The 139,660-nt window shown below is 34.9% G+C and overlaps 11 protein-coding genes, 2 long non-coding RNA genes and 1 other non-coding gene across 31 annotated transcripts; 6 read left to right on the forward strand and 8 right to left on the reverse strand.

Moving 5' to 3' along the window:
• Window positions 1–4,701: 4,701 nt before the first annotated feature.
• On the reverse strand, window positions 4,702–12,096 carry LOC132621316 (sphingosine kinase 1-like). Of its 2 annotated transcripts, XM_060335538.1 has the most exons (10): window positions 11,631–12,096; window positions 10,542–10,664; window positions 10,335–10,439; window positions 9,391–9,459; window positions 8,998–9,084; window positions 8,800–8,877; window positions 8,598–8,668; window positions 7,899–8,165; window positions 5,550–5,672; window positions 4,702–5,118 (listed from the first exon to the last, which is right to left on the reverse strand). In XM_060335538.1, exons 1-10 carry the CDS (start codon window positions 11,944–11,946, stop codon window positions 4,918–4,920), a joined length of 1,440 nt encoding a protein of 479 aa, XP_060191521.1. In that variant the 5' UTR covers window positions 11,947–12,096; the 3' UTR covers window positions 4,702–4,917. The 2 variants fall into 2 exon arrangements, with proteins under 2 accessions (XP_060191521.1, XP_060191522.1); XM_060335539.1 differs by lacking the exons at window positions 10,542–10,664; window positions 11,631–12,096 and having other exon boundaries at window positions 9,391–9,466; window positions 10,339–10,439.
• Window positions 12,097–15,960: 3,864 nt separating this feature from the next.
• LOC132621315 (calmodulin-binding protein 60 B-like) lies at window positions 15,961–23,606 on the forward strand. Its single transcript, XM_060335537.1, has 8 exons — window positions 15,961–16,377; window positions 17,715–17,790; window positions 18,593–18,651; window positions 18,975–19,468; window positions 19,556–19,716; window positions 19,812–20,015; window positions 20,863–21,100; window positions 22,539–23,606. Exons 1-8 carry the CDS (start codon window positions 16,289–16,291, stop codon window positions 23,084–23,086), a joined length of 1,869 nt encoding a protein of 622 aa, XP_060191520.1. The 5' UTR covers window positions 15,961–16,288; the 3' UTR covers window positions 23,087–23,606.
• A 796-nt stretch (window positions 23,607–24,402) lies between these two features.
• Window positions 24,403–39,646, reverse strand: LOC132621550 (anaphase-promoting complex subunit 4). The gene is made up of 19 exons (XM_060335870.1): window positions 39,485–39,646; window positions 39,299–39,410; window positions 38,124–38,215; window positions 37,383–37,460; window positions 36,292–36,531; window positions 36,071–36,151; window positions 34,696–34,838; window positions 32,537–32,697; window positions 32,350–32,450; window positions 32,191–32,265; window positions 30,731–30,910; window positions 29,974–30,053; window positions 29,762–29,860; window positions 28,599–28,703; window positions 27,298–27,436; window positions 26,027–26,245; window positions 25,779–25,931; window positions 25,332–25,413; window positions 24,403–24,689 (listed from the first exon to the last, which is right to left on the reverse strand). The coding sequence occupies exons 1-19, from the start codon at window positions 39,542–39,544 to the stop codon at window positions 24,595–24,597; spliced, it is 2,295 nt and encodes a 764-aa protein (XP_060191853.1). The 5' UTR covers window positions 39,545–39,646; the 3' UTR covers window positions 24,403–24,594.
• A 400-nt stretch (window positions 39,647–40,046) lies between these two features.
• Window positions 40,047–43,840, forward strand: LOC132621549 (pentatricopeptide repeat-containing protein At5g55740, chloroplastic). Its single transcript, XM_060335869.1, has one exon. The coding sequence runs from the start codon at window positions 40,252–40,254 to the stop codon at window positions 42,760–42,762; it is 2,511 nt and encodes an 836-aa protein (XP_060191852.1). The 5' UTR covers window positions 40,047–40,251; the 3' UTR covers window positions 42,763–43,840.
• A 327-nt stretch (window positions 43,841–44,167) lies between these two features.
• LOC132622850 (uncharacterized) lies at window positions 44,168–47,828 on the reverse strand. Its single transcript, XM_060337523.1, has 7 exons — window positions 47,627–47,828; window positions 46,886–46,945; window positions 46,531–46,649; window positions 45,304–45,443; window positions 44,938–45,088; window positions 44,696–44,855; window positions 44,168–44,628 (listed from the first exon to the last, which is right to left on the reverse strand). Exons 2-7 carry the CDS (start codon window positions 46,896–46,898, stop codon window positions 44,537–44,539), a joined length of 675 nt encoding a protein of 224 aa, XP_060193506.1. The 5' UTR covers window positions 46,899–46,945; window positions 47,627–47,828; the 3' UTR covers window positions 44,168–44,536.
• Window positions 47,829–61,401: 13,573 nt separating this feature from the next.
• Window positions 61,402–64,811, forward strand: LOC132622655 (myosin-3-like). Its single transcript, XM_060337300.1, has 6 exons — window positions 61,402–62,050; window positions 62,765–62,897; window positions 63,094–63,237; window positions 63,316–63,431; window positions 63,526–63,714; window positions 63,948–64,811. The coding sequence occupies exons 1-6, from the start codon at window positions 61,775–61,777 to the stop codon at window positions 64,407–64,409; spliced, it is 1,320 nt and encodes a 439-aa protein (XP_060193283.1). The 5' UTR covers window positions 61,402–61,774; the 3' UTR covers window positions 64,410–64,811.
• A 107-nt stretch (window positions 64,812–64,918) lies between these two features.
• On the reverse strand, window positions 64,919–64,990 carry TRNAD-GUC (transfer RNA aspartic acid (anticodon GUC)). Its single transcript has one exon. It is a non-coding gene; the product is annotated as a tRNA-Asp (tRNA).
• Window positions 64,991–71,613: 6,623 nt separating this feature from the next.
• LOC132621803 (F-box protein At5g03100-like) lies at window positions 71,614–75,554 on the forward strand. The gene is made up of 3 exons (XM_060336228.1): window positions 71,614–72,773; window positions 74,650–74,820; window positions 75,052–75,554. Exons 1-3 carry the CDS (start codon window positions 71,703–71,705, stop codon window positions 75,364–75,366), a joined length of 1,557 nt encoding a protein of 518 aa, XP_060192211.1. The 5' UTR covers window positions 71,614–71,702; the 3' UTR covers window positions 75,367–75,554.
• An 18,067-nt stretch (window positions 75,555–93,621) lies between these two features.
• Window positions 93,622–94,221, reverse strand: LOC132624590 (uncharacterized). The gene has a single exon (XM_060339347.1). It carries the CDS (start codon window positions 94,219–94,221, stop codon window positions 93,622–93,624), a length of 600 nt encoding a protein of 199 aa, XP_060195330.1.
• Window positions 94,222–105,046: 10,825 nt separating this feature from the next.
• On the reverse strand, window positions 105,047–108,542 carry LOC132625029 (uncharacterized). 5 transcript variants are annotated; one of them, XR_009576621.1, is made up of 5 exons: window positions 107,861–108,542; window positions 107,555–107,778; window positions 106,241–106,299; window positions 106,009–106,157; window positions 105,047–105,577 (listed from the first exon to the last, which is right to left on the reverse strand). It is a non-coding gene; the product is annotated as an uncharacterized LOC132625029 (long non-coding RNA). The 5 variants fall into 5 exon arrangements; XR_009576618.1 differs by having other exon boundaries at window positions 105,048–105,577; window positions 106,014–106,157; window positions 107,861–108,538; XR_009576619.1 differs by lacking the exon at window positions 106,241–106,299 and having other exon boundaries at window positions 105,049–105,577; window positions 106,014–106,157; window positions 107,861–108,528.
• Window positions 108,543–108,965: 423 nt separating this feature from the next.
• On the forward strand, window positions 108,966–112,051 carry LOC132623899 (putative F-box/LRR-repeat protein At5g54820). Its single transcript, XM_060338709.1, has 3 exons — window positions 108,966–110,037; window positions 111,136–111,312; window positions 111,700–112,051. Exons 1-3 carry the CDS (start codon window positions 109,138–109,140, stop codon window positions 112,012–112,014), a joined length of 1,392 nt encoding a protein of 463 aa, XP_060194692.1. The 5' UTR covers window positions 108,966–109,137; the 3' UTR covers window positions 112,015–112,051.
• A 101-nt stretch (window positions 112,052–112,152) lies between these two features.
• On the reverse strand, window positions 112,153–117,815 carry LOC132623900 (uncharacterized). 12 transcript variants are annotated; one of them, XR_009576473.1, is made up of 6 exons: window positions 116,838–117,580; window positions 115,566–115,664; window positions 113,991–115,488; window positions 113,778–113,904; window positions 113,619–113,689; window positions 112,153–112,391 (listed from the first exon to the last, which is right to left on the reverse strand). It is a non-coding gene; the product is annotated as an uncharacterized LOC132623900 (long non-coding RNA). The 12 variants fall into 12 exon arrangements; XR_009576477.1 differs by lacking the exon at window positions 115,566–115,664 and having other exon boundaries at window positions 113,991–114,790; window positions 115,426–115,537; window positions 116,838–117,571; XR_009576476.1 differs by having other exon boundaries at window positions 113,991–114,790; window positions 115,426–115,488; window positions 115,566–117,568.
• Window positions 117,816–126,529: 8,714 nt separating this feature from the next.
• Window positions 126,530–130,772, forward strand: LOC132622454 (bifunctional riboflavin kinase/FMN phosphatase). Of its 2 annotated transcripts, none has more exons than XM_060337059.1 (11): window positions 126,530–126,677; window positions 127,092–127,200; window positions 127,858–128,044; window positions 128,252–128,382; window positions 128,492–128,561; window positions 128,655–128,720; window positions 129,255–129,409; window positions 129,486–129,581; window positions 129,861–130,012; window positions 130,092–130,175; window positions 130,258–130,772. In XM_060337059.1, the coding sequence occupies exons 2-11, from the start codon at window positions 127,125–127,127 to the stop codon at window positions 130,399–130,401; spliced, it is 1,161 nt and encodes a 386-aa protein (XP_060193042.1). In that variant the 5' UTR covers window positions 126,530–126,677; window positions 127,092–127,124; the 3' UTR covers window positions 130,402–130,772. The 2 variants fall into 2 exon arrangements, with proteins under 2 accessions (XP_060193042.1, XP_060193041.1); XM_060337058.1 differs by having other exon boundaries at window positions 126,548–126,699.
• Window positions 130,773–133,616: 2,844 nt separating this feature from the next.
• On the reverse strand, window positions 133,617–134,945 carry LOC132624591 (F-box protein At2g39490-like). Its single transcript, XM_060339348.1, has 3 exons — window positions 134,610–134,945; window positions 134,358–134,522; window positions 133,617–133,937 (listed from the first exon to the last, which is right to left on the reverse strand). The coding sequence occupies exons 1-3, from the start codon at window positions 134,943–134,945 to the stop codon at window positions 133,617–133,619; spliced, it is 822 nt and encodes a 273-aa protein (XP_060195331.1).
• Between the last annotated feature and the right edge of the window lie 4,715 nt (window positions 134,946–139,660).

A 139,660-nucleotide genomic window follows, 5' to 3' on the forward strand; every position in this document is an offset into this window, starting at 1 on the left:
AAAGTGACACAACGCTCAACTACGTACCTACTAGCCTTCTATCCTAATCCACGACTTCCATACTCTCTAATCTAAGGTCATGCCCTCAGTAAGCTGAAGATGCATCATGTCATGTCTAACCACCTCCCCGAACACTTCTTCAATTGACCTACCACTACCTCTCCTAACACCCATCATTGTCAATCTCTCACAATTCCTTACTAGACATTTACGCATCTCCTCTTCACATGCATGTCTAAATTAAACAACCTCAGGTTACTTCCCTCGTCTTGTCCACCACGGAGGTCACTCCCATTTTGTTTCGGAGATTTTCATTCTTAATCTTATCTCTGCTAGTATGTTCACACATCCATCTCAGTATCCTCATTTTCGCAATTTTCATCTTCTGAACATGAGAGCTCTTAACTGCATAAGTACTGAATTATTCCAACACGTTGAATTCTTCTCATTTGTCAATAATGGATAAAATTATCGGCAAACAGATGATTTAGTCAAGAGATATATGGACCATTGTTATAAAAAAAGGAATACTCTCTATGGTCCAAAAAACCTGAGATATTGTATAAAAAATTATCTCTTCAAAAATAAAATACTACTAAAATTTATTGAAAATGGTTGGGATTAATATGGAATTAACGAATTTTCCACAACCCTATATTATTTCCACTAAATCAATTATAATAAATAACTATATCACTTAATTATAGTTAGTAAACATGTACTTTTCACTTGGATTAATTTATTTATCGCTTAACCTGGTAAATCAAGGGATGTTGGTTTAAAAGTCGGGTGAACGAGGATATAAGTTTTTTCCCTCTAGCTATATTGTGTTGGACTATCACTATCCCCCTCTTGGTTTGTCCCTCGGAGATAGAGCTAGTAACACAGAAGACCACCCATAGAGCTAGTAACACAGAAGGTCACCCAACTATGGGTAATGGTCTTCCAAAGTCTTTTTTTTTTTTTTTTTTTTTGTAACAATAAGGTCACCAAATTTTCTCTATATCTCATCACAAGCCACCTAATTAATAATTGGCCAACTAGATATGCATGACATTTAATTTAGTCCACATGAAAGTTTTTATTCTCAGTCCACATGGCAATAAGACCCGAACCGACCCAAACTCATAAACGAAATTAACCCTTATTGTTTATCAGGTGATATTTTCAGCTTCTTTATAGCAAATCATTCTAGCATAATTCAGGTTATATCAGCTTCTTAATTTGATATAGATTTAATTGTTTAGCAGTGGATAACTCTCAATGGAATTTGATCTTACTTTATTTTTAGAAAGTAATATGTGTGAACATCAATCAAACCTTTACATTCTTAAGGCTTAATAGCCTAAAACATTTATGGCTTGCAAAATAAATCCATCAGGGTGCTCCTATTCTGATTAATTATTAGTGTTGCCAATATATGATAGGAATACGATTTATGGATCAGAAGAAATGATCAGACTTCAGAAACTACATTTGCTTACTGTTGTTAAAAATCCTTACGGACTTCGTCTGAGAGAAGGAAAAAGAATACGACACGATTTTAATAAAATAACGGGCCAATTTTTTTTTAGAGAGTGAAACTCTATTTTAATTAACAGAGAAAATGGGGTTATGGGTTTGGGTCGTGTCTTATTGTCATGTGGACTGAGAAAAAAAGTTCATATGGACTAATTAATTAAATGCCATGTCAGTTGTGACCTGGTTTTTTTTTTTATTTAAAAAAAAAAATTGACTTTGGTAAATCAAGGTATGCATGCTGGTTTAAAAGTCGGATGAACGTGGATACGTTTTTTCCCTCTAGCTATATTGTGTTGGACTATCACTATCCCTCTTTTGGTTTGTCCCTTGGAGATAATCATGTAATATGTGACAGTTTTGTCTTACCACCCACAATCTAGATTACTTTGTCAATTAAGGAATTGGATTTACGAAAACACAGAGAGATGACAAGAGAGCATGATTAATTACATTGTTTAGCATGTTTATACAATTTTGGAATGCATTAATAAGGTATACACGTCAATACGTACTACATAAATATACAAATTTATTTAGATTTACACATACACACTACGTACTTCGAATTTCTAGTACGTATCAGAAGCCAAAATTTTACAACAAAATTATATGTACGATCATAGACAAATCCAGAATTTCAAGAGAATGAGTTTACCATTGCTTTAAGATAAGATATAAAATTTTATAGTGACATCAACTTGGTGAGCAAAAAAAAAAGGAAAACGTTTTTGCCTTTTGGGTAATTAGAACAAAAGAAAAAAAAGGGTTTAGAAATAATATAAAAAGGAAAGTTAAAAGCGACTTCAGAAATAAAACAAAAAAACAAAAAAGTGAAGCAGGTCAAGTTCAATCCCACAACCTTGAGAAATTAAACCTAGCCCCTAACCAATGCTCCACTCGGACTGGTTTGATATTAGATATATTTTCAGAATTATACACATAATTGTATATTGAATTTAGTTGAGCGATCATGGGTCACGTACCCTAGTTTTTCTACATAAATTCGCCTCTGTCAGTACGATTTATTTACACATGCACACATGTTGGTAAAACAAGTAAATACTGCAGGAAATATGAAAAATTATCATCTTGTACGAACAAAAAAAAAGGATTCTGAGAAATGTGTTTTTTGTAAGATAAGACAATCAAACGTGAAGTTAATAAGAAAATAATATTCTTCTATTTCAATTTCTGTGAACCTATTTAATCTTTAGTATGTCTAAAAAAGATTGATCATTTTCTAAATTTGGAAACAGAATAACTTAAATTTCCTTTTTACCGTTAATGATAATTTTTTACAAACACACATATATTATGGCATGTTTAAAACTACCTAAGTTCTAAAATTCTAATTGCCGCAAAAACGTTTCTATGGCACTATTTAAGACCACAATCTCTAGAAGTTTTTCTTATTTTTTCTTAAACTTTATGCCCAAAATATGCTCTCAATCAATTGAAACGGAGGGAGTAACATTTTTCACGGACAAAAATATTTTCCATAAAATTAAAAGTTCACATCATCCCTAAGGCGTGAGCTAGAGCCAGAAGCATTTTGCATATTAATATTGAGGGGAAAAAACAACAAAAGTTGGGAAGAGTACTTCTAATTTTATGGAAAAGTTGGGGAAAATGTTGCTTCATGAATCTTTTCTATTCTTTTTTCTAATATCTGTAAAATTAATTTGCAACCTTCTGTCTTCTTTTTTCCTTGTTTGTCACCTGTCACTAGTCCGTGCAGTTTTTGTGCACCAAATTATAATGAATTTGTAAAAGAGTACTTGGTTAATGGCTAGATGATAGAACAAGCATTGATTTATATCACCGAAGTCAGAATCCTTGGGTTTTTCTCAAACATATAAGCTCGCTGAGGATTTTTTCCCCTCAATATATACAAGGCTGAAGTGAATGACCGTCGTAATATTTGATTTTAAGTAACTGAACTTTATCTACTATAATGTAATTATACTCGATCAGTTACTTAATGCCCCTAAATGCTGAACAAAAAAGGAAATAGAGTGAGGGGGGGGGGGGGGGGGGGGGGTTATTAGAAAGGAAGCAGGAAAAAAATGTGGCACAAAAGATACTTTAGGAACCAAGGTTCAGTTACTTTTAGTTGAGTGTTTGTTGATGATAACAATATTAATTATGTTACCGTACTAAGTACTTCATGGAAGAATATATACTCCAATAATTACTACATGGAATTAGAAAATTGTAGGAAGAAATAATGTCAGTGGCCCTATTGTCGTGAAAAAAGAAAACATACCGGAAAATCCGAGCATTTTCAGCTCTGACCACTATTTTGCAAAAAGAGGAGTATTTGTTCGTTGCCACTAATCATGATTCGTGATTAGTCTTGAGTTAAAGTGCCAAAAGTGTTGCATATATAGATGGTCCATATGCAAGCATAATAAGGAACATGAATCATTTTTGTGAATTTTGATATGTTTTATTCTACCATTTGTCTCTTTATATCCCACCAACATAAAAAGTTCACGCACTACTAATAGAGCACGGACAGTTCTCCTTTTTTTTTTTTTTTTTTTCCTATAAAATAAGATGACTTAGAACTACAAACATCACTTCATGACAGAGACGTTACAATTAAACCATAATGAACCAGCATGAATAATTTTTTCCCCTATTATAAATTTATAATCAGTAATCCAATTTGACTTGTGACCGCACAGGTACTATTTATTCCCTTTAAAATTGCATGATTAAAATCTTGAAGTGCAGAATATTCGATACTTGTAAAAGAGGGAACGAACCAGTACACACCTCCACCACGTAAGGTGTGACTTCAATTATCACCATCCCATGTTTCCTGTTCCCTTTCCCTGATTTCCCAGTGTAATAGAAAAAAAAATAGTAACAAAAAAGAAATTGACGGTCTCACTGCCTCTGAGTCTATTTCTGACGCATGCAACCATGCAGAAAACGCCGTCTTTATTTGGTTAAATTATCCTTCTAATCAAATGAAAATTGACAAGGAGAGTCCTTCCAACCAGAACATGACATTCATGACCAGAGATGTTCCGCAACACAAAATCAAATAAGATAAGAACCAAAATTTCAGAAGCTGAAGGATCAATTATGGTGAATAGATGAAAATGACATACAAAGAGTGCACGCTAGCAAACAGCAGATCATTTAGCTTAGCTTTCTTCGCTCTCCACATGCTTAAATAAGATTTACTATTGATCAGATTCTCGACTATGCATTCAGGATAGAGAGAGGGGGAAAGGGGGTACAAGTAAGTCTCTGACAAATTAAAGCAACGCAGCTATGAAAAATACTGATATTCTTGTCCATCAATACTGCCATCACTCTATACAGAAACCACCAATCAGAACTAGTTTCTTTTTTCATAAAATAAATTGAATCACACAAAAGTTAAGAACTGATCATAGGCGAAAATATAGTAGCCAACCCTTGATCTACTTTAATATGGAGCTTGTCGTAGGTCATCAATGTCTTCTGATCACACTTGTAAGTTCCTCTACCTCTGGCAAGGACCTCACCGTCTACATCAATAATCCCTCCCTTGTTTGGGTCATCTGCTCGTGGACCAGGCTCTAAAGCAAAAGCCTTTACCTGTGGTTGTTTTAGATCAATGTGAAGCATTAGGTTAAATCCTAATCAATTCATGCAAGTCTCCAATTTCAGAAGTTGACTTACCAAAACAGGAATTTTTTTTCTAATTTTAACACATCAGATGTGAATATGCATGGGTTAAGGTTTGGGGATTGGGGGTATGGGTGCCAATGTGCAATTCAGCTGCTACAAAACCAAAACCTATTTGATCGAGGAATTACATAGTCTGATTGCACTGCTAGACAAGCAGGGAGACAAACAGACATTGGATTTAGAAACTTTCAAAATAATGAACAGGAAAATTTAGGTCTTATTATAATAGGCAACAGCAAAATCCATTCAATAGTTGTTCCAAAATAATTTTTGAAACAAAAACGATACAAGAACTTGCATAATGGAGCTGACTTGGAAAGCTACGACAATAAATCTACCTTCAAGTACAAGACATGTGGTGATCTAACATGACCTCCTTTGTTTAACTCGCTCATCAGCGTTACCAAGGATAACTTTGGGCAATCCTTCATCACAACCAAGTCCAAGTAACCATCTGAAAACTGCAGATGAGACAGAGAAGACGAAATAAGCATTCAAATATGTCAAACGCAGAATGGTTACAGTTGAAGTATCCACACTTAGAGCTTCTAAAGAGAAAACAAAATGGAAAGTAACAGCTTAGTATATGGATCTGCAAGTGTTGGGCCTTTTATAGTAGGGATTAGACTTGTTCCTTCAGCAATGGCACTGTAAATTTTATTTTTTTTTGGGTAATTAGCAATGGCACTGTAATGAAACCTTTTATTGCAGAAAAATCCTACAGATAAATGTGCTTATGTTTAGAAGAGAGTAAAAGAAGAAAACTACTTATATCAAGTGACTACCTGCAAGAGTCATAGTCTGAGCAAAGGATCTTCACCTCTAGAACATCATAAAATCATTTAGTCAGAAATGGCCCATGTCGTAGGAAATAAGGAGCCTACTTTTAGCATACAGAAAGAAAAATGCCTTCGCGATCAAGTCAAAACATTTATCTTTGACTCTATATTCAAAATGCGGCAAGCTAATCGATTGATAAACCCTTTTGCCTACTTATCACCCCCCACCCCCCACCCCCCCCCCCACCCCACCCCCCACCCACCCCACCCCCAAAAAAAAAAAAAAGGAGTGAAGATGCCCCAACAATTCAGTGGAAGCAGGAAACCTTAAGCATGTATCATATGCACATTCCAAAGCATCAGCATCAGTTTATACGTTTCTAAAGCTCCAAAATTAGTGGCTTTCCTGCACAGGTCGCTGACCAAGATCCAGAAAGGATAGTTACAGTTTTTTCTACTTACCTCGTGATAAATTCAAGATTCTTTATCCTCTTCAAGAGTAAAATGTCTATACCAGATTTTCGCACATGATTTCCTTACCTCTTTATCTAGAAAATCTAAAATCTGCTAGGCTAGAACACCAAGTTTGTATGCTTTTATAAAATGTTAAAGATAGCATGTGGAAAATTTTGAAAAAGTAGGATTAGCTTGAAAACTAGCTACTAAAAAGTAAAAACTGTAATTTTCTGAGCAGAAAAAGGTATCTTTTTGGCTAGCTAACCCAGGTAAAGAAATAAGGAAATCAAAACATAAGATTTGAAAAAGAAAATTCATACAACAAATCCTTTTTTTTCTTTTTTGATGACAGGGGAACTCGCAGCCGCTATCCTTCAGGTGCGCACAGGGTAAACCCCGCTACTGTGCAATAGCTCGCAAACCACACAGAAGAGATAAGCCGCACCAGGCAAGCCCCGTGAGATGAGCTCAACCCCATAAGGCAAATACCATACTTTTTGTAGGTAGAGGGTTTCAAACCTGAGACCTCCATTATGAAAGCCCTATGCTCAACCAACTAAGCCACCCTTGCTGGCATACAACAAATCTTTTTTTAATCAAATAAAGGTATTTTCATTCATAAACATGGCCAAACTAGCCGTATACAAGGGATAAACCAAAAAATAAAGCATCTACAAAATATTATTCTCTACAAACTCCGCCCAGTCATCTACACTACAAGGCACTTTCTGTTCACACCAAAAGAAAATAAGGGAGCAGAGACTACTCCTCAACTGAGAAAAACTCGACTCTACTCCGTCAAAAGCTCTCCTATTTCTCTCGCTCCAAACCACCCACATGAATGCAAGCAGATTAAAGCAAATGATTCATACACCAAATCATTTCTATGGTTTATAAAGATTTAACTCTTTTTCCTTAGTGAGAAAATGCATAAGAAAGCATTTGCTACTCTTACTTACCTTCCATTTTCTGTTCCACATAAATTCAAGAGCTAGACAAGTAAAGTGGACCTTCGCAATTATTGTTCAATTTATTCCTGACCAAGGATATCATCACTTTCTCCCTGGACGAAATAGAATTGAAAAGCTATGCTGCATTGTTCAGTGATTATTTTTCACGAGTATCACAAATCCAATCAAACAGAACAATAGTAAAAATAACTTTCGGATCAGAAGTTCAGAACCAGGAAGCCACTGGAAAAAATTTCGCATGAAAGACGCAGACGCACAGTTAAAAATCAGACATTTTAAAGCTAACTCCGGACCTCAAGTACTTAGAAATAAGCCCTAGAAGTTGTATATGTTCACAACAAAAAGAAAGATCTGCTCCAAATTTAAACAACGGATTGCAGAAGCTGTTCTATCGTGTATACTTTTAAAGTAGCACCAAGAGAAGTTAGATCAAGTTTAATGAAGGCACATTCACATGATGTCCAAAGAAACTCAAACCAACCTTGGCATCAGGTGCTGCCAGAACATCTTCACCTCCCCAAGGTACATTATGAAGCCAGACTGAGACAAAAGGCCCCTCAATCTTGCGGTTGAAACCCTTCATGTCAAGAGTGGGACCACAATAGCCATCTTGCATAACCCAATTCGAGTTAAGCTCATCATTTTCACCTCCGAGTTCATTTGGTTCTCCAAAATTTTCAAACCCTGGTGCAGCCACAAATTTAATACAGCCATAATACCTTCTGAGACGGAATATCCGCTGTATTGCCTGGACCAACAATAAAAAGCAAATGATGCTTTAATGGGTATAAATTAGCTTCCTTCTATATCTTAGAACCATTAATCATGTGATCAACTGAAGAGGCATTCAACTTTATCTTTTCTTTGTTTTTTTTTTTCTCCTGGGAAAAGAAAGGATGGAAGGGGGTTGGAAATGCCGAAATGGTGTCCATGAAGAACGGTTCAGTTACACAAAACACTGACCAAAATTTCTGGGTCAGTGAATCTCGAATATTGTAATGAGACCAAACCTTCCAAACAAAAAGGAGCAAGGAGCAAAAAGACAGAGAGAAACCAAGGAATGAAGTTCTACAGCAAGCAGAGAATTTGTAAATAAATCCAGTGAGAATATCTGGAGTTATAACTCTGACACTGAAATCTAAGAAAAATGCATATTAGAGGAAACAGATGTAGAACATACGTAAAAATCCATTCGAGCACTACCCATCCACCTATACTTCTCAGACTCTATATCTATATCAGCTATAAGACCTGAAAAACAAGGAGTCCTGTTAGATAGTTTAGTAACATATATCAGTTTGCAAAGAACCAAGCGCATAGCATTGCATTATATGAAACAAAACAGTGTCAAAACCACCAGACCCAATGTCAGGTATACATACCCCAAGCAAGCATCAGCACACTGAAATATCTTTTCTGCCCCTGTGAAACTGTAGCTACATCTAGTGATCTCTTGTGCCCTGCCATAGACCAAACATGCATAGATATAAAAAGCTTCTTTGGTTCAACAAGAATAGAAATTCAATTGAAACTCAGTTCAGGAATACACATTTTTGTTTAAAAGGATAGCAACAATTTACCTCTAATTACAGCAAGAGTTGCATTAAATGCAGTACAAGATTCACCAATAGAATCCAGAAGAGACTTTGCCATCCCATTTGAAGTGCCTGAATTAGCATACACAAAAATGCAATTATAAAACAGGGGCAGAAAGTATTTAACAAGGCTCCCTGTGCTAAAGTGTTTGTCAAAAGCTACAAACCAAACTACGTACATTGTACTGGAAGACATTAATCAACAGCTCATGAGCCAAAATCAGTAAGTTTCATAAACCAAAAGCTTTGAGCATCAAGTGGATCTCATGTGACAAAACCAAAATAATGTATCACACTCCACAATAAAACCTAATCAAATTTAACAAACCAACTTATTGTTTACTAAAGGCAAGCACTAGCAAAGAGAAGAAAATATACCTGCAGGTATTATTCCAAGAGGCATCTTTATTGCAGAACTCCAATCCTCCCTTTCAAGCAGTCCATTCACTACCTACTAAAAATTGTAAAACATGAAAGTGAGAGCATAAGAGTCACTTTTTTTTAATAAGGTGATAAGAGCATGAGGGTCACTGGTTGGTTATCATCCATTGATGACAATAAACAATAGCCAAAATTCTTAAAGATAGAGCCCTCGGGGCACAGGCCTCCTAGAACACGGGATTAGTGAAGAACAGAGATGTTGGTACCCTTGTTGTGGTTACTATCAATATCACAGCGGAGCAATTTTGAAGTTGTTCCAGGACTCAACTCTAAGCATTTCAAGTTTTCAACTACTTCAGTGCAATATCATGTGTCAACATAACTCTTTGACTTTTTCTCTTTTCCATCTCTCTCTCTCTATTTTTTTCTTTTTTTTTTTTTTTTTTTGGGGGGGGGTGGGGGTTCGATGGGAGGGTGAATAAACCTCTCTGCTTCTCTTTTTGAAGCACGAGAATAGGATAGCTACATATAAGCCCTCTAAAGTTTAGAAATAAATACTATCCATTTATTGTTTAATTGTTTTTCATTTCACCATGATGATATTTCTTGGCATTCAGCAATTCCTTTCAGCAGTTTCATGTTCGAAGGGAAACTAGGTAAAAGTCAGGAAGAACCACTGGTAAAGGAGTAAGTTTTACATACTAGCAATTATCCCGCTGTAGGTTCATCTTTGACATCTTTAAATCAGACTAATATATAAACTGAAATATCCTTACATAAGGAAAGCATAACGTGCCAGTCAACAAAGAAGTTTGGTATTCCATAATCAAGTATATGACAAAAGTAGTCGAACTGAATAATTGTTTGAGTTGGGCTATAGGAAAGGCAAACAACAATAGGTCAGAGAAAAGAGAACAAAAACAAAAGTAGACATGACCAACCTACCTCAACCATAATTCCATCACCACTGACACAAATAACTCCATCATATCCCAAAAGATCCAATGAATGAGCAACTTCCTTTGCATGTAACCGATATTTAGTTTCTGAGAGTGAAAGATTAAGAGTAACAGGCAAGATTAGTGACACAAAAAAATCATTGAACAACCATCAGCTACACGTGGATAAGAGTATTCAATATTGCAAACCTTGTAGTGTGTAGTGAATATTTGCATCATCGAGTAGGGGCTTTACATCGTCAAGAAATATCTTTGATGCAGATCCGTTTCCTCCATATGGATTCAGAAGTACGAAAAGTCTCTTAGGACGACCTATAATTCCATGATGTCAAGCATCCCATGTCATATATATACACCCAAGTAAACAACAACAACCAGACCAGAATAATGATGACAATAGCAATCCCCTTAACTATTTGTAGTTAAGAGCACAGAACACCATTTTAAGCAAGAAGCAACACAAGGCATGCCAGAAATCAAAAGGGCTCCTTACTTCCAAGTTAAAGCAACTTATCTACAGAGAACTGCTTAGGTTTAAAGGACAAGCAATCAAGAAGCACTCATTTGCTTTAACTTTTCTTCTCTGTTACATAATGAGTATATGCTGGTAGGATAAGTAATACTCATGTTTTATCACACACCAAACCAAGATTAAGACAAAATAAAATTATTTTATTTGTTAGCTTATTGAATTTCTGATGCTAAAGTATTCTAGTTACATATTACCAGAAAATCTTACATTTTCTTCAAATCAACATTTTTTTCTCACATAATTGCCACAGGTACCTTCTAACACGTATCATGCCCTTTCTATCAAGATAAATGTATCATAGAACAAAAAAAACAAGGACGAGGTTACTGGCGACAGAGATGACGACAATAACATCCTAAGAAGAACAAACCTAACCTAAAAAATCTTGCTAATTAAAACCGCCTGATATTATGAGGAAGTCTAAGCAATATACCTCAAACAAACGCACACCACCTAACAATCACACAGAGCAGTGTGATTTAATTAATAAGTTAAAATATTTAAAAGACAAACGAAAAAAAAAATTAGGTCAAAGAAGGACTCGTCTCACTCTCGAAAAGCGAAAAGTATCAATGTTTTTGGAATGGAGAGAGCAATTTAAAACGTGAATTAACGTGATCACACGATTCCTGTAGTTTTTAATAAAAGCGACAGTTCAAAAATCATTATGTAGTGCACATTAACTAATACTAGCATTCCTAAACATGATTACTCATTAACAAATGAAGTATGTCGTCGATAGTTACCAAGTGAATCAATCACTGTTTGGAGTTGTTGATTCCAAACCCTAAGAGAATCCTCAGATAACGTCTCAAAACTGAAACTCTTCCTCATCATAGTTCCTCCGTTACCGGCACAGCAAATTCCACCTCTACTCTCAATAACGGCGTTGATTTTGATCATCGAACCTTCGAGAGTAAAGCCGAGGACGTCTTTTTCAATTGATAAACACCGTTCAGGCCATCGTAGTATCCCTCCGGGAGTCAAAGTCAAGGGAACTACAATGCCGTTTATCTTAACCCGGTCCGATAGAACTGGAGCTCCGGCTTCGTTCGAGTCCATTGTTGGTGTGAAATAACAACTGGATGTTTTGTAAATAGCGTTGGTTGGTACTTAGGTAGTATAATTCTAAGGAATGTCGTCGCGTCACGTTTTATATCTTGATATACAGGAACGACAAATATTAATTGCTGCAACTTCAAGCTACTTACGTTTATGCCAAATTGAGACTGCTCTTCAATCTTCATACTATTTATGGTACTTCCTCTTACGGGTCTTACTTTTCTTTTACTCTTTTTTTAGAAGAAAAAGATATATTACTTTCTATATTTAATAGTAGCTCTTTAATTGAACTTCTTGATATAAAATAAAAAATAAAAAATTGGAGTCCTTATTTAAATTCCTGACTCCAGGTATGATCTTACTCCAACATTTCAGAAATTATGCGTGCTGTTGAATGCCAAAAATGTAATGGTGGAATGCTTTAGTTTGACATCAAGTCAAATGATACCATGTTATGTTACCATCTCTATTCGAAATACTTCCTTATTTTTTCCACAAGTCAGAATTATTAAATATTCATCAAGTTGGTGTTTGGTGTACAACTTTGTGGCAGTACTATATCGTTTAATCGTCTTATGAGACACGCATTTTTATGTTACGCCATTGGTCTGACTGTGTTCTTTTATAAAGCTACAGTTATACATAAAGATTTATACATTATATAATCGCCCACTAAAATAACAGTTAAAAAATATATATCTTTCATATATTAATGTATATGTACATTTTTGTACATAACCAATGATTTTTTTTTTTGTATATTTAATTAACGTTTGTAATTATTTTCAGAAGCTGCCAAATGTGTAACTTTCCACTATTATATGAGCCATACTGTGCTGTTTGAGGTAATTATTCGTCAAACGTCATACATGTTTCATCTTCGCATGCATGTGAATTTTGCACCCATGAAATGGTAGTAATGGTATTTACTTCCGTCTTGATCATAATTATAGTTTTTCTGTTGGTTTCAAATTTGATGTATTAGTAGGTTTTTTTTTATGGACAATAAGATGAATTGGAATTCTTAATTAATACTAGTATTTGTTGAGAGAACATGCGGAGCAATATTTATCTGGTTTTTTAAAAGAATAAAGAGGAGGAAAAGCAATATGGAGAAGGTAAATTAAAGTGAGCCTCTTGTAACTTTTTAGTATTTTATGGTCCTTCATAAAAGAGTGGATATTATTTTGAGACGATTTTTTTATTTTTTAAAAAAGATATAAGTAGGTCACTCTATCAAAATGGAGGTATTAGATATTGCGTCTGGTTATACATAAAACATGCAAGCAAATAAATATTAGGAGGTTGCTTCTCATCTATCTAAGACTTGGCGAATAAATTTATTTGATATTTGTGAATAATAACAAAAATCTCCGTAAAATTAATCAAGGTGTACATAAACTGGTTCGGACACTACGATCATATATATATATATATATATATATATATATATATATATAGACACGCCGCCAAGAGAAGAGGAGAGATGTTTATATTTAACATTATAACAAAAAACCGGTCCTTGTTTATTACTCCATCGTCCATTTCATTTATATATCTTATTTTTAAAAAAAAATTATTTAATTTTTTTTCTATATTTAGTAAATTTTGAATTTTGAATAGCTCTATTTTACCCTAATAAATCTTTTTTCATAGGAATGACACAACACACTTAATATTACAAAATTCAAACAATATTTTTTTATACTTTTAATTTAAGATAACAATATTGATGCATGAACTTAATCAAACATAACATTATTCGAAGTGTAAGCAGAAAATGATTGCGCGTGGGGATAGTGAGAGGGGCAACTTCTGCCAGGCTGCTAGTTAACTGGAATCGTATATAACTGACTAATAATTGCAAACACCCCCCACCCCCGTCTATATATTCCACGTCACATTTTTCGACACAATTGGATTGGAGGAGAAAAGGAATTTTTAGTCACAAAATCGAATGCAGTAATCACGTGGGTGGGATCCTATAATTATGATTAACTGTCGCTTAGTCATTAAACCAACGACCACGATCAATCCTTACCGCCGGCCACGCCTTATTTTATTCTTTCGATAAACATTTAGGCACTTAATTAATTGTACCCGCCAATACATTACCACTGCGATGCATGTGCTATCCTTTCTCCCTTTTTCATTTTTGTTTATTTTCTTTTTGCACAAATAAGAATTGAAGAATTCAATTTAATGGACTACGTTCGAAAGGAACATGAAACAGATGACCAAACTGGATCAAATTAGTTGTCTGCTATATATACATAGCTTTCTGAAGTTCGAGGAAGTGAACATGAAGAAAAGTAATACTTGCTCGTTTTAAAAGTTGTGGCTAGCTAAACACTAAATGACGTAACAGCGGGCTAATCGCCTGTTTAGCCAAGCTTCTAAAAATAACTTATTTTAAAAAGTACTTTTCAAAAAATTACTTTTGGCTAAAAACAGTTTGTGTTTGACCAATTAATTTAAAAAGTACTTTTGAGCAGCAATTAGTGTTTGGCCAAGTTTTAAAAAGTGCTTCTATGTGTATTTTTCTCAAAAGTACTTTTTAAAAAAGTGTTTTTGGGCAAAAGCTATTTTTTTTAGCTTATGAAAAACTGCTTCTGTTACTCCCCAAAAACATTTATTTTCTCCCAAAAGCTTGGTCAAACACCTTACTTTTTTAAAATAAGCACTTATTGAAAAAATAAGTATTTTTGGAGGAAAAATAAGCTTGGCCAAATAGGCTATAAAACTTAAACAACGATCCTGAAAGTGGTTACCTAGTGCCATTTCCACAATTGGCCGAAGTACACGAATATCCGATTTTGAGACCATCATTTATGTATCTATATTGCATAAAAATTTACAAAATCTATCTACTTCGAAACAACTTCAAACATAATGTATTTGAAGTTTCATATGATCAAAGTTCAGGCATACATGACTAAAGTTCGGTCATTTTTATTTGAACTTCATTCAGGCACATATGGCAGTAGTTCAGGCCGAAATGTCTAAAGTTCACCATATGAAATTTCAGGCATTTTGTGTGTTAAGCATAACTTCAGACATCATATATCAATAGCTATTCCAAAGTAGATAGACGTATACAAATTTTTAAAAAATAAATACAAGTTAAAATAGCGGTGTTCAAAGAAGATATATACCAACAAATTTTACGCATTGGTGATCCTGCAACAACTATAAATATTTGTTTCACCATTTGTCGGCACTTCCCAGCCTGGGGGTCAAGTGCTGGCTTTTAATCTAATAGGAGTATTATACTTGTATCACACACTAGCTCTAACTACTTGACTATACTAGGTCAACAACATTTGTTTAAGGTAAAAAATGAGACTGAATATAATAATATCATTGATTAGCAATTATTATTTTCTGCTGTCATCAATTTTTGTTGTGCAAAGCACACTATATGGTGGACCAATGGAACAGACTGCACGTTATGCATAAATTGCTCTAATTATAAAATGACTTTTCAAACCGAAAAAAGGTTCTTGAAAGCGAATTGAAATTGATGGATTCTGGCTATTCCTCAATTGCCATCAAAATCACTAACTTATTTAACAAATTAATGGCTTAGCACTTAACCTAAGAAATATAATTCTAAATATAGTATTCCCTCCGACCTAATTTATATGACACTCTTTTCTTTATAGTCAGTGCAAAAAAAAGGACACATTTTTATAGTTAGTAACAATTTAATTAAAAAAAATCATTTTACGTTTAATTAGATGATTTGCAGCCACACAAAAATTATTTATTTTAGACTATAAATTTAAAAAATCTTCACTTTATTCTTAAATTTAATGTCCAGTCAAACACGATGGAATGACACTTCTTTGCCAAAAAGTAAGAGGCAAAAAAAGAAAAAAGGAAGAGGTCAAGTAGGAATAATTTAAATTGAAAAGGACAAAATTGAGAGTACAAAAATAAGCGCGTCAAAATAAAATACCACGCGTGGATATATAAAACATTACATAAACATTTATATTAAGCTAGATGCCTAGATCCAATGTAGAAGCCAAAAAAACAAAAATAGCAGCCATCAAAATAGAAACAAACATTGGTTCATCGTACGAAAGTCGAATGATATTTCCTTGAACTTTCCTAGAAACCTGTCTTCACCTTCTTTCGATTTTTTCCCGCTTTCCCTTTTTCTCACTTTCTTTTGCCGTTGGAATCTTATTATCCGTTGAAAAAAGAAAGTTTGAGTCTCACTACAAACAGTTGAATAATTAAACCAAAAAACAAGAAAGAAAGAAAGAAACTTTAGATCAGATCTGAAAAACAGATATACAGTAGTTGAAGAAAAAGTGTTTAGTTGCTTAAGGAAATGCAGACAAGGTATCTGGAAAAACGTGCTTTGGATCCAAGTAGTAGTGAGGAAGTTCAACCTGATAGGAAACGACCTGCTCTTGCAAGGTAATTTGCAAAAAAAATATCTTTTTTTTTAATGATTTAGTTAAGGGTAGTTTTTTCCTTAGTTATTTGTTTCTTGTTTATGTATTACTACAGTTGGGTCGTTAGAGAAATTGGTTATCATGTGAACTTAGCTGGAATTTTGAATTGGTTTGAAGAAATGTAGAGCATTTAGTGAGGATATTTCAAGACTTGTTGTGGAGAGGTGAGAATGAGGGTTCTGTTTTGTGGGGTACTGGTAAATGAATTTTTTTAATAAGAAAAATGGGATCTTGATGATATTTGAGGTATTATGATGAAGATCCTTGGAGAAAATATAGTGGGAGCTTTCTTTTCTGGTTGTTGGCTGTTGACTGCAAGTGAAGGAGCTTGATAACTAGCTAGTTCTTTGTTTTGGTTTATGAGAGAAAATTGAATCTCGTGCTCTGTCATAACTTCAAGCAGAGCCAGGATTTTAACTAAGGGGTTCAAAAATATAAAGAAGTAGACAAACAAAGATGCCAAGGGGGTTCAATATCTACTATGTATACATAAAAATAATTTTCACCTTGTATATATAGTGTAATTTTTTGGCAAAGGAGGTTCGGATGAACCGCCTTGGCCCTTACTGGATCCACCCTTGACTTCAAGGCTTCAAGCACCCTATTGTTTGATCAGCTATAGCACAAAATGAGAAGAGGTTCATAGTGTAGTATGCTGTATGCTGAATGAGTACAAAATGAGAAGAGGTTCATACTGCTTAATTCATGATTCCTTTTTAAGAATATGTGTCATTTGAGGATGGAATTTAAGGATTTTGATCACGTTGCAAATAGCTTGCAACGAATATAACATGACTGCCTCTGCAAAAGTGGTGCACTAGATCAACTTCCAAATGTGGTTCCTCAGTGTTAGTTGTCAATAGGATTATCCACATTTCATATTCCCAATCATCATTCAGAGGGAAAGTTGTCTCTGTATCTCGCAGCGACACACATAGTTGAGCTTCCTGAGGAAAGTCATCAGTCATCACAAGGTGTTTTTAACCCTGCAAACACTTTAGCTTCCTCTTCTGTCTGAGTGGTAGATGCCTCTCTCACTGTAGCCTATTTATGATGGTCAACTCAACTGTGTTCTTTCTTTCTGACCAAGTGACCAGTAAAAGATTTTCATTTTAGAGGTCTTTATTTCTGTTGATTGTTTGTTGTGGTGTTACATGACATGAAATCACGTGACCTGGATGTCTTATATTTTTTTAGAGAAGCTGAAATTCAGTATCTGTTATAGCTTTACTCATCTTTCTGTGCACTATTCATGGTAACTTTAGCACCGTTTATTGAAAAAGTACATGGTTACTGCAGTGTCATTGTTGAAGCGCTAAAGGTGGACAGTCTGCAGAAACTATGCTCATCACTGGAGCCAATTCTTCGAAGAGTTGTAAGATTATTAGGCCCCCTTTAGAATACTCATCCTATTCATTGGGCATTACTTATGTGAAGTTTGGTTCTTAATTATATAACTACTGTGGCATGATATACATTTCCAGTAGACTCAGTGTGACAGAATTTACTTCTGAGGGAACAAAATGAAATAATTAAAACTGCAAGGTTTATGACTATAAGGCCAAGTAAATCCACTGCCAGATATTTGAGATGGACGGGCTTCTTTGAATTGATCAGTCATTGTTTAGTATTATACCATTTATTTCATATGCTGAAATATGTTCTAAAACCATGTTGTGCTTTGATCATTGTAGAGTTTTTAACTAAGAACCCCCCCACCCCCCTCTCTCTCTTTCACACACACACACACACACACCAGCCAGAGCTGTCCCCATATCCTGCTTATGTGCATAGTTCCTGGTGAAAATACATTCAAATTTTCCTGTGATATGCTTACTGAGTGCAAGAATTTACCTGTTTTTTAATTTTATTTTTGATGTGACAACATAATTTTAGTGCGTCTCTCCTCCAGTTGATCTTTTAGCAGTTTTTTTCTTGGACTCAAAATGTAATTGGAGTTGGTCTACGAGGAAAAAGACTTTTGCATGTTACCCTGGCTGTAATTCAACCTAATTTCCATTTAGCTATAAAAGCTAAAGCGCAGAATGGTGCTAATTTTTTTCTGTGTTTGGGATGACCAGACTATGCAAACATGTCCATTCTTGTTGTACTTGCTCAGGTTTCTTCGATAATGGCTTTTGTTTTCTTATCTATGAATATCCATTTTTGTTTACCAGGTCAGTGAAGAAGTGGAGCGTGCTTTGGCTAAACTTGGTCCTGCTAAACTTAATGCAAGGTATGGCTTCACATATCGTTCAGCAGTTTAAATTGATCATTCTGATTTCTAATTCATACCAGTGCTAGAGCAGATTGATGTTGCTAATACTATGTGTTAAACATGTAAATTTTTTTAGCAAGTCTTCATGCCATTGGATGAATTTGACCTAATATCCCAAGTATTAGCATGACCGGAAAGTGCAGTGCGAGAACGTGACCTCTATTCAATTTTGCATCAAAGCTCCATTTATCCTTTGCTTGCTTGAGCTTCTTGTGTACTCCAATTTGTTTTAATTGACTGTCCACTCTGTCTCGGGATTGAATTTTACGATAACCATGCAGGGTTTCTCCAAAAAGAATTGAAGGGCCTGATGGGAGAAATCTGCAGCTTCAGTTTCGGTCCAAACTGTCACTACCTCTCTTCACAGGAGGAAAAGTAGAAGGAGAGCAGGGTTCCACGATACATATTGTCTTGATTGATGGAAATACAAACCATGTTGTAACATCAGGTCCAGAGTCCTCAGTTAAACTAGATCTTGTTGTGCTTGAAGGAGATTTTAACAACGAGGATGATGATGGCTGGACTCAGGAAGAATTTGAGTCTCATATAGTGAAAGAGCGTGAAGGAAAGAGACCTCTTCTTACTGGAGAATTGCAAGTGATATTGAAAGAAGGTGTTGGCACCCTTGGTGAGTTGACGTTTACTGACAACTCCAGTTGGATCAGAAGCAGAAAGTTCAGGCTAGGCTTAAAAGTAGCATCAGGTTGTTGTGAGGGAATCCGCATTCGTGAGGCAAAAACGGATGCCTTCACTGTCAAGGATCATAGAGGAGAATGTAAGCCCATACAGTGTGCCCCTTTGTATGGAAATTACAGTTATGTTTGTTGAAGTTTGTAGTAACTCCATGACTGTTTCTTTACAGTGTACAAGAAACATTATCCACCTGCATTAGATGATGAAGTTTGGCGATTGGAAAAGATAGGGAAAGATGGATCCTTCCACAAGAGGCTAAATAAAGCTGGCATACATAAAGTGGAAGACTTCCTTCGACTTGTTGTCAGAGATTCACAGAGGCTCCGAAATGTAAGAATTTCAAACTTGATAAGTTGGAGATTAGAACGATAGTTGGTTGTTGTATGTTAATGTTTCCGTTTTTGTTTCTCATCTTGTTATCTTAGATCCTGGGAAGCGGAATGTCAAACAAGATGTGGGAAGCTCTTGTGGACCATGCAAAAACATGTGTTCTAGGTGGGAAGCTTTATGTCTACTATCCTGATAATATGAGAAATGTTGGTGTTGTTTTTAACAATATCTATGAGTTATGTGGTTTAATCTCTGGTGGACAGTATCATTCAATGGATTCTCTTACAGACAATCAGAAGGTTTGCAATCTGTAACTTTTCGTCTCTTTGTAATTAATTGTCATGGATTCATCTAAACATGCTTAAGAAAAGGGGGGAATAAAGAAGAACAAAAACATGCACTCTAATTGCAACCTCCTAAAGCCACTAAGTTTTTGGTTTCTCTGATGCTTAAGAAGAAATACATACTAAATTAACTCTTAACAAGAAAAACCGTTGGTTCAGAGAAGTATCTTCAATGGATGAAGAACTTGTACAGTTAATTCATCTTTTAAAACTTAGCAATCTGTTGCAGTTTCTTCATTCTTTTCTTCTTTCTCAGAGTTCATGCTTTTAGTAGATCATGATGTACTCTGATTTTATACTTTACTCTTTAACAAAATTGGCTAGAAATTGGCCTGTATTGTTTTACCAAACAGCCCATTCTCTCAACTGGGTAAATTGTACATCTGAAAACTGGATCTCATAAGTTGAGCCCAAATAAGCCTGCAGGCCTACTTGGGGCTTTGTGGTTCCACATGGTTACGCGACCTTCTTTTACAATGGAGTGCCAAGAGCTTCCTTTTCCCACTAATCTGTGGCCATTTTGTGAAAGTCACTACTCTTCAAGAAGCAAAAGTTATTCGTTTATAAGTTTGTCTCCTCCCAGATCACATTTAGAAGAGAGATTTTATTAATAAAAGTTACAAGTGTTGGGATGCAGTTTGCACTTTTTTGCTGTCCCCGTGACATTTCAAAACTTTGCATAGTAGTGGTCATTGGAGTTACAAGTGTTGCTATCATTTGCATAAATCGACCTTTTGGATGTTAGATTTTTTGTCCAAGTATCTGATGAAGTTCTTAAGCAAACATCAAAAACTATTTGCAGGTATATGTGGATACTTTAGTAAAGAAGGCGTATGACAACTGGATGCATGTTGTTGAGTATGATGGAAAATCTCTTCTAAGCCTAGGCCAGAATAAAACGTCAGTTTCGTCTCAAAATGATCTTACAATTGGCTCCCAGAACCATTCAACCTCTTTTGATCAACAAATTAATTTACAAAGTCTTCCAGCTTCAATCTCAGCAGAGCAGCCTGCTATGAATTCAGGACTGAACATGGGAGGTATAAATATGCCTTGGTGTCTAAGATATGTTCCTGTTAAAGTGTGAATTCTTCCCGCTCTCTTTTACTGCTGTTTGGGCTTCTCTATGAATCCTGGGGGATTGGAACAATAATTCCTAACGACCTAAGATATGTTCTTCATAAATTGTGTTGAATTCTGGCCTCTCTGCTTTTTTTTTTTTGCTGTTTTGGCTTGGTTTGATTTCTTGGTGGTTGGAACAATAATTCCTCACTAGAATAGTGTCTTAACAAGAAGAAAAAGTTTCCAACCTGAAAAAAGCATAAGCATGGACATTGAATGTCAGATCATGCATTGGAAATAGTGACATGTTCATTTATTCTTGAATTTGATACCAGCTTGAGCTTTGGGTAACTAATTCCCAAATTGACTTTTTACTTGCTTGAGCTTTCTGTTCATTTAGTTAATTGTGCCTTCGTATCCTAAAAGATTTTTCTTTCTGGGCTTATTTCTGTGTACTTATATACCATGAGTCGACAACATTGTTCTAAATTTGGAACAACAGATGCATTTTCTTCATCTTTCATCTGAAAGCGTTCATAACCTTTTGTTTAGTATCTAAGTTGGAACAACAGATGCATTTGTACTTGTAACTTTTGGGTTTATTCATTCTGTTGTAGAGACGTTATACATATATCTTCAAATTTTAAAATTGGAAAAGCTGTCCGTGTTTTCCCTAGGGCTGTAATATTCATGAAAGAAACTCATTGCAGGTGTCACACATATCAATTGATTTCCTGTGAATCAGCAGTTTGTTGACTCATATCAGATTTGCTTCCTTTTTTCCAATTTACATGACACTTTCTATTTTAAGACGTCCCAATTTGACATGTTTTAATTTTACAAGTTTCGAGATCTCAAATTCATTTAGGAATTTACACCAAAACCATGATTTGATACTCAAACCAACTTTTCAACAACTATCCAATTTTTTCGATTTTACTGGTATTAAATAATCTGTATCTTGGCAAATTTTTTCACATAGAAGTAGGTCTCTCAGCCTGCATTATTTACTGCTTTGCATGACATGAAGGATACATAGTTTAAGCCATGCAATTACCTGTTTAGCAAGCTAATTGACCAGATATACGATGACCTCATTACCCGCAAGGGTGGCTCAGTTGGTTGAGCATGGGGCTTTCATAATGAAGGTCTCAAGTTCGAAACCCCTGCCTACGACAGCAGGGGATTTGCCTTCTGGGTCGAGCTCGTCGCACCGGGCCTAGTGCGGGTTACCTCTCCTGTGTGGTTTGCAAGCTATTGCACAGGAGCTGGGTATACCCTGTGCGCACCCGAAGGGTAGCGACTGCGGGTTCCCATGTCATCAAAAAAAAAAATATACGATGACCTCATTGTCTCTTGGATTGCTATAATTCTTCCAATTTTTTACTTAAAAACATGAATATTTTCTGTTACCAGGGTATAATGATAGCCTCAGTAGCAGATACACTATGCAGCCTCAGAACATGAATCTAAATGGCAATGTGCAGTTAAATGGTTCTTCATTTCCTATTCAAAACCATTTGCTAGGTACGTCACAGCAAGCTCAGCCACATGGAAGTGACAGCATGCTGGCCCTTCGCCCACCACAGCCATCAATGTCTAGTTATTTTGCTGCTAGCACGCCTAATCCTTATAAGGGAGCTGAGGACTTCTTAACAGAGGAAGAAATACGTATGAGAAGTCATGAGATGCTTGAAAATGAAGACATGCAACATCTGCTTCGTATTTTCAGCATGGGACAGGGTCATGCTTCTTCTAGTGTTGCGGAGGAGAATTACCAGTATGGATCATCATACATGCCCAACATGTCTTCTACCTTTGGTTTTGATGAGGAACGTACACGTTCTTCAGGTAAGGCTGTTGTAGGGTGGCTCAAACTCAAAGCAGCCTTGAGATGGGGGATTTTCATCAGGAAGAAAGCAGCTGAAAGAAGAGCTCAAATTGTTGAACTGGATGACTCCTAGATTTGATTTTCCCCATAGCAACCACTTGGATATGATGTTTGAGAGCTTCCTTTAAGAAGTGTATCATCGCTCTTGGAATTTGGTACGACAATCCATAAGGATCTGGTGTTGGTTTGGGACCTGGAAGCCTCTTATAACGTGTACAGTTATGCCTGTCTATGAGATTGCTCTCTCCATTAACAGAATAACATAAGCTGATGATAGTTTACTCAGCATATTATATGCAATTGAAAGACTGGAGCAGTTTTCTTGGCTCTAGCTGAAGGGAAATCCAATGGTTTAAACCTGATTTCTACTACTGGAATGGATGGAATTGACTTCATTTCCCTTATTCTAACTCAAGATTGTAGCAATTTTAATTTTATGTTTCTGTTGACTGATGCTGTAAGTGTTTTATGGTAATGAGTTAATCATAATGTTTGCCTCATAAAAACCATTTATTGTGAACAGATCATCAAAATGTGATACTGTAGACTTTCAAGAATTTGTTATATTGAATGAATAATCGTGTTTCATTGAATTTTGAATATTTGAGGATATGTTGAATCTTACAATTTCGATCCAATTAGCTTGTCAATTTCGGTGTTGGTTTAGTTATAAAGGATACGGAAAAGGTCCAAAAATACCCCTGAACTATTGAAAAAGGCTCATAAATACCCTCCTTCCACCTTTTGGTCTAAACATGTAGTGGCATATTTTGACTTTTCTGTTGTGGAAGGATATAATAAAAGTGAAATACTCACAAATGAAAATGAGACTCGTGAAACTTTTTTGTGGTGTTTAAAGTCTACTTAGAATTTAGAACTTATCATTCAAGCGTAGTGAACAATATTTGGAACAACTTATAATGTAGGACAAGTTAATTTCGGAAGAATGGAAGGTACTTTTAAGTGACAAATTAATATAATAGTATCATTTTCAAAAGTCTCAAAGATCTAATGTTCTTAATTTTTCGAGTTTTACGTTTATCTCCAAACAACATGCCAAAATCTCAAGTCAGTCTGGATATAGTACTCAACTGAAGGAAATATCTCTGTCGAAAGCTGGTATAAGTTCTTAATTATACTCCTAATGAAATCCTATAAATGTTCGAAATGGTAGTAGATTCTAAAATAAACAAAATCAGAGAAGCTTCATTGTTTGAAACCTTCCTCAGACATGGTAAGTTTGAATTATGAATTTGGTAAAAGTCACAGTTAAAGTGGTTTTGCAAAATGATAAAAAAGTGTAGTACAAGTTATCTCCAAAGTGACTAGTTGATTATTGTCACATGAGAGTTTAATGTTGTGCTACGTTAAATGGATTATGGAGAAATCTTAGTTCAAATTAAATATATTGCCATTTTCTAATATGAAGTAGAATTGTTAATCCTTCAGCTTTTACATCATCCAACTAATTAATGTTAAGTAGAAATGTACAGAGAATCTACAATTAAGTGAAAAAGACACTGCCTTATCTGACCAAAATGAATAGATGGAGCAAAAGACCCAGTAAGCAGCAAGGTACTGTCAGTCTGTATCAGAAACTTCATCTTCATCTTCATCCAAAATGTAAACCAAGGCACGCTTTCTTGCAGCAAAAACACAAGCAACTCCTCTTGATGCTGATAAAGAAGATCATATTGAAAACGTCAAATCACTTGCTGGGATATCCAAACCAAATTCACAATGAGCAAAGGGGTTGTTTGGTTATAGCGATTAGGAGGGTATTCCAGTATTAAATTTAGGAGTAAATTTGTCCACTGTTTGGTTGTGGTTATTAGCTAACACCAGGGAATTTTTTATATCAAACAAATAAGTGTCTAGCAATTGCCATCCCAATTACTTGAGAATTGTTAACGATAAAATCATATGGATCTTGATGAAATTCCATCTGTCATGATCGGATTCTAGTTTTCAAGTACATTTGCAATTCACAGGGGATCTATACTTCCATTTACCTAGTACTTAGAAGATAATATCCTAAACTTTGCTGTCATGGGGGTAATATATAAAGATTCTCTAAATACCATTAGCCTAGCATAGCTTGAAAGTGAAGTTCCAGTTTACTAAGAAATAGGTGCTATAGCATTCAAATGAGACGGACCAAAGATATTCAGATGTATTCATTTTTGGTATGAAGCAATTGATCACTTTAAACCCAGAATTTTCTTGGCTAGTTCTCATGAATTTGTTAGCCTCTATGGGGACTTCATATAGACACTAACAACAGTTGGAAGCTGAATAGTACAAAGATAGCCACTCACCGCTGACTGCCAGGGGAGGAACCACAGAATGAGGAATGCTTCGAACCTTTTCACTCTCCAGTTGCAGGTATATAGCAGAATCCTAGATTATCATGCAGATTAAAAATCAACATGAGTATCAATGACAAAAAATAAGGCATCTAAGAAAGTTGATCATCTTGTTGAAGCCAAGATGAAATCAGGGGAAAAGCACTAGAGCAGTAAGTTTCTGATGTCCGGATTAACAAACCATGTAGCATGTAAATATATGCCTTTAGCTATTCCAAATTCAGTGATGCAATGGTGCAAACTGAGCAAAAACAATCCAGCCACATCACAAACTAGAATGCTGAATGCATGCCATAGGATATAGAATGTCCAAGAGAAATTTATGCAAAATATTTACTGGTAGAATTTTATTTATTTTTAAATGGTAAAAGTTATATTTAGAGTAATGATGTCATATACCTGAAGTTCGTGAAGCTTCCAAGAATTGAGAGCGTTGGATCTTGAAAGAGATACAAATGGGAGTTCACCAGCTTGTAGAATCATCATGTAAGCATTTCCAGAGCTCTCAGAAGTGGTTGCAGTTTCGTTTAATAGTAAAACGATTTGACCCTCCTGCTTTGAATGATGACATTTCATATGGCAGTTAAAGAGGTAGGAAAACATGTAGGTTACAGAAAATTAATAGCAGGTGAGAATTTTCCACTTACTTTATAAAGTGAGAGATCAATACAGTGATATCCATCAGGAATACATAAAAGGGCTGCTTCTACTGGATTGCTATCCACTTTAACCAAATCACGTGTAAGGCCCCTGACAATACCTATGCAGTTTGTGACTGGAAAAGAATCATCTGGTAATTTGAAGGATATGTAGCCAGTGAGCGTCTGTTGATGTATTTCACTCTCAGAAGCATCATGCAACATGTCCTGACAAATAAAAAGGGAACATAAGGTTTTCTCTCATCCATGAGAGATTACTAACTCTCGACAGCTCCAAGAATAATCAGGTATAACTAATACACGTCGAATGTTCAGTTACAGCTACAGAAAGATTTAAGCTTTCAGAAAATTTTATCGAGAATCGAGACAATGATTATCATAATTTTGTCATCGTAGTTTTGGTCTTTTTGTACTCCTACATATCCAAATCTTGATGAAGTCTTTTTGAAGCTCCACCAATTTTTTCATGATTCATTATTATACACGCGCTGAGAACAAATCATATGTTCATAACTCTCCCCTTCGAGTTGGTTATTTTTTGTTTGAAAATTTTGTTTTTAATACCAATTAACCAGTGCGGAGGTGTGAGAGGTTGGCTATGGACGGTTTCAGGAGAGGCAAAGGGAGGCCGAAGAAGTATTGGGGAGAGGTGATTAGACAGGATATGGCACAGTTTCAGCTCACCGAGGACATGACCTTAGATAGGAGGTTGTAGAGGACTCAGATTAGGATAGAAGGCTAGGTGGCTAATCCTTTCACCATAGTAGTTGTAGTTTTGCTCATTTGTTTATTGCCATTTGATTTTTGCGCTTATATTTGTTGGGCTGTTGTACTTTGGTTATCTGAGTTATCTATAGTAGTTAATGCTCCTTTCTTTCCGAACTGTTCTACCATGACTTTTTAGCTTTTGTTATTCTTTGCTTTCTTATTGTTTTCGATATGCTTGGTCCTATCTAACCTTTTGTCTTGTTTTTCCTCTCTTGTTCTCCTCTCTTGAGCCGAGGGTCTTTCGGAAACAGCCGCCCTACCTTTCAAGGTGGGGGTTAGGTCTGCGTACACTCTACCCTCCCCAGACCCCACATGGTGGGATTACACTGGGCTTGTTGTTGTTGTTGTTGTAATACCAATTAACCTAATAATATCAAATAGAGAAAAGGAATAACCAATAAAAGGAAAGAAAAGTAAGAATCTTAGGAAGACCAAACGGAAGTGGCTTATTACTCGACAAGGTTATTCATATAAATTGATACTACAAGTACCTCATAGTAGGATACTGATGCAGGAACCATGTGAGGCTTTAGTTTTGAAGAAGATGCAATAGGAAAAAGTGGCAGCAGATCCTCACAAAGTAACTTTTCCGAAATAGTAGAAAATGGCATCTCGAAAGCATCTTTGAAACTGCAATTCAGCTATCAGATTAACCATTTGAACCATAGATAAAGATATACCACAAAATTTGAGTGTTTCGTTTAGTCTGACAAAAAGGAAATGCCTTCAAGAGGTCATGTTAAGCTTTCAGAAGTTTAGTCATAAAATGTTGACTAATGTGATATTACAGTTACAATCAATGGAAAGCGAAGGTATTCAACCAAAAATGCATCTCATTATTTTTTTTTCTTTTTGAGAAGGTAACAACTGTTTTATATATCCAGGAAAAAACTGCACCAAGTTAATGCAGTCCAAAGTAATTACAAAATGCTATAGATCAGTCTCCTATTCCTTTGGTTCACAAGGTTCCTATAACATCTACAAAATGCATCTCATTAGAGAGAATCATTATATTCTCCTTTAAATGGCAGAAAGAAAGGAAATACACATCTTTACTTTTAATGGCCTCTAACTGAAAATACTATTTCTAGATCCTCAATGAAATCTCCAATTTAAGGAAGATAAACTAGTGAAGTAATAAAAAGTTGACCTTTTATTCTGCATTAAATGGAGATGAATTTTGTATCTTTGTTCTGGTATTGTTGCATTCAACCATTAAAGCTCCATGCTGGGCAGTGGGCATTACTAATAAATCACCAATAAGCAATAATTAAGCTTAGACAGAAATGGACCTCCCCCTTGTTTGGATCAACAGTTGGACATATGATGTCCAAACACAGAGATAAAGGCCCATGCTGGGCAGTGGGCACTCTACATTAATAAAACGCCAATAAGCTGTAATTAAGCTGGACAAAGTTGAATTCCCATGTGTCTGGACCAACAGTTAGGCACATGATATCCAAACACAGAGATACCAGACAGCAAGCGACTATTAAGAATGCAGCAACAAATAAAACATGATCTGGGATGTATACACACTCTGCATCCACTAATTCTTTCCCAATTTTTTGGTCTGTTGGCACTGTAAAAGTATCAATAAATTCAGCTAATCAATATCCACCGCATGCTCATATAGCCAATATTTGATCAGGAAAAAGTAACAAATAAATAAACAAACATGGGCAAAGCCCCACGTGCAGTTGGGATATTTAACAGCAATCACTACACCGCAGGAAAGATTCTAACAAATATTATGCACAAATCCAGGAGCGAAAAAAATAAAAAGGTGTACCATGCCTCCATTTGTTGAAATTCTTGTGAAAGCGTCCTTTTCAAATATTCTAGATCTGAAAACCCTCCAAAATGTGCTAGTTGTTTAATTCTTTGCATCGTTTCCCTAATTCACAAAGAACATAACTTTTAGAATTACAACATTTATACAAGAGCAGAACAGGGCTCAGCACAAAAAACAAAAGTGAAACACAAGTAGATGAAACTAGTTTATTCTGATTCTGGAGTGAGTTCAAAAGAGTATAATAGTTTCCAATTTTTTTGATAACCATAATAATTTCCAAATTATCCACAGGCAAAAAAAGAAAGTTAACATTGTGAATTAACAAGCAATGATCTTCAAATGAATCCCAAAAGAACAAGAGTTTGGAGTACTGGAATAATTTGACATGAAATTCGGGACAGCAAAATCCTATGCCTAATCAAATTCTGACTTTTGATGCTTCAGATTATTGACATTTCTAAGCTTGTTGGATCCTGGTTATTCCAACATGCTCCATTGACTTTTTCATCATATTAGGTTAGCAGGAACTTTACAGCTGCATCAAACTTATCATGGAACTTTCAAGTTATCAACATAGTAGTAGAGAAACCAAGTATGTACCATTTTGGATTGATTAGTTGCAAAATAAAACAAAACAAATAAAAAAGAACACGTTTTCAGACATTCAATAATTGGAAAATTTTCTTTATATTTAGTCCAGTTCAAGAACTTTCAGTAGTCAATGTTATTTAAGAATGTCTTGGTCCAATCTGTGGCATCTATACAATTCTGAAAGTTCTTCAGTCGCCTGACTTCTCTTTCCAGGCTCTCCCACTTCTCATAGAAAAGACATAACTGTCATTCCTTTTCCAAGTGCCTTAATTCAACCCAACTTTTTGGTCAATAATAATGGAAAAGGAGCCAAAATATATATTTATAGTAATGAGTAACTCCGCCTTAGGACAAACGAAAAAATTTGCAGTGAGGCTCTAGTTTTTCCTCAGCCCCCATGGGCAAGCAAAAGAGAAATGGAAAGAGGCAATGAACATAGGAAAGTGTTTCTTCTACTGTTACTAACTTAAATAAAGGTCAAACCTTAAAATAAAACATAACCATAGTTGAGAATAAAACATAATAACTTATCTCATACACAAACTTATTTTTTATGAAGTACTACTTACAAGTCTACTTCAACACTCCTATCTGCCTCAGAAAGCTCCAGTAACTGCTTTACAGGATCTTGATCATACAGGAACTTCAAGAATATAATAACAAGTTCACTGTCAAAACAAAGCACAGGGAAGAACATTCAACATTAAAACCAAGTGATACCATTTATAAGTTGATATAAAATTGATAAATGGTGGAAACAAGTAAGAAGTGAAAGTTAAACCTATTAAAAGGTAGCTGATCACTTGGTTCAGCCATTAGAATCTTCACAGATTTCAGAAGCCAGCTGAAGAAATTTGAAAACTGAGAACAAGACTAATTAGAACCATTATAATAATCAGAAGATGGAAAAATTGACTACAAATTTAGAAAAGTAAAGCTTCAAGAAGAGAACAAACATCAGCAAAGCATTGAGATGTCCTCAATTTTGTCACTTATGTTTATATAGTGTTCTAACTCCACGTGCCACTAACATAGAAAGAACTATATAGCTACATAAAAGAAGGCTGTTTTGACAATCGAGATCTACTTTATAATATATAGCATTACTTATGAAGAAGGTCAAAAGAAAGCCTTGCTCTGTCAATATGGTATCGTGCAAATTTTATGTAGAACAAGATCATTAGGACTGAAATCTATATCAGGAAAATATAGAATAACACAATTCTAGCATTTAAGTTTTTCACACCTTTTTTTTTTTTTTTTTTTTTTTTGAGAATTGGTAGGTAAGTGGTAAGTTTTTCATACTTATGCGATTTTCCCTTTTCAGACAAAGTAACAAACATTTCATGTTAAAAAGAAAACATTTCCTCCTCTATATCTTGAAAAACAAACTCAGAAATCATATTACAGTCCCCTTATTGGCAGAATAAATCAGAACTGATTTAACCACAAGAGATATAGGACTAAATATATATAACAAGCACGCTCCTACTCAAGAAATAGTACGACGAGTAGTAGTACACAAATAGATTTTTTACCTGCTGGACAACAGAAGCTAAAACCCTCATAAAACGTTCCACCTGTACGAGTAACATGCCAGCCCTTTCTGTAGCATTATCCATCAACTTCTCATCCAAGCCAATACCTTTATAGCGTGCACGCCATTTTGAAAGCCCTCTCAGTTCTCCAATTCTGAATCCAATAATTTCTGCAGCAGGCTGGAAACAGGAGCTAAGTTCTCAAAGCATCAAGGAAATTGACAAAAGTAAATAGTATAACTTACAGAAAGCAGGATTACTTAATTGATATTTCAATATTATCACCAACCACCATTAATGACTACGTTGAGTAAATGGAGATAGTTTTCCATTTTGTTTTTTGATAAGGTAAATAATTTTATTAACAATTGGGTCACAAGCCGTATTTTCTTCACAGCAGTTATAGAAACTTGCCTAAATATAAGTAGAATCAGTGCGTCGAAAAAGAACAAGAGCAAAAGAGCCTCATCTCCTTACACAACTAGTTACCATTTTATACTTTACCCACTAAAATCAACTAATAATCGCAATCTTTTCTTAGACTCATCAAGAGACAAGCACAACATTTTTTATTCTTTGATAAAGTAAAGAGAAGCACATCAGATAACTACACCATGGTTAACCTTTAACTCCAACAAGCAGACAAAACCAGATTTTCTTTTAAAGAAAAAGTCAACTATAAAAACAGTACTGCATTCAGATTTTGAGCTGCTTCCCAAGCAGAAAAAAAGGCAATCAAACATCTACTAGGCCAATAAGAGTTGGTTAAACTGTGATACTGTAACGACCCAGCCCGCTAGTGATATTGTCCGCTTTGGGTCTAGGCCTGCATGGCTTTAAAACGCGTCACTAGGAGCTAAGGCCTGCTTACTTATATACCCAACATCTCTCTTGTATTTTGCCGATGTGCCAATGTGAGGCTTTCCTCCTAAGCTGGGGCGTCACATACACCCCCCTTATGGACTCAGCGTCCTAGCTAAGGTTTGCCCCACCGTATGGGATTTGCCTAGACTCAGCACTGAGGTTTGCCTCGCCTACCTGGGATTTGCCTAAACTCAGTTGAACTGGGACCCACCATCGACAAGGTTGACATAAGAGTGACTCTGATACCATTTGTAACGACCCAGCCCGCTAGTGATATTATCTGCTTTCGGCTTAGGCCCGCACGGCTTTAAAATGCGTCACTAGGATCTAAGGCTTGCTTACTTATATACCCAACATCTCTCTTGTGTTTTGCCGATGTGGGAATTTCCTCCTAAGCTGGGGCGTCACAGATACTCTATGCTACTCCGAGGCAGTTTTAGCGTGGGCCGTGGGTATCATCTGAAAATTATTCTATGAAATATTATAGAATCTGAGACAGACTTATCTTAGGATAAATGCAATTTTGTGCAGTTCTGGCACCAAGAAAATAATTATCTTCGTTTTACAAATTTAAAACAGAAAAAATTTAAGGGCACCTGTAGATGATCAAGAACAATTAACTGAAGCTCTTTCCCCGCACCATTAACTGTCTTTGCTACCCGCTTGAGACCCTGGCAACAGTAGTTAAATAAATTTAAAAAATTGAGCCAGTAATTCCTCTCCTTATTTAAATGTTCCTGTGGAAGAGGTCATACCGCCTCACCAAGAGAATTTTCTAAAAACTGATGAAGTGGAGGACTGGCCCTGGCGCCACCTAAAAGGCTTAGAAACTCATCCTGGGGAGTAGAATCAAGTCCTATGTGGAAATAGAAAACAAATTTTTAACATCAACAAAGAAGAGAAGGAAATCATTAAGGTTGAGTTTTGGATTTTGAGCATTACCATGGTCCACTATCAATGTGGATACACTGTTGAACTTCTCGTGAAATGTGTGCATAGCATCAGACCATATTTTAGACATGACTGATAGTGATGTCCGGATGACTTCACTCAGATCTTCAATGTTGGAAGCCTGTTGGGCAACCTGGTGAAGTTCAGTTTTCCTGGAGTTGGTTGGTTACAGCAGTTAAGATACATGCCAAATAAAAACCATATCAACAAAACATAATTCAAGCAGTTCGTTTAAGGGCAAAATCATATACCACGCCAGAATCCAAGTATGATAGTCGGAATCTTTGGTTAGCATGAAAACATATATTGCCACTATTGTAAATGGTCAAATACAAATTGTATTACAGTAATAAGGAGTTATGCAGGTGCTAAGTCTGAACCCGCCTGATAACTGTGCACACCTTGTCACCTTCATGGCACACACGAGAGCTCCACACCAAGTGCTTCGCCCAACCCTTCCAACATCCTCTGCTAAATAAGGTCATGATTCGGCCATTTGATATTTATTTATGCGACTGGCTCCACCAAAAGGACACCTTCATCTTAATGTAAAAAGGAGTGGCTCCATAGAAAGTCCTCCACCAAAATCCCCTTAAGAGCCCCCACCTGAAGGAACTAAGCCCTCTGATCCAACAAGGGCTACACCACTCAGTGAGAGCAAATAAGTTATAAGGCACTCAATCCCACAATGCAGGAAATCCAGGAAGTTTTTGGAGCAATACTGTGAGCAAAAATGTCGGAGAAGGTCCATTATGGCGAACCAAAAACTAGGATACATTCTGCTGTCTTTGTATTACTATACTTGTATAAACTACTCTGCTGGGAGCCAGGAGTCATAAAATTGAGGCATGTCCTTGCAGGCCCTACACACCCTATCAAGATCTACTTAACAGAGAGAGTGTGTAGGTATGTTCGACCACTAAAAAGTTTAAATCCTATGCCATGTCAAAGTAGCCCATGAAATCCACAGCGCTTCCTCTTGACAGAGACTCATAAGCCTCAAGCATGTCTGGATACTGTAACTCCGTGTAGAAAGGTCCTTTCTATGCGTCAAATATAGCCAAGTCCCATGGAAAGTAATAATGCTTTAAGGACTATCAACATTGTCCCAACAAGTCGCGCCTCAAATGGACGCACACATGACCGGCATCAGATGCCTTCAACTTCCACCGAGCGAACCAATGACATACTATTTCCAACCAATACCCAATACATACGATAACTATATATTACTCTTATACAAATTCTCTTGTTTCTCTTGCTTTTTTCTCTAAAGACAGGGAATTCTACATCAATTGCTTATATGATTTCTTCTTTAATTAGAGATTCTTTAAAGATTTCTATTCTTAAATCATATCAAGCTAATCAAAACAAAATACTTGGCTCTCTTTGGCCTCAACATAAATTCAAGTTTCATTCACAAATGCCATATGAGTACCCATACTAATATCCAGAAGACACATCCAACTAACATCTGTGGAGCCTCTATGACACACTGAAAGAAAAACAAATTCTAACTGCTGTAGCCAGGCCCATTCTTTCTGGAGAATGTTACTCTTCTTCCAAGTAGCGTCCCTCCAGTCAACCAACTTCTATATATATACACCCTCAACTTCATGGGTCATAGCTATCAAGACTATTTAGCTCAAGGCTCTCTCTCTCTCTCTCTCTCTTTCTAAATTGCCTTTACTTTTCTGCCTAATCTCTCTTTTATTTTTATTTTTTCAGTCAGACTACTCTTTCTGCCTATTCCCAGTTCTCACCGAACCAGCCGCCTATGCTCCTTGTACAAATTAATGACCCCTACTCTCAATTCAGTATTGTCAAACTGCTAATGGTGGAAAATCACCCAGTACCTACAAAAACACAATGTGTCACAGATATGATACATTCTACCCTGTCAAATTTCCATTTTGGTTCTTTTAATGCATAAAACAAAATTTGACAGCATTTTATTCCAATATTCAAGTTCCTTTTTTTAATTTCCGCATAAATCCAATGCAAGTAAAAGTCAAATTATTTCAATTGTCATCATCTATGACATGATGACAATTGTCTCAGAATCAACATTTGCTGGTTGCTGCAAAATAGAGTATTTTCACATCTTAAAACAGGAGATGAAAACTCATAAAGTTTCGCTTTACAACTACCTTTTGGAAAATATTGTAGTATTGAGGACTAAGCAGTGATAGCCAAGTAACCCATGATGTCCTTCACCTTGATCAACCTCGTCAGTGATCAGCTCCCCATTGCACAAAACTACTAAATGGCAAAGATCTTTAGACAAGGCCACCTTCAATGACATCAGAAGAAAACACAAAATGTTTTTAACCGATTGAGAAAATAACTCAGCCCTCTGAAATAATTTCCCTTTCAACAATAACAATATCAGGGAAGAAAGTTAAGAATCAGACATACTTCTCTGCTAAGCTCGGAATAGTTAATAACAAAGTTCAAGGTGACGCTACCACATAGCCTGTTCTCGGTTTATTTCCGACCAAAGGCGGACCCAGGATTTTTAGACGGCGGGGGCACCATTATCTTAACATACACGGCAACAAAATTTTTAATGACGACTGAGGGATAAAAATTGTGTTGGAGCCGAGATTTGATCTAGGGTGGTGACCAATGAGCACTCAGGGGCACTCCTACCAACCGAACTACTTTTGCAATTATGTTTGAGGGGTCCTTTTAAAATATATCTTAATTTTTTAAGGTGTGTATATATATATATATAGGGTTTTTTTCGAAGTTGGGGGGCACGTGTCCCCCCACCCAACACGTTGGGTCCGCCCCTGTTTCCGACCATTTTTACTAACTTCTCTTTAGAGAATCACTTTGTGCTTATCTCAATATTGATTCAACCAGGAATTTATCATCAGCATTATTATCAGTAGTTTTCTTGAACGATAGACCTAAAGTAGCATTCCCCATCAGTTAGCTTAAGTTCTACTACTAAGTCTTACCCTCACCAAGTCGGTTATAAGACAGTGGGCTAAGAACGTTTTCTAGCACTGCAATTTCAAGAATTATTAGACATAAGAAGTGGTAGTTCTCCTTTTTGAATATGTATTCCACGAATATGCATAGTGAGAACAATGAATAGGGTCTAGGCATGAAATTGGCACATTATGCGCAAATAATTCCCTTCACAAGTCACATCCAAAGTGCTAATTCCTAATTGCTAAAGCCGTCATCATTTTTTGGAATGTGTTAACACTGTCAAATTTTGATCAACCAAAGCTGGTTGTGCATAAGCATCTTTTATCACTATCACTATTTTTCTTTTTAAATTACTATCACTATTTACTATTGTTTTGTGGTGTTTGAGACTGTTCTGTTACTATAGTGACCGTGCTTCTTCCCGGTATCAATTCCAATAAAATTATTTGAATGGAAACTAAAATAAAATATCAATGTGAATAACCAGGACACAACAAGAAGTGTCATTGAACAAGACATAAATGCTTCAACCTTTGGATTACTAAGAGATCATAACACCGTTGACAACAAACGAAACAATACCTTACAAATGGAAGCATTCAGAAGTCGGCTAGCAACGTTGCTGCTTGAAAGTGAACTGGAGACGACAAGGTTGTGTATATTCTAGTGAGCAAGTCCAAATAATCCACATAGAAGAAAGAAAGAAAGTATCACACAATTGGTCAAAAGCCAGGTGAAATAAAAACAGATATAAGCTCTGGATAAAACCACCATAACCTTCCCAATGATGACAAAAAACTTACAACTGTCCCTATTGGAAATATGCCAAAGATATTGAAGCAGATACTTCCATCCTTGTCCCCGCTACATAAAATATTATATCTTTGATGTGAAGATTTTGATAGCTCCTGGAAAGAATCTTCTCCATCATCCATGAAGCCACTATCCCCAGGTACAAGTCCAGGCATCTTAGGAACTCTAGGGGGAGGAGGAAAGAACCGTGAAGTTCGATCTTCATAACTGGAGGCATTACTGTTCTTGTCCTAAATTCAAAGAGATAGAATTACAAGACAAGGAGAAGTGAAACAAAGATACCAAGATTTAAGAAGGCACATAAAGAGATGCACTAAAATATATGTGGAAGCCCTCCGAACTAATAAGTACCATAGCATAAAGTTTCAGGTTCTACAAAAAGGCAGTAACTCTGCAAGTCATCTTAATATCAAATCTGCATAGCAGCTCTGGTATATTTTTTGGGCCATTGGCCCTTGTAGACGCCGTAAAGTTTACTATGACATTTTTCAAGCTTTCGGTCCAGTACATTGTCTCAACAGAGATAACAAAAATCAAGACATGCAGTTCCCCAACAGCAAAATACTGCACACTGACAGTCTGAGACAATTCATCTGATCCTGGAACAGTGGAACTAGAGATAATACTTAGGGAAATTCAATTCAGCAAGAAAACTTAACAATTCTTTAAGCTTATTAAGTTAAGATGAGATGAAAAGAAATCAAAAATAGCTTCACCATGGAGAATAAACCAAATCTGCTTGTGGATGCTAAATGGCTTTTTTTTTTTGGGTAAAATAGATCGATGTTAATGGCTGCTGTGGTAGGTAAGGACTTTGTTAACACGAGAATGAGAGGGCACTTTGCCTTTTAATTTTGATATACTTTCGAATAAGGAACTATTTTCCTTTACTCAATGCGACCGAAATAAAGCAGCTAAGTTCACAAACGAAAGCCCAAATAAAGTCAGACCCCAACTGGCTGACGTTTAATCCTTGCATAATAAATAACAACCGCATCAAGATTGACACTACCATTAACCACGGAAAAGCAGTCTGTCAAAAGTTTGAAAAAAAAAAAAAAAAAAAAAAAAAAAGTAAAACCTTTTTCCCGTCCTCCTCCCAATGGAGACACACAACATCAGCCGAGTGGGACTTTATGCTTCTCAACAGCTTCCCATTCTGCACGGAAAGAGTCCAATGAGAAAACAGAAGAGAATGAACCAACAATATCTGATTGAAAGGGGCAAATCTTAACTTAAAGGCTCAAGTCAACGAAATGAAATTCTTCTCACTCAACCTAATCCTGATGAAATTAACCAAGCCCTTGAAAAATAATGTTATTTAGCAAATTATTCGGTGTAAACATAATGGTTTGTTTTCTCTAATTTGCAACTAAATAAACAAAGCAGATTAAGGCTCTCTAATATTGTAGGAGTATTCATTTTGACAAAATGCAAAACTTTGAGCTTACATAAATAAGATCCTCAAAGAAGTTCTGTCACATCCTTGCAAGATGCAATATCTTATAAGATATGTTTAATGGAAGCATATGGAAATTGGCAACAACTTAAAATGAGCTAGAGAAGATTGAAAACAATTGGATGAACTTATCTTATCAAGTGATTTATTTTCAAATAGTTATTTGCTACCTCATGGCATAACTTATTTCTTCTTTGTTTTTACAATCAAGAAATAAAATAATCCAATATAGATATAAGGATCATCTAATGTTAAATATCTTCGATCCTGCAGCTACCATATTTTGATTAAACAGATTCATGAAGTACTTAAACTAACAAATATCTGCACTAAGAAAAGCATCCTTTATATCATCAAACTCACTTCTACATCATGCAGGGAAATTGTCCCATCTTCAAGCCCAACTGCAATTGCTTTCCCATCAGGACGCCAACATACGGATGTTATGTTCTTTCCTAATAGATAAAATTCCATGAGTCTATTTAAGATAGGAGATCAATGTTGTAACTTAACACCTTTGACACTGGAAAAGGACCAAGCATGCCAAATTGAACATGGAATAGGATCAATTTTGAGATTAAACATGGCAAACTTAATATCTTTTCCCCTCCTATCAGGAATACAGCAAATCATAGTCTTTCTGCCCGCACACAAAAATTGTCCTAACAACCAAACCATCAAATACCTATAGAAACATCTCACAATATTTAATATGCAGTGTCTTCGCCAAATCCAGCTAAATCGATGTTGTATTACTAAAAATTCCTTTTACTGGGTCAGTTTGCATGAATTTCAACTAATACATCAGCCAAACTACTAAAACTAGGGCTGGCAACATGGTTAATAAAAGAACAAGTAACCATCCAATCCGGCCCATTAAACATGGCTTGGATAACTGACCATTTGAAAATGCCTCAGACATGGATATTATCCATATTACTCCCTCCGGTTCAAAATAAGTGTCCACTTAGCCTTTTGATTTTGGTTCAAATAAGTGTCCACTTACATAATCAAGAGGCAAGAGTCATATTAACTAAGTGTAATTTAGTCAAAATACCTATTTTTTCTAGGAGTTAGTGTTTTCATAAGGGGTGTGAAAAAGCTAAGTGGACACTTATTTTGAACCAGAGGAGTATCCACTAAAAAATGGATATCCATATTATCGATACCCATATGTTTGCTTGTTATTTTTCATGGGTTCTTGCTTTGTAGAAGTCTAAGGTTATTTTAGCTTTTAGTTTATGTTCTCACTTCTCACCTAACTATTCTTGAAACCATTGATATATTATGGATATCCGTCAGTAAACCCATTTTTAATCCGTGTTAAATGGGCAGGTCAAATATTTTATCAGTTTTTGTTTAACACAATTTTGACCCGCCCATATCCAATCCGACCCACCCGTTTGGCAGTCCTAGCTTACAACCAAAAGTAGAGTTGTCAGCAAACCTGCCTACCAACTACACTGAAAACTTTAATTAACAAATAGAAAAATGGAAAAACAAAATAAAAGTAGCATAAAGATAAAGAAAGGGGGTACCAGGTGTAACAGTCCAGAGCCTTTGCCAATTGAAACGATGAAGAAGAAGCTTAGAGTCATCAGTAACCATAGCAAGTAAATCTTTTTCTGGGTTCCATTCAGCTATTTTAATCTGCAAATATAGAAGAAGATTAATCATCATACAAAAATGTTTACAAGTATACATGTGGGTGGGATTAGTGGGACCTGAGAAGCTATGGGTTTGTCGAACTGAAGTTGAAATGGAACAACTTCATCTGTTTCCATGGCTTCTACTTTTGTCTGAAAGAGGGCGGGGTTTTGGGTTTTTCTTCTTCCTAAATTTGAATTGGGCCACCAAAGGTAAAAAGAAAATTAAAAGGGACTCTGAAAGTAAAGTATTTATACTTCCATTTGTTTTTTCAACTTATTTATATGCATACTCCTCCTTTTCTTTTCTTTTCTTTTCTTTTTTTGCATACGTTTTTGTAAGTAATTAGATCATTAGATTAGAGTAAAAGAAAAACAACCTGATTTTTTTGGGTTGAATTGATTAAATGACCCTCTACAAAATATAACAGATAGTCTCTGTGTTATGTTAGAGTCGCTCAGGTATACAGAGGTATATGTGCTCATTTTTGCAAAGATCCCTCTTAACTAATTTCATCATTTGTTGTATTTCTTTTCGGGGAAAAAGTGAGTTTGAAGGTCACTTACAAAATGTTTTTAGTTTTATGAAATTTTTACAAACACAACTTTAGTTTTATAATATGAAATGATCATTTCCTTGTATTCAAATTATAAAGACAAAATATCTCAGTTTCTCAAATTTTCTCGGGCTGGGAAAAAAAAAAAAAATGAAACTTGCACTACCTTTTGTAAGTGCTAAAATGACCAAACACCCCAAGTGGTTTGTATGGCCAAAATGATCACACCATATCCATATTTATGCTCTCCTTGAAATGATACACAATTAAGCAGCTACACCTACATGCATGGCTTCACTGCCAATTAACCCCACCTTAAACCCTCACACTCTTACACTAAAACCCAAATCATTTGTGAAATTCCCAGAGAGTCATTTCATAACAAACCAAGAAGATGGCAGAAAGGAAAAACTTGTCATCAATAAATCTTACTACTTCAAAGTTCTTGGGTCTTTATGTAAAGAAGGTAAACTTCAAGAAGCTGTGGACTTTCTCAAGGAAATGGAGTACCAAAATCTGTATGTTGGACCTGAGTTCTATGGTGAACTCCTCCAAGGCTGTGTCTATGAGAGAGACCTTCAATTGGGTCAGCAAATTCATGCAAAGATTACAAAATGTGGTGGTTTCTTTGCCAAGAATGAGTACATTGAGACAAAGCTTGTGATTTTTTATGCAAAATGTGATGTTTTTAGTGTTTCCAACCATTTGTTTTGCAGACTGAGAAAACAGAGTGTTTTTTCTTGGGCTGCTATTATTGGACTACATTGCAGGATGAATATGTCTAAACAAGCTTTGTGGAAATTCATTGAAATGCTAGAAAATGGGATATTAGGCGACAATTTTGTTCTCCCAAATGTATTGAAAGCTTGTGGTGCTCTAAATTTTGTTGAACTTGGGAAATGTGTTCATGGGCATGTCTTGAAATTAGGTTTTGAAGGTTGTGTATTTGTGGCTAGTAGTCTTATTGATATGTATGGAAAATGTGGGGTTTTGGATGATGCTAGAAAGGTTTTTGACTGTATAGTTGAAAGAAATGTAGTCACGTGGAACTCAATAATTGTGAGTTATATGCAAAATGGATTCAATGAGGAAGCTATTGGAGTCTTCTATGATATGAGAACTGAAGCGATTGAACCAACTCGTGTAACTCTGTCGAGTTTTCTTTCAGCTTCAGCCAATTTATGTGCTCTACAAGAAGGTAAGCAAGGTCATGCTATATCTATTTTGAGTGGATTAGATTTGGATAACATCTTAGGGAGCTCACTTATAAACTTTTATGCTAAAGTTGGTTTGGTTAGTGATGCTGAGGTAATATTTGATCGGCTGATTGAGAAAGATGTGGTAACATGGAACTTGTTAATGTCTTGTTATGTACAATCTGGTCAGATTGACAAGGCTCTCAACTTGTCTCGTTTGATGAGATCAAAAGGTTTTAGGTTTGACTCCGTGACACTATCATCAATATTATCTGCTTCAGCAGATTTAAGGGATTTGAAACTTGGCAGAGAAGCGCATTGTTTTTGTATCAGAAACAATTTTGAGAATGACATAGTTGTAGCAAGTGGTATTATAAATATGTATGCCAAATGTGAGAGAATCCCAGATGCAAAACGGGTTTTTGACTACACAATGGAGAAAGATCTGGTCTTGTGGAATACATTATTGGCTGCTTATGCAGAAGTGGGTTTGAGCGGTGAGTCATTAAGATTATTTTACCAGATGCAGCTGTTTGGTTTACCACAAAATACGAGATCTTGGAATTCTGTAATTCTTGGATTCTTAAGAAATGGACAGGTAAATGAGGCCATAGACATTTTTACACAAATGAAAACTGTTGGTTTGGACCCTAACACGGTAACTTATACTACTCTTATCAGTGGCCTATCTCAAAATGGTTACAGCAGTGAGGCACTTACATATTTTAAACAACTGCTTCAAGCAGGGTATAGACCAAATAGTGCAAGTATTGTTGCTGCCCTCTCAGCGTCTACAAATCTAGCATCACTGCACGATGGAAGAGCCATTCATGGATACATTTTAAGGCAAAAGATTCCATTATCTCTTCCTGTGGCAACTTCATTAGTTGATATGTATGCTAAATGTGGAAGTCTAAATTGTGCAAAATGCATTTTTGATTTGATTCCGGAAAAGGAGCTGGCCTTGTATAATGCTATGATATCTGGTTATGCTTTACATGGCTGTGTTGTAGAAGCACTTGCATTGTTCCAACGTCTGCGCGAGGGAGGCGTGGAACCAGACAGCATTACCTTCACCAATGTGCTGTCCTCTTGTTGTCATGCTGGACTGGTAAAAGAAGGCTTAGATGTTCTTTATGACATGCTCTCTGTGTATCATGTGAAGCCAAGTGTGGAACATTATGGTTGTATGATCACTCTTCTCTCTAGGTGCGGTGATCTTGATGAAACTATGCAGCTCATTCAGAGTATGCCTTTCGAACCTGATGCAAATGTTTTGGAATCACTGCTTGTGGCTTGTAGAGAACTCAGAGAGACAGAACTCGAGGAACATATAGCTAATTGCTTAATTAAGATGGAACCAGATAATTCAGGACACTATGTGTCACTTTCAAATGCATATGCAACAACTGGGAGATGGAATGAAGTCTCAAAACTGAGGGATTTGATGAAGAAAAAAGGTCTTAGGAAGAGACCTGGATGCAGTTGGATTCAGGTTGGAACCGAATTCCATATGTTTGTTTCAGGAGACAGGTGGCATCCACGCACAGAGGAAATAAGTACAATATTGGCCTTGCTAGATGGGGAAATGCAGCTTTACTAGATTCTATTTCAACAACTGAGAATATCAAGTGATCATTCCTTGGGCACATTGTCATCTTTCATGTTAATGAGATGATATCAAGATGGCAATCTTTAGAGATTAAAAATGGATGGCTTGAAGACCAGAACAGCCCCAACACAAGAGAATGTAAAGCATGTCATCACTTGTTAAAAAATATACGGAGTATCTGTATTTGTCTACAGGAGACAACACTGAAGTTTTGATGCTGGACCAGTTCATATAAATTTCCTGATTGATCAGAGAACTAGATGAGCCAACATTATGCCTTGTGAGCAAAATGATCTCTTGTGTGTTAACCACTACTTGGATATGGGCACTGTACTTGCATCATTTTATTCACAACAAAGACTGATGTATGGATTTGATAGATGACAGAGATGGTCCTACATGAGTTGTCTAGCGGAAGTACTTCCATTCTTCTAGGTTGTGGTACTAAAGACCAAATTGAAATTCTTAAAACTATTGGAGCTGCTGTAAATATACGCATTTGACATCTTCTTCTAGTAAATTTCTCTAAACTGATTAGAATTCGTCACGTTTTCTTATCACTAGCTCTATGTCTTGAACCACGAATGCCTTCTTGTACAGATCATCCTTCTTGTACAGATCATTCTCTTCCTTTTCTTTCATCTACAGACGCAGAGTCTTCCTTGGAAATTGGGTGGGCACCTATCTATTGTTTGCAAGATAGGGAGAAACAAATGTAGATAAACTTTTCTAACATGGAAGCAGAAGTGAGGTGTTATCACAGATCAAGTTGGTGACAGCTCTTTTATGCATCGATCTACAAGGTCACTCATCCTGCTATGTGTTAAATTTGCACAGTTTGCTGTTTTGTCAATTCCAGGAGAACTAGCAACAATGGTTAAATCTTGATGCTTACCGGTTTGGGATTATAACGATTGGTGAACCTTTATTGATGGTTAAAGAATTACTTACTATTTAACTTTATACGTCAAATCCAGTAAGATGCGGAAAGAACTGTATTTGTGGCTACAAATTTGTAAAATACACGAGGCCAAGTAGAATGGTACTAGTACATCTTATTTGTAAATAATTAACGTGGCTTGCATCAAGTAAATGAGCTAACAAGCTCGAACCTCTAAATAGTGTCAACTTTGGCACTAGCTAATGAGGTAAAATCATCAAGAAACAGCCACACCGTGGAGAATAAGGGCTAACATGGATCAGAATGGCCCGAGGTTCATGCTCTCATGCAGAGGCTGAGTTTGGCATCCAAGTCCCAAAAGTAGAATTTCATATGGTTTATTCGAACAAAAGTTAAATCCATTTAAGTCGATGAAATTTGATTTCCACAACATTTTTATCAAATAATTATAATGTTTAACACATCTGGCACATAGTCAGCATCAAAAGGCAAGCATGAGAAGAAAGGATCAAATAGTTTTGAATAAGACAGTTACAGGAAATCCATGGGTTCAAAATCTGAGATCCACATCATACAAGAGAACGCAGATCAACTGACAAATAATTTACGAAATGATCTCCAACCAGTAACTGACCATAAAAATGAAAACAAAACAAAGGATGCTCTTTTATTTGACCCCAAAAAAAACAAAAAGGAAAAAGAAAAAAATATGACACACTCAATAAGACTCCAGAATTGGGAGGTAAACAGGGCACAGGAACTTCCTCATAGTTGTCGCTTGTAAATCCAAACAATCGCCAGACTGGTGTAACTAGAAAGGTGAAAAAGTTGGTCTAACATGCATGTGTTTGCTAAGTTTCCATCTCACATGAAATCATAATCATCATAACCCTCATATGCATTTACCACTGCTTCATCATCTTCCTTATCAACATGTAGCTGCTTCTTCTTTCCACCTGTAAAGGAGAAGTCATAAACCGTGCCAATAGCAATCATCATAGACAAAAGTAGGCACAGCATTACCTGTCTTCTTTTTACTCGCATTGGCTTCCTTTTCTGCTTTAATTTTCTCATTTGCAAATGCAGTAATAGAAGAGCCAATTTCTTTAGCATCTGCCCCTTTCATCGTGGTCATTGACAATCTCATAACAGCCTTGAGCAAAACAGGGTAATGGTAGCTTTTCTGAAAAATGCCAAGCATTTAATTCCCAGTCAAAGTTAAGCCCCAACATTTAAAAAATTAGAAAAGATTAAATTTGGCCAACCTCATATGGCCGCAGCTTATGAGAAATCAACTCAGCATATTCCAAGAAATCACTCTCGCTTTTTGGGATGAAATTATCAATGGTCTTGTCATCACCACCTTTCTTGGCAAATAATTCAGCAGTGGACTTATAATCAGCTTCTTCTACAAGCCTGTAAAGAGAGATGAGATCAGAATTCTGATACCAGGAAACCCAACAAGTTGCACACCAGATTCATAATTCAACTTATTAACTATAACCAATGACTTGGCATGACACCAACTTCTTAGACAGCTAAACTATTAATCCTCTATTTCTCAATTAAAACTACTCTATATGAGGCATGAACGGCTAAATTAATGACAACTAATTCGTCAGTTCCCTAACCTTTGCTGGCGAAGTTTTTCTGCTACTGGATCTAGAGGCTCTTCCTTTGTATGAACTTCAACTTCCTTGCCTTTCTTTTCACTGGCTTTTGCAGCAGACTTCTTGGGGGCCTTCTCAGCAGGAGGTTCAGGTTTAGGTGCCTGATTAATCCACCACACCTTAAATTAATTAGACCAAGACGTAGTATGCAGAGAAGGTACTTGAAATAGGAACATGAGAATCACAGAGTAGGTGACATGGCGCAAAAGCAGGTTGAATAGAAAAATATAAGTGTGAAACGAATACAATCTTACAACACACATGAAGGGTAATAATTAAATATCTTAAAAAAATAATACTCCACGGAAGAGAATCACCCTACTGCAAGGGATTGGTTCATAAATAGCTATGAAACAAATATCAAGAGGTCAATTTGTGTAATACACAATCCTTGTTTTGTCTGCCCATTAACTTGAGTTTTAATGTTGAGGATAAAAATGTTTGTTTTGATTTTTACAAGATGGTCAGACTAATTAATGAATCTGTACAGTTGGCTGGCACTTTATATAACTCATGATGCAGCAATATTGGTCATAGTTTGTTGATGTTTGCCTATGAATCTGTTTTGAATCATCTCTTATCTGTTTTGGAACTTGTAGTAATCAAGGGGTCATTCAGTAACATTGTTTTCGATTCTCACCATGGATTAATAACTTCCCAATCATACAGGGGAAACCTTTAATATCAAATTCTTAAATGGACAAAGAACTATGAGCAGTCTTATAATTACAACACCGAAATGGCTTTAAAGAACACTAAGCAGTCTTATGATTACAGAGCTAAAGAGGCCTTTTTACAACTACTACACCTCAGTCCCAAACAAGTTGGGGTCAGCTATATGAATCCCCATTGATCATGTTGCCCATTTAAACTCAACTCATATCATCATCATGCCAAGTTAAAAAAAAAATGAAAAATTAAGTTTAGCTACAAATAATTCATTTATGCAGCAACAACACCATGAAAATCCCTTAGATAATTATTTGATAAGTCAATCCAAGTAGATATTCTCAATGCAAAAGAACAAATTCAACTTTTCAAGATAATAATACACACACAACATAGCAGGCAAGCAAGTGCATTATTGGAACAAGATAGTTTAACTAAGATGATTTTTTTGGGAATCGATGAATAGTGCAAGCATGTCCACGAAACAGACACAGGAAATCAATAACTTGTCAACTATACCGGAGCAGGTTCTTCTTCATCTTCCCAAGAATCTTTTACATCATCATCATCTACATCTTCATCATCCCATTTACTCACTGGCAGATCCTTCTTAAGAAGATCCGGAACTGGTACATCCTCTGAAACAAAACATCCAAGTTACAGACTATCTTGCGTATATTGCCGCGGCTTACAACTAAAAGATCTGACAAGTTAAATCAAACTCAGAATTCACTAATAAACTAACCGCATCCTACTTCCTATCAGAACAATAAACTGTTTACTAAATAAAGCAAGATGTATAAGCATCAGAAGTAATTGAATTAGTTTTTTCCTCAGGAAGGTAGTTACTAAAACTGAGAAATATCAACATTACCCCAATCCTCCATCTCTAGTTGATTCTTTTCCGTCCACAAAAGCTTGTAAATTCGAATATCTGCATAACCAGTAGACGAAACATCAGTCATTTTCAAAAGAAACCAAATTAGCAGCAACGGAAACCTCCAAAATCCATAGTGATCTTTAGACAAATCATTCATATACAGCACAACTAACAACTTGAAACAGTTCAATTATGAAATTCGGAGCTCCAAGATGAAGCAAGCACATCACCTCGCTCACAAGATTCTCCATTAATATCCATATAGACTTGAAAAAAAAATAACAAAATGGAAATTTACATTTCGTGTTCTTGAAACACATACAGGTCTACTTTTTGTGAGGACCGGATTGGACATTGTAACACATGTAGGTATATGTGGGAAATTTACATTAGGCACCTCTTGTGTATATAAAAATTGTGGTATTTTACACGGGAAAAAAAATTGGAACAACGTTGTCAATAATAGAGAAATAGGTAAAAGAAATTTCCAGCCAAGATTTAATACTTGAGTTCTTCCGTATATTGTCACTTCCTTTTTTATTTTAATAGTTTCTGCGATTACATGGATTATATCTATTTACACAATACCTAATTGGGATTGAGCAACAATTGTGCGATTGTATACCAAAAAAACGTTTTAGTAGGACGCCTAATCACCAATAGAATGGTAGATGCGACAAAGAAAGAGGTAATTAGTAAAAAAATTAGCAATAAAATAGAGATTAAGTAGTGTACCAGTTGGATGGAGTGTGGCCGACGGGCGGATAAAGCGACGGAACAGAAATCTCTGGTCGCTAAACCCTAGTAGGCTCGGAATTCGTATCGGAAAGTACTAGAAGAAACGCCTAGAGAATCTGGTGGGTCGTGTTAGGGTTTGTGAGTCTGTCTGGTCTCGGGTTTTTAATATCCACTTTCTATTCCACGGATCCGGCTCCGATTTGGAATTGGACTCATTATTCCTTATTTACAGTTTTATATCCTCATTTTGGGGGTCCGGCACTTTTGTAACCCAAGAAAATAAAAATTTGGAACCAAACTAACTCAGGCTTCACGCACAGATTTTGTGCGTGAAAGGGCCAAAGTGTATATTTACATTTTGGTCCATTTGCGCACAGAATCTGTGCGTGAAACCCGTGCCTAAACCCCCGCCCCAACCTTTATTCTTTGGAAATCAAACTCAAAATTAAGGTTTTTTTTCGTACTTTGACCGAAGATTAGTCACGTTTCAAAACTTGTTATATTTAGGTTTAAGTGTCATATTTTATAAGGTTTTGATTAATCTCTTTTGTTTTACTCCCAAAGCTATGAAAGTACTTTTTTGGTTCAAGACGAGAGGTTCATAATAATTGAAAAATATTTCATTCCATTAGCAACGAAATACATCATTAAATTACAATAGACTTAAAAATAAAAAATAAATGAAGTTCTAGACACTCTTCTACTTCCAGATGTGCTGCCACCACGGGAGTTTTGCCCACATGAACGCTTATCATGCCCAAATTGCTTACATGTCGAGCGCTTGCGAGAGTAAGTCTTTTCGCTAACATCCATTTGATTGTGATAACGCGTTAGCTTATTTTTTCCAATTTACGGATATGGTTCTTGTTCGCAATCATAGAAAACGGCGCGACTGGCCAATAAGCTTGATCACCAAGGGGACGGAAGTGGCCGGAATATGCTTTAAGGTATTTTACGACCTTATATTCTTCCGCCACATAACCAGTTACATTTCTAGCCATTCTCTCAAAGCACTTGACTGCATGAGAACATGGCATGTGGTACGTTTGCCACTTACCACAAGTGCATGATTGTGTACGCTCAGTAACGATATGTTTGTTTCCTCATTTGCCCTCGCAATAACCCGTTCTAACTTCATACAATCGTTGAACGATGTCATACTCGGTCATTTGGTGACCCTCTACCTTTCTTCTATGGTGCTCCATTTTTTTATAGGGCTTTGGCATCCATGTTCTCTCGTCGGCTAATATAGCTCTTGCCTGCCTTGTCCTATCCGCAAATCGCTCCACGACCTGCCTGAAAGTTAGTCTTACCATTGCGGTGACAGGTAGTCCTTGAGTAGATTTGAGGAGTCCATTGAAAGTCTCTGAGTTGTTCGTTGTAAGCATGCCCCATCTCCTTCCTCCATCAGCATAAAGCGTCCATTTTTCAACTTCTAATTTCAACAGCCAAACATATGCCTCTTCACTCACTTCCCTTAGCAGCTCCATTTTTGCAGCCCATTTTCTTTGTTGATATTGCATCACAGCCCCTCACATCAATTTGTTTACAGTGCCATTTCCAAACTTTGTTTGCAAATTAGCCTTTAAGTGCCTTAAACAATATCGATGGTAAGCATGTGGAGGTTGCCACCCTTTCAAAGTACGCATAGTGTGCAATATGCCTTTATGACGATCCGATAGGACATATATGCCCTGACGACCCTTAATAACATGAGTTTGTAGATGAGTCAAGAACATCCCCGATGTCTCGTTGCTCTCGTTGGCGGCAATTGCGAAAGCAAGAGGGAATATTGACTCATTGGCATCCATACCTACTGCAATTAGGAGCTTAATGTCATATAAGCCATATACATGGGTCCCATCTATCGATATCACATTCCGGCAATGAGCAAAACCATCAATACTTGGTTTGAATGCCCAAAAGACAAAGTCAAAAATTTTGCCCTCTAAAAGCCACAACTGTACAACAGTGCCAGGATTAGCATGTTTTAGAGCCGCCATATACCCCGGCAACGCCTGAAAAGGGGATTCTCAAGTTCCAAAGATCATCTCAAAAGCACGTCTACGCCCGAGAAATCCCTTTCTCTTGCTTATGATTTTACCATATTTTGAGTGGACCATGCTAATACAAGTTTTGATAGGCATCCTGCATAAGTTTAAACAAACAATATTTAACAATGATATTTTAACTGCTATAAGATATATAATGTAAACGGTCAGATAAATTATCTTGGAGTTTCCTCAATGTGTTTAAGTAACACATGAGCAATCATGTTTATATCTAGATTAAAATGAACTGCTCGACTTTGTCCCATATCACAAGTATGCTTTGGGTGGAATTTTGTGATTTCCCACAGACCATCCGGCTTAGCAATTCCCCGAAGCAACCATCGACATCCTTGAGTATGTCGCTTACAAATGAGCCTTCATAGCGATTTGTTTGAGTCATCAACCTTAAACTCCCTCATATCCTTTATACAATACATTCTGACAGCCCGTTGCAACATCTTTTTTTATGTGAACTGCATTCCCTTTGCAATGACGCATTCATCAGTCATGAGATTTTTTGGTTCAATCCACGTTTTTTGGTGATTTTGATAATCATCTCTTGTGAAGATAAATGCATCCTCACGACCTTGGAGACTGTCAAGATATAGAATATAGTCAGAATGTCACTGCATTGGGCTGTCAGGAATTGGGTTTTCGGTTGTGTTGTCAAAAATGCAGCATTGTGTTGTCATATCGGTCCTTTAGGTGTCATAAAAAGCTGAATTTGACATGCATGATGTGTTGTCAAATCATGTCCTATTGCTCACAAGAACATTGAATAATATGAATTTAATTCAAATAAACGGTCAAAAATGCAACATTGTGTTGTCAAATATGTCCTTTAGGTGTCATAAAAAAGTTGAAATTGGCATGCATGATATGTTGTCAAATCATGTCCTATTGCGCACAAGAACATTGCGTAATATGAATTTAATTCAAATAAACGGTCAAAAATGCAGCATTGTGTTGTCCAATCGGTCATTTAGGTGTCATAAAAAGCTGAAATTGGCATGCATGATGTGTTGTCAAATCATGTCCTATTGCGCACAAGAATATTGCGTAATATGAATTTAATTCAAATAAACGGTCAAAAATGCAGCATTGTGTTGTCAAATCGGTCCTTTAGGTGTCATAAAAAAACTGAAATTGGCATGCATGATGTGTTATCAAATTATGAATTTAATTCAAATAAACGGTAAAAAATGCAGCATTGTGTTGTCAAATCGGTCCTTTAGGTGTCATAAAAAAGCTGAAATTGGCATGCATGATGTGTTGTCAAGTTATGAATTTAATACAAATAAACGGTCAAAATGCAGCATTGTGTTGTCAAATCGGTCTTTTAGGTGTAATAAAAAAGCTGAAATTGGCATGCATGACGTGTTGTCAAATTGTGAATTTAATTCAAATAAACAGTAAAAAATGCAGCATTGTGTTGTCAAATCGGTCCTTTAGGTGTCATAAAAAAGTTGAAATTGGCATGCATGATGTGTTGTCAAAGTATGAATTTAATTCAAATAAACGGTAAAAAATGCAGCATTGTGTTGTCAAATCGGTCCTTTAGGTGTCATAAAAAAGCTGAAATCGGCATGCATGATGTGTTGTCAAATCATGTCCTATTGCGCACAAGAACATTGCGTAGTATGAATTTAATTCAAATAAACGGTAAAAAAATACAGTACTATATATAACATGATTGACAAACACCTAGTATTCACTTTAAAACGAGTTATCATGACATTCCACAACCAATTTGGTAATCTTGATTCTATTACATGTTTTACCCCAGCAAAATATTTGAAGCAATGGGTAGGACATGAGAACTAGATGATGATGATTTTCATTACTCAAATAACCCTAACAAAAGATTCAACCAAGAATACAATAAACAATGAGAGAAGAGTGGAATTGGCACAAAATTTCTCCACCTATTCCTTTTAGTCGAGCCTCTCGGTCTGTCATTATACCTCGAGAAGTAGAAAGAATTACAATCCCCATTCCACCTAAAATTCGCGGAATTCGTTGATAATTTAGGGAGGCTGAAGCACTGGAGCAAAAGTTAGCTTCAATAGGGCTTAAACGCCAAAAAAAAATGCTATGTTTTTAGTTTATAGTAATAACTGCATTCGCAAATATCGGGTTGTATAGCAAACATTGAAGTTTCAAAACTTTGAGACATGTTTTTGGAAGTGCAAAAGTGTGTTGAAAGGGTGAAGATGGAGGAAATGAAAGAGAAGAAAATGCATGTGTTGGATCGGGGGGTTTAGGGAGGGGTTTCACGCACAGAATACGCACAGATTCTGTGCGTGACAGGCCCAAAATATAAATGTACACTTTGGCCCTTTCACGCACAGAATCTGTGGGTGAAGCCTAGTTTGGTTTTTTTTTTTTTTTTTTAATGGGTTAGTTTGATTCCATTTTTTTTTTTGGGTGACAAAAGTGCCGGATTCTCATTTTGGCCTAAATACATAACGAGGGTAATATGAGAAAGGGAAAAGGTGCAAATATACCCATCAATTTTGCGATTTAAAGCATATATACCCCTCGTTAAAAAAGTGATCCATATATACCTGGTGCAAATATACCCATTTTGCTGATGAATTTTTTTTTTAAAATTATTTAACTTATTCTTTAATTAAAAAAAAAAGTCATGGGCTTTAAAATAAAAGTCTACCCATTTTTTTAGTAGAGTTATTTTCTTAAAGCCACGTGGTAATTTTGTTTCTTGGTCGGCTGGGTTGGTTCGTTTAAAGAAAATGGGTCGCCTTATTTTTAAAGTCACGTGACTTTTTTTTTTAATTAAAAATTAAGTTAAATGATTTTATTTTTTAAATTTATCAGCGAAAAAGATATATTTGCACCACATTTTTAACGAGGGGTATATCTACTCTAAATAACAAAGTTTAGGGGTATATTTGCACCTTCGCCCTATGATAAATAAAGTCCTCAAAGTATGGGATTAATTATTTTTCCCCGTACCATGGGCTTAATTAAAATATGTTTTTTGGTTCCATTTTAGGTGGTGTTTGCATAAATATTTTTGTAAAGAACTCGTAGTGCAGAATCTTTTTACACCAACTATTTTTCCAATAGACTGAAAAAATCAAAGAATAATGATGAACCATCGAAGTGAACCCAAAAGAATTTAACTTGGTTTGTTAGAATGTTATTAACACACATGCAAAATGCTATTTTATACGATAAATGTGGTTATTTTAATAATTTATTTATGGGTTAAGCAAAGGTGTCTCAGAGTCCACTTGTGAGATTACACGGGCAATTTACAGGATTGCCCTTCGCTGGAGGTGGTCTTTAATTTTTACCCCTCAAAATGGCGGTCTTTAAAATTTGCCCTTCAGAATTTACATGGGCAGATTTGCAAAAATGCTGCCTAGAGAAATTTTGGCTTGCGATTTTTTTTTAACTGAGCTGGGGTTCGAATCCACAACCTTAGGGTGTTAGGTGAGAGGCAATACTTAAAGACCACCAAAATTGAAGGGTAAAAATTAAAGACCACCCCAAATGAAGGGCAATCCGCCCAAAAAAAAAAAAAAAGATTACACTGGATATGTTGTTGTTATTCTTAAGCAAAAGTGTCAAATTAATTTGATAAGACTAACATTGTGGTTAGTTAATAATAGCAGTAATTTCAATTGATATAGTCACTCGATGTGTTAAGAACCTGTGACAAATTAACTTGATAATAATAAAAATTGTGCTCCGTTAGTAATGTTAATGTTTCCTTTTAATCTAGTTGTGTTACCTTTAAATTTATTATTATACTATTAACTAGTTAATTAATCCGCGCTTCGCGCGGTCGTGTAAAAATTCAAAATATCACTAAATAATTATATTGCTGCAATGATTTTTACAATGTAAATGATTTTTTGCAAAGTAATAATATAAGTAGCAAAAATAGAAATAGACTTGTAAAGTCAAGTCTAGAGATAACTCATGTAGTAAATAGAGAAAAAATTATCAAAATTTTATGCATCATTTGTTTTTAACATTTATAAATTGAACACCGCATACAACAGCTAGCAATTTAGCAACATTGAACACATTTGATAAAAAGAAAATTCACATTTAGAATAAAAATTCATAAGTTTAAAACTCATGATAACACCTTTAATGTGTATTCTTGCCACTAAATAAAAGGACTCTCACCAAACAAACATATAAATTCTCAATTATTTTATGATTGATGGATATAGGTCACAAAAACCTATTTATTGCACAATAACACAAATTTTAGAATGAAAAGAAAAGATAGAAATGGAACATTTGTGTGTATCAAAAGTATAGAAGAGATAAAAAACTAAAATCTAAATAGAACCTAAGAAAGCAAGTGAATGTATAAAATAATCTAAAATTTCAAATAACTAAGTCCGAATGATGAAAACAAAAGCAAGAGTTCGATCCTACCCTTCGCTAAATTCTTTGGTAAAGTGTGAAGGATATAATGCTTGATATCACCATTACAATAATTTTAGAAGACTTCAATTGCTTGACACTCAAAAGCCTAGGCTCTTTCATATTACTTCCTTAAATTATCTCAATAGTGAACAGCCTCTATTATTCCCTCATCCGTTTGTATATACTTCTAATTTCCTCAACTTAATTGTTAAAGCTTTTGGAGCTTCCTTACTATCTCAACTATGATCCTATACAGGTAAGAGAAGAGAAAAAGAACCAACTTTTTAATAAAATAAGATGAATCAGTAAGAAAATTTGTAAAAGGTGGAATAAAAGAAAATTAACTTACCCTCCAATTACATGGTTTCAGCAATAATGTACGAGGCAATTGGAGGCAACACTATAAATAGTCGGATTGTTGCACTATCTAGTATTAAATTAAGGAAACGTGTCTATTAAGTGCAATGAAAATCAGAAACAGTTTCAAGGAAACGGCTTATAGGGGAAGAGAAACCAATGTTGGAAGAGAAACCAATGTTTAATATTAAATTTAATAGACACGACTGTAAACTCAATAGATACAATGTTTTTCTCATTTAATGGAGCAATAAATGTAGATAATTATAGATCTATTCAGCAAATAATTTGAGGGGAATATAAGAGAAAAATGTCAAAAATTGACAAAAAAGATAAATAGCAATGGAGGTCATAGAGAGGTGCCACATCACCTTGTTTATTCCTAGCTTTATATTATATATAGATTCCTAAGAGCGAGTAATAAGTGTGAAATTATGACTTTGTGTTTCATTAAAAACCATTGACAACGACACTACAAACGACTAAGAGCTAGAGGACTCGTAACCAATATAGAAACCCCTGAAAGTGTTCCTTTTTTACATAGAAGAATGCTAACGTCAGTTTACAAGCGGAGTTATATGTAATGCACACATAAAACTTTAGGTCATTCATATGTGGATAAAACTTTGACTTTATGTCATTATAAACTCATCTAAAAGCTCCTTTCAATTTACTTTATGTCATTATAAATTGCTTTTACGGATAAAACTTTGACTTGAAATGAAATAAAGCTCATTATCCAAAAGAACGCATCAATTGTATGCCTCATTGACAAGAATATATGAATATATGTATTTTTAGTACAAAAGCTAGGTAGTTATAATCTATCTGATTTTTTTTTTTTTTAAAAAGAACTATGAAACTTAATATGGTGGTTAACTTTAATCTCCAATGTGTTTTCTTCTTCACTTTATATTTTTATTGTTTGATTTCAAAATTCCTAATATTCATGCATGGGGAACGGATCATCATTTCAAGGCCTCTGCCAAATACACAAATCACTAGAATTAATTGTGTTAGAACTTAATTACGTATTTGATCATCCAATGGATTTGGCTAGTGTCCCTTCAACTTTATTGGGGTTGTATATGGGTGGCCAGGGTCCAACTTAACTAACTGCAAGCGAAACTGGATTGGTCTATGGATAGTTCATTTGGTTCAACTTTATTAGATATCCATCCACTCACTTTCCATTGTCTTGATTGGACCACAAGTACAAGAGAGGATGTTTTTCTTCTTAGTTCTTAAATTCATTAGGCTTTTCCCTTGCATTTTGCCATTTTTGTTGTGGTCTTTTCCTTTTATTTTCCAAGCAAATATGTAAGGCCTAGTTCACAATGCGCACAACTTATTATATACGTAGTACTTCAAATAAGTAGGCTGTATTATCGGCCTCTAGTCCTATTTGAATCAATTGTCCAATTCTCATACCACACATAAGTAGTTTGCCTTGAATTTCCCACTAAATTTCATGCTAAATTCCTTCCATTGCTTCCATTATCTTTCTCCACACTTGAATTCCTCCCTTCTATTGAACCAAGTTAGGGATCAATTTTTTACGGTACTTATTTCACATGTAGTTAGCCCACAAAGTAGAAGAAGTTCTGAATCTCCACCATAGTTTAGCAAAAAGTGAATCTATATATATAATAAAGCTAGACATAGATGAGGTGACGCGACACCTCTCTTTGACCACTATTTCTATTTATCATTTTTCTCCTTTTTTTGAGTTATGCTTCATTTTTTCTCAATTATTTTATTTGAAAAAATCATCTTCATAACTCACACATTTACTTTCATAACTTCTATCCTAATAATATCCATTAATTTTATGCCTTTAACTGACACATATTTATCTACATAACTCCTACTCTTAATAACCTCAATTACTCCTATGTCTTTTCAAGTCCATAACCCCCAAATAATATGTTATAAAGTATACACCTTATCTTGATATTTTTCTCATGAACTATTATTGGTCACACACAATGGAAAACAACAATGCATATTGGAACGAGCAAAGTAAGTTCATACCTGATGCCTGGTCACTTAGTTATTACGAGTCATCAAATCTTTCTATGAGAAGGCTTACATGCCATATATTCATCCCTTAAAAAATAACCAAGAGATCATGATGCCACAAGTATTGCATTGATGCTTCCCATGCCAACAATGAGATGTTTAAGCTTACAAGATATGCAAAAGATGAAACAACAATAGTCATAATCCACTGCACAGTGTATGCTGAGAAGAGTCGAAATGGGCAAAATCCTTCATACGTTTTCAATAGGTTCCAAAGAGTTGAATTTCTGAAGTATTGGTCATGCATTTATAGTATTCTTTTTCATCATCTCAACGCCAGAATCTCTTTCAATCTGTTAATGATAGAAAGTCTGTATCACTGGGTAGTGTTCCTTTTTTAAGTTACTTTATTTTAGTTTACACTTCAATATCTTAATTTGTGCATACCATTTGTACCGTGGAAGTAAACTTTTAATGGCTCAGAAGTAATTTCTCTGCGACCTTTTTTCTGATCTTGAAAACGTTGTGCGAAACAATAAAATATTTCTTCTTTTAAAGATGCACACGCTTTTTGGACAAAATTGAAAAAAAAAGCAAGAAAATTATTTGGGATAGTTTCCCATACACATTATATTGAAAACCAGTATATAAAAAGAAATTAAACATGGAAATTGCAAGCCAAACATACTAAAAATTATTTAAATCTCACTTCTTAGATTTCATCCAATGCGTGATTATTTTCATTGTACATCCAATGTGTATGTTTAATTGATATTTTTTGCTTATTTCCCATTTCATTTTTTCCAACTCTTTTTTTGTTTCCATTCCTTTTTATAATCTCTTTCTTTTATTTTTATTTGATAGGAATGAGAGAATGTCAACCCTATCAAATATAAGTACTGTTAAGTGTTAACAATTTATACTAAGAAGAAAAAAAAGGTGCATATCTGAGAACTGTACATTCCTCCTCGGATTTTTACATCGTGATTTTTTTCTATTCTTTGTGTCTAAGTTCGCATAAACTGATTTAATTGAGTCGTTTTATATTTAACCTGAAACGTTTTTAACATAATGTTATAAAGAATCATGAAAGATGATAGAATCACAAAAGACAAGTAAAAAAACTGATTTCTTAAAAAGTAAAAGTATTAATATTTAACTATTTTAAAATTTGCGTAAACGCGCGAAGCGCGAACAAATTGACTAGTTAGAAACATCAATAAGTGATTTAAACTCCAATCCCCTTCCAGAATAGGTAAATATACATCAATCCAAGCTACCCAATGCCTATTCCTCCCCTCGTCTTTTTTACTCCAAATTGCAAATATTTTATGAAGTTCATTTTGAGAGGAGATGGGTAGGCGTGCTTTGGAGTACGCTTCTAATTAGGGCAGCTTTACCACCAAAAGACAGTAATTTTTTCCAAGAATGTAATCTTCCTTTTACCTTTTTTATAAGATCTTAATAGTAAGCTTTCTTTTTCCTAGCTTGGAAAACAGGGCACCCTAAATATGTGAAAGGAAATTGTCCCCCTTGAAAAATCAGTGATATTCTCCACTGTCTATATTAAACTAGTGCCCACCTTAGAGTACATATAAAAGGAACTTTTGCCGTGATTGATAAGCTGCTCAGAAACTTGCTCGTACTTCTTCAAAACTTGCATGATGCAACTTAATAATTAACTATCAATAGAGGAAAAAATGATAATATCATCCGCATAGGTTAAGTGGTTCAAAGGATTAATCCACTTTGGCATTCCATGTCTAATAAATATGCTATCTTCAAATAATGCATTTAATGCACTAGATAGTACCTCAACTGATAATAAGAATAAAGAATCTAGTAGGTTGCCCATTTGGTGAGACAGAGTACCAATTATTAGCTATCAAATCCTTGATCAATATAATAAGATGTTCTGCAAAACCTATTCTCTTTAAAACATGCATTAGAAATTTCCATGATACTCTATCATATGTCTTGGCCATATCCAATTTTATAATTTTCTAGACAGTAAGACATGAAATTTCAGATGGCAGTATGTGTAAGGGATATATTTTATCCACATACAAACTATAAATTAGATACTCCTATTAACATTTGACTTACAAAATGTAATTGAGAAGGGATAGGAGTCTTAGCTAGTGTAATTCTGTTCAACATTAACATTCTAGTATATCTCATATACATTATATCTTCTTTGTATTTATAAAAGACAAACTTCTCCTATTTGAATCAATATGCAGAAATTTCTCTCTTTTTCACAAACTCTTTTATGGTATCAAAGCAAAATTAGAACTCATGACTTCACCATCCTTAAGACCACATTCAAATAACTAAATATCACAATCAAGTATTAAATGAATTGGGTATTATATTTTCGTTGTTTAAAGAAAATGGTTTAAATATAAAATACGAATTACAAAGAGATGTACGATGTTAATCGCCTAATTGAGCTACAAATCAGAGCAATTAATTCACAAATAAATTTAATAATTATATTACGGGTCAAATTCTTTCCTCATTAGTGGATGTTACTTGTCTTTTCCTTTTATTTTCCTAGCAACTATGTAAGGCCTAGTTCACAATGCGTACAACTTATTATAGTCGTAGTGCTTTTCAATTAAGTAGGCTGTATTATCGGCCTCTAGATCATTGACCTTTTCTACTAAAAATTCTTTAATATATGATAACTTTTTTCATATTATAATTTATAATAGGAAATGATAAATGTCCAACTAAAAACAATAGTCTTATGGGTAGGAACAGCTTTAGGAGGGAACTAATGTGGTACCATTTTGTGTTTTTTTCATATTATACTTTTTAATAGGAAATGATAAATGTCCGACTAAAAATAATAGTCTTATGCGTAGGAACACCTTTAGGACTGGAACTAATGTGGTACCTTTTTGTGTTAATAATGGTAGTGTTTAAGTCGGCTTACGTGCATATTGATTGTTGTATTAAAAACATATTATTCTATCAATATAAATATCAGGTAATTTTATCCATCAAAATTTTATAGTAACAGAAAATTCCGTATTTATTTTGTTTCTACTAAGAGCCCGTTTGGATTGGCTTACAGCTTAAAGCTGTTTGCAGCTTATAAGCTGAAAAAAATAAGTTGGGGTAGTCCAACTTATTTTTTTTGGCTTATAAGCTGCTTTAGATAAACTAAGTCAAATGGGTCCAATTATTTTTTTGAGCTTATTTTAAGCATAAAATGACTTTAAGCTGGCCAGCCAAACACTCAAAAAGCTGAAAACAGCTTATAAGTCAACTTATAAGCCAATCCAAACGGGCTCTAAAATTTGAACCTTAACCTCTCTTGATTTTTTATAATTCTATTGACGGCTAGCTAGGCTGCATCTTTAAATTTTATTTCCCACAACCCAAGTTGTGATTCATTGACATTGAGCTATCCCAAGTTTTTGGCATATGAAAATATTTAACAAATTTTTAGAGCTATTTTATTGGCGGGGTACATCTTTCCGTGAAATCCTTTAACCAATTGCCTTTTGTGTCTCGTCATATGAAACCAAGGCTTAAAAATCAATGATATCCAAGTACGAAAGTTAGCTACTTATCATAATACTAGTACAATTTTAATAGACATATTTCAGGAGCTCGAGGCACATTGATCATAGTCCTTAATCATTTCCCCCACTTTCTCCATGAAACTCTTATTAACATAAAAAAAATACTACATGCAACCCAATTAATTAAAAATCTTTTAGTAGTTTCTTCATGTCCCAATAATTCCATCGACTTAACCATGCATTGGATCTAATCATCTGTATAGTATTTCACTAAATTCACTGTATAGGATTAGGTCATGAAATCTTCTTTAGTCTTAATAATAGTTTGGTCCAAGTGTTGACCACTTAAATTCAATTGAGATCTTGCTAAGATTTTCAAGGGGAAAAAAAAAAGAGAACTGCATTGATTTTGAAAATCTAAGCTTTTTGACAAACCCAACTCTTCAAGAGGAATGATTGAACGAACATAATCCTTTATAAATTTGAATAAAAAAAATAATTTTGCAAAGTTATTTTGTACGAAAACTAAAATTTCTTGTAGTAAAAATAAAAATAAATTTGCAAAGAGTTACAAAACCAGTGACCCATTAATTTTAGTATAAAATTTATTCCATCCGTCTCAAATTATTTGTCATTTTTTTGTTTTACACTTTCCCTAAGAATATTAATTAGGAGGAATATTTGACCAACTTTACCTTATTTATATCTAAATTTTAATCTTTGTCCATTAAATGTTTACTTTATTTATGTGTCATCTCCAGTGACAAAATTCTACTAAAGGTAGAATGGAAAAAATAATTTGCCTTGAATCCTTAAACAACAAATAATTTGAGACAACAATTTTTAGTAATCACGAGAAATAATTTTAGACGACGGGAGTAATAATTTCATTTGGAGGTTGATGCCAAGTATTACTTTGAAGTCAATTTAGGTTAGTTAAAGTGAGAAAAAAGGCAGCACAGCTAAGTTAGTTCACAAGCGACAGAGTATGAGGGAAAATTCTCGAAGAAAAATAATAAATTGTATTTCACAATTTTTTTTTTTTAATTTTTGTGTGCGAAATTGTGGTAGAAAATTTTAAATTAAGATATCAAACAATTATAAAAAGAGTTTAAATTATACCGTATAAAGAATTTTTAACCATCATTTCACCTGTAGGTAACTTAATCTTATTTAATCTTGTAATCTTTAAATTATATACATGTTTACATCATCATCATTTCACCTATTATAACAGTTAACTTATCGTTTTCAAGATTACAAATGCTCTATTTTAAGAAAGTTTACCTATACAACATTTTTAACACAACAACGTTTATAACTTAAAACTCTTATAAAATCTATTGGGATGTCCCAAGAAGTAATTATACCAGCCATTCTTGTTTACATTTCTTCATCATCCAGCAACCCAAGGAGTTCATAGTTGTGCCCTCAATCAGTTTTAAAGTATACATTTTGTCTTCCAAGAATTGCTACAAAATTCTCCTTTTCTCCATATTTTAGTGGTCCTCTGCTATGATACAAAAAACTGGACCTACATGAACCTTGAAGACTTCTTTCAAACAAAGCAAAAGCTGAAAAAAGCAAAGTTTTCTGACAATTTACACATGCAACTCTTATAATTCCTCAGACATGCTTAAATTTTGGGCATCTCAAGTAAAGCCAAACAGCAGCCTTTTCGAATCCTATAGATTCAAACTCTCAGTTCTGTAATATTTGTTTGTTTGTTTGTGTGTCTTATGTAAGAGTTTAGCTAGATGTAAGTTATGTCTTCTGTGGTGGTGACAACTTATCAGATGGGGAGTCTTAGTACACTGGAGCTTATGTTGGAGGAACTTCAGCAAGAAGAGGAGAATACAAATGATTTGCCACCACCTTTGCCTGTTAGGCCAGTCACAAAGACTAGGTTGCCTAAGGGGAGAAGGAAATTGACACCTTTTGGTAAAGAAAAGAATACTCTTGAAGATATTAGGGTTCAAGAAGATGCATTTGTTGATCAATGGAGTTCAGCAGAGAGGGATTCTGCAGCCATGCCAGATAAGGTAAATGGGAATGAACTAAAGTTTTTTATGTGGTTCGAAAGAAAACTTGGGGCACCTTGAATCTTGTTTAAAAAGATGGAGTAGATTAATTTTGTTAAACTATCGACCTAGCTTGCACGCACCACGACTGTTCCATTGGTGCCTGCTACCTCCGGTCAGCACTAGTACTGCTTAACTTTGCTAACTAAAGTTTAGGCAGAATGGAAGTAGTCACCTAGCTATTTTTGACTCTTTGCTAGAATTTGAACCTTGGTCGGTGATTTATTCTCACATCATTGACCACTAGGCCACACCTTTGGGTGCATTAATTTCTAGGTTCTATTGGTTCATGAAGTTTACTATATGATCATATACCTATGTGTTAATAAGATTACCAAAGATCTGTACTTGAGGGAGCCAGTTTCCTAAATTGAGTTGCAGAAGGCAAATGACTCTTGGAAGGAGTCGAACAGTTAAAGCTTTTTCCAGATGCAAATTTTATCTTCATGTATTGGAAAATGCGATTAGCTCCTTGCTTGAGGCCATCTGTTTATTCGTTAAGGTGTATAGCCTTTAGATGGCGGAGCGTAAAAAGGAAGATCCATATTGCATCTTACTGTAGATTTGTAAAACTGAGTCTATATAAACTGAATGACAGTCATATTTCTCATTATTTCAGCTGTTGTTAGCTTAAAAATTACTGAATTTTGATGGTGAGTGTGGTTTATTTCACAGATTTGTTTCATGGTTGATCTGAGAGAAGGAGATGGACTCAGTGGAGTAGTGCGAATTCAGAGATGCTTTCGCGGTTATCAAGCTCGCCGGTACTATCATGAGCTTAAAACTGGAGCAGTAGCTCTACAATCATGTAATTCACAATATCCGATTTTTTTCTCAAAACTTCATATGCTATAATACTGATTCCAACCATCAGTAAGAAGAAGCAATCATATTAAACATTACTTAAGAACATAAGCCTCAAGGGCAATGTGCTTTTGCATGTATCACATTTTCCTTTGTAATTTTGATAATTGTAGCTCAACCATAATTATTCATTCTTGCAGTTCTCCGTGGTGAAATTGAAAGAAAGTATTATCAGGGTATCACGAGGAGGTTGGAAGCAATTATCGTTATACAGAAACACGTAAAGGAGCATCTTCATAAAAGAACAGAACGAAAACGAACTGCAGCCATACGTTTGCAATCTGGTAAGATTTGTAGAACGCTTAATCCGAAGATTTGAATACATAATTCTTGAAGATAGTACTCAGCTTTTCTCTATGCAGTTATTCGAGGTTGGTTGACTCGAAAGCAGTTCAATCTCTCGGGTAAAGGAAAACCAGCTTGTGGTCATAACATTATAGGAAAAAATGAGCTTGACAAGAAGGAACAAGAAACTAAGGTTTGTTTTGTTGCTTTTGTAATAGGTTTCTGAGTGCTGTGAAATATTGATAAGAGCGTATTTTAACCACTTTGGTTGCTTGAACTCCCTTCAGGTACCGCGTTCAGTTCTACTTAATCTTCAGAGGCATATTCTGAGGACAGAGGCAGCTCTGGAGAGAAAGAAAGAGGAAAATGCAGCTTTGAGGCTACATATTCAGCATTATGAGAAAAAGTGGAATCAGTATGAGTCAAAAATGAAAGCTATGGAGAAAATGTGGCAAGATCAGTTAACGTCAATACAAGTGAGCATTCCATATCTTCATTTAAAAGCAAATGTTGTTCAGTTTTTGGCATCTGAATTTCTTTTGAACTATGAAATTTTGTATGGAGAAGATCACTTCACGATTTGCCACAGATTACTTTATTTGTTCCATAAAAGCCCACTATGTTACATTTCACCTACTTGCTTATTGAACATCAAGGAGGTACCTTATTTGCGTATATTCATCCATCTTGTACATTGCTTATCTTGCAGATAAGTCTGGCTGCAGAAAGGGAAAAATACGACGACGATAAAACTAAGGGAGAACTAAGACTATTGATACTTCAAGATCAAGAGCAAGATCAAGATCGACATGTAGATAATGGATTCCCAAGAACTACAGCCCTTCGAAGGAGTGCATTGAATCTTCCCGTTGAGGTAGATGATACACAACCACAACCAAGTGGCAGACCAAATTCCAAAAACCATTGTAATAATAACCACCATGTGATGGATATGGTCAATCATTATCAAAATTTTGTCGTCCACGATCAATGTAAATCAGGGGAGGAGGTTTCCACCCTCAGGCCTAATGATGATCTCAAAAAACTAAAGGTTAGATTTGAAGCATGGAAAAAGGATTACAAAAACAAATTGCGGGAGGCAAAAGCAACAATGAAGCAATTTGGACACTCTGAAAGGGGTAAGGGGTCGAAGATATGGTGTGGAAGATGAAAAGATGAAAAAAGTTATTGTATTCTCATCTAGGTTGCTCGGATTCTACAAAAATGTCGGGGGATGTGTGTCGGATCCTCCAACCGTAGTGCATATTTGGAGGATCTGACAGGAGTGCGGCAACATTATTGGAGAGTCCGAACAATATGTCTTCTAATTATCATCATCTGCTTCGCTAATTTATTCTTCATACTTCTTCTTTTTCCTTACGCGTTCAAGGAGGGAACGGAAGATATATTTTGCTTTTTATATGTGTACTAGGGGAAGATGGAGATACATGTACAAAACAAACATATAAAATTGTCATTGTCATACAGCCATTGAAGAAATGCAGATCTGCATATTCTCTTACATGTCTTAAGTTGCACAATGTGATGTTGATATAATGACCATTACTAAAGGAAAATTCCTTGAGCTTAATTTTACCTTTTGCTTTATTTCAGTGTTTAGGAAGATCCAAAAGACTTAAAGGTGCTAATTAAAAAAACTACAATAAAACAACATTAAAACGCCGTTGCCGGGGATCGAACCCGGGTCACCCGCGTGACAGGCGGGAATACTTACCACTATACTACAACGACTTGGTTGGTAGATCTATTGGCAAACAAATTTACTCGATATTTTGTCTTTTTTTCTTCATACAAAATAATTGCTCCTGTTCATTTTGAATTGAATAATTTTTGTTCCTTATCAACAATTACATGTTCTTAATTTGTCGGTTACTTTAATTTTCTTTGCAAGTTTCTTTAAAATTATAAAAATCTGCAGTAATGATTTGCCCAAAAAATAGTTTAATTGGATGTAGTACTTCATGACCTTTTAAAATTTCAATGTTGAAAAAAAAAAAAGAAGAAAAATTTAACAATCTAAGATTAGCGGTAGCTATCGTATGTTATTGGGGCAATTTGCCGGATTGTCCTTCGCTGGGGTGGTCTTTAATTTTTGTCCCTCAAAATGGTGGTCTTTAACTTTTGCCCTTCACCTGCTAAAACCTTAAAGGCAGAATTTGCACATGGACAGAATTTGCAAAATTCTGCCTTGCAATTTTTTTTTTAACTGAGCTAGGGTTCGAACTCACAACTTCGGGATATTAGGCGAAGGGCAAAACTTAAAGTGTTACACCCGGATCTTAGAACTAAGGTTAGACTCGTATCATTAGAGTTTTAGTGAAAAAACTGAAGGTTTGAACGTTTTGCGAAAATGGTTGATAGGCCTATTTCGGGCAGCCAGAACTCCTTGATTAGTTGGGAATTTGGGAAATTACCCTTAATGAAAGTTGTAGTATGTAGAAATGTCTTTCTAACGATATAAGGACCAGGGCAATCAGAGATCGGAGAAAGGAGATATGATCGTCTCAATATAGCTAATAGTAAGGCACTTAAAATTCTATAGAATCGGCTAAGTTTTCGATACGTCTGCCTTCCAGTTAAATTTCGTGAAAATCCGTTGGGAATTTGAGGAAACTTAAAACATGAAAGTTGTAGTACTTTGAAATAACTTTCCAACGGTATATTGTGGAGCCCAAAAAGAACTCTGTACAAGAAGTTATGTCCATTTTATCGAACACTGTGCAGAACCGACACAGGTCCCTTGTGAGGGCGCGTGCGCTGGCCCCGCGTCGCGCGCCGATCGCACAAAAACACCTCTATGAATATTGACCTGCAGGGGGGGTCGTGCGCTTCATGTGCATCGTGGGCCCATCACATAACAAGTCGGGTTTCGGGTCAAAAGTCGGGATTTCACGTTTTAAGTTATATTTAAGCTTGGGGTTTATTTCCCTAACATCCCTAGTCACGAAAAATCACCCTAAATTCAGAGAGAACAAGTCCCAAGCCTCAAGAACCCTCCAAGGTAAGTTTTATCATAATTCTAGGTTGAATTCAAGTCCCTAATCTCTTTCTAACTTGAGTAAACCCTTCTAATCGATAAAGTTGTGAGTGGAACATTATTGTTGGGCTTGGAAACCCTAGAACTCGAATTCAAGAGGATTGAACGTCAAAAAGGTAATGCTTCTACACACTAATCATTCATACTAGTGAATTGATTAGTCCTTGAGAGAATAGTAAATGGATTTAGTAAAGAGAATTACACGAACTATAGTAGAGTTTTGGATTGTTGACTTGAGATTGTTATAATCATATGGGTGATGGAGAATGATGTTGATTACACCTAATTGAGATTGTAGAATCACCTAGAAGTAATAGAATGAAAATTGGGTGAAGAAACTGTCACGACCCGACTAGGGCCATGACGAGTACCCGGGGCTAACCACCGAGCACCGCTCGTTCTATTACCCATCGTACTCATCCTGCGTTCATTCACTATTCTCATATTCAAAATCATTGGAAAACCATTTCCATTTTGGAACATATTTATCTTTATATACATAAGCCCTTCAGTTATCAAAATAATATATATATATATATACAATGAGGAAATCGTGAGACCATACTACCCACACATACGTATCTACGAGCCTCTACTAGAGTACTAGACATATGGTCGGGACAGGAACCCGTCGTGCCCAAAGTATATATACACAAAATCATAAGCAATGGCACCTCCGGAACAATGGAGGGCTCTCAAGTCTGCTAATCACTCCTATGAATCTGGATTACCTCCCTGTCTACCTGTGGGCATGAACACAACGTCCAAAGAAAGAGGACGTCAGTACGAGCATTATACTGAGTATGTGAGGCATAAACAATAATAATACATCAATGAAATAGAGATATCAAATGAAGAACAACCTGTAACTGACTGTCAATTTTGATGGAAATAAAACATGCTAACTCACTTCATAAACATCATCATATCATGTATGCATATCTATATAAGCTGCCCGACCATATAGGTGCGGTGTGATCATCATTATCCTGCGTCCAGGCCTCCCACGTTCGGGGTAACCATCTCATGCCGCCCACTAGTGGCGTCTGCCCATGCCATCTAGACATGGTGTATACGCTGCCCGCTTTTGCGGTGTCTGTCCGTCTATATAGGCGCGGTGTAATATCATCATCATGTACATCTCATAGGCTTATCATAATCTTTTCATACTCTTATCATAATGCATGCATAGGAACTCTAAGATAACTTACTTTATCGGGGTGACATAAGGTCGTGAGCCCCCGATTCCATTATGGAGCACTCATAAGCATTCTGCCTTACCTTGAAGGAATTAGCATATAAGGTGAGTGTATACAATAAGCATCATCATTATCATTCTCATAACGTATCTCTTATCTTTATCTCATATAGCTCTTTATGAACATAGACTCATAACTTTTGGAATGTAAGAGGGTCATGGAGAGTAAGGGAAAATCATGCCATGGGAGTCATGCCTTAGAAAGAAGGGACTAGCCTCACATACCTTTTCGTTTAGCTATTCTATCGCTTGATCGTTCTCTTTCAATGCTCACGTTTCTACCTTCAAGAGAGTTCGTATTAACATTAGCTAATCGATTATATAAACGTGCTTACTAAAGCTAGAGAAAATTGGGCAGCATTTCCTTTGTTTATACAACTTTCCTCATATCATATATCAACTCCCAAACGTCTATAATAAAATTCACAACATTATAACCAACAATCTTCATTCATCTACGTTACCCACATTTCACAATTTCACTTCAATTCACCCATAATCATGGTCGTAGGACACTAGTACGTTTTCTCACATATAATGCTTATCCCATGTTCTTAATGTCATTTATAACATATTTACAATCAAAACATATCAAGAATCATGACTCATCCCAAACTACAACTTAAAATCTCATTATTCCATCTTTGTGACCCATTTTCTATCTCCTTTCATAATCTAAGTCTTTCAACCTCTCAATATCTTAAACAACATGGAATGATCATAAAACTTACCTTAGATAGTGTAGGAATGAGCTTTGAGTGGAAATACTTCACTTGAGCCAAAACCTTAATTCACTTCCAATGGAATTTCTTGACTTGGATGAACTCCAATGAGTTTCTTACACTTGGTTTTCTTGGTTTGATGAAGTTGATCATAAATTTCTCTTGAGTTCTTGTGGATGAAGAATGGAGAGGTTTCTAGAGAATTCTTGAAGTGTGGAGAGAAAGAATGAAATGAATTAAATGAGATTGGGTCCTTATATCAACTTTTAAAATCTGTCCCGACACCATTCTACGGACCAACATACGGTCCGTATCTTTTATACTGGCCATATGTCTGGCCGTAGATTTGGTCCAGTGGAAGTCCCATTTTGGGAAGAACATACGGCCAATATGTTTTATACGGCCAGTATGTTGGACCGTATGTTGCCCAAGTTTCCGGAATTCGTTCTCGTCGACTCGTTTGATCTCCAATCCTTATGGAACCTTCTTAACACTTGTTTAACACCTCATTAACAATCTAAGGGACATTATAACTCTTCTCCAAGACATCATTAAGTTACCATTAACTCGGTACTCGTAAATCTTTCTCAATACATAACGTATACCTTGCCTTTTTTGGCAAACTTTCTTCTCTTACTTCGAATGTCTTTGAAATCTCAATTAGGATCATCAAATGCTATTTCTTACTTATCGAAACATCGTGTACTTCATTCCCTTCGTTAGTCTATTCACTGTGCATGAACGGAAATTTGTCAAGGTGTAACAGAAACACTATTAATGGAGATTGTGGAGCTTTATGCCAACTAAGTGTTTGATAAAATGCCTAGATGATCAAAGCATGGATATTATTGCTAATATAGATTCCCTTTGACTTGTATTCATATAGATCAAAGTTGAAAGGGTTGACGAACGTTGTATTACGCTTAAAGGCTGGAATTAAGGTATGTGAGGCTAACTATCTACGTTAGGGAATATTCATGATTCTCCCTATGCCTCATTCTTCATACTTGTCAGTAATTTGACTCAAAATACAGTTTAGCCCTAGTTTCATGATATGTTGTAGAACTGTTATCTTCTAGGGTTGCAGTTACAGAATTCATTCATGGTTGTCAATTTGAAGATCATGAACTCAGCACGTAATCTTTATAGACTTATGTATTGTTACCACATGAGTCTTAGTCTAGAAATTCAGTATGCTAAAAAACAGTCAGTGTTTTCAATTCAGTCCAGCATGTCTATTTCAGTTCAGCATTGTTCAGTGTTATTATGGTCTCAGTCTTTATTAATTAACCATAATTAAACATATGTGATTTTGCCCAAGGGCACAACACAGCCTTGCGTATACGTATACATGGCCGAGGCCATTGACTGACGCACTACTAGGCCGAGGCCATAGCGTGCATTTATTATTGGGCCAAGGCCCCACATATACAAACACAGATAATACAGATGATTCAGATACAGAGCAGGAAGTATTCATATCTCTACTTCCTTGCTATTGCAGTTACAATTACAGTTATCAGTTTCAGTTTCAGTTTCAGTACTTTATTGCTTCAGTTGCTTTACATACCAGTACAATTCAAATGTCTTGATGTCCCTTTTTTATTGCTTGGGGGCCTGCATCGCGACGATATACAGGTTGACGACTCAGCTATTTAGGAGTGCACGTATCAGCTACTGGTGAGCCCCAAATTCCTTCGGGGCGTTGTCAGCTATCCAGTTATTTCAGTTTATAGACATCTCTATTATTCAGTATTCTTAGAGGCTTCATAGACACAGTCCAGACATTCAGATATTTATTATGTTAGTCTTGTTGGTAGTTATTCAGTTGTTTTGGTTTAGCCATGTTGGCTACGTTCAGATATTTCAGATTGTCTAAGTATTTCCGCATTATGATTTCAGTCAGACCTTTGGTATATCAGCATATGTTTAGTTGTTTCCACATTCAGTTATGTTTTGATATTACATGTTGATTCAGCCAGCCAGTTGGTTCGCTCGGTCACATGCAGTCAGGCACCGGGTGCCGTGTTACGTCCAGGCCCAGGTTCGGGGCGTGACATAAAGACCACCAATTTGAAGGGAAAAAATTAAAGACCACCCCAAATGAAGGACAATCCGCGCAAAAAAAGAAGAAGATATTATTGGACCTAAAGAAGTGGGCTTTTTTTGCACGAATTTCCTTCAAAGGTGCTGGTCTTTAATTTTTTTCCCTCAAATTGTTGGTCTTTAATTTTTGTCCCTCAAATTGTTGGTCTTTAAGTTTTGTCATTCGCTTAAGAAAGTGGCCGAAAATATTAAGGCAATTTGCAGGAATGACCTTCGCTAGGGGTGGTCTTTAATTTTTGCCCTTTGCTTAATACCCCGAGGTATCATATTCGAACCCAGGCTCAGGCAAAAATAAAAATAAAAATCGCAAGGCATAAGTTGGGATTCGCAAGACATAAGTGTTGAAAAACATCCTTCCACTAAGACAAATCATTATAAGAACTATCAACATAATCCTATCAGTATAGGTTGACAAATTGTAGATAGAGTTAAAACGATAGAATCTGATTCAAGAAGTTAACTTGGTATACCTCACTTCAATATCTTTGTTGCAATGCTTGGAAACCCGCAAAGGAACAAAAAAGAATTACAATTCACTTTGTTCAACACTTCTCAACTATTGACTGTTTGACTCTTAGTTTTGACAAAATATTACTCTAACTTATCTGAGACTCGAAGAAAGAGAATACAAAAGGAGTATATATATATATATATATATATATATATATATATAAGAATGTTAGTCGACATAATGTAAGAAGGCAAACAACATCTTTTGATTTCTTTTATTTGAAAAAGGTTAAAGAGAATAAAATAATATAAATTCATGGAAATATCATACTTTTTATCATAAATAATCAATTCATCTTTAAGAAGAAATAACACATAACTTGTTCATGGTAAAGTTGGAGCCCCCAAAGGCAATTGCCTTACTTGCCTAGCCATTGAGCTTGTCATGCCTAAGCTGGCAAGTACGCCCTCTAATTTTATGTGTGCACAAGTAAACACATCAACTTGTCTTCACTCTATCAGTTGAACACTCTAACTTACAAAATGGTCATCTAGACATCTCTAAAATTTATATGTCACGTCAGTGTCACATTAGCATTTGTATTTATATATTTAACTTTATACAAGTTAAGATGCCTATTTATGTATACCGAAAATTGAAGGATATATTTACCTGCATAACTCTCACCGGTGACCAAATGATCCCTTAGTAATGTACTTTGATATAGCTGTGGGGGTGGGGCCTAGGTGGGATGGATTATCCACCCAGTACATATAAGCTGCTATCCTAGTTTTGAACGAAATTTCCCTTTAGTAAGTATTAAAACCCTACACCCCAATTCACCTCAATTCCCCTTCAATCTGACCACCATGTCTGAATCATCACAAGACCAACAAGGTGTTGATTATTCTGCACTATCACCAAGGTACTCTCCCTCTTCTGTCTCTCCCTATTGGATTTCTGATCAATCCAATGAACAAGAATACTACTACGATTCAAAACGCCGTCGTAAAACCGAAAACCCAGATCGAATTAGCGCTTTACCTGATTCCTTAATCCTTCAAATCCTTTCTTTTTTACGTATGAAAGAAGTTATACGTACTGGAATTTTATCAAAAAGATGGCACCTTTTATGGACTTCAGCACATACCCTAGTTTTCAGGTATTCAGGTCAATCTAATCATGGGGTTACTCAATTTGTAACGTTTATTGATGATACTTTGCTTCAATGCCAGCCTAGTAAATTGAACAAATTTTCAGTTGATTTTCATTATAACACGCGTTTTGTTAGGCATGTTAATAAATGGATGGTTTTTGTTAAGAATAAATCTGTTGAGGTACTTGATTTGTATTTAAGGACAAGGGGTTTGGATCAGCTTTATAGTTTGCCACAGGTTATGTACTCGAACGCGTGTTTAAGGGAATTGAGTTTGTGTAATTGTAATCTTGTACCGAAAGAGGAGATTAATTGGCCTTTGCTTAGGGTTTTAGATATTAGGTATGCTAAATTGAAGAGAGATGTTGTTAGGAAGATTTGTTCTGGATGTCCTGTTTTGGAATCTCTCAAGTTTAGTATGTGTCGCGGGGTTGGTGATTTTGATATTGATTCGAAAAGTGTGAAGAAGTTGGTGATCAGTGGATATTGGGAAAAAGAACGTGAAGATAGTGATGACGATGATGATGATGGTGATGATGATGCTGAGCTGGTGATATATGCTTGGAATATTACTTCGCTGGAGATTAGGGGCTGTTTTCATAAAAAAATTCTTACTCTTCGGAATGTACAATCTCTAGTCGATGCTAAGCTAGATTTCTATAGGAAGACAGATGATTACGTAGGTGATGAAAGTGATTATGATACTGATGGGAATATGTTAAAAGATCTCCTTGTATCACTCCAGCATGTTGAAAAACTCTCCATTGGAACATGGTGTCTGCAGGTTTGATTGATACCTTCCTACTTCATTTAATCACAAAAAAATAGTGATTCTTAATTTATTTGCCAGTGTTTATACTTCTCTATTGTGATGATGTGAAAAATAATCTCTATAATAAAAATTAATTGATAACATGATAAAAATGGTAAGGGACCTACTATCACAAGATAGATTACGCTCAATAGAGTAGAAAATCCACATGCTATCAGTGTTTATAGCTTAATCCTTTGCAATTGTCCTACTAATTTTATTATAAACTTTGTTACTGCACAATGCAAAGTGTATAATGCTGCATATAATATAGCAATGCCTTTATGGCTGTGTTACAAGTCTTCCTTCTGATTCAGAAGCATTATTCTCTATTAGTACTTTTACATTCCGGATCTCTGCAGTTATGGAGCGCCATCTTTCAAACATATAGGGATCTCCAAACAGCTCCTTCTTTTTTTGTCAGGACTTAAATATACTTGAATTATTGAATTTCTTGCAAATATCGTAATAAAATTAGAACTTCGATAATTCGTGAATTCTTATGAATGTGGCATGGTGGAGGACATATTTGGGGAGTTGGCAAATTACGTTTGTGAAGGGTTGCATCTATCTCAAAAAGAGGTCTGGGCTGCATTCTGTGCTTTAGGCTATGTGTTGCTGCAGTTGTCTCATCTATCATCCCCTTTCTCTGTTTTAACTGCTTCACCTCCCGCTTCCTTCTTCTCCCTAGTATTGCTGCTATTCCCTATTTTCGTTAGTTATCGGTATCCCTTTGAGGTAGTTGTTAGCTATTTCAGCTATACAAGTTCCCAGTTGCAAAGTCGTGTTGTGTGATTTATAGCTTTCACTACATGAACATTTGATGCATGCTAGGTTCTAGGAAAGACTGTTGACCCAAAGGGCTTGTCACGACCCACATCCCAAGACCCGTGATTGACTGGCACTTAACGAACATCTACCCATCAGATTTCATGCTCATATTCCAATCCATTCTTAAATCGGATAGCCATAAAGAAACATATCTCGTATTATAGCAGTGTCAGTCTGGTTTGCTTAGTGGGGTAGGTGCTCGCTAAGTGCCGGTCACGGCCCTTGGAATTTGGAACGTTCATGGCTAACAAAAAGAAGAGAGGAAAGGAAAACAGAAAAAAGAGGCACTTTAATTGCTTTGCGACCATGGTGATTTTGCTGGTTTACTGTGGGAAAGAACAAATCTTGATCAGGAATAGGGTCATGACTCATGAGACTGCTAGAAGGATTCCTGATCCAACAATGTTTTATTACTAGGGTCATTTGTGAAACATCTAGTCTGATTATCTTCTTAGATTACTAGCTTTAAGTTAAACCTTTTTGAATTAAATTAGTGAGCATATTCTCATTTAAAAGCTTAAATTGTTAGAAAGACAACACTTTTTTTTTTTTTAAATTTATGTTATCTTCAACACGCTCCTTCACATGTGGGTATGATTCTTTGATGTTTGAACTCACATGACCCTCTTTGCTTGATACCTTGTTGAAATGTGTAACCATCCCTTCTCAAGTTTTTGTTAGAGAAAGGACATTTTTATTTAAACCCTCAGGGGTTGGCCTGGTGGTAATTGGCTTGAGCCTTGGGGTTTGCTCCCTTTCAAGGTCTCAAGTTCGAAACCCACTGGGTGCAAACAATTTTTGAGGGCCATCGGACTGGGGTAAAACCCTGAATTACCTGTGGTGCACTTGCGGGAAACTCCTTGCCGAGGGCCTGTGCACCCCCGGGATTAGTCGGGGCTCAAAGAGACCCGGACACCCGGTGCTTAATCAAAAAAAAAAAAAGGACATTTTTATTTACTTAATTGTATTTTCAACGCATAAACCTCTAACCTTATCTTCTGATAATTAATTGGCCTAGGTTCTTACTCTATTGGAGCTTAGAAACTCGTCATGCCCTCGGATGAGATGCAAATATTTGACTTTGAACACCCATATGACGAAATGGGAGCTTCCTGGGATATCAATCCTTCTACAAAGTTGTCCACAGGTCGAGATCTTGAACATAATCACGGACCCCTATTTCCCAGAGGTATGCACCCCTTCGTCTACTTGTTGCTTATATAGAGGCGAGTTTAAGATCTAGATTAATCAATGAGTTCAAAATGAGCGTGATCTAATTATATACATACATTTTATTATTTATGCATATGCATACATAGTTTTAGTCAGAAAACAGTGGGTTGAGTTAAACTCTTAGAACTCGTCCTAAATTTGCCTTTACTGCATGTTGTTAATTTACCTTTGGAATGTTATGTTGCAGTATCATTTTGGGTTGTCTTTTAAGCATTCTAATAACTTTTCTGGAGAAAATTACTGGATATCAAGACCTTGTTGGGTGCTGCATCTCAAGACTTTGAGAATTGAAGGCATCTGGATAGATGAGAATTACTATTTTGAGCACATCTTTTCGTTTCTGCAAGTTGTTCTAAAGAACGCAATGGTGCTTGTGAAAATCATCATTGATGGCTTCGAAGACGGAACATATAACAGCCTCATGCACTATAGAAGAGTTACAGAAAAGTTGCTGAGCTTTCCGAGGTCTTCAAGGGATGCTGTTATTTTGTTCTCTGGTTGAAAAGTAAGAGTAAATGTAACAATATGTGGTGTTAGTAATTACCAAAACGTGCTTCTGAAAGATAGTTGCTTTTTCTTTAGGCTCAATGCTCGTGTATTTAAGTGTTTTTTTTTTGGTTAGAGTCAATTGAACTACGGCTCAAATCCATCTAGCCAGTGATAAATTTTAGTAGTATTCATTTGCAAATATTACACATTATTCTGCCTATTTCATTCGTATATTAGAGATTCGACTTTTGGGAAGATAATTTCCTATTCGTTTTAATTGTTTAGGAGTAAAAAGAAAGAAAGCAGTATCATCAACTAACATTAACATCGGAAAAGCGCCAGATTTGATTTGCTCCTGTACTCAAAACAATAAGTTATTTTTACTCTTCGTTAGACTTTTTTTTAGATATATTTGCCCTTCCCATCCAATTTTTGGATCATATGTCACCTAAATTTTCCTACATGCTATTTTTTTTTCGAATTAAATCTGGTCATCCATTTAACAGAATTTAAACCATCTGACCCACTAAATTCTAGAAATTTGCACATCTTCATCTTCTTCTTCAACTGGTAGCTGAAATTCAACCAAAGACCACCTGAAATCTCACCTAAACAATCTCAAATTTTAGACATGAACTCCATGGTGTACCCAAACGATCCAAACTGACAAACCTCATTTTTTAGCTCGAAAATTTGCGAATTTTCTTCAATAGCGGACGAATTGTTTGAATACTATACTAATATATTGTGTTGCAGTTTTATTTGTCAAAGTTTTAAACTTCAGCATGAAAAAGTCGTTCTATATTTTAGTTAGGCGTGTTTTTGTTCAATTATTATATCTGCCTTAAAAAACTGACCATTTTTCAATTACATTAAGAATGAAAGCTAAATATTAATAAACGATCCAAAAGTTTACCATTAGGCAACTATTTTTATTTGGTTTTACGGCAGGCCTCAAGTAAGGACGAGTCCCATGATTTAGGCCTAAGATCAACCCTTTGAGTTATCATACTCACTGATCAATTGCTCTTGTTCACCATCCATAACTCAATAATATTTATAACCCTTTTTTGCGCGGATTGTGCTTCATTTAGGGTGGTCTTTAATTTTTGCCCTTCAAATTGGTGGTCTTTAATTTTCACCCTTCGCTTACTATGCCGAGGTCGTGGGTTCGAATCCCATCTTAGTAAAAAAAAAAAAAAAAATTTGCAAGGCAGAATTTCGCAAAGCAGAATTTGTAAATTTTGGGGAAATCTACATGGTGTGGCAAACTAGTGTAGGTAATTATATCTAGTAGCTATAGTTTGCACTAATTACTCATAGGTAAAAGTTGTATGTTAATGACACTTATTAGCTACTTCCTCCTTCTCCTCCTCTCTCTAACGTTCTCCTCCTCTCTCTCTCTCTCTCTCTAACATTTTGAGCCGCCGCCGGTCATCTTTTCCGGCGGAGCTCTACCGAAGCCCAATCAAACGACCGCCTCTCTCTCTCTCTCTCTCTCTCTTCTCGGATTTGTATGGATCTGTGTTGATTTTTTGGATATGTGTGTGATTTTTGTGTCTTCAACAGATGGTCAATCTACGCTAACTTTGTTGTTGTTGAGTTCTATGTTTTTGCTGTTGGCCGTGGTTGTTGTTGTTGTTTGTCGTCTCTCTCTCTTCTGATGACGACGACTTACAACTCCGCAACGGTCATAGCTGGATGGAAACAACCAGATCTGACCAGAATTTGGCCGGAATTTTATTTCTTGTATTTAGTTTTGAGTGTATTCGTTAATTTTATTTCTTGTATACAAATGAATACAGTGAATTTTGAAGTGTATACAAATGAATATAGTGAAATTTATTTCTTGTATTCAGTTTTTTAGTGTATTCATTAATTTTTTTAGTGCAAAATTCTGTGTTTTGGGGTGTATTTTGAAGGATTTTTTTTTTGTATACAATCGGTTTTAAATACAATGTAAAAGTAGCTATAGATGAATACATTTGACATGAATACAGTTGAGTTGAATACATATGACTTGAATACAGTGAAAAGAATTTTTGAAATTTTTTTATTCGTTGTATTCATGAATACAGCTAGGCCGTTTTATGAATACAGTGAGCCATTTTTCGAATACAGCGGGGTAACTGTAGCTACGTAATGTAAATATTGAAACTGTAGCTATGACAAAATTTAAACCCCCAAAGTGTAGTCATTTATGTAAAATTCTCTAAATTTTGCCTTAAGGCAGAATGTGTAAATTCTACCTTTAAGGCCCCCGCTGAAATTCTGCCAGAAGGATAAAAGTTAAAGACCACCATTTTGAGGGACAAGAATTAAAGACCACCGCCGAAGGGCAATCTTGCCATAATGAATTTGATAGTCTTAAAAAAGGCTATAACTAGAATTCATTTGTATTAGGGCTGGGATTTTTTTTTTGAAATATAATAAAATAATTAAACAATATAATGGAATATAATTGTGAGGGAATAGGAGGGACGAAGAAATTAGTGGCTTAGTTAGCAAATCAGTCTGTAAAATCCGGAGCCATGAGAATAAATAACTAAATAATTACCATGGATATAAATATTTAAAATATTTACTTGAATTTAATCAATCAATATATATATATAATAAAGCTAGGAATAGTCAATCCTATGTGGCACCTCTCTATAGCTTTCATTCATATTTTTTTTTATTTTTTTTTTGGCATTTTCTTCTATTTTTTTCGTATCTAACTTAATGGGAAATGCCTAAATGTCATTATTCAATAGAGGACTGTTAGATGTAAACTGAAAAGACTCATAAATTCTGTTATCAACTAGAAAGCCAAAAGTCTCCGCCCAGAAAATAAGAAAGAAGAGAACCTGTTGGGCTCATCCAATGCGTCTGTCACTTTTTGCTTCGTTTGGGAGTGGCAACATGGTTGAGAGGTAAACTATGATTTTTGTTTAAATCTATTGAAAATCTCAAATAATACATGTTTTGTTCAACAACAAAAAAGTTTTTGCTCATCCAGTAGCCAATAACACGTTCACATTTATATATCTATTTTGGTCGATTTGGGGTGTCATTTGTCTATCTGTTTTATTTCATCTCTTTGGGTTTGTATGGTTATGAATAATCCCTTGTGGGAGTACTATTTTCTTCTTAATATTCTTGTGTTTAATTCAATGACATATTTACAAGTAATAATTTACTTTAAGTGATCTGTACGTCCAGATTCGCTAATCACAATCACTTTTATAGAATCACAAGGCATTCTATCTTCACTTATTGAAAACTAAGAGAGGAAGATACCTTGCAGGAGCCGCCGCAAGCTCTGAATTTCATCGTCGAATTATTTCTTAATAGCACCAGTAGCAATGAAAGGGATCGAGCGATTGTGAGAAACGATTCTTCAAGAACCTGTGGTAGGACATTTTATTTCTTATATTATGATGTGTGATTGTACTGAATTTAAATATTGTTATTAGTAATGAGTACATTATTTACTTCTGTTCTTTTATGTTTTGACACATAATTAAGAGGTTATGGACTAATGGGTTTATGGCTAATTTTTCTTTATTTTTGGAACCCCAGCATGCCGCTACATTAGATAACCTGTTCACTGTGCAATAACTCGGAAACTACACAGGAGATATAAGCCGTACGAGTAATATTGTTGAAAAGCCAAATCTTAACGAAAGATTTAAATCTACCTTCTTCAAAAGAGATTGGTTCTAACGAAGTAAGCATTTATTTTGTGGTTGACAATTTTTTTTTTTGGGGGGTTGGGGGGAGCTCTCTTTATGTTGCTGATGACTTTGTCATCCTTTTAATTTGAAGTCAGGTTGGTCCTTCTTTTAAAAAAAAAATTCTTTATAATTTTTGCTGATGACTTTGTCATCCTTTTAATTTGAAGTCAGGTTGGTCCTTCTTTTTAAAAAAAAATTCTTTATAATTTTTTTTAAATTATTTTTTTGGCCTACAATATAATTACTTTGGATGTGATTATATTAACATTATTTTTGGTTTTTTGGTAATTCATTGATGTGTTTCATATCTGATTTTTGTTTTAACATAGGAATTGCTGTAATATTCTTTTGAAGGTCCGTTCAAATGTTGAAGATAGTACTCTTTTGATCTAATATGAATGGCTCTACCTGCTTGTGAATTTTGTCAAATTTAAGAGGGGAATGAAGATTCACTAAACATTCGAAGGAGATGAAGCAAAAAATAGAAATGGACGAGGATAATGTTGAAATTGTGAATGCCTAATGTTATTTTCCTCCATTCCTTTTCCTTTTGAAGTGTTAAAATGGTAACAAAAACCTTAAATATCTCCACATATCTTTTTATTTGAAATCAAATTTCTTTACAACTATTGACCATTCTGTTCCTATTACTCCCTGTACCCCAAAAGGGAGTGCTGACATTTCGAAACATAATAGTCAGCACATGAAAATTTTACTAAAATGAAATAACAAGAATATACTATAATTCAAAAAGTATACTGTACAAGGTAAGAGAACAAGAAAAGAAGTACATAACTGAAATGTAATCCAATGGACATCACTCCAACTTATGTTGCCATTTATTTCTTTTGTTTTCTATTCTACTTTTAGTTTCTTTACTTTTTATTCATATCTATTTTATTTAAAAATTTAGGAAAACAAGAGTTTTACTATTTAAAGAAAAAAATTCAAAGTCACCACGCAAAGCGCGGTTAAGTTTTCTAGTTAACAATAAAGAAGAACAATAAAAGCTCATATATGAGTTCAGACAGTTGCAAATATCACTTAAACCAGGTGGACATATATATTCTCCAACTTTTCTCATCATAACAAAAACAATATTCATTATTATGTCCCTCCTGCATATTCTCATACAACAATACTGCATCGACAATATTTCAAAAAAATAAAAGAGAAAAAACACAACATTTTTTTGTGGATACAAGAATATAAAAAATATCATGAAAAGGTTTTTTTTTTTTTTTTTTTAAAAAAAAAAAAAATTCTGCACTTACAAGACTCTATGTTTAGGGAAAGCAGAACTTTCATCCTTGTTGTCATTATAGGTAGAAATAGTAACTACCTTTGAAACTGTAATGATATCACTTAGTTTTTCTAGATGATTTTTCTTTGATTTAACTATAATCAAATACTCCAAAGACCTCGCATGCAATAAGAAAAAATTCACCAATTTATTTTCAAGCTCAAGTTTCTTGAATCCTTTCACCTTCAATAGCTTGAGTTGTGGGAATTCTACTTGACAATTCTCAAATTGTTCTTTTACCATTAAGTTCCAATGGTTTCCAGCTTCCATTGAATAATCACCAAGCTGCATAATTTTATTGATTAATTAGTTCACAATTAAAAACTGTTAAATTAAGAATAATTCTTCTTTTTTTTCTTTCATAAATCATGTGATAATTTTAAAAGGAAGTCTGATACCTGAATTTAATGAAGTTTTAGTCTCATTCACAGCCTATTTAAGAAACACATTAATCCAATCAGACATCATTCAATTTTTTTTTTTAAATATATATATAAAATCAGATCTAAAGGGAAAAACATTATGTGGCTCCCTAAACTTGTTCCTTTTTTCCATTTTGACACCTTAACTAAGTGTTATTCCTATTGAACCCCTAAACTTGGCCTCAAATGTTTCTATCAAACACAATCTTACTTACATAACATCTCACATGATGTATCCTTGAAAGTTAAGCTAATATATGTATGGAATTTGACTATGGTGATAAAGATAATGCTATGCTGATGATGTATTAGTATGTGAATTCTTGATTCTCTTTAAAAAATACTAGTATACGTACCCGCGCGATGCGCGGAAAATGTTAGAGAAAAGAATTATAATAAAATTATTGTCTTACTTGCTTGACCAACTTATATTTTATTAATTGATAAATTGTAAAATTTAAACCGTTGGATTTACAGTCGTTGACAATAAGGCAGCTAAGGAAGAAAAAAATATTCCTCCACCCTAAATTGCCGTAAGATCTTGTGTTATGTGTAATAAGATTCAAATATAACTTAAATTACCATGATTAAGTGATTTAATAAGTAAAAGTATGCATTTTATAGTAACGACCAAATAACATAAGTGCATGTATTATCACATATAATGTATTTAATAATTTTGTATAAACACTTGGTGCTGATAAGTCCTTACCCCGATATACACAAAGTGTAAAAAATCAACAAAATTAAGTGCTACTTTAATCCCTTTTGCATCTGCCTCCAAAGAAAGCATGCACTAAATCTTTAAACATATGTTATTGCTTGTTTAAGACTAAATTATATCAATTTAACAAAATTTCAACTGTCATTTAGTTTCTCAATGCAATCAATGAAACCACTGACTTCTGTTTTCATTACGGAGCTGGGTCCATCCAAAACGTTACCAGCAGCACACATAAATTACATTATATATTTTTTTTTCTAAATACATGAAAACTATGAAAGTACAAATTAAATATTACAATATGGGTCAGTAGAAAAGAGAAGTGTTATGTTTTGTTTAGTTCTGCCCTGCATGCTTATCATTTTTCACTGCAATTACCAGCACTTTCTGATAAGGTAAGAGTAAAAAATTCATTGATAAATAGCACCAAAAAGAGGGACCGTAAACTGGACTGACAAAAATAGACACCTGTGCTTAATAACCACCTGCAATATCACATAACAGAACAACTACATATTAGTAATTCCTATGTTGTATTAATGAACACTATTAGATTTAAACCACAATATACATTCCGCCCAGCAATGGTTCTGCTTCTTAAAAACATATAAGATTTCTTTTTTTTTACATATTGTTCACCAACTGCAAGAATGTAGTTTTCCACATTATTCTCTTCTCATTTGCCAGCTTATCAATAACTCCGTGAGATTGACATTGTCCATTTTAGATTAAGTAAGTTTAGACGTATAATACAACAGCAGATTGTACGTTCGAAGTAGTGCTAATTCAATGATTATGCGTGAAAGACCATTGATTTTCACACACCATCAACTTCTGCACTTGAATCCTAAAACATGATAAAAGATGTCTCACCGTAGGCCCGATAACTTGGAAATCTTCCTCAACTTTTTTTCAAAAAAAAAAAATAAAAAAAAAAAAAAAAATTGGGGGTGGGGTGGTGGGAGTGGTTGGGTGGTGGTAGGGTGATTGGTGGAATACGCTTGTGAATTTGTTTTCCCTACTTTTATTAGGGAAGTCGTTTTCTCCAATTTTGAGAAAAATATTTTTCAAAATTTTTGACCAAACTAACATGAAAAAATTAGAAAACCTCCATACCGAACACACCCTCAATGCTCACTTAATTCCCCTTTTTCCTCCTATTTTTTTTTTCAAAATCCCAAAAAATCAGGTGTTTTAGTCGATTGAAGGATCCTATTGCCTTGCTAAGCCTCCACCATAGTCACCTTTTTTCCTTATTCCTTTAAACAAAATATCTAAATATGAATTTTGCATGAAGTTTCATAAGAGAAAGGGACTATTAATATTGGAGTATTACTTTACGTTTAGCGTTGCTAATCACCAGTTTCAAAGAAATTATAGATGTGACAGTCATGGTAAGAATACTCCTATGTGTTTGCCTTTTATGAAATGTGGAAGAGGCAGCCAACACCTATGTTTACAGCACCTATCTCTGACCAACAATAGGTTCCAGTTTTTGTCACGCAAATTCCATATGAAATGAAGTTACTGGTTTCAGCGTTAATGTTTTCAAAACTTTTTGCTCCTCTTATGTTAAGTAGTTTTATGAAAGAAAAAAAAAAAAAAAAAAAAAAACTTAAACGCAGTAGCTCTTTTTTCTGTGATAAACAATGTGTGATGTTTACCCTCCCCCAAAACCCCATCCCCTACTGGTTTACCCCGTCAGAGACCTCAGTTTACAATACTTTCACTAGCATACTCATTATTACTACTTTTGTACGGGCACTGAGGATCCCCGCAACTTTTTTAATATGGAAAAAAAAAAAAACATAAATAGATTTCACGCATGAAAGAGGTAACAAACTGCCCCTCTTTAGCCATTTTTTTTGGCCATTTTTTTTTTTAAAATTGACGTTTTTTCTGTACTTTGACTGAAAATTAGACATGTTTCAAAACGCCGGAATATCAATATTTTATATAGAACTTAATATCTTTTTTTGCATACAATAATGTCGGTTCATTACATTAAGTACACCTAAACGTTTGGATCGTCGTTTTAGGGGTTCTAAAGTGCTCCGAAGTAAGTTTTGTTTGTTTGAAAACTTGTTAGTGTTATTTTGGTTCAACTTATATAGCAACAAAGATTCTAATTAGTTATCATTGGGTGAAGGAGGGGACGAAGAAATCGGAGGACCTAGAACCAGTTTGCCAATAGATATTGGCTTTGTCAAGCTAGATGCACCGTTCATCGGAGGAGAGAAAACAACCGGAAGATATTCATCCGTGTCACATAGAAAATTCGAGCACGAGTCAAAAAAGCCATTAATATTAATTAAACCTTTGATACCATACAACACCCTTTCGTTTATCTTGTAAAAGTTCATTAGATTCTCTTTCTTTTTCTCTTCTTGTTCTTATCTACAACAACAATTTCAGCTAAAAAACACTTAACCTAGAGGCGGAAGAGTTCAAACCAACTTCCATGGAGAAAAATGGAGTGCCTTCTCTTCCCCACTTAGCCATTTTTCAGCAAACTCTTCTCCTTCATTTCCTCCATTTTCACCCCTTCAACACACTTAGCTAGAAATTAATAATAGACTTAAACAATCAAAGCAAATTAAAAACTTAATAATTTTTTCTTATTGATGACTTCATGATAAACTAACAATACAAATTAACCGCATGAGCCAGAAATTTAAAAGAACTTAAAATAACCCCTAATCTTCATCAGAATAGAAGTCCTCAATATCATCCTCAGAAAAATATTGGCGGTTTCTTAAGACGTATCTTTTTTCAGTAGATGTTAGTTCTCTACTGGTTGATGATGCTTGTTCTTCGGCCAAATTTAGCATGTAAAATCTACAATGTCTTGCCAACATTCTATTATTTTCTTTTCTAATCCTTTGTATGGCAAGCTCGCAAGTTTATGGACCTACTCGAGGCATGGTTATTGAGTACCTTGTTGGGATTGGAGCGTTGAGATTTTTCAAGTCACGAACAAGACGTTCTGATTTGGCAAGCCGACGTGACCATTCTCGGCGTAAACGGCAATAATATTCTCACGGATTTGAATATTTCACACTACAGAAATCATCACTACGCTCTATAAGAAGGTGAAGATTTAGCTCGTCTAATTTGAAATCACTATTATCACTCGAAAAACTGCTATGATTTGAACTCTCACCATCACTGCTATTTGGTTCTTCTGGAAGGAGTAAAGACCAAGCTAAGTTTCTACTACTCCACATTAAATACGTTGTAGTCTAATAACAAAAGAAAAGACAACTTATATAGTTGCAAACCCCCATGTACCCCTAGTTGGGGGGGGGGGGGGGATGGTCTTTATGACCCTACCTACTTACTTTATATATATAAAAAATTAATCTTCATCGAACATCTCACAGTCCGAACCCCACTTGGATCTAAATCTTGTGCTACCATGTACACCATATTCTAACCTAAGGTAACGTATTTGCATCCGATTGTTCTCTTCGCGAAAATAGTTAAGAGCAAAATTAAACTCCTTTGGAGCTCCACGAGGCATTGACATAGCACGCTTTTTTGGACGTTTAAGCCCTACTGACGTTAACTTTTCCTCCAGTGCTGCAGCCTCCCTAACACGCCAATCCCACTCCACTCTCATTTTATTATTGTATTCTCGATTGAATTTGTTGTTAAGGTTATTTGAGTATTGAAAATCATTATCATCTAGTTTCCATGCGCTACCCATTGCTTCGAATATATTTCCTGGGGTAAAACATGTAATAGAATCAAGATTATCAAATTAGGTGTAGAATGACATGATAACTCGTTTTAATGTGAATGCTTCTAGAATTTGTCAATCATGTTATATATATATAGTACTTAAAGGCTGGATTTTACAATTTCAAAGATGAATATTCACAATATCAAAGATGAATATTCACAATATAAAACCTTTGCATGCACAATAGTGTAGTACAACCTTTGCTACCTGTCCAGCCCTGGCGTGTACCTTTGCTTCCTGTCCAGCCGACCATTTTAAAGCGAAATCTTAATGAAAATGACATTCTGGAGGCACAAAAGACTTGGTATATCCATACATACCTAAACTTACATTTTTACAAAGCCCACTGACTTTCTTTAACACTCTTGCTCATTAATCTTTGCTAGTATTAACTTCAGCTTTCCATAATTAAGTGTCTTGGACAATCTAAGTCTTGCAGAATTATTTTAGTGCACATAGGGATATGAACACCGTTAAAAGAAGCGGTTACATACTCTACCGACTTTGAATTGCTAATTGCTCTGTACGTCATTCTCACTACTTTGGGTCATGCTAAACTATAAACTACCGGCTCATAATTACATGTTTTCCATTAGAAACTTGATCAAGAGACTTAAATGCCTCTGAGGATCTATCGTTATTTGGTTAACTTAAATACCTAATAGAGATAAATGGAAATACACGCAAAAAGAAAGTGTCTAATTGAAACATTACATTAGAAATTTAGGTATTCAATTGAAATATGACTTTTTAAGTATCTAAATAAAATATCTCAGAAGTTTAATGGGCTACCTATATATTTAAGCCATTTGTTTTTGACAAAATAAACTTGGGATTTGACATATATTCTCATAAGTTCATAAATTTTTTAAAGGATTTTGAATGTGAATCCATTTTGCGCAAAGCATACTTTTGCCTTCCACTTGTTGACCAGGCAAGAAGCAAATAAACATTTCTTTGATGAATATCATCACCACACGCGACACCCTTCTTTTCTGTTACTCACCCTCAATGCCGTGAGGCTCTGCATGCAGTTGACAATATTCTTTTGTACAGGGTAATGTTAAAGTATTCTTGCTAATGTTTGATTCTTGAAATTCGAGAAAATGCACTAATATATATGGTGAGTTGTTTATACACTTGAGGCTTGTTTGGTACCTAGTTTGGAGGTAAGCTATGCAGGTTGATATTCTGCATATGTACGTACCACATTTGATAGATAGTTAGGAGGTAAGTATTCTTGTATAAAGTAGTACGGTATTTGATTTGTAATTTAGAAATCCACATAACTAATATATATATACATATAACTTATGAGGAATTCTATGTATTATTTTATGGCAAAATGGAATATGAAATAACTAAACCCTACATAACTAATTTCTACATAAAATAGTACATATATTCCCTCGTAATTAACCTTTATTTTATTAATACATGCTTAACTCTAACCAACTACCAAACAATCCCTTATTACCCTGTTTAAAGTAAACCATAGTATTCTGAAACAGTGAATTATTCATGTTATTTTCATAAAGTCCAGGATTTTCAATTTATTTGAGAATTAATTTCACAAACGAAAGGGTCGACACTGAAAATAGTGCTCTTTAAATAGAAAATTTAAATTATAATATTAAATCACCTCCGGCTGCAGTGTGCAAAAGTATAGCCTAATAGCCTCCCAAGTCCCAATCACAATCATATTAAAAAAAGTTATACTCCCTCCTAGTTAAAACAAGTGTCCGTTTAGCCTTTTTTTTTTTAGATTCAAAAAGTGTGTTCATTTATTAAATTAAGAAAAAATTTACTTTATTTTTTCAGATTTGTCCCTATAAAATGTTATGTAATCAAATCTTATTACCTATTTAATTAAGATCAGTTTAGTCAAATTACTTATTTTTATTAAAAATTACTCTTAAGTGAACACTCTTTTAAATTTGGAAGGAGTATCAAAAAGCAAAAGGACTGTTTACACATGATGAAACAACTTCTGCCACAACATGAGAATCCGCGACTTAAGTAGCACAAAAAAATAAAAAAGTTGAACCAAACTAGTACAAAAAAAAAACACATTAATAGGTTTCACGCACGAATTTCGTGCGTGAAGGACCAAACTGCAAAAATGCACTTTGGGTCTTTCACGCACGAAATTCGTGCGTGAAGCAAGTAACCATAAAACTGATCCCTCTATGCGTGAAAGGTTAATTTTCCTAACACTTTAAGTTTTTTCACTTTCACTTTCACGCACAAATTTAATAGGTTACTTTTTTTTAACCTACTAAAATCACGTTTTTTTCAATCCGTCGCATGAGTTATTATTAAGATAACTAAATATCATTAAGAAAATAATAACATAAAATGTACACTTTATTTACAACATTCACAATCTCAGGTCCCACAAGTGGGAGCCTTTAGAGTTCGGCTAGGCCTAAGGCTAACCCCACCACCACCACCATCATCTCCATCCCCCTTCCTCCTCTTAATCTGTACATGTTCTATGGCATGATCATCCTTGCTTCCCTTCCTTCCCTTCTTTCGACCCGGACCCCGGTCCATAACATGCTTTCTATGGGAAATGACGGTGGGGGGTGGGGCCGGTTCATAACATGGCTCCTCGTCAATCTCATCAGGAGATGGGTCCACAGGCGTAGAGGAATGAACCTGAAATAACATATAAACAATTTAATTTAGATTTATTCTAAAATAAACAAATAATTAATAAATTATTTTACTTTTTTGTAAAAGTCAAACCTGTGTGTCGACGGCCTCCTGAGATGCCTGGTGAGAGGGCTCCTGAGCTGGCTCCTCAACTGTCTCTTGAGTGGGGCCCGGTGCAGGAGATGGGTCCACAGGCGTAGTGGAATGAACCTGAAATAATATATAAACAATTTAGATTAGATTTAACCTGAAATAAACAAATAATTAATAAATTATTTTATTTTAGTGTAAAAATCAAACTTGTGTGTCGATGACCTCCTGAGATGCCTGGTGAGAGGGCTCCTGAGCTAGCTCCTCAACGGTCTCTTGAGTGGGGCCTGGTGCAGGAGATGGGTCCACAGGCGCAGTGGAATGAACCTGAAATAATATATAAACAATTTAGATTAGATTTAACCTGAAATAAACAAATAATTAATAAATTATTTTACTTTTTTGTAAAAGTCAAACCTGTGTGTCGACGGCCTCTTGAGATGCCTAGTGAGAGGGCTCCTGAGCGGCCTCCGGTGCAGGAGATGTAGATGGTGCCGTATCAAACACGAAATCCTCAAACATGGAGTCATCGAAGTGGAGATGTAGGCCACCCTGTAGATCACGAACCGGCCGCTCACCCTGTGGATCACGAACTACTGGATGTGGAAATGAAGGCCAGGTCACATAATCTGAAAAAGGGTCCGGTGTATACAGAGGCGTCTGTGAAGTCGACGGCCTGGAATGAGAAGTCGATGGGATATCTGTAGTCGCCGGTTGATAAGAACTCGGCGGGATCTTTGAAGTCGACGGAGCCTCGTCACCTCTGCTATCCCTACCACCTCTACGACGGCCACCAACTTCTCGGCGACCACGACCACCTGCTGCCCCAGGTGGGACATCGGGCACACGCTCATGGAGACGCGCAAAGTCATGTGCATGTCTCATACCAATCTCGACAAGCTCAATCATCCGTGCTGCATACTCCGCTTTCTCGGGGGCCTCCGTACGGGCAGTGCTCTCATAGCGCATCGTCTGAACGGTCCGTACCAGCGCCTCGTACCCTCCTGCGAGAGTTACATATCCCAGGCCATCTGGACGACGCCTAGAGGGGTTGCCAATAATGATGCGAGTGATCCGCATGTACCACTCTATGTACACATGGATCGGAGTGTCATGTCCGACCACCGCTAGGCTCGTCATCCTCACATCCCAACTCCGTACCTGCTGCTACATATAGAGTCGCCATGCATCATCGACGCCCGCACGCTCGTCCCTCGCATAGTGGTCATGTTCCCAAACCGTAGCCGCGGGTATATTCTGTACATACCCAAACTGCCGTAACACGCGGTCGGGCGCGTGATACTCAACGATATCCATATGTATCAATGGGCACCGCGACATCCACATGTGCTGACTAGCCCTACAAAACGCCGGCAGCTCATCCAAAATATGATCATACGACGTCCATATAAAATCCTGTAAAAAGAATTGAACTAGTTAACAATAAAAGACTAAAATAGTAGCTATGTGGTCTAGTGTGTGGATCCAAAATATGAACATACCGTCTACGCCGTCATGCGGTATAGCTGATCCCTAAACGGGAGAAGGCTGTGATGCGTCTCCGCACGTCGGCGAACGCCTCGCGACCATCTCCGCGCGTATGGCATCGGCACTATAAGATAGTTAGCGGAAGGGTCAGCTGGTATGGGCTGAAAAGGTCTCAACATAGTCCACACCCATATCTGATATAGTCATTTAAAAAATATTTTATCAGTCGTCGTTTTAAAAAAATATATTTTGTGTTTAATTAAACACACTTAAATATATTACCTGAAGGAGCGAGCAAAATGCAGGGACCTCTACCCTTGTGCCCATAGAACATCGGCATAATCCTCGATACATATAGCCCAGCACAGCAGCGCCCCAACTATAACATCATATCTCGGCGAGATCGTCAATATACCGAAGATACCTCAAGCTTAAATGCGAACCTGAAGTGTTCGGGAACAGGATGGCCCCGAATATAATAAGTAGGTATAGACGTGCGTGTCGGTCAACATTAGCCTGAGGCGTGTCCTCTCCAATCGGATGATGCATGTCTGTGAGGCGCAAGTGAGCGTAAAAGGCCGACAACAAAAACCGACTCTGGCCGGAATGTGACCATCCAGAGCCGCGAAACCGGTGAGCCTAGTCAACTCATCCCGGTAAGGCGGCAGCACAGGAGGCTCCTCAATATACAATGGGCGTCCATCAACCTGTAGCCCATAAATGACCTCCACATCCTGAAGGGTAATGGTAGCCTCACCGGTGCGAAGATGAAATATGTGCGTCTCCAGTCGCCACCTCTCAATCAATGCCGTCACTAGCGACCTATCGTGCTGTATTCGATGCACCGGTAGATACCGTCCCAACGTAGTATATCCAGGATACGAGGATGTGGGGGGCGAGGAGCTAAGATCTCCCATGCTGAGTCCCCTAATCGGGTACGGACCTGAGACTCAGGCTGCAGGTCGGTTGTCCATATATGTTGCGACCTATGCTCGGGCTGAAGATACAATAACTCTCGGTCGAAGGGCCCTGGATCAAGAGGGTGGTAATCCATCTGTTTTACGCATTTTAAATCAATCATTAACAAGTAGTATTAGTTATGTAATCTTTTATCAAAAACATTATTAAGGATTGTGGTTTACGTATTTTAAATCAATCATTAACAAGTGATATTAGTTATGTAATCTTTTATCGAAAATTATATTAAGGATTGTGGTGACCCATCTATTTTACGTATTTTAAATAATTCATTAACAAGTAATATTAGTTATGTAATATTTTATCGAAAATTATATTAAGGGTTTTCAATCCTAAGCTACGGGTTATGAATCCTAAACTAAGGGTTTTCAATTCTAAAATATAAAGATTAAAAATTAATAAGTCAAATAATTAACAATTAGTATAAATAATTAATAAATAAACAATTAACTAACTAATCAAATAATTAACAATTAGTATAAATAATTAATAAATAAACAATTAACTAACTAATCAAATAATTAACAAGATATTATCATATATTTAATAAATAAACAATTAAGTAACTAATCAAAAAAATAATAAATTATTATCATATATTTAACAAATAAACAATTAATTAACTAATGAAACAATTAAGAAATTATTAACAAATAAACAATTGGCTTAGCAAAAACTAAATAAATAATTAGTCAGTCTAACAATTGAAATAGCTAGTCTAACAATTAATAAATACTTAAGTCGCTAATCGAACAATTAACAAATACTAAATAAACAAGCAATAAATAATTAACTAATTAACAATAGATAAACAAATTAAAAAGGGGGGGGGGGGGGCAGTCACCACTGTGGACTGCCCAACAACGCGCAACAAAAATGCGCAATCCACCACAGATCCCTCCCACATACCTAACGTGATAATATATTTAGCAATGTAATAAAAATTTCATAGTAAAATACCTAGAATGAAGGTGTTTTTGAGTTTTCAAAATGAGCTCTGCGCCGCTCTATTCCAAAATCTAACCTTAGAAACTTGTTCCTACACTTCAATATACCAAGAATATTGAGTTTTGGATTGAAAAATAACAACAAAATAGCGATTTGGGGCTTCGGGACCACCTGAAATCGCCGTTAATGGCGGGTGGGGCTTCACTGTCGGGTCAGTGGTGGGGAAGGACGGGGTGGATTTTTGTTGCCCCCATTCACGCACTAAATTCGTGCGTGAAAGGCCAAACCTGACTTTTGCAGTTTGGTCCTTTAACGCACGAAATTCGTGTGTGAAAGGCCCAAGTTGCATTTGTGCAATTTGGTCCTTTCACGCACGAAATTCGTGTGTGATACCTATTTATGTGTTTTTTTTTTGTACTAGTTTGTTCAACTTTTTTTTTTGTGGTAGAAAAGTCGCGGACTCACAACATGATTAATATCCGTTCGTTATTTTCTCGGGATTAAAACAAATTTTTTCATTACAAAAACAAGATTTTCAAGTTATGGATTTATGCCTTGTGCTCCCTTACGGACGATATTATATTCCCAGGGTCGTTTGGTACGCGGGATATGGTGGATATCTCAGGATTAATTTTGTTATTAATTTTATACTCCATTTGGTATAAGGTATAGATTTATTCCAGTATAATTTTATACCTTGTACCAAACATAATATAAAATGAAGCTCAAAACTAATCCTAGGATATCCCATCTTATCCCGTCATAGTTGGGATTATTTTATTTCACCTTTCAGATGAGATAAATTAGTCCAGAATTATAATACCGGAATAATTTAGTCCGCGTACCAAACGACCCCTAGTGTATTCTGTTATACCTGTTTCAATTGCTCTCTAAAATAGAAAATATAGCCAGAAAGTTTTTGGAGGAAAAATCTCTTACATCCCATCTTCATATAGTGAGTTGTTTACTGATGTCAATATGATTAGCATATCATATAGTAGTAATTTGTTTGTTGATATCAAAATAATTGAATATTGTCTAAAGGAAGATGAACAATTAAAGCTTAAACCTAAGGAGCAAATGTGTTTCTTTAGTACTAGTATTATTTTTCTAATTCTCCGGTCACTGTTATATTTTAGAGTTACACACAATCAATTTAGTTGATATCATACTTGGTTAAAATTTATTTTTTGATTTACCACTAAATGTTAATGTAAAACTCATTGCAACAAAGTAATGTTCCAACTCGCACCCACGTTCGTCATACTATTTCTTGAAAACACAAAATCTAGATAATTATATCGTCTATAACTCTATATTCCATATAGGAACCACAATTCCATAAAGGAACACTTCCAACTTCATTCTTCTCTTAGGGGCTAAACTTACAACGTATAATCATATTTTACTCCTACTCATCCGAAAACCTTTAATTGTTAGCGTTTCTCCATGGTTTATAGTTATGAGTGACTTTCTTACAATTTTAATATTATATCTTCTTACAAATAGGTTACACTTGAAACATCATATTTATACCGACATTTAATTTGCTTATTCATAAATCATAATCAAGGTAAACACGTACCAATTAATGCATATCCCAAATCTAAACCCGAAGCAACTGGAAACTCCTCTATATGTTGTCTTCATTATTTTCGCACTTGGACCAACTCCTCCGTCCAAATCGTTGATCATTTATATATTTGATATGAATTTCTTTTTCCTCCTGTAACCACCAAAGAGTTTTCTTGATATTATGTCATGCGCTTTCTTTAGTGATAATTTCTTCATACGTGGCTCCAAAGCATGCACGTACTTCTTTAGGTTTTATCATTTTGTATCTCATTGAGCGTTTTTTTTTTCAAAAGAAAAAAAAAAACCAAAAGGAACTTGCAAGGTTAGGTTATGGGCCGGGTGGCGGCCCGCTTAGGACTTAATTGAGCTAGCATTTTGACAACCCTTTTAAATCGGGCAATTTGCAGAATTGCCCTTCGCTGGGGGTGGTCTTTAATTTTTACCCCTTAAAATGGTGGTCTTTAAATTTTGCCCTTCAGGCAGAATTTACATGGCGCAGGCATAATTTTTTTTTTTTGGTAATTAAACTTTCCATTAATCACCAAAGCTGAGCATTACAAATCAGTAGCAAGTTATACACATCTTGCTAACAGTCTTTAACTAAACACAAGAGCTAGGCTAGAATATAAGATTGTGAAATAAATGTTGAAATCTAGGGAAAGCTCTAACACATACTACATAGACGATCTCTTTTGCTATTCTGTCCCAACTTCTGCTTTGTTTCTCAAAGATTCTCATGTTCCTCTCAGTCCAGATGGCATGAATAACTTCTGTGCATAGCATCTTGATAGCTTGAGTCTTCATAGATCTGCCTTTTGTCATATTAATTAACCATTGTTGATGTTGCTCCCAGTTAGCTGGAGGATAAGGTTGCATTCGCATCGACTGTAATACCTTATTCCACAAAGCTCTACTGTAGTCACATTGCACAAAGAGATGCTCTCTAGATTCATCGTAGGTCTGGCATAAACAGCATTTAGGCTCCACCTCAATTCCCCATTTCTCTAGCCTGTCGGTGATGAGCAGCTTGCCCATAAAGTGCAGCCAAGTGATGAAGATTGCCTTTGGCCTAGCTGCGTTTTGGAACACCAAGCATTTCCAAGGAACAGGGGGCCTGGTTTGCAGAGAATGATAATAAATTTGCCTGATCAGACATTTACCGGGGTGAAGCTGCATCTGATTAACTAGTTCCCTAGCTTCAAATATCTTCCTGATCATCCAACAGGCTTGTTTTGGCACTGGTACACTTTGGAGAGATTAGTTCTTTATGTAGTATGTGTGGATCCATCTAATCCACAACTTATCTTGCTTGTGCTCAATATCCCACCATTGTTTAGCTATTGCTGCTCTATTCCACAAGTACAGGTTAGTAATATTCAAGCCACCTACACTCTTAGGCATACAGACTCTCTCCCATGCGACAAGCGCTTTTTTAGTGATAGTACCAGACCCAGACCATAAGTAACTCCTACAGTGAGCTTCTAGCAACTTCAAAACCTTAGCAGGAAATATGAACAGCTGGGCCCAAAAGGCTTGAAAACTGATTTAATAAGCTGCATTCTGCCTGAAGGTAGAAATTCTACCTGTGCGGCCCAAAAGGCAGAATTTGCTGGGCAGATTTGCAAAATTCAATTCTGCCTGAGGCAGAATTTTGCAAAGTCTGCCTTGCGAAATTCTGCCTAGTGATTTTTTTTTACTGAGCTGGGTTCGAACCCACAACCTCGGGTTGTTAGGCGAGGGGTAAAACTTAAAGACTACCAATTTGAAGGGCAAAAAATAAAGACCAGCCCAAATGAAGGGCAATCCACGCAAAAAAAAAAGCTTTTAAATTAACGGCAAGACTGGATTGGGCTAGGCCGTTTCAAGGTTAGTCCTTAGGCCAACCCGTGTTGACAGCTCTAGAGATCTACAAATTATAATGTAAAAAATGTATTGGATTTAATTGGATAAATAAGAATGCATTTTTATTTTCAATTTTAACCTTATTTTAAATTTAAAAATTGGGAAAAAAGCTTTGAAAAAGTATAAAGATGTAATTTTTCTATTTTATTCCGAAATTATTATCCTACATAAAAAAAAATCTTAATTATAGGATAAATAATCCCGAAATTGCTAATAACAACACCTCGCTATAACAATCAAGTTTTCTCCGAACCAATTTTTAATGTTATATTTTACCTCTCTATAACAATTTTTTATCTATAACAACGCCTCACTATAACGCTCTTTGTAAAATTACCACTTTATAACAATTTTTTTTTTTTTTGATAGTATAATCATTAACCATCTTTATATAAATAGGATCTCTAAGATTACCAGTTATAGGTATAGAGATTTTGACCAAATATTTTAGTACTGTAACACACTATTTATGACAACGAATATTATATGAATATATATGCCTATCATTAAAAAAAAAAAATTGATACAAAGTGTGATTAAGCTTAGGATTGACAATTAAAAAATGAATTCTTTTTAGATTTTATACATACTATTTTGCCTATAACCACCAAATATTATTTAAATATCAAATGCTGTTATAGGTGTATAACAACCATTCGTTATAGCAGTCAAAAAATCTCGGAACCAACAATGTTGTTATAGGGAGGGTTGACTAGGGGTTCATGGGTCGGTTTGGGTTGTTTTTAGTACTTTCGAGGCAAGTTCAGATATGAAAATGGGACGTATGAAAATAGTGCACTTTTCCAATAATTGGAGAAATGTTTCCACTGTATTTTTTGTTAAAAAGTTATGTGTGCAGTATTTTTTTGTCGCTTTGTTTCAACTTTTCTTGTCGTTTATTTGATTATATGTGGAAAGAAAAAGACATACACTTTCTCTTGTGCAATGACATAAGGTTGGGATTTGAAAATTTTGAAAACACTCTCGTTTTTCTTCAAGTTTTGAGCAATTTTTTTTTCCCTGAAGATTGTTCAATATTCTTAATAACTTCTGGATAGTCGGGCAGATTACTACCAATATTACCATTGGGATTTAATTTTTGGTTTCTTGTGATATGGGTTTCTTCATTAGACGAATTGAGACACCCCTTCAGTACTAGCCAATGGTTTCCTGAAGCCCACGCCCACTTCTCTATGGAGTCTTAACAATTGTGTTTAAGAATGACTTTATTGAACAAAAGTTTTCTTTGATTTTTATTAAGAAAAAATAAATAAATAGGAAACTTTTCAAGAATGGGGAGAGGGGAGAAAAGGACCAAAATCATCCATAATGTTTGGGATTGGATCAAAATCATACATATTCTTTCACATGGTGCACTAATAGTACATTATGTTTGCATAAGTGGTGCACTTTTAGTCACAATCCCAAATAAATTTAACGGAAAAGAACAAAAATGCCCCTGGACTTTTAGAAAAGGTATAAAAATACCCTTTATTCATCTATTTTGCTAAAACTACCCCTCAATTCAACTTTTTAGCTCATTTATTCCCCTTGACTAACGGACAACACTAAAAAAATCATACAAATTTAACGGGTGGAAACCCCATTTTTTTTTTAGAAAATTCAATTTTTAAATCTGAAAAACTGATTGTTTTTTTTAAGTAAAATGTGCAAAACTAATACTCCATAATTTTCTTCTAGATTTAAAAAAAGATAGTTTTCTGGTTTTTTTTTTTTAAACACAGTTTTTCCATAAAAAATTTAATTTTTTCAGATTTTTATAAAAATCCAATTTTTCACATTTTGAAAAGAAAAAAAAATTAGTGTTGTCCGTTAGTCAAGGTTTTACTCGTTAAAAAAAAGTTGTCCAAATTTAAAAAAATTCCAAGGTTTCAGATTTCTTTTTAAAAGAATAAATCAATTTTTCAGTAATAAAATGTCATGTGCAATTTAATTTTTTTTTTTTTTAAAAATTAGTGTTGTGCGTTAGTCAAGGGGAATAAATGAGTCAAATAGTTGAATTGAGGGGTAGTTTTAGCAAAATAGATGAATAAAGGGTATTTTTATACCTTTTCTAAAAGTTCAGGGGCATTTTTGTTCTTTTCCGTTAAATTTATTTGGGATTGTGACTAAAAGTGCACCACTTATGCAAACATAATGTACTATTAGTGCACCATGTGAAAGAATATGTATGATTTTGATCCAAACCCAAACATTATGGATGATTTTGGTCCTTTTCTCGGGGAGAGGGCATGACGCCCTTTACATTTTACTTTAGCCGCAAAAGCAGAAGTCCTTTTATCTTTTCCTTTGGTTCGTGTTCTTCTCTTTTTCTAATACTCACAGTATTTAAGAAAACGAAAGAAGGATATAAAAAGAACTTAAAGTAAAAGTTGTCATTAAGTATTTATTAAAGAATTAAAGAATGTTGTTACAGTGATTGGTGATGCCCATTATGATTATGTTGGCCTACTTATAAATTGTTAATCATATATCTTAGGCTAAATACCTAGATAGTCCCTTAAACTTAGCAAGTGACCAGATAGACACTCGAATTTGGCAAAAGAGTGTCTTTTGGACATCCGTGTACATATGCCCAAGTGTGTGAAATACAATTGCTTCAAATGTGTTAAGTGGACCAATTGTTAAATGACACATGCAATTTCAAAAAAAAAAAAAAAAAAAAAAGATAAATGTAATCTTTTCCATCTTCTTTCTCACCCTCTTTTCCATCTTCTTTCCCAAGAATAAAATCCGTCCAAGATATACCATTAATTGAGTAAAGATTTAATTTTTAGAAATACTCATTTCTTGAGGGATGTTTGATTTTTACAATATGCAACTTGAATAAATTCTAAGATTTATCTGTATTAATTATGTTTTATTGAGTTTTCTTCCCTAACATTCGATAGTCTACTTGATTTTTTATGCTTTTGGGTGATATAGTAATAACCTAATGATGAAAAAGAAGTTGGTATGAAAAAGAAGTTGATCTTTGTAAAAATGAAAAACATGAAGCTAATGATCGAAGGAGAAGAATGATAATATAATACACTCTGTCCCAATTTATGTGATATATTTTCTTTTTTAGTCTGTCAAAAAAAAATACATTTCCTTATTTGATAACAATTTAACTTTTAAACTCTATCTTTTATGCTTAACGAGATGATCTATAACCACACAAATATCTTTGACTTATTTAGGATCACAAGATTCAAAAGTCTTCCTTTATTTCTTAAATTTCATGCCTAGTTAAATTATCACAAGATTCAAAAGTCTTTCTTTATTTCTTAAATTTCATGCCTAGTTAAATTATATCACATAAATTGAGACGGAAGGACTCGCAAAGAAGAAGTAACCGAAAACTGTAGGATCCACATTAAGTAATATATTGAAATGTAAAAGATCAACTACATTAATATACGTAAGAAATTATGTGGAAAAGAAGAAGAAAGAAGAAATCACAACTTAGTCAATCGCTCATATGCGCGTGCAGAAGATATCATTTGCCACGTCAGTATAAAATGTTTAAAAGACACTCTTTTGTCAAGTTCGAGTGTCTATCTGGTCACTTGCTAAGTTTGAGTGTCCATCTTACAAAACTTGCCAAGTTTAAGGGTCTAACTAGGTATTTAGCCTATATCTTAAGATACACCACCATTCTCCCATTTTTCAGTTTGGATATGTTCATCAAGGTTATTGTTCCTTTTGAGTTTTAACTGCAGAATCTTCTCATTTTTTATGCAATTCGTTTAAATATTATTTTGGCTTATGTTATTAATCTTTATTAGGAAGCTTTTTTTGAGATTAATACTTTAAGAGTTAACAAAAATAAATTGGAGGACAACTTAGTGTCATGAAAACTTTCCAAATCTAATAAAGTTTTAGGAGTAGTCAAGGCTCCCCAAAACCATAAAGTATTAAGTTAAGAAGATTTCATATGGAATATAACATTGAAAGTTAAAGTATCAATGTTAAGAATTTTTTCATTAAATTTAAGATTTTAGGAATCGCAAATGCATCTTGAGATCATAAGGTATTAGATTGTGAAGAATTTTTATTTAGAAAGTAATTAAAGGACTAGCGTCATAAAACTTTCTTAAATCTAAGATTTTATAATTGTTAACGCATCCTAGAACTATAAGGCATTAGGTTTTAGAAAATTTCAAATGGATTATGACATTAAAACGATATCATTAATGCCAAAGGTTACATATCTACAAATTTGAGAGTATCCAAAGCATCTTAAATTTGATAGTCAAGATGTGTCAACCTTATAAAGGTTTGGTATTAATATTGCAATCAGTTCATTAGGTAATTAGCCGGTCGCCCAAAGGTACGGTTAATATGGGGAATTGATTGGGGTAGAATGAAACATTTAAATATTAAGAACAAAACTTTTCTGGTCACCCATAGGTACAATAAAGTTCAAAGGGTTTTTGTATTTAAATTGTTTCAGTTTTATAGTTAGTAAGTTCCATGCGGTTTGCAAACTTCTGCCCAAAGGTGATGTTGGAATTTACTAGTGTCAAGTTCATTTGTCTTTAGCACAAAAGTAACTTTGAATTTTTGGCAGCATTATTCTATAGAACTTTGTGTAGATTTTTGATGTACTTTTTGGATTTTCTAAAGCAGTATTACATAAAGCGAATATTGATATGCATTTTTCCAGTTGCATTTTGGGATGTTCTTTTTTTTACTATTTTTTAGATGCGCATGTTACAGCTCGTGTTTTCCTGCGTTATCATATCGTAAGGTGGCTAACATGTTAAGAAGGTAATGTTATGAGGTATTTAAATAGTATGATAGTCGTATGTTAAGTTTTGAAGTCAAACGAGTTGTGATACGAAAGTCCACAAAGGTCGTCGCAAGTTATGTTTGTAAATTTCATTGAAATTTTAGGTCAGATACCGAAGAGCTTTTCTCTCAATATACTTTGATTTATGGGGTGATCCACCTATCAGATCGAAGGTCGATGAGTCTAGTTTCCAGCGTATTTAATCGTTTGTCGATACAACATCGGAGTAGAGAGATATTCATATTTCCGTCCAAGGTCGCAAACTGTTGCGGGAATAGTGTGCTAAGTCGATGGCTTTATATTTCCCAAGTATATATAGATGCCTTGGATGAATTTTTATCCATTTCTTGAAAGACCAGAGAAACCCTAGGAAAACCTCTTTAATCATCTTCCATCAATCATAAACATACATAAGGGCAAATCAAACAACCTCAACGTGGAGAACAACATGGCAACTTCGAAATTGTGATTTCTTCACTATTTCGCCTTTCGGAGGAAAACCTTGCTTTGAAGTAACTCGGAGTTTGAAGTGATTTTGATGATCTAAGGTATGTTTTAACCTTCTTTTGATTTCTTTGAAAGTCTATAAGTAATTAATCCTAAGAATTGGTTGAAACTTCCATAAGATAGGTTCTTGTCATTCCTTAAGAAACTCTTGTGAACATAGTTTGATTGTTAAGCTATTTTGTATGGTTTTGTTGTGTTGTTTGGAGCTGTGGGAATATGGATAGGATCGTATTGATGTGGAGGAGTAGGAAAGTAGAATTTGGTAGTGTTTCGCGGGGAAATTGAGCTACAAAAGAGCCTACGAACTTATACTCGCGAGTTGCTCGCTTAAATTTCTAAATGAAGATTTTCATGAGCTATGAACTTGATTTTGATCTTGAATAGTTCATTTTGCATAGGAAGTCGTTAATAAGGTATTTAAGGACCCGGAAGACGCGCATAATTCCATCAAAAAGGTATGTAGGACTTTCTCCATATCTTTCGGCATGACTAGAACTCGAATGAACGTTTATTGAATTGCTTCGTCGAATTCAAATTGCTCCACTTCAAATTGATAAATATGATTAAATATTCCCTTTTCTCATGAATAAATCACATCGAAGAAGATTTAAGTATTCTCATCTTTCCTTATTCATCGTTCAACGAGAACTAGAATTCTTTTGTTCGTTCTTCCTCGGGCGTTCATATTGATCATGTTTATTGCTCGCTTGAACATGATGTCTACTTCAAGTGAATCCATAATACGTAACTTTCCTGTTTCTTGTGCTGGTTGTCTCATAATTGGAAACCAAAGAAAGTAGCGACGATAACGATAGTCGGAGGATAAAGACAATAGGTCACTCCGACTCTTTCTATGTTACTTCTTTTGAGGTCGATCTTACATTACACTTATATATATGTATTTATTTTCATTACCGAACTGCGCTATAGTCGGCCGAGTAGGCATGTAGATGTGCACCAAGATGGATTTCTTTCCTTACCGAGTCGTGTTGTAAGCGGCTGGGTAGGCACGTAGCTGTGCATCACCATTGATCAGTTGGGCAGAGAGGACGTTATAATGATGAGCTCACCCCACAGAGGGATTTATTATTGTTATATGATGTGCTATATATGCCTCCACAGTGACGAATGGTTTTACGAGCATGCATTTACATTTATGTTATGGTTATGGTTGCCCTCAGTGGCCTTGAACAGAGTTTCAGGTTGTTTCTAAATCTCTTCTCATATTACTTACATTATTTGTGCTTGTGCTTACCACCCTACATATTCAGTACATATTTCGTATTGACGCCCGTTTTGTGCGTTGTGTTCATGCCCACAGGTAGGGGTGGGCATTCAGTTTTTCGGTTTGGCTATTTCGATTTTGGTTTTTCGAAGGTGGACACCGAACCAAACAAGTTCGGTTCAGTTCTTTCAGTTTCAATTGTTTGAAGTTCGGTTTTTCTGTTTCAGTTTTTTCAATTCGGCTTTTTTGATATGATATTAGAAGCGATTCCATTTACACTAATTCATATTCTCAAAAGCAAGAAAATATAAAACTGATGAATTGAAATCAAAATCAAACAGACAAGATACACAAGAACAGAAAACCATAACCATGATATAAGATTACTAGGTGTTATATACATACAGTAAGAATAACTAAGAAAACACATAAAAGACAAACATTAATTCTAAAGACACATCCTAGTCACCTTCCTTTGTTAAGGATATTTAATTTTCTCAACTGAAATGGAAAATTAGGGATACAAAAGCAAAAGATGTCTTGTTACAATTAGGGTTTTTTTGGGCTTAAACTTAATGGGCCTAGACTATTTTAATTTTTTTGTGTAATGTATTAAATTTCGGTGTGCGTTCGGTTCTTCGATTCGGTTTTATCAAACTTTGATTTAGTTTTATCAAACTTCAGTTCGGCTATTTCAGTTTTGATTTTTTTAAGGTGGACACCGAACACCGAACCAAACTAGTTCGGTTCCATTCTTTCGGTTTAGGTTTTTTGAAGTTCAGTTCGGTTCGGTCCGATTTTTTGATTTTCAATATTTATGCCCATCCCTACCCACAGGTGCCGATAGATAGGCCGGCGTGCCTCCGCAATAGGATACCGAGATCAGCGGTTGAGTGTCGCACTCCACTTCTTTGGAGTTGCTGGTTCTGAGTCCATAAGTACAGATGCATATGTATGTATACACACATATGCATCTTATATATGTATATATGTATACACACACTCTCTTAGAGGCTGTCCCAACCTGTTGACACTGTATTCTGCTCTTAGAGGCTTGCAGATTAGCTGTCAGTGTATATATGTTTTGTCTGGCCTTGTCGGCTTCCTGGCTAGCTGTCGTGACCGTTGATGTGGCCTTGTTGGCCTTAGATATACATATATGTTGTCGTTGGGATTCTTCTACTTGCAGGTTGTTACATTGATTCTTATTATTGGCATCTAGCGGCCTTGTTGGCCCCATGTTCATGTTATAGGTCATAGATGCCATGGTTGGTTCGCTCGAACCGGGTGCCGGGTGCCGGCCAGACCCCTCAAGGTTGCGGTGTGACAACACATAAAGGAAATAATTATTTGTACTGGGAATGAAATTATACCATTTGTGTGTTATTGTTTCAAATGGAATAGATTAGTCTAATATGTTGCCAAAGTAACCTCTATTAGATAAAATTTATTTATTTTGAACATTAAGCATGTTTTGTCTATGCGAAATAATTATCCCAAAGGAAGATTATTTTGGTCAGACTATTGATAGTCATGAATATGTGATGGAATTAGTAATATCATGTGGGAAATGTGTCGGTCCAAAGAAAGACATATTACTAGGCCGATTTGGTAGTCAATATTTATGAACTATGTATAAGAGTACCACTTACAAATTATTATTTATGTCCAAAGACTAAATAATAATATTGTGTTAGGTATCTTGAGACGAACCATTTTCGGGTGTAAATGTGTTTGGAATATGTATATCCGAAGTTCGTCAAAACTAAAGCATATACACATTAAATTTCTAATTCTGTGAAGGAAAGAGTTTAGAGTTTTCTTGTGTCAATAGAGCATATTAGTACAAACTCCACTATTGCGGATCCGCTCATGAAAGGTTGCAACATAAAGTTTTTTTTTATGAGCTTATATGGATGTCATTGGACTCTGTGATGAGTCAGTTCAGTGGGAGTTTGTTGTTTTATTTATGCTTTTGACATGTTTAAGTATATTTTCTGTACAGAGTAGAGTTTTATGAAATATATGAATTTCGTGTGTTTATTGAAAACTCTGAAAATAAAGTTATGGACTTTCTACTGCGGTTTTGCATAAAGTGTAAGAAAGTGATTTTGGACTATTTAAAGTCATAAAGTAGGACCAGTTGGAAATAGGCATGACTGAGATCAATTTACATGCAATTTTCATGCTATGCATCCATACTTGATCTATGTCATTGATTTTGCTGATATCGTGACCATTGATAAGTTTAGTGACGAATATATGTTACGGAAACTTCTTCGATCCTATATTAGTACGATTAATGGACCAGATTGCTTAGAGATAGCAGACTGTGTGCACCATAAAGTTTTAGTTATGTACAATTTTTCAGAAATATATGTGGTCCAAGTGGGAGATTTTTGGAAATTCTCTATTTGGTAGACTCACATATTTAATATAACTGTACATAGGTTGCTATCAATTAAAGAAGCCCATTTTTCTGATCTAATAAAGTATTAATTTTATGGGCTAAATATATAAATCTTAGGTTATAAGGTATGAATTTTATATGCGTAGAAATCTAGTTAACTCTTCAGTTATAATTGATGGGTTTATAACTGAAGAGTTACACCTCTTCTTAAAGGTTTCCTGTGAAGAGTTATGTCTCTTTCGAAGAGGTGCCTCGCTGTTATATATTGGTTATGATCCCTAAGTCCGTTACCAATTTTTTTCTTCTCTACCCCATTAAGAGAAGTGTCATAAAGAAAGTAACAAGACTTAGAAGATTTTGCAATCAGTCTTTCTACAACTTATCCAAAAGTAAGGTAAGTCACTACTAAAAAAACAGTGAAATTTGACCAAAATTTTCGACCACACGCGGTCGAAAAAGGCCAATTTTCGACCAAAATTTCGACCACAAGGCATGGTCGCTAACAGGTAGGGTGAAATTTTTTTCGACCTCACGCGGTCGAAATAAGTTTTCTACCTAAATTACGAAAATAAATTTTTCGACCACGTGAGGTCGAAAAAGTTATTTTTATTTAAATATTAATAAAAAATTCCGACCGCACGCAGTCGAAAATATTATTTTTATACAAATATTCTGAAAATAATAAAAAAATATTTTCAGAATTTCGACCACATGAGGTCGAAATTTAGCAATATTATTGCCAGATTTCGACCTCATAAGGTCGAAATTCAAAATGTTGCCCAGATTTTCGACCTCGTGCGGTCGAAAGTTTAATTTCTGAGTACAATTTCAACCTTATGAGGTCGAAAATTATCAATATCTGGGTGAATTTTCGACCTCATGAGGTCGAAAATCTGGAAAAAAAATTCTAGCATTCAGCTGCTTTTACAGCAGCCCACCTACCAATCACACTCATCAATCAAATCAACAATGCAATTCATCAACACGTCCAATTCATCAAAGTACTTCTACAATCATAAACTTCACATTCTAACATCAAATTCAACCTCAAGTTTCAATTTAAAGTACTTCTAAATATCCTTAAAACTACATTCAAACACTTGAGCATCGTAAAGTTAAACAACCATAAACTACTTTCTATATTCAAACACTTAAACATCGTAAAGTTAAAACATCCATAAACTACTTTCTACATTCAAATTCACCTTCAAAAGTACATCTAATTCAAATTAAAACTATCATAAAAAAAAATATACATATCCAAGAAAACATAGCAATATTACAATCCAAAAGTCAGCGTTGGGTGTTAGAGACATGATCCGATTCCTCCCCACTACCCTCATCAACAAGAGCATGAACTACGTCTTCTTGTGACATAGCAATATTTTCATATTGATCTTTTCAAACAGGGTGCAAACACATCCTGCATTGTAAAGTTAGATCAATTTATCGAAATGCAAAACATGTTATCAGCACAATTCATAAAATACCTAAACTTGTTTTTGCCAAAGTGCCACAATGCATAGGATTATCATAAATGGGTGGATAATTTCAATTTCATATGTTTGAGGTTTCTACACCAGGTACTTAATTCTCAAAGTGATCATTTGCCTCTAAGCCATCCCAATACCTTTGAGATGGCACATTTCGGCCTTTCTTATCTCTGCTAAATGTCTCCACATACCAACCTCCAATGTTATGCATGCCACATCGAGGTTCAAATAGCCAAAATCTGTTGGTAGAGAAAAATCATTACTTACAACATCAATAAACAAAAAACCCAAGACACAATGAGAGACCTATATTTGTATTACAAACAAGAAAAAAGATGTTTTACTAAAAAACATTCTAATATGAGAAAACATTCTAATAGTTAACCACAAGCTTTCATAGTTACACCTTCTGAGAAAAGAGTAACTAAAATTGAAAAAGAGGGAGAGAATGAGAAAAAAGGAAAAACTACACTGATAAAAGTAGAAAGAGAAGACATTGATCAGGACCCACAATTTTTCAAGCTCATATTTAAACGTGGATGACTAGACTTCAATAAATTTGTAAGCAATAACTTCCATTAATTTTGTCATTCCTTTTCATTTTTTCTTTTCCATCCAACAAAAATGAGATAGACTAAATCCAGTTCAATAATCTGAACCACCTCTTCACCTTACATTGTAACTGGAGAATAGGCACAAACGTCATGGTAGGTTGACAAAAATCTAGGAAGCGCATAGCTAGTACACTTGATGAGTATTGACTCAAAAGGTTCAAGTTGTGGACTTTACTTGCTTGGAGGTAGCATAGCTCTGCTGCATCTGCACTTACAGATTGATACTTCATCGCCTAATTGATACCAGTGCATGTGGAAGAATTAAAGTGGAAGAATTACAAATATTACTCTTTAGGCCAAGAGACAGACATCCATTCCAAGGACAAAGTTCCAGAGTTGCGAGTCAACTATATTGCAACACCAACCAACAAATTTAAACACCAAAAAGCATAGTGAAAGCAATCCTAGAACTGCTTATCAGTAAGCAAACAAGCAACAACTATTATGCCTCAGTCTCAGACAAGTTGGAGACAACTATTTGAATCCTCATTAACCATATTCCTCATTTAAATTCATCTCAAGTCAACATTATACATAATAACAATAAAAATGAAATGTACTAGAAGTTCTCTTCATTTCCTACTGGCATACGTATCTCTAATAGGACTAAAAGACTCTTAGAAAGAGTAGGACCTAATTTAAATTCATCTCAAGCCAACATTTCTATGCTTGCTTAGTGGAGGAAATATTAATTCTTTCAGACACCATACTGTCGGTTAAAAAAGAGTAGAAGAGATCTAATATCCATCAAGTTTCAAATCACAAGCAAACTGACCCACATAGATTTCTATACAAAAAAAAAAAAAAAAAAAAAAAAAAAAGAGATTAATAAACTACTTGAAACTGCAAGACATTAGTGGAGGGATAATTATATTGCAGAAACATACTAAAAACAATGTCAAAGCAAGACTCAACTCTAAACTCAACGCTTGAAGCATTATCCTTAAAAACACCACCAACAACCATATGAAAGTACACCACATACTGCTTTGCAGAACACTGATAAAGACCACAAATTAATTCTCATGGTTATTTTGCCCGTAGCTGTCCAATTAAACAACATAATCAGTGTTAACTTACTACTTATTTCTTTCATACTAGTGATGATATTTAAGAAGAGATCTGTAAATTCAAAATTGAACATGATTAGTGAAGATTAATATCGACCCCAACTTGTTTGGTATCAAACGTTGTTCTTGTAGGGAGAATAAAATAAACATGAAATCAAACCACTTGCATACACTTGCAATTCCACCTCTTCCAATTTATTCACCTTGCTGAAGTTGAAAATAACGTACACTATCATGGTACAGAAAAGAATTTTTTTCTTTAAACTTGTAAATGAGAAGGTTTAAATTGTACCCAAAAAGAGGACCAAGACTCCAAGAGGCGTGCATTACATGGCCATTTTCCAATATTTCCAGGACATATTATTCCTTGCAAAAATATAAAGATGAACAGGATACTTAGCTTACACAGACTTCCTTAACTTTTCCTTTTTGTTCAATCTATAGGCCAACATACAGGAAATAAGGAAAAGAAAGGAACAGAGAAAAAGGTTCTAAAAAAATATCATCAAGAGCTTTAGATTCCATAACTCACCATGTTTTCAGTAATAGCATTTCTGAGGCAAATTTTAGTGGATCAACAGAAGGTAAACTAATAATGGGTAGAAGGAGAAGATAACAACCTTCTTCAGCACTTGCTGCTCCAATGGAGAAAATGCAATAGCCTGAGAATTGGATCTAGTCTCCTCACAACTTACAGATGTATCACTAAGCTCCCCAGCTACATCACTAGTCAACTTGCTTCTGTGGTTCTCCCCTCTAAAAAAGTTAAAGGACCAAGAAATTAGAACTACCACACATATCATAAAAGATGCAAAAAATAAACAATTAAAGAAGATACCTGGCGGACAGAAAGGGCGGCGACGGAGGACAAGCAGTGGTGGGGATGAGGCGTCGGCGGCGGGGGAGGGGTGTGGTGGGGGTGGGAGTTTTGGGATAAAATTAGGTTTTGGTATATTTTGGGGTGAGAATTGCACGATTGATGTTGGGGGAGTACATTAAATTTTTCAAATTTACTTTTTTGACCGCGTGCGGTCGAAATAATTAAGTCAGATTTGATCAAATTTGACTTAATTTTCGACCGCATGCAGTCGAAATATGCTCTTTTTTTTAATTAATTATTTTATTTATATAATTAAATTTTTTAAAATGTTTTTTTCATTTATTATTTGTACAAAAATAAGTTTCAACCTCATGCGGTCGAAATTTTATTTTCCATTTAAATATCGACCAAGTGAGGTCGAAATCCAAAAAAAAAAAAATCTGAAAATTTCGACCTCATGTGGTCGATTTTTTTTCGATCAAAAAGTGAGGTCGAAATTATTTGGTCAAAAAAACCTGTTTTTTTAGTAGTGAGTGTTCGACACTGTCTAATGATTTACTTGCGATCCTGTGTTGTTAATCAAGTTTTCCAACATAGGAAAGACTTTTCCATCCCTTTCTTATAATCCATTATTACCCTTTTTATTGTGGGAGCTAATTTTCTTGGATTATGAAGAAAATGTCTTAAGATCTATAAGCTTTATTAATCAAGTGAATAAAGTGTATAAGAAATACAACTTCGTTTTAGGTAAAGCTTATGGAGTAATTGTTTCTTTGAATAAATGAGTTTGGATTAAGGATTGCTTTTAAGAAATGAGCTTAAGGTGTAAAGTTCATTAGCCTAAAAGAGATTAAAAAAAATATGATGAAAAAGTAAACAAAATATTTAAAATTATTTATAAAAATTAATAAATTGTATATATATAATTATAAAAATTGTGTATATATTATTTATTTTATTATTTTTTCTTCGATAGCTAAATATCATCGTTTCTTTTAAAGTTAAAATCAAATTAAATCAAACCCATTGATTCGGTTTGCAATTTGAATCGGTTTTAAACGTGAACACTAATGTAGTAGTAAACAGGGGATAATCATAAAATAATCACACAATCTATCATGGGAGATTATATGTAATCCCAAAGTAGATTAATAATTAATAGGTGTCAAACAAACCCAACTTAGCCCACCTATAAATATGGCCTGACATGCTTAAGAGTTAAGAAACCCCACAAAATAAAAAACAAAAACCTTTTTTTATTTCATTGGAAACTCCAAAACTGGAAGAAAAAAAAAATGGAAGAAATTTCAGACAGATTCTCTTCTTTGCCTGAACCAGTTGTTCTTCATATACTCTCTTTTCTCCCTTTTGACGATGTTGTTCAAACTAGCCTTCTTTATAAACAATGTACAACTCTTTGGACCATTTGTAACGCCCTTAATTTCATTCATCGTCCTGTGGATTCTATTTCTTTAAGAAAGTTTGTTTCTTTTGTTGACAAATCACTCATAAACTTGCACTGTAACACCAACGGTTTTTCAAAACTTCATCTTGATTTCCCTTTCAAACGTTGTTTTTCATCTGATGTTACTGTTTGGGTCATTTTTGCTGTCAAACATAAGGTTAAAGAACTTAACTTGATTCTTTCCAATGATGATGATGATAAGTTTAGTCTGCCTAAGAGAGTTTTTGTTAACTCTTTTCTTGAAAAGGTGAATTGGGTTGGTTGTAAGTTTGACATGATTGAGGTTGTGAGATGTGATTCTTTGAGGGAATTAAGAATGGGATCGATGGAATGTAGTGATGAAATGGTGAAAAAATTTATTTCGGGTAGTCCATGTTTGGAGTTATTGGAGTTGGATAATTGTTGGGGTTTTAAACGTTTGGATTTAGTGGATGGTAAAGTGAGTAAGTTGGTGGTGAATGGGCATAATGAAGTGAAGATGGTATATGATTTTGAACTGGAAATTAATGCACCTTGTGTTAAGGTGTTGGAGTTAAAAGGTTGTCTTGGAATGAATATTAAGTTGAGGAATGTTATGAAATGCGTTTCTGTTAAGCTTGATTATCAGTTTAAGACACCTGATGATGAGGAACGTGATGAGTTTTATCACCGGCAAAGACAAATGTTGATGAACATGCTTATGGCTTTAAGGCATGTCAAAGATGTTATGTTAGGGACCTGGTGCATTGAGGTTTGTGCTATTTCTTTGATATCTTTTCTTTTCAAGTTTTTGTCTTGGAGCATAAAATTATCTTTTTTAAATGTTTTGTTCTTTGATAGAATGATTTTCAAGTATGGATATACTGCATTTTCATTGAACAGGTTGCAGGAGTAGGTTTATTTGTGTGTTCTAGAGTTGATACCCCTCCCCCATCTTCCAATGGTTTCCTAGCAAAATTTAACCTAATCCTTTATGTTGGAAGTATATTATTTGGCTCATATGTGTGATGTAGGGTGGCAAAATTAGCCTAAATCTATTTGATCCGTTCAATCCGCCCAAGTTTTAATGGGTTTGGGTTAGACCGATTTTGAAAATGGGCTGATTTGGGCTAGCCCAAGTTGACCTATCACAAATCTATCATCCCAAGCTGACCTATCAAATGAGACCAAACTGACCCATCAACTGCCCTCCGTTAAAAGCTACAAAACATGATTATTCTTTTTTAATTCTGATTTTTTAAAGTTTTAACTATTTAATCTTTTGAATAATTTTTATTTTTTAAAGTTTTAATTTTTTTTATTTTTTAATATTTAAAAAACTTAATTTTGTAATTTTAATAACTTTTTGTTTTTAGTTTTTTTTTTTTTTTTAAATCCTAAGAGTCTAAGCTTACCCCTCTTTGTCTAACCAATTTCCGACCCACCCATATCTGATCCGTTGCCACTCTTAGTTATGTACAACACAATCAGAAAAATATATAAAAAAGACAAAGGGGTAAAAAGATGAATCTGACAAAAAATTTATTTATTACTTCAAATGACATTTAATTTTTTTATTTACTTTACGAATAACAAGGTTAAAATACTTTCGAATAGAATTTATGTATTGGGATAACTTATGAGGAAATATTTACAATGAATATCTTTATTCTTATGAGTGAAAGCCAAAAAAAAAAAAAAAACGTTTGAGTTTTTTTTTTTTTTTTTTTTTTTTTTTTTAACTAGCTAAAGAGTATTGAACCTGCATATCGAACTTGTTGATGGAGATATAGAAAGACTATAATCTTTTTGCTGGATGGTTGGATATGTTGTTAACTAGATTTCCTTTCGTGTTTCTTCCGTCTTGAAGGTTATGGCATCTTGGGGCATGCAATATATGCCATTCACCATGGGCACCTGCGAGTGTTTAACACTGCATACTCCCATACAAGAGCGCTATCTCCCTGGCATTGTATGGCTATTACAAAGTGCATTCAACCTTCGAACGTTGATCATACATATGGCCACACCCTACTTCGAGTTCGAGGTTTGTTTTCTGTATGAAACATTGTTATGAGATATTGGGTTTCACTTATTTAAGCAATGTGCTGATTCAATCGGTAAGTTAAATTCAAACAAACTACTAAAATATTGGAGATTAAATCTTGAATCCGCCTCTACAATCTAGTAATTGCAAAGAAGGGTTGTTGATGATCTTGCCTACTACCTAGATATCTCCTGCTCCTTTGGCCAAAATGTATGGATGGTAAATAAAATACCTATGATTTAAAATCAAACATTAGAAGATATTTTTCTTAATACAACGATCAAAAAATGAAAAAAAGAACATTTTTCTTAACCCACGTAAATTGTAATGCTCTTAATCTGTACTAATGATCTTTGCTTTCTGTTCTAATAGACTTTCCATTTGCAGACTTGCTTTATTCCAGGTCTAAACAATTGTTTCTCTACTAGAGGAATGTCTCGACTCTCTATGCTTCCTCAAGATTGGGGCGTTCACCTTAAAAAGATTAGGATTTGTGGCTTTGAAGGAATGCGATCTGGTCAAGAAGTTCTATTTCTATGCGATCTTCTTTTGATATCTGCTAACCTTGAGATAATGGTCATTGAATGGAGAGCTGGACATCACAACCCAACTAGCGATGAATCAGATGAGTTCGTGACTGAAAGTTTAATAAGCGTACAAAGACGCTCAAAGAATTCTATGATTTTGTTCAAATACTACTAACTCATGAACCCGAAAGTTGATCCAATTCATGCCTTTCCATTGGATATGATAAATTGTTTTGGTGCAACTCATTTTCTACTATATTTATGGTCTGATTAGATGGTAGTTTACTGGATATTAAGTGGGGTTTTATGAGAATTATTGATGAAATTAGATTTTTAATAAAATTATTACTATTCCGTGCTACATATTTGGAAACAAATGCAAAAGGTTAACTCAAGTGGTTCAGGATGTCTCGGAGATAACATTATTAACATTCACAAATCCACCAAACATTAACATTCAAACATTCTAATCGCAAGGTTTTCTGGTGGTCTCCGGGGAACCGTTGTCTCGTTAGCCTGCTTTGTTTTCTTACCCCTCTTTTCACCTGCCATCTATACAATAATATATGTAAGTATCGCAAATATAAATTAATAGAAAAGGGACAGCTTCAAAATTTGTTTAAATAATTCACCTATTTAACTAAAATTAACGAACTACATAGTACAGATTATTTGAAAATAGACCAGTTACAAGTTAAATATGTTGAGCCAAAAAAAGAGTCATGGTATCTCCGAACAAAAAAAAAAAAAAAAAAGAGGGCAGGGAGAAGTCACTAAAAGCTGGATAATACACAATGGAATTGATTCAGGAACTTCTCATTGCGTAAGTTGCAAATTCTAACAATGTTCAACAGCCTATAAAACAAGAATTATATTCTCTTCTTTTTAGAGATATTTCCATAACAAGAAATGATTGCAACAGTTGCGCAGAAACTAACTTAAAGGCCACAGTTGCACTTGCTATCAACAATAATGAGAAATAAGACATAGACATTACAGTTCTTCTATATCAGTCAATACAATGTGACCAAATTTATGAATCACTGCAATTGCATTTATCTACTTCTAATGCCTGCAACAGAACTCATTAGACTGATAAGACTTGAATTTCTATCCCGCAACAAAAGATAAGTCTTGTGTCTCTTCAGTCTTAATACCCATTGATCCAAAATCCTCACTTTATATTTTCCTCTCTTTTTACACCACTTCTTGTAGTATATTTCAATCCAATTCAGTCTTTTTCCCTTTATTCAACCATCAAACCAGACATAATAGAGAACAAGGATGTTCAAAGGTGTTAGTGAATTTATCCTCTTCATTTAGAGGGATTCCATCTTCCTATTCATTGGTATGTTCTATTGCTTCTACTTATAGGGTGTGTTTGGTATGGAGGAGAATGTTTTCTTGGAAAGCAAATGAGTTTCTTACTTATTTTCATGTGTTTAGTAAGTAAGTAAAAAAATATTATATCAAGAGTATTAATATGTCTAGCAAAATATTATGGAAACTACCAGCAAAAGATAAGTCCAGTGCGTTTGATATAAGTCACAACATAGTATAGCCACAGAAAATAAACTGTTGTGCTTTTCTTTCACAAGTACAGTAAAAAAGAAGGAGATACATATGTATTACAGATTCTCTTTTGCTCTAAAACATTTCTCAACATTTCTTTCTTTCTAAGTGCACCACCAAATAGTCACTCGTATCGAGTTCCAGATAAAACGTGGCAAGATTTTTGAGGTGGAAGAAACTATATAAAAAGAGTGATAGTATACTTACAAGTCTCTGGAGATGCTCCCCAATGGAGATACAACCGCCTGTGTGATGGAAGAGTCCCAATAGTATGTCTTCTGAAATAAGTTTGTAAAGTAATAACATTAATATCCTATCTATAGGAGTTAATGCACTTTTAAAACTAATTATGCTGAAAAGTTATACCTTGAATTCTCCAAAATAAAAATCTCTTATATCTTCTGAGACTCCTTTCCAGTTGACTCCATTGGGATTAACTTGACTTTTGAAAGAATCAAATATGGAATTAGAGCATTCTTTAGAAGGTTCCAACCTGTATACATATGAAGACATTATTTGAAGGCCTACTACAAATAAATAACAATATATAAAAATAAAAAAGTACGAGCATGGACTAACCCTGCAAGAGTTAGAGTAACCAGTGTAAGTGTCTGCTGCCTACGGATAAGTTAAAGTGACTACCTAAGTTGCTCTTCATAAAAAACTAGATGACCCGTGACCGTGCCTATTTTTTCACTTCTGAGATGCAAAAAAGGCAAGATGATTAAACTGAATATTAACATAATATGCTTCATAGTATATTACATTCATTTGTGGACCAAAGTTATTCAGGGCTTGCTAGAAAGGCAAAAACAGAGAGATTGGAGGTAGTCCAACATATGTATGAGATATGTTGCAATTGGCAGGAATCTGAATTCTAGCAGCTGAAGTCTAGAATTAATCTGTTAACAAAAGTAAGTTCCTCCGGGATAAACTCTTCCATGACCTGAAAAGAAATTGTAGTTAATATCCAACGAAAAAAAAAAAACTAATTATATGGCAGCTGTGAAGAAAATAGTATATATGGCAGTTATGGCAGTTGTGGAATTGTCTTCATTCATTATCTTGCAGCAATGCCAAGAAGTTGTAGCTCCCTTTCAAGGTCTCAAGTTCGAAACCCACTGGGTGCAAACAATTTCTGAGGGCCATCGGACTGGGGTAAAACCCTGAATTACCCGTGGTGCACTTGCGGGAAACTCCTTACCGAGGGCCTGTGCACCCCCGGGATTAGTCGGGGCTCAAAGAGACCCGGACACCCGGTGCTTAATCAAAAAAAAAATGCCAAGAAGTTGTAGCAGTAGTAATGCTGCCAACAGGTGTAACAACTGAATTGTCTTCATTCATTATCTTGCAGCAATGCCAAGAAGTTGCTTCAGGCCCTAAATAAAATTTTCTTTAGTTGATATATTAAAAAAATCTTGGTATTCCTCAAGTATTTATCTTTGCTACTGCGCTTTGGAGAATTCACATGTAAATTACAAAAAACAAATGCACTTGGAAGAGGAAAAAATAATTTCCCTTTTTATCCGTTTCTTGTTTCTGTCATGCTCATTACAACATTTTGTCCCATTTCTCTTAGAATATATTGCAATACACAACAGGTAACACATAAATTCATAAGATTGCAGCACTCTAGACTTAATATGTGGAAGTGTACATAACAAATAAGAACTAAATTGTAAATCTTTTCACATACCTGTTTTCTTTTTTATTTGGCATTGTAGCCTTGAATGAATTTGCCTGTTCTTAGGGACAGATCATTTTTACCTATGTAGTTGACTTTTTTGTTAACCAGGTGTAATTTTCCAAGAATAAGCAAATCCAAAAGAGAAATGAGAACATTTTCAGCATTCCAGATGCAATATCGAGAACAAAGGTAAGACTTTAAATTAAATAGGCAATCTATTTTCATTTTTTTTATTTTGCACCAATCCTGCAGTTTCTTCGCAAATGCTAAGCAGCAATAGCAAGAACAAGAAAAACTGAAGAAACTAAATTGCAGATGAGACCTTACTGGTTAAGATGATTGAGAGACGACAGGTGAATCAGCGAGCAGCATGGTGTACCGACAATCCAGCTGAAGAAGACATTATGTTGTCAAAGAAGCATTACTTGAACTTGCAAAACTGCAATCAAGTTAGGTGAAGTGCTCACCTTTGTTCCGTGACTATAGAGGTCACTGGAACATGTATGTACAAGACAAAAAGCCAGCAAGCTATAGTAAATTAAATACTTTATTGTCCTGCAAAATGACTGTTGATATGCAGGAAATGTCAGCAAGCTTCCTTTCATTCATATGCAAAATATGAAAGATTACCAATCTTCTTGTCCGGATGGTAACCAAGCATCCTTTTAAGCACATGCTTAGGACTAAACCTCAAGGCTGAGGGGCCAGTTGGAAGCAAGGTTTTACAACAGAAGAAAATATTTTCAAAAAGGAAAATTTAGACGAAGGGTCTCTTAGATGAAAAAGCAGCAAAAGAGCTATGATAATGACACCAAAATTTCAAAATCCATATTGAAGTATATTATTTATCAAACGAAAAAGGGAAGCCCGGTGCACTAAGCTCCCACTATGTGTGGGGTCGGGGGAAGAGCCGGACCACAAGGGTCTATTGTACGCAGCCTTATCAAATGTAACAAAAAATCATCTTAAGCTTTTAAGTTTGTTTGATCTCAAAAGAATTTTGATCATCCTGCAGACTTTGGCATGCTTCCTCAATTTTTTATAGTCCCCTATCTTCTACTATTGGAAGTATACCTCTTAATAATAAGTAGAAAAACAAGTCACTTCAGGATGTTGCATGAAGACTCCTAGCGAAAAGTTTACTTGACAAATTCAAGCCATACTATTCTACATTTCTACTTTCTAGTTCACTTTTCTGACCATTTAATTACAAAAAGAAGAGCAGTTAAATTTATCCCAAATATAGCAATATGATGTTCTATGATTCTTAAGTGTAATTACAATAGCTTGAAACATGCAGAACAGTACGTAGATGGCTTTAGAAAACCAAAGAAGAACAAAATACTTCACATATATAGCTTTCTGTGTTAACAACTAAGAGAAAAGAAAGGTCAAATTTACAGTCTACTCACAACCAAACTAACAAAGTTAAACTGGAATGCTGATAATCTTCAAGTGCTACAAGTTCATTTCAACTGGATATCCATGTCAAAGCCAAAATATGTTTACATTATATTTTCTGGAACAAAGACAAACTGGTTCTACATTTTTTTTTCTTATGAACGTAGATAACCATAAGCCTTACAAAAAGTATGAGCAAAATACTGTACAAAAGTAAGGCTGCCATTATAGTGAATAGGAAATGACGTTTATAAATAAATATTAGAACTTGAAATTGAGAACGAAGCATATTCAACAAATCTCTCATTTGGTATCTAAACTATATAAAAACCACTGACCTGTCAAGATTCAGATTCCAATTGGTTCTTGGTTCTGGTCAGAGACCGATTTTTCTGTGCCAGCAGTCCAACAAAGAGGCAAATTAGTGGTACCTTTATTCCCATTACGAATGATACGCTCTGCTTGCTCTCTGCCCATGTCCACTAGAGCTCCTATTAAAGCAAAGAGAAGGCTAAAACTCGTCGCTGAAGCAACTAAGCAGGATTCTATTTCTACGTAACAATAACGCAGGATAGCATAAAATGCCCACATGTTTGAATAAATTTTCATAACAAACAAAAGTTATTTAACTTCCTCAATAGATTTCAGCGAGTTTTACTTTTTTGTTAGATAAATGCTATGCACAATAGTAAAGATGCAGATTTGAGAGTAATTAGTATTGCCTAACAGTTTGCGCATAACTGAGTGAAAGCTTTTGAAAGGCAATTAATTAAGGGCACAGCCAACTGTAAAAGCATCAAGATGCTTGCCTCCGGATCATCTATAACAGAATATGAAGAATGTTGAATTCTTCAAGCATGCAACCGATTAAAACAAACTTTAAGCTCAAATAGTATTACACAACAAGGTTTAGCACAAGCAAAGATCGTATTTCAATTTTCAGCAGATTTATGGCCCAAATAGAGATTCTCAACACTTAACCTTCAAAGAAATTAAAAACCCAGCAGATTTCAAGACATCCAACTTCGATTTTAGCACAAAGAAAATAGTACAAACCAGATTTTAGCAATAATAAGCAAAAAAAAGACAGATTTATGCACAAACAAGACATACCCAATATTTTTACCTCCTATTTCAGATTTAACTTCGGAGACAACAAAGACAGAGAAAAAGGAGATGAAGCCCTAACATAGAGAGAAACAAAAACATACCTGTTGCTCGAGATTGTGGATAGGTTTAGAGAGAGAGAGTGACCTCAAAAGCGTGAGAGGGAAAGACAGAAAAATGACAAGGGTTTAATTGGGGTTGTTTTAATTTTATTTAGCTAATATTATCGACCTCATTAAGTTGGTATATTTAATTATTTTATTTTTAATTTAAAAATATACTGACTTCACGAGGTCGGTTTATCAAAAATTATTTTTAATAAACCGACCTCGTGAGGTCGGTATTCTTTTAAATTAAAAATAAAATTATAATATTTACCGTCAATTAAATTTCCGACCTAGTGAGGTCGGTACATTATTTGTTTTAATTTTGATACAATATTACCGACCTCATGAGGTCGGTTTATTTTTAAAAAAAATTGAAAAATAAATATTACAATTTTACTGACCTCATGAGGTCGGTTTTTTTCCGACCTCAACTGAGGTCGGTTTTTTGAGGTCGGAAAATTCAATTTTTTTAGTAGTGAATTGAGCACCTGAATACATGATAAAGTGTTCATATTAAACACTTTAGGTTCAAATTTTGAATTTTTTTTTTGTGTGTGTGTGTGTTCTCATGTGTCATTACGTTGATAAGTTAACCACTCAAAATATTTCACCTTGCATAAGTCGTAAAACCTCAGGTCAATTCTAATTGAGACTGGCATGTATAATAAAGGATTTGACATATTTTATGTGGTTAACTTAATTACCTAATAGACGTTCGAGAACACGTGCAAAAATAACTGAAAGTGTCTAATATGAACATTTTATCATTTGTTCAGGTACTCAATTGGAATAAACTTTAGTTCGAGTATCTAAATGAATTTACTGATGTATTAGGCCTTTACGTTATATGCTAGTTGAAATCCCACGTAAATGAGATATATATATATTCACTCGTCCACTTTTACTTGTTCACTATACTAAAAATAAATTTCATTTTTTACTTGTCTACTTTAGCATATCAAGAGAAGACAATTTTTCTTCTTCTTGTTTTACCCCTAAAATTAATCACTCATTTCCAAAACATTTTCAAATCTATGGAGACTATTTCGTACCAACTAATATGGATATTATCATAAAAATATATATATTTCATTTATGAATTCTTAAGAAGCGTGTAAAGTCAAAAGTGAACGAGTAAAAGTGAATGGAGGGAGAATATAGGAAGGTAGCATGGATTTCTTCAGAATCCCAGAAATAACATCAAGAGAAGATATTCAATAGCAGATACCAAATCATGAAATTAAAAGATTTTATCATTTACAAGAATGGAAAAGGGAATTACTGCAAAACTGGTAATTAAATGAACCAAACAATAGAAGTGATGCATGAATGGAAAACATAAAGAAGAAAACTAGTATGATTTCCCATTTGATGTTCGAGACCCATTTTAACACCCGATTAATTCAGATACGTGCTATGTAAGACTCATTAAAATCGCTTAGCACCACAACTTTATTGGTAAAAAGAAAACAGCTATTGTAATCAAGTGTAGAGCTCCCTTCATTCCAAATAACGATCCAAGAAGGGCAATGAAGCTCCTGATATATGCAAACCACAAACCTATCATCCAATTACAATGATAGGACCGAGGGATCCATAGATCAGCAGCTCAATTTTCCCACTTAGATTCTCTTTTGGACTTCAAAGGAGCTCCACATTCAAAAACCCTAATTAATATCTTCCTCTTCACAAATATAAACAAATCGGAGTTTAACAAGTTGTGGTAGGCTATATGAATCCTCGCTAAAAGGATGTCACTCCATTTAAGCTCGTTCTGCATCGCAAAATCATCAAAAATCCACGACTAATTTTACGTTGGTTGTCGGCGCCTCTGCAACCCTCCTCATGTATTCGAGCTTGCAATTGATAATCAAATATAAGCAAACTCACACAAGCATTGCAATTTACAACATCATACAACAACAACAACCCAGTGAAATCCCACATCGTAGGGTCTGGGGAGGGTAGAGTGTACGCAGACCTGGCTCCTACCAAGGTAGGACGGCTGTTTCCGAAAGACCCCCGGCTCAATAAAAGCATAAAAAGAAGTCAGATACGGTTAGATAAGGTTAAGAGATTCAGATAAGAGATTTAAAGCGATATGGAAATGAAATAATGCAAGCGACACAGATAATACAGGATAATCAGAGCACAGAAAATAACCGATAATAGCAGAAATCAGAGCAGATGACACAGGATAACCAAAGCACAAGAAATAACACATAATAACAAATAATAGCAGAAATCGGAGCACAAGAAATTATATTGCAATAATGCGACTACTAATAAGAACGGATAACGAGACTATCTACTAGCCTTCTACCCTAATTTGGGTCCTCCAAACCCTCCTATCTAAGGTCATGTCCTCGGTAAGCTGTAATTGCGCCATGTCGTGTCTAATTACCTCTCCCCAATACTTCTTCGGCCTACCCCTACCTCGTCTGAAACCATCCATGGCCAACCTCTCACACCTCCGCACTGGGGCATCTGTATCTCTCCTCTTCACATGCCCAAACCATCTCAATCTCGCTTCTCGCATCTTGTCTTCCATCGAGGCCACCCCCACCTTATCCCGAATATCCTCATTCCTAATCCTGTCACTCATGGTGTGGCCACACATCCATCTCAACATTCTCATCTCGGCAACTTTCATCTTTTGAACGTGAGAGATCTTAACTGGCCAACACTCCGCCCCATACAGCATAGTCGGTCTAACCACCACTTTGTAGAACTTGCCCTTAAGTTTTGGTGGCACCTTTTTGTCACATAGCACTCCGGAAGCAAGCCTCCATTTCATCCACCCTGCCCCAATACGATGTGTGACATCATCGTCAATCTCCCCGCTGCCTTGCACAATAGACCCAAGGTACTTGAAACAACATCATAATAAATAAATAAATAAATAAATAAATAAATAAATAAATAAAGCTTAAATAAAAATATACTCAACTCTCACCATATCAGCCCTAAGACAAACGAGAAGTATCCTCATGCTGTCTTCTTGACCTTAGAATTAAAGAGGAGGAGGCAAGAAATTAGAACTACAGAGAAAAAAAAAATAGCTAAGAGAATAAAAACTTATGGAACAAATGTAATCAATAAAAATGTGTCCATAATATATATATCAATCCCATGAGAAGTTCTTAATTCCTAAATGAGAAAAATGGCAAAACATATTAAATATTTAGATCCACTAACATGCAAAAAGTAATTAGAAACAAAAGAATTAAAAGCCATATTCTAATAACTCTCTAGATGACCTTTAATCATCCAGAAGTACGACACAGACACACACACATTAAGGATCATGATGTGTTATAGCAACACAGAGCTAGAGTGAAATTATATAAATTCAAATGCATAAGATCATGATGACAAAAAGTTATTGCTATATATAAGGAAAAATGGTTGGTGAGAATGAGAATAAGATGAGGGATATATATAGAGAGTTGAGTAGTTGGGTGTGAAATCTCTTTGAAAATGCTCTATCTTTCTATGGTAATATTCCCTTTTTATCTTCTCTTGAAATCACATGCACCTCTCACTCCACCCTACTTCCTACCCCCCTACCCATTAATATGAATAGATTGTTGAAATTCAAAAAATCAGTTCCTTCTTGTAATGGTCAAATTCACATATAAATGCCTTTATAACATTATGTAATTTATTAAAAAGAAATATCACTTTTGTATCATATTATAGTAGTAGATGAGCATGGGACTTCTATAATAGAGGTCTCAGGTTCGAAATCCCCTGCCGCCTTCTGACTGAGCTCGTCACACGGGACTTGCCTAGAGCGGGTTATTTCTCCTGTGTGGTTCGCGGGCTATTGCACAGGAGCGAAATTTACCTTGTGTGCACCCGAAGGGTAGCGGCTGCAGGTTCCCTTGTCATAAAAAATACAGAGATTTATATTCTTCAAATTTGTAATAAAAATTAAATAAGTTTTAATATTAATGAAAATGATGTCAAAAAATATGTGGAACATGCCGAAATTGAAATAGTGTCATCTAGACTGATCACCAACATGCAATTTTTTACCAAGAAACGTAGTGCACGTTTCTTTGTCAAAACAAGACAATTATTGTTACTAATGAAGCAAAATTAATAGAACTAGTCTATACCCGTTCCTTTGAGTCTTTGACTGGGAGTTCCTTTTTTTTTTTTTCCCCCCCAAAAAACTTTCCTCACGCACCATTTTTTGGAACCTTCGATGTAAGGCAAACTAAGGTTTGATCCTCGTGCTTTTTATGTAACTGATCATTAATTGATGGCTAGTATCAATTGGACCGACTGTATACTACTCAAGTCATCAAGTAGTAATACCGCGGCCTAGGCATTTTTAAGTTTTGTAATTCAAAAATAATTATTTTCACCGAATTTTAAATTTCACAGGTTTTCAGGTAAAATTCTTTGAAAATGTGACTATATTTCCTTACAAAGGTCAAAAAGTTCTTCTGATCTAAGACAATCCCATTAAGCTCATAGCCCATTAGCTTAGTTTCAGACCAGGATAAACTTGTTGCAATTTATCTCTAGATATAAGGATGAGCTGCTGGAACATACTGAATTTTATGTTATTAATGTATTTAAAGTTCCTGACTTTTGAGTATTTGGTACATTTAAGCAGGAGCTTAGCCACATAGGGACGAACTTCGGCAGAAAAAACACTATTTATACATGATTAAAATAATTTTTTTATGTATATATAGTAGTTGTTGAACCCCCTTTGACTTCTTTGTATGTTTACTTTTTTATATGATGAACCCCCAAAGTAAAAATCCTAGCCCCGTCACTGCAGTTAAGGATATCAAATTTAACGCAAGAAAGCTTAACTTATTGAATAGATGTTTTATTAAAGGACAACTCGATGCACGAAACATCTCGCGTTCATGTAACTCGTAGCCGCAGGGACTGAGCTAGAGTGTAACATGGGGTTCGGCCGAATTCCTAATAACTTTTGCGTAGATTCTTTATTTGTATTAGAAAATCTAGTAAACATACGTAGTTATTAACTGCGGACACATGTACCATCTTAAGTTGATGGTCCAGTGGTAAGGAAGAAGACAGGAAAGCCTTCTGCGTCTCAAACCCCAGCTTCCAACTTTCTCTGCACACATAAGTACATACATTTTTTCCTTTGCTACAAGATTTTTCCCTTTTGCTATATAAGCAGATTTTGCTTTAAAAAAATTATTTTTAAAAATATAAGATTGATAATTTTTTTTTTTTTAAAAGGCTCTCCGTTTCTTTCACAAACATCAAATCAAAAATCAGATTTCTTCAAGATTCAAAACCTATTCGGTCTTCTTCTTCTTCTTCTTCAAAACTACAAAAGCCTTTGCCCACCCTCTGCCGAAGTCCAAACCTTCGCTGGTGACTAGTACGTACGGGGACTCTTTGAGTTTGTAGCTTTTTAAAATATATTAAATACCGGTATTCGTTCGTTGGTTTGGGGTTGTTATGCATTAACTTGAGGTCGTTGTCATGTCTTAAAATTTCGAACCCCCAAATCACAAATCCTGACTCCGTCTTTGCTCGTAGGCAGGGGCAGAGGGAGGAAGGGCCAAGGGGGTTCATCTTTCAACGGAAAATTACACTGTTTATACATGATTAAAATTATTTTATATATATATATATATATATATATATATATATATATATATATATATATATATAGTACTCGTTGAACCCCTTTGACTTCTTCATGTGTTTACTTTTTCATATTTTGAACCCCAAGAATAAAAATTCTGACTCCATCGCTGTTTGTGTAATAATTTGGCAAGCTTAGAAAACCTTTATGTAATCACTATCATGTTAGTGACCTAGTATCTACTACTACTACTGTACTTCCTTAATATATATATGAATAAATAAAATCAGTTTACCAAAAACAGAAAAAGAAAAAAGGATATACTTCATTAAGAGAATATTCAATACGCAAGCAAGTGCATTATTCGGGCTGATTTACACAGATGATCCATTTTTAGGTTATCATTTACATTTTATTTTTATTTTAAAAAGTTGTGCAAATATAACCTTTGTAAATTATTCTTCTAGACAACATTACACTCGGATCTAATGTTTACATATATATATATATTTATCAACCTTATAAACATAATATTAGACTGTCATCTAATGTTTGCAATAAATTATAAAATTTTAGACGTCTAATATTTTTCCCTAAGATTTTTAGTATGCTAAACAAATCTTTAGACCTTGATATAAATGGTGTAAAAGTTGTAAAAAAAAATAAAAAAAAAAATGTAAAATGTCTATAAGTTGCAGAAAGAAAATGTAAAAAGTGTGTAAGTTGCAACAAAAAAAAAAATGATCACACCCTTTAATAAATAACTTTCTTGCCAAAAAGAACAACTTGTGAAAATGGGATCATTCGCACTTTTGTCCCTATACTGATTTTTAACTTTTGTCGCTCAAGAGTCAAGAGAAACAACTTTTGTGTAGAGTATAAATTTATATTTTCACATCATATTAACAAAGCATATCCGCAACCTTAAACTACTTATGCCCCGCAAGGCTAAAGTCTGATTTTGAAGGACAAAAATTAAAAAGCTTCGATTTTGCTGAAAGAAGGACTTCGTTGAAAAAGAGAAATCTATTGGTTACATCTCGCGGAGTAAGATAGGCTAGGTGCTTTTACTCAACTCGTGAAGGTTCATTTCTAGTTAGCAAGGATAAGGAAGCATCAACCCACTTGAAGGGAAAAAAAATAAAGATCAACCCATTTGAAGGGAAAACCGTGCAATTTCTTCGTGAAAACTTTCTGCATAATTACGCGGTAGAAGTAATTGCATGGTTTGCCCTTCAAATGGGTCGGTCTTTAATTTTTGTCTTTCAAAATTGAATTTATGCTTAGCGGGCATGAGTTCTTTAAGGGCGTGGATATTATGATGTGTAAGTCATAAGTTCGATTTTGAATGGCAAAAATTAAATATCAGCATAAAATAGAGGAAAAGTTCAAGGGCTATTTGCACGATTACCCTTTATTTGAGGGTGGTCTTTAATTTTTTCCCCTCAAATTATTGGTCATTAATTTTTTCCCTTCGCATAAAACTCCTAGGTTCCGGGTTCGAACCCCACTCATTCAAAAAAAAAAAAAAAAAAAATCACAAGGCAAAGTTTGACTGTAAACTCTATCCTTATTAGGCAGAGTTTCAAACTTTACCTTAAGGTAGAGTTTGACTGCAAACTCTACTTAAGACAAAGTTTTGCCTTCAGGCATAAGGCAAAACTCTACCTTAAGGTAGAAGTTTGCATTAAGGTGATTTTTTTTTTTTTACCCAGTTGAAATTTTGCAAAACTTTGCCTTAAGGCCTAATTTTTGTCTGAATAGACCTAATTTTGCTACGAAACTCTGCTTTGTAAGTTTTCTTTTTTACTGAATCCGGATTCGAACCCCAAACCTAGAGATTTTAGGCAAGGGTAAAAATTAAAGACCAGCAATCTGAAAGGCAAAAATTAAAGACCAGTCCCTTTGAAGGACGAGCCACGCAAAAAGATGAAGTGCAAACGACCCTAATCTGTGAGGGGCAATTCTCAGAATTGCCCTTCTTTTGGGGTTTTCTTTAAATTTTGCCCCTCATATTTGAAATCCTTAAATTTTACCCTTCGGCTAAAACCCATGGGTTCCAGGTTCGAACCCCCACACAGTCAAAATTTAAAAAAAAAAATCGCAAGGCAGAGTTTAAATTTCGCTATGCCCCCACCGGCATACACTTGTGAAGGAATTACCAAAGTTATGCCGGACCTGGCATACTTATGCCTTATGGGCAGACTTGGCATAAGTATGTCGGATTCGACATAACTTTGGTAATTCCTTCACAAGTTTATATCGAGTCCGGCATAAAAGTTTGTCCATTAAAAGTATGCCTCCACTGGCATAAACTTGTTACGGAATTACCAAAGTTATGCCGGACCCGACATACTTATGCCAAGTCTGCCCATAAGGCATGAGTATGCCGGGTCCGGCATAAATTTGGTAATTTCTTAACAAGTGTATGTCGGGTCCGGCATACATGCGACTCAAACCTTTCCTTGCAATTTTTTTTTTTAATTTATGCTTAAGCGGGGGTTCGAACTCATAACCTCATGATTTCTGCGTGAACGCTTAGAGTTGCAATGTGAAGGGCAAAAATTAAAGACTAGCATTATGAGGGGCATAATTTAAAGACCACAAATATGCAAAATTTAAAGACCACCCCAAAAGAAGGGCAATCCGCGCAAAAAAATGAAATGCAAACGACCCTAATCCGTGGGGGGCAATTCGCAGAATTGCCCTTCTTTTGGGGTGGTCTTTAAATTTTGCCCCTCATATTTGAAATCTTTAAATTTTACCCTTCGGCTAAAACGCATGGGTTCCAGGTTCGAACCCCCACACAGTCAAAATTTTTTAAAAAAATCGCAAGGCAAAGTTTAAATTTCGCTATGCCCCCATCGGCATACACTTGTGAAGGAATTACCAAAGTTATGCCGTATGTCGGGTTCGGCATAACTTTGGTAATTCATTCACAAGTTTATGCCGGGTCCGGCATAAAAGTTTGCACATTAAAAGTATGCCCCCACCGGCATAACTTGTGAAGGAATTACCCAAAATCTCATGATTTCTGGGTGAACGCTCAGAGTTACAATGCGAAGGACAAAAATTAAAGAGCAGCAATATGAGGGGCATAATTTAAAGACCACGGGGCAAAATTTAAAGACGGGGCAATCGGCGCAAAAAAATGATCCGGGGGACCAGTGGACTTGTGGGCTTTTTCTGGGCAGGAAATGAGCCCAAATTAGAATGTGAAACGATCCGAAATTTTAACCCGTGCAACCGGGATAAAGACATTGATGACACACTTTGATTTCCGAGTCTCCCATTCTCTATAATCACAACACAAGAAACAAACAAATTGTATCGGCTCTTTGCTTATGCTGAGCCCCTAGCAAATTTAGTCGGTTAGTCCTACTCCTACTCCAGGTTTTCTTCTCTTCCTATCCTAGACATAGTTATTTATTTTTACTCAATTGCTTTATGGATGTTCCCCCTCCCCCCGCCCCGTTTTGTAGTGTAAATTTGTGTACGATAAGGAACTTCTCAAAACTGGTCCTAATTAAGCCCTCTATGGAAGAATGAATTGTCTGGTTTCTCCTTTTAAACATGAGAGTGAAAAGCCAAAACAGTGGACTTCTACAGTTTTTCAGCAAACTTAAATTGAAATCCAAGTAATAGCAGTTTTAATTCTTTTGTAATCATGATTAAAAGATGTTTGTATATTGATTTATGCTCTAAGTTTGATTTCAAAATTAATCTCATGTATTTAGCTTTATTATTTCGCGAGTATATCTCATATCCACATAATGTGAACATAGGTCTTTATTTCTGCGTGATCGATATTGCTCTCCATGTCTGTTGAACGAACTTTGAAGAAGCTAGTTTCTGGTGTCATCCTTGATTTGGATGGTACACTTCTTAATACAGGTTAGTAGTGCTCTTCTTGTTTGACTTTACACTTCTCAAACTATATTCTTGGCCATTCACCAAAATCATTCATGGTATTAGTTCTCAAAATATGAACCACTACTCTAATATTCACAATCATACGCTAGAGTTCCTTTTGTTTCCTTCCGATTTTTGCATTATCCGATAGAAATATGGAATGACCAGAAAGATTTGAAATTGGATAAAGATATTCGCAGTTTCATTTTTTTTTTTCTTAGTGTAGATTGTGGTAAAATTGTTCTATCGTTTTGAAATTCTCTAATCATTTTTTTGACTGTTGCGATCTTTATTCTAAGTTTAGATTGTAGTGAAATTGTTCTATCGTTTTGAAATTCTCTAATCAAATTATCTTGTCCAAGGACGTACTTAATACGAGGTCCCTTTATTCTTAGTGGGTTGGCAGCTATTTTAAACTTCGATGCAGAAATTTGAAATGCACTCCGGCTCTAAAGTATGAATGATTTACAAGTATGATGTCCTTTCTGTGCAAAAGAAATTTGGACCTAGGCGTTCTGTTGTAGAGTAAACTGCAGCATAGCATCAATCTTTATATTGCCAATGTATTCCCTGTGTGCATTTGCGATTCTTTTTAGTCTCATGTTCTCCAACGTTAATTTGACCTCTTTGTTCTGACAGATGGAGTTGTGAGTGAGATTTTAAAGGGTTTCTTAGTTAAGTATGGAAAGCAGTGGGATGGCAGAGAAGCTCCTAAAATAGTAGGAAAAACCCCAACAGAAGCTGCAGCTGCAGTTGTTGAAGATTATGGGCTCCCATTATCAATCGATGAATTTCTTTCACAATTTTACCCGTTGCTCTCTGACCAGTAATAAACCAGCAATTTAACATAGTTTCATTTCCTTTTCCTTTCTGTTCATTTATTAAGCTTATACTAACTGAAATTGAATTAACTATTGGAGATTATTCACATTAAAATATTAGTAGGCTGACTCTTTTCCTCAAATCTTAGTCTGATTGTTTGTGAGATCTTGTGATGTATAATTATGGAACTTTGTTATAAAACTTGATATAGGTGGCACAATATCAAAGCTCTTCCAGGGGCCAATCGATTGATTAACCATTTGAGGGATCATGGTGTACCCATGGCATTGGCTTCAAATTCTTCACGATCTAATATAGAGACCAAAATTTTACATCATCCAGGTACGGTTTTAAGTTTTAACACATATTATAAGGTGTTTTGTGTCAGTTCAGCACGTTTGATAGCATTTATGCTTGGTGCTTTGATTGGGATAGTCTTTATTGGTTTCAGGATGGAAAGAATCATTTTCAGCTATTGTTGGAGGAGACGAAGTGAAAGCTGGAAAGCCATCTCCGGAAATGTAAAACCGGATGAATTGTTTAGCTTTGCGCTCCTCGTTTCATAATGTGGTATTGTAGATGTGAATTAACTCTTGTATATCTTCTTCTGTCAGATTTCTTGAAGCAGCTAAAAGACTCAAGATGGATCCATCCAGCTTTCTTGTGATTGAAGATTCAATGTGAGTTTTTATCTTCAAAGCCTATGTAGCGATTAGAAAATCTAACAACTGGCCAAAAGAAGGAAGAATAAAATGGTATCAGTGGGCTGGGTTTTCTCCTCTGAAGCATTGAGGGTTTTGTTAGAATTTGTCGTGCTCAACTCAAATTTACACATGTTAAGATGGGCAACAGCATACAACAACAACAACATACCCAGTGAAATCCCACAAAGTGGGGTTTGGGGAGGGTAGAATGTACGCGGACCTTACCCCTACCTTGGGAGGTAGGGAGGCTGTTTCCGGTAGACCCTTGGCAACAGCATGGTTGACTGAATAACAGCTAATAACCTCTTGACATCATAATCTATAATTTCCATAGTTATTAGATTTATTTTCTTTTTCATGGATTGAGGTTTAAAATTCCTTGTCATCGCTTTTGCATTTTCTAGGCTGAATATGGCCCTTTTCTCTCCCAAGTCCATATTAGTTTTGAATTGGATGTAAATTGTTTATCTCATAACTTAGTGAAAGTAACTCCACAGATACATATGTTAGACCAGGTGTTACTGCTGGTAAGGCTGCTGGAATGGCAGTAGTTGCTGTACCATCTCTTGCAAAGCAGTCTCATCTTTATACTTCTGCTGAGGAAGTGATCAATTCTCTTCTAGATTTGCAACTGGAAAAGTGGGGACTCCCTGCATTTCAAGATAGTAAGTCTTCATGACTGCTTTACTTGTGAGAAGTGACTTGATTTCTCTTCCAAATTTTGACTGGAAGCATATACAGGGATAGAAGGTACTCTGCCTTTAGAACCTTGGTGTATTGGTGGTCCTGTCATTAAGGGATTTGGGCGTGGCTCAAAGGTTCTTGGGATCCCCACAGGTATGTTGTCTTCTTTCTTCCTTCTGCTGCATGGCTAATATAAATGCTCGACTCATTATCTGTGTTCTCGCTCAAAATGACAGTTAGAATTTCTCATAAGTTTGTTGGAGGAGTTTCTTGTGAGCCTGTCATATCAGAGATTCTGATTTTATGCCAAATTTTTATTTGGGTTCGAACACTTACAATTGTTGTAGGGGCATTAAAGATTAGTTTCTTGCCTAGTATGACTCAGCATGTTGATGTGCCTTTCTATTCTTATGGTATCAAATACTTTTTCAGCTAATTTATCCCCAGAAGGATATTCAGCCATTCTTTCAGAACATCCAGCGGGTGTATATTTTGGATGGGCAGGATTATCAGCTCGAGGTATTTACAAGATGGTCATGAGCATTGGTTGGAATCCTTACTTCAATAACACAGAGAAGACAATTGTAAGTTTGTCGTGACATATGCTCCTTCCTTATTCTTGGCTTTTTTGGGTTTGTTGATAGACAAAAACTTTACTTTTAGGAACCATGGTTGCTTCATGACTTCAATGAGGACTTCTATGGTGAGGAATTGCATCTAGTTGTTGTGGGCTACATAAGACCGGAGGTATTGTGGCCTAGTTACTCTATTTTTGCTTTTTCTTTCTTATATCACTTGCTGATATTACCGTCTAATTGTGATGTTACAGGCCAACTTTTCATCACTCGAAACCTTGATAGCAAAAATTCATGAGGACAGGAAGATTGCAGAAAGAGCTCTCGAACTTCCTCAGTACTTGAAGTACAAGGACGATCCATATCTTAAAAAAATCTCGTTGCCTCGGGAAAATTGATTGTTGAGGCCTTGAAAGTCTTTGTTGCTTCTGATTGGGATTGCATCTGTCCTATTTCCTCAGAATTATAGCAATGGACTTCCCATCAATTGCGTGGAACGCTCTTCACAAAAAAAATTGTAATAATTGAATGTATAGCTGAAGGAGTAAAAGAACCAAGTAATGGTTATAAAGTGGGTTAAGCATTGCTGGGGGGCTAATGCCAGTGGTAAAGGTTTTCAAGTTCAGGTGTCCATAAAGTGTGAGCCCCTTGGACCTATTTATGTGAATTTTCTGCCTTGGACAGAATTTTTTGTGGTTGTGATGTTGCATTTTGAAATAATGAATGGACTTCAGACTCTGGTATTGAATTCTTTCTTTTCAGACAGAAAGCTAGAGGGTTGGGATGTATCATTTGTCAGTTTAGTAATGTAACTTGCTTTTGGGCTGTGAATAATTTGGAAGCATGCAAGCTGGTGCACATTATAGATTGCTTCCTTTTATGCATCAATGATATTTCCTGTTATCTTACAATGCAGTCAAAGTCCTCATAGGCGAGTCACGTTTTCATGGGCTAATTTTGTCACTCATACATATATGCATACATTCTCCGTAGTGCAAACTCATGAATGACTTCCTTGCTAGTTTCAACATTATATCATTTGCAAATAGGCTACTCATGAAACATCATATTTTATACCAACGTTTGTTTATTCATAACCAGGGTAAACAATCACCACTTAAGACAAATCAAAGAAGTAAAACCCATAATTATTGGAAACTCTTGGTTATATCCTCTTCATTGTTTATGTTCCTGCTTCTTCTTTTTCTCCATGCATCAGTATAGACACATCTGGCTTGTTTATGTTTCACGAATCAGTGGACCCAAAATCTTATACTTTGGAGTCCGCAAATTACTTTTATCTAATATATACATATAGACAAGCATCACATAACTTGTGTTTAGTTGTTTGAGGCACAATGAAAAATTTCATCACCTAGCTAGTGAGACTATGATTGAGAATGAGAATAATCTTCTTCTTTTTTTCTCTCTGGATCAGAGACTGGGAATGAATAATTCTTACCAATCAGACAGTATTGACTGACACCATGACTACCTCTTCAAATTTTAAGCAGATCTGACTCCAACAGGCTTTGAATAAGGCAGGAAATAGTCTGGCTCCCTCTAAATGTTTGATATTGTGAAGTGAAGCCTCTCTTACAGGCAAGTACGCAGCTGATTTTGCAGTGATGTCAACTAGAGCTCCGTTTGCATCTACAGAAAAAACTGTTAATGTGCAAAAAATAAAACTGTAATTGCTTCTTCTTTTGGTTCGTTGTTGGCAATCAGAATAGTAATTTATACTTCAGTGATAAGTCTTTTTTGGACTAGCCAAACTAAGCTAAAAATCGAATGATAAAACAATAACAGAATACAAATTTACTAAGTCTCAATCCCAACGTTGGGTAGATAGTAAAAACATTGTGTTTAACATCTCAAAATATGACCCACTTTGCAATTTGAGGGGAAAAACAGCACTCACTTTACTTATTCAAAGCCTGGTGGAGGCGGATCTGCTTGGAATTTAAAGAGGTGGTCATGTCGAACCTAGGGAAAAAGAGAGAACTTCACTAGCCTCTCCTCTACCATTGAACTATTCATTTATTTGTGTATGTGGGTTTGCAAGAAAATAATATCTTTTTACTAAATTTTTCTAATACAAATACAAGGTCTACGCAAAAGTTACTGAGTTCGGTCAAACCCTACTTTAACACTGTAGCTCTGCCCCTGGTGGCGGTAATGGGGGTGGATGAGAAGAAAATTTTAGGGTGGAAGAACAACTAGAGGGAGAGGTAAAATGGTTAGAGGCGCTGAGGTGGCATGCCATGTGACATTCACCTCATCAAACGTCAGTGCCACGTAGATTTGATGTCCACTTTGGACAAACTTAACGGAGAAGGGGTATATTTGAACCAATAGTATAATAACAGGAGAATATTTGGACTCAAAGTATAACAAGGAGTATATTTAAAGCTTTTCTCATAGTACTGGGTATATTTGGCCCCTTTCCGAATTATCAAATTTGGAGATACTTTTTACAACGCAGTTGAAGTAAATGATTTGGATAATCTGTCAAAAACAGGATAAACTTTTCATTATGTGGATGCTTAGTAAGGTAATAGTGTATAAAAACAGGGGAAAGAAGACAAAAGATCTGATTGTGTAGATGTGGAACAATTCAAGATTAAATGCTAGAGTAGTTTTTCAATGTCCTTTTATTGCTATACAATATTAACGAACTACATCTCGAATATCTTACTAGTTGAATCGATTTTATGAATCCTAAATATCTATTGCTCTACTTGGTCCATTTTGTTTTACCAATACTTAATATATTTATCATGGATTCTCTAATGCCGAAACCAATGCAAATATCGAAAGTGCCCAGCCTTTATACCAACTAATATTGTTTGTGAGGGTGATGTTTTTCATTGTGTTTTTTTCCCGTTAAGTATGCATGAATTCTAAACTATTGTAGATATTTTAAGATAATTTTTCTTGTCTTATCCATTATTAACACCTTTGGTCATTGTAATTTCATATCTATGGATTAGTGTATTTGAATGCTTACATATATAGGATATATCAAATCTATCAAGCGATCTTTTTTCACCTTATGGTCTTATATGCATGTTATTGGTATTGTCCGTCCAATGTGATCTATCCCTATTTTTGCTATTGTCTAATCTTGTAAGACCCTATATCCTTCTTCGTGTTTGCATTTTATGACATTTTTTTATGGGTAGAGTATTCACAACTAATAAATACTAAACTTTTCTTTCGCGATGATAAATACAACTTTAAAAATAAATTTCAGAATTGTACTTAGTTTTTTGCTTCCACAACTCTCCATTAACTCAATTAATTGTGATATTCACGCATTCAATACATAGTTTGTAGGTGAGATTTCAAATTTAAAAATTAAAATTTAATCTAAATATTTCAAGACTAAAAAATCTATATATCTATCTGCGAACAACAATGGAGATGGAAATGATGACATTCACCACTATGCCCCTACTACATATTCTCACCACAACAACGGTACTGCACCATCAATTCTTCAACCAAAAAAAGGAGAGAAAAAAAAAAGTAGTAAAAGAACAATAACATTTTTTTTTTTTGGGTGAATGCATAAGGATTTTTTATTTTTTTTATTTTTATAATTCTGCACTCACGGAACTTTATGCCTTGGAAATACACCACTTTCATCCTTGTAATGACCAAAGGTTGAACTAGTAGATACCTTTGAAACTGTAATGAAATCACTCAGTTTAATTTCTAGATTATTATTCTTTGATTCAACTTTAATCAATGACTCTAGGAATCTTGCATGCAACAAGAAAAAATTCAGCAATTTCTCTTCAAGCTCAAGTTTCTTGAATCCTTTCACCTTCAATAGCTTGAGTTGTGAAAATTCTGTTTGGCAATTCTCAAATTTTTCCTTTGCAACTAAATTCCAATAGCTTCCGGATTCCATTGCATGATCACCAAACTGCATAGTTTTTTTTTTTTATTAATTATGTCACAAATAAGAACTATTAAATTAAGTGTATTCTTTTATTTTATCCATAAACCATGCGATAATATCAAAATAATGTACGATAGAGAAATTATAATAGAAATGGATATCACTTGCATTTGTGTCTTTGATAATCAAATCTAAAGAGAAAGGCATTAAATATACCATATTTTAATGGTTTCAATTACCATAACTTTTATTTTCTGGATCTTATGACTAAACCTATGAAGAATTTATTTTTTTACGCTGAGAAATGAGCGAAATTTGTGTAAAGTGGAACTTCTTTCGTGATTTACCAAATTAGAAATAAATAAAAAATTCACAATGACGAGAAAATTAAGTAAACAATAAATAGCTAGAAAGAATTTAAAAGGTCGAAATTTATATGCTTACATCTAGAAAGAGTCTCTCAATTTGGGGACACTTCTTGACAAAGAAATGAATATCCCAAGGGTTGACAAAGCTGAATTCACGCCTCACCAATTGAAGTTCCTTCAAATTTGGAAGATAGTACTCCATATTTATGTACTCAAAATACACATATCTAGAAGAAAGTCCCTAAATCAAATATAAAAAACATTTACATCGTCAGTACATGTAAGTCAATTTCAAAACAAAAATCAAAAAGACGAACCATTAGATTACCTCAAGAAGAACATTGTTAATTGAGAGAGTCTGCACATTTTTTAAGACTTCCATCAAATCATCCCTTTCACTTATATGTTGATGCCTCTTTGTGGTACCAAAATCCAATATCACGTCTTCTAATCTCATTGGATCCACAAACTTGATTTTGTTAATCTCACCATCATAGTGACATGTGCGAATACTTGGATTATCAATAGTGACCAAATCTATGTCACTACAACCCCTAATCAAAAGAGTTTTAAGCGTATTCCAACCTTTAATTGTGAGTTCACCAATAAAAGAACAATCCCCCAAAGCCAAAGATTCAAGAACAATACATCTTGAAAACAACATTTTAATAAAATAAGGTCCGATGCGAACCTCAGATAGACTAAGAGATTTCAAGAATCATAAACCTTTTAATTTCGCAATAGATATAAGTTACAACAGATCAAGTTTACAACACGAAGAGTTTCAACGTCGATGTAATCAGAATGCAGATGGTAAAAAATCTCATTAAGGTTTAACTAGATGTAGCTCGGGCTCTTCTAGACCCTTTGATGCAACATGTTGAATCTTCTTTATGAAAAAAGACGCGTACTTTATTGGCTCGTGAATATAAATCTAAACTATAATTTTTTTCGCCTACATGATTATTTAAGATATTATCAATAATTGGGATCTCTTCTCTACCCCCGAAGAAACAATTTATCCTAAAAGCTCTATCAAAACAAAGATTCCGAGCATATAACCATGAATGTTTAAAAGGTTTAGCAACAAGTGATGAAGAAAATAGCATGTTTGATAGGTGAAAAGGTGAAAATTCTATCAATCATTTCAGCAGGAAGATAAAACGTAGGATTATCGATGGACTCATCACCTCCATTGTTTTCATAGAATTTCTTCTAACTCTTTTTCTAGAAGATTGCACTAAGACTCACTTTATTTTAGACCCTGAAGATTTCATCTATTTTTTTCTAGATTAGAAAGACAAGATGCAAATATATAAATTCAGGAGAAAGTACTCAGACAAGATGTGAGAAGACAACTGTGAAAAACCTGTGTATTTATAGAGTGGAAAAAGTGTAGAGACATAAAGGTGGCAACCGGTTGGAACCGGAACCGGTTATGGAACCGGTTCCGGTTTACCGGTTTTAAACCTCAAACCGGAACCGGTCCGGTTTGGAGTGGTTAAAATCTTTTTTGTTTTTGTTTTTTGTATTATATATATATATATTATAGTATTTATTTGTATATAGTAGCTATATTTTCATATGTTATACAACTTTATAATTAAAGTTTAAATATTTACTGACTAACAGCCTAATAGCAAGTCAGCAATACAGAATAGTGCTTTTCGTATACATATATATGTATAACTTACATATACTTATATATATGTATAACTTAATATATATATATATACTTATATATATGTACTATATACTCTATATACTTATATATATGTATAACTTAATATATATACTATACATACTTATATATATGTACTATATACTCTATATACTTATATATATGTACTATATACTCTATATACTTATATATATGTATAACTTAATATATATACTATACATACTTATATATATGTACTATATACTCTATATACTTATATATATGTATAACTTATTATATATACTATATATACATATCTACTATATATACTATATATACTTAATATATATGTACTATATACTAAATATATGTATGACTTAATATATATACTATATATATGTATATATACGTACTATATACTATATATACTTATATATATGTATAACTTAATATATATACTATATATACTATATATGTTTATATACTATATATACTTATATACTATATATACTTATATATGTGTATAACTTAATATATATACTACATATACTATATATACTTATATATATGTACTATATACTATATATACTTACTTATATACTTTAGTTTTTTTTTTTTTTTTTAATTTTTTACCGGTTTAACCGGTCCGGTTCCGGTTTTACCGATTTAACCGGTTCCGGTTTCCAAAATATTGGAACCGGACCGGTAAACCATTAAACGGTTAACCGGTTCTACCGGTCCGGTTACCGGTTAAAACCGGTAAGGCCAAACCGGTTACCACCTTTATAGAGACATTTAAGAGATTAAAATGCACTTGACAAGTTACCTTAATGATTTCTTATCTTTGGAAAACTAAAACAAAAAAATGAGAATATAATCAAATTTCATTAATAAAGCTTCTATAGTTATAGATTAGAAAAATAAAAATTACATTAGAGGCCCCTGCTTTATGGCGTTTTTCTTGAATTCGGAGCCCCAAAAAAATAAATTTTATAATTAAATTCAAATTTGAAAACAGTGTAAGAGGAAAATAAGAGTTATATGTTGTTATTAATTCTTTCAAGTTTGAAATTTGAATTAATATGTAGTATCCGAGTTTCATTCATCCAAAATTTAAGCAAGGACCTTTTACAATGTAAAATTCACATGATCTGGCAGACCATGAACCAAAAACAAGATGTGTTTTTCCTATGAACGTTGACTGTATTAGAACAAATAATTTTGGCATAAGACTTCACATTGATCTCTACTTTGAAATGTAAAAGTACGCATTACTAATGTCTGCATAATTAATAAAATTAGTGACTTTTTTTTATATAACTTCAAGTATTAATAGAGCATTTGGTTTACGTTATTAAACTCTTCTAAGATGTATCGATATAACGAATATGGGAAATTATATGTAGATAAACAATGGAATAAAAGCATGTAGTAACAAATTAACAATAACTAGCTTAGAATATATAAGTTAAAATGCCTGTAAAGTACGCAATCACGTGTAACCCTCTCTATATTGTCTCTTGTGTTTTATTTAACGATCTATTGTATTATTCTTTACCGATCTCTTGCAAAAGGATCATATAAACAAGGAAGGAACTAAAAGTCCGAATACGAGTTCGGTCGAATCCAATAGCCTTTGTATTTGTATAAAGAAATTCCTTTAATATGGATAAATATTAAATTTAGAACTCAATTATTACCACTTGAAGTCGTCATTCTAAAATTCAAAACCTATAAAGTTAAAATATTGGCTCCACTGTAACATAACTAGAACGACATTTATAATGGGTCGTAAAATCAATTTTCCCTTGATTTTAACTACACATGTTTTCCCCATAATAATACTTAACATGGTATCCGAAGAACAAAAATGGAAGAAATTAATCAAGAACATAAATAATTAGAGTTTTCCTAGTTTCTAACTTTATAAATGATTTTCTTATGCAAAGCACAAATAGAAATGACCAAGGGAGGGATTTCTAATTCATATCTTTTATTTAGTGGAACAAATCTAATATGGAATATCTCTTTAGACTTGGCTGAATTAAGAGATAGTAAAGGAATTGCCAAAGTAGACTTACCCCTTAAATTTTCATCCTTTTTGATACTTGCAAATTTACAATTGAAGACATCTTAAGGGGATTTCATTAATTCACTATGATCAGACCTTAAATAGTGCGAAATTGAAAAAAAAAAAAAAATCAAGATAATACCTTCACAATATTTACCAAAAAAAAAAAAAAAAAACTTGCTTTTCTGACAGAATATGAATATACAACAAGAACAAAATTTTATGATTATCAAAGAAGGTAACATTTAACCTATATGACTGTTGCAAACACCACACAGTTGGAAGGTCAATAAAGTAGGTGAAAATTTTGTGAGATAAATTTTTAAATTTTAGGAGAGACAAAAATGTTATTTGATTCTTTTCTATATAGGTAAATCTTGACGTACAGAGTCACTCGATGACTCTACTGATGAGGAGGGATAACACGTGCTAATAAAATAGTCGGGAAATAGAAGAAACTAGTAAGATATCTGATGACTATACTAGTAAGAGATAGCAAGTACTAATAAAATAGTCAAAAAATAAGAGGTACTAGTAAATTATCCAATGACTATATTGGTGAGAAATAATAGGTACTAAAAAGATAGTCGAGAGATAAGAGATACTAGTAAGTTATTTCATATTATCATGTAAAGTAAACGGAGAAAATAAAGGTACGTACTCATAAAATATTTCAATGTGTGTAAGGTAAACCAACCCCACCTTATACAAAAACTCACAATAAGGACATCTTTTTACTGAAATTGTTAGAAGTTCACCATTGGACTATTTTGGCAACTTACAACTCATCAAAAAATTTGGAGTAATGAATTACATGTAGGAGTTGGCATGATGACAAGGTAAAGAAGAAAATTTGTCCTTCAAATGGGACAATCTTTAATGTTTGCCATTAGTAGCCAACTTATGCCTAGCGGCCAGCGGACATAAATTCTTTAAGGATGCAGGGCATAATTTAACCAACCATTGAAGTGTATTAACATGGGCCTGCGACGTTGCCACTCGAAATCAAGACATTGGCATTGAACTTGTAAATTGATTCATAATTTTTGAGGCACAACCAAGCTCGGATCGAATCGGTTATATATACCGATTCGATCCGAGCTCTCATTGAATAAGCATTCTCAATATTATGCCTTGAAGAAGACTCGAACCTCCACACTCTTTAACAAGAGATTTTGAGTCTCACGTGTTTACCATTTTACCACGGATATTATGATACAACAACAACAACAACAACCCAGTGAAATCCCACATCGTAGGGTCTGGAGAGGGTAGAGTGTACGCAGACCTGGCTCCTACCAAGGTAGGACGGCTGTTTCCGAAAGACCCCCGGCTCAATAAAAGCATAAAAAGAAGTCAGATACGGTTAGATAAGGTTAAGAGATTCGGATAAGAGATTTAAAGCGATATGGAAATGAAATAATGCAAGCGACACAGATAATACAGGATAATCAGAGCACAGAAAATAACCGATAATAGCAGAAATCAGAGCAGATGACACAGGATAACCAAAGCACAGGAAATAACACATAATAACAGATAATAGCAGAAATCGGAGCACAAGAAATTATATTGCAATAATGCGACTACTAATAAGAACGGATAACGAGACTATCTACTAGCCTTCTACCCTAATTTGGGTCCTCCA

Source organism: Lycium barbarum, chromosome 12 (assembly GCF_019175385.1).
Source record: "Lycium barbarum isolate Lr01 chromosome 12, ASM1917538v2, whole genome shotgun sequence".
Lineage (NCBI taxonomy): Eukaryota > Viridiplantae > Streptophyta > Magnoliopsida > Solanales > Solanaceae > Lycium > Lycium barbarum.

Bases quoted from the DNA above. Each gene is read 5' to 3' on its own strand.
- LOC132621316 (XM_060335538.1), bottom strand. From the start codon at position 11,946: ATGGACTCGAACGAAGCCGGAGCTCCAGTTCTATCGGACCGGGTTAAG. The intron at 9,460-10,334 runs GTTGGTCATGTC...TTTAGTAGGTAG, and splicing joins TGGAATTATGGTTGAGGTAG to TGAATGGACTGCTTGAAAGG. The intron at 8,669-8,799 runs GTATGTATACCT...CTTGTTTTTCAG, and splicing joins TGTGCTGATGCTTGCTTGGG to GTCTTATAGCTGATATAGAT.
- LOC132621315 (XM_060335537.1), top strand. From the start codon at position 16,289: ATGCAGACAAGGTATCTGGAAAAACGTGCTTTGGATCCAAGTAGTAGT. The intron at 19,469-19,555 runs GTAAGCCCATAC...GTTTCTTTACAG, and splicing joins CAAGGATCATAGAGGAGAAT to TGTACAAGAAACATTATCCA. The intron at 19,717-19,811 runs GTAAGAATTTCA...TTGTTATCTTAG, and splicing joins ATTCACAGAGGCTCCGAAAT to ATCCTGGGAAGCGGAATGTC.
- LOC132621550 (XM_060335870.1), bottom strand. From the start codon at position 39,544: ATGGAAACAGATGAAGTTGTTCCATTTCAACTTCAGTTCGACAAACCC. The intron at 34,839-36,070 runs GTATTGTTTCGT...ATGTCATTGAAG, and splicing joins TGAATGCTTCCATTTGTAAG to GTGGCCTTGTCTAAAGATCT. The intron at 32,266-32,349 runs GTATGACCTCTT...TACTGTTGCCAG, and splicing joins AAAATTCTCTTGGTGAGGCG to GGTCTCAAGCGGGTAGCAAA.
- LOC132621549 (XM_060335869.1), top strand. From the start codon at position 40,252: ATGGCTTCACTGCCAATTAACCCCACCTTAAACCCTCACACTCTTACA.
- LOC132622850 (XM_060337523.1), bottom strand. The intron at 45,089-45,303 runs GTTAGGGAACTG...CTCTCTTTACAG, and splicing joins GAAAAACTTCGCCAGCAAAG to GCTTGTAGAAGAAGCTGATT. The intron at 44,856-44,937 runs GTTGGCCAAATT...GGCATTTTTCAG, and splicing joins ATAAGCTGCGGCCATATGAG to AAAAGCTACCATTACCCTGT.
- LOC132622655 (XM_060337300.1), top strand. From the start codon at position 61,775: ATGTCTTCTGTGGTGGTGACAACTTATCAGATGGGGAGTCTTAGTACA. The intron at 63,238-63,315 runs GTAAGATTTGTA...TTCTCTATGCAG, and splicing joins AGCCATACGTTTGCAATCTG to TTATTCGAGGTTGGTTGACT. The intron at 63,715-63,947 runs GTGAGCATTCCA...CTTATCTTGCAG, and splicing joins ATCAGTTAACGTCAATACAA to ATAAGTCTGGCTGCAGAAAG.
- LOC132621803 (XM_060336228.1), top strand. From the start codon at position 71,703: ATGTCTGAATCATCACAAGACCAACAAGGTGTTGATTATTCTGCACTA. The intron at 72,774-74,649 runs GTTTGATTGATA...TAATTGGCCTAG, and splicing joins TTGGAACATGGTGTCTGCAG to GTTCTTACTCTATTGGAGCT. The intron at 74,821-75,051 runs GTATGCACCCCT...GTTATGTTGCAG, and splicing joins CGGACCCCTATTTCCCAGAG to TATCATTTTGGGTTGTCTTT.
- LOC132624590 (XM_060339347.1), bottom strand. From the start codon at position 94,221: ATGATCAGGAAGATATTTGAAGCTAGGGAACTAGTTAATCAGATGCAG.
- LOC132623899 (XM_060338709.1), top strand. From the start codon at position 109,138: ATGGAAGAAATTTCAGACAGATTCTCTTCTTTGCCTGAACCAGTTGTT. The intron at 110,038-111,135 runs GTTTGTGCTATT...TCCGTCTTGAAG, and splicing joins TAGGGACCTGGTGCATTGAG to GTTATGGCATCTTGGGGCAT. The intron at 111,313-111,699 runs GTTTGTTTTCTG...TTCCATTTGCAG, and splicing joins CACCCTACTTCGAGTTCGAG to ACTTGCTTTATTCCAGGTCT.
- LOC132622454 (XM_060337059.1), top strand. From the start codon at position 127,125: ATGTCTGTTGAACGAACTTTGAAGAAGCTAGTTTCTGGTGTCATCCTT. The intron at 127,201-127,857 runs GTTAGTAGTGCT...TTGTTCTGACAG, and splicing joins TGGTACACTTCTTAATACAG to ATGGAGTTGTGAGTGAGATT. The intron at 129,410-129,485 runs GTAAGTCTTCAT...AAGCATATACAG, and splicing joins ACTCCCTGCATTTCAAGATA to GGATAGAAGGTACTCTGCCT.
- LOC132624591 (XM_060339348.1), bottom strand. From the start codon at position 134,945: ATGTTGTTTTCAAGATGTATTGTTCTTGAATCTTTGGCTTTGGGGGAT. The intron at 134,523-134,609 runs GTAATCTAATGG...TATTTGATTTAG, and splicing joins TTAACAATGTTCTTCTTGAG to GGACTTTCTTCTAGATATGT. The intron at 133,938-134,357 runs GTAAGCATATAA...AAAACTATGCAG, and splicing joins TTGAGAGACTCTTTCTAGAT to TTTGGTGATCATGCAATGGA.